Source organism: Helicoverpa zea, chromosome 24 (genome assembly GCF_022581195.2).
Source record: "Helicoverpa zea isolate HzStark_Cry1AcR chromosome 24, ilHelZeax1.1, whole genome shotgun sequence".
Taxonomy (NCBI): domain Eukaryota; kingdom Metazoa; phylum Arthropoda; class Insecta; order Lepidoptera; family Noctuidae; genus Helicoverpa; species Helicoverpa zea.
Window position 1 is genome coordinate 8,885,077 of NC_061475.1, and position 138,353 is coordinate 9,023,429.

Here is a 138,353-nt window from a genome sequence, read left to right on the forward strand (position 1 = left end):
ATGGGATACACTGGGCAAAAGTTAACCCGTTTCAAGATAATCGAATTTCAAGATCTTTTCTTAACAACGTGTGAACAAGAAATTGTAAATATGTTAAAATATTGGTACAATGGACAAACAAATATTGTAAGATGGGCTGGGGCATCATCAGATGTGTACAGGTTGGATTGTGGTGTGAGGCAGGGTGGCTTGACCTCACCGCGTCTTTTCAACCTGTACATGAACGGTCTTATTGGAGAACTCAGCAGCACTGGCGTCGGGTGTCATATTGATGGAGTTAGTATTAATAACATTAGTTATGCGGACGACATGGTGCTGCTGAGTCCTTCAATCTCAGCCCTGAAAAGGTTAGTACGAATTTGTGAGACGTATGCGGAGTGTCATGGACTGAGATATAACTCAAAAAAAAGTGAGATACTTGTATTTAAAGCCGGTAATAAAAGTTACACCCCAATACCTATCACCTTAAGTGGTAACGAGCTGAAGCAAGTGTCTCACTTTAAATATCTTGGTCACTGGGTCTCAGAAGACTTGAAGGATGATAGAGATATGGAGAGGGAACGTAGGGCGCTGGCGGTCCGAAGCAATATGTTGGCCCACAGGTTCAAACGATGCAGTAACGCGGTTAAGGTGACGCTTTTTAAAGCGTATTGCCAGTCGATGTACACGTGTTCCTTGTGGGTTAACTATACGCGGACGACGTACAGCGCCCTGCGTGTACAATACAACAACGCCTTCAGGGTACTGTTGGGGCTGCCCCGGTATTGCAGTGCCTCGGGCATGTTCGCAGACGCGCACACTGACGGGTTTCATGCCATCATTAGAAAGCGATGCGCTTCCTTGTTACACCGAGTGCGAACCAGTTCCAATAGTATCCTGAACGTGTTGACAGATAGGTGGGATTCACCGTTACTGAGGCACTGGATTAGCCTACACACTGCAATGTAATCTATTTCATATGTTGTTTTTCTTTTTTGTATTCGCTCATATGGACTTGTCCGAAATAAAGTTTTTATTATTATTATTATTTCTTGTTATATTTTTTATTCTCCCTGGTGGGGGTAGAAGAATCTGGTCACACGGGCCTTAGCCAAGCGTGATCAGGGGTTTAGGTGATACAGTAGGTAGATGAAACAGAAGATGTAGTGAGAAATTTTCTCGTGATTCGGCATGTGTTAAGTATAACGGCTTTCTGGATTGTTTGGGTTATGTATTGTGGGATCTGTAGTAGGTCTAGGCTGCGTTTAAGGCTCTTTGGCACAACCCCCGTTGATGATATGACTATCGGGACTATATGTATAGTTTGTGCCTGCCATTGACGTTTGAGTTCTATTGCTAAATCTTGGTACTTTGTTAGTTTATCGGCTATTGTGGGTTGGACGTTATGGGTATTTGGGATGGCTATATCTATAAGGTAAGCGTTTTTGTTATTTTTATCAATTAATGTAATGTCGGGTCTGTTGAAGTGTATAGTCTTGTCGGTAATGATGGTCCTGTCCCAATATAGTCTGTGGCTATTGTTTTCGAATGTTGTGCTCGGTTTGTATTTGTAATATGCAGTTTTCCTTTCTATGAATTTAAGTTTATGTGCAAGGTGCTGGTGTACTATGGATGCTACCTGGTCATGTCGGTGTTTGTAGTCAGTCTGTGCCAGTGATCTGCAGGCAGACGTGATATGTTGTATGGTTTCGGGGGTTGAGTGGCAGCGTCGACACGTGTCTGTGAGAAGGTTAGGGACCCGCATTATATGCTTCTGGTAGTTGCGGGTATCGATGACTTGGTCCTGGATTGCCATCATGAAAGCCTCAGTCTCAGGGAATAGCTCGCCACGCTGCAGCCAGGCGTTCGACGCTTGTTTGTCGACATGTGGTTGCTGCAGATCGTGGTAGTGCCGTCCGTGTAGAGACTTCTGCTTCCAAGCGGCAATCTTTTCTTTAACGTCCGTAATCTTCTCTTTTTTTTGTGGGTTTCGGTTTGCTAAATTGAGTGGAGTTAGGTGATTGTCTGTTAATGTTACAACGTCGTGTAGCGTTGATTGTTGTGAATGGTGGTAGAAATATTGTCTGAGATTTGTTATTTGTTTGTTATGCAGATTGACTATGTCTATAATACCCCGTCCGCCTTCACGTCTCGGTAAAGTCATTCTTTGCACACAGGATCTTGGGTGATGCTTTCGGTGGCTTGTCAGGGTTGTGTTTATGGTGCGTTGCAAACTAATTAGGTCACTTTGGGACCAATTTATTATCCCAAAGGAGTACGTAAGGACAGGAATAGCGTAACTATTGATTGCTTTCGAAGCATTGCGTGAATTTAATTGTGATCGGCATATAATATTAAGACGGTGTTTAAAATTCTTTTTCAGGTTTACTTTGGTCTCTTTCTGATTGATTTGTCTAGCTTGCTGAAATCCTAAATATTTGTATGATGCATGTGGTTCTAGGGGTTCAATTACGTTGCCTGAATCTAGGGTGTAATTATTTTGGACGACTTTACCGTTACTGACAGAGAAGGTTTTGCATTTGTCTATTCCGAATTCCATATGTATGTCATTCGAGAAAGACTGTGTGATGTCTGCAAGACGATGAAGCGAGTGTGTAGTGTCACTGTAAAGTTTTATGTCGTCCATATACATGAGGTGAGTGAGAATTGTGTGTTTGTGTGGTGCTTCAATAGTGTAACCGAGTTTTGACTTGTTCAGCATATGGGAGAGCGGATTTAATGCAAGGCAAAACCATAGGGGGCTAAGTGCGTCCCCTTGGAAGATGCCTCTGCGTATCGGAATTTCACTTGTAGTAGTAGTCGTGGGTCCGATTGTTTTTAATGTTGTGGACCAATTTTGCATTGAGCTTTCAAGGAAATGGATTATTTGCGGGTGTATTTTATATCGTTGTAGAACATTAAGAAGCCAGCTGTGTGGAACTGAATCGAATGCTTTCCTATAATCTATATACATTGTATTTATATTCTTCTTCTTAGAAATGGCTATTTTCATTGCTATTGAATCTACTATTAACTGTTCTTTACAACCCTGACTGCGCTTGCGACATCCTTTTTGCTCCTCTGCAAGAATATTATTGTCTGTTGTGATGTGTTTATGTATGACTTCTGCAATGCATCCTGTGAGTATCTTGTATATTGTCTGTAGGCAAGTGATTGGACGGTACTTTGCTGGGTTTTGGGAGTCGTTAAGATCCTTCGGTATCATGTATGTAAGTTAAACCTTGTGTGACGAAATGTGGCATAGAATTTGGTGTCTGTAGAAAATTGTTAATGTGGTTGTGAAGTTGTGGGTGTAACCTGGTGAATTTTTTATACCAATAGTTGTGTATTCGATCACTACCGGGTGCCTTCCAATTATGAGCTTTATTAAGCACTCCCACGAAAACATCTATTGGTATGTGCTCGAATTGCATCGGTATTATTGTGTCAACTATTTCAGCGTCTGCGTCCAGCCATTCCGCATCAGCATTGTGTCGTACAGGTTCGGACCAGATCCCTGACCAAAACCTATGTAGTTCATCCGCCGATGGCGTTAGCACCTCTTGTGTGTTTCTGCTTGTATTGTTTTGTGTGTTAGTTGATAGGGTCCTATAAAATATTTTTTCGTTGTTTACAAACAAAGAGTTTTGCTTTTTTCTTAATGTACATGTAACGTATCTTTTTAACCTACTCGAAGCTGCGTTTAGTTTCTGTTTAAGTGTGTCGAGAAAGTCTTCATTACTCAGATTCGGCTCTTCATGTTGTGAGTGTATTCGATATTTGTTCTTTATAGTGTCTATTAATAAGATTAGCCTATTGCTCCTAGTACCTTTTGCATATTCTGTCATTCTACTTATATCTCTCCTCAAAGCATCTATCTTCTTTTCGAGTCTCTTCTGCCATGCAGGTATTCTTTTTTGTGTTGGATTAAGTAGAACATAAGAATCTCTAATTTTAGCCCCGTTGCAGACAGCAGCTGTATAGGCTGCGCAGTAGGTAATGGTATGTGTCATTTCGAAATTTTGGTCTGCTGTGATATATTATATATAAATACAAAATATATATACGTGTCTTCTCAGACACGTACAGGTTGGAGTGTGGGGTGAGGCAAGGTGGTTTAAGTTCTCCTAAACTCTTCAACCTGTACGTTAATGAGCTTATAGTTGGGCTCAGCAGCAATCGAGTGGGATGCTGGATTGACAACATTTGTATGAACAACTTTAGTTACGCGGATGACATGGTGCTGCTGACCCCAACTGTAAGTGCAATGAGGCAGTTGCTCGCAATATGTGAAGCATATAGCATTCAACATGGTTTGATGTACAATGCTAAGAAGAGCGAGTACATGGTCTTCAAGGCCCCCGGTAAATGTACACTAAATGTGCCCGCAATAAAGCTAAATGGCATTGAACTAAAGCGGGTTGACAAGTTCAAATATCTCGGACATTACGTTACTGAGGACCTTGAGGACAAAGTTGACATGGAAAGGGAACGTAGGGCATTGGCAGTTCGAAGTAACATGCTGGCCCGCAGGTTTGTGCGTTGTAGTGAACAAGTTAAATTCACACTTTTTAAAGCCTACTGCCAGACTTTCTACACGTGCAGCCTGTGGTTCAGATATACACAGAGAACGCTCAATGCCCTACGTGTCCAATATAATAACGGATTTAGGATGTTGTTGGGGTTGCCCCGTTTCTGCAGTGCCTCCGGTATGTTTGCGGAAGCCAGGGTAGACGGCTTCCATGCTATAATACGCAAGCGGCTCGCATCATTGCTGAACAGAGTCAGGAGCAGCACCAACAGCATCCTACATGTTATTGCGGAAAAGCAAGACTCAAACGTCCTGAAAGCATTTATACGTGCTCAAATTTTGTAAACTGGTTTCTTTATGTTTTTATGTATGGACATTGGTCTGAAATAAAGATTATATTATTATTATCTTGTATGTCTCTGACCGACCACGGGACTACAGAGTCCCGGATTTTTGGAAGGCGAACGTGGGGCCGAAGCCAACACGCTGAAGCCCTTTTGAGACAACTTTAATGAAATGGCGACACAAAACCGACGATTATCCCCGTATACACTATAGAAATGTACCCAAGGACAATCCCCGGTTCTGTGCTAAACTATTGCTAACTATGGATGAAAACTACTTGGGCTATTGTGATGGGATGCTAATGGACTAGGAATGGGGAAACTACGGGAACTATGGCACCTGCCGATGACAATGTATTAAATACATGTTAAAATGGCAGGTGGAGACTCGCCAACTCACTTACTGGGCCCCCGGGAATCAGTCACTGAAAAGCAACAAGAGGGCAACAGGGACATGAGCGGCTGAGAAGGGTGAGGATACCTCGGCGGACTTTAAACGCAGATCACGCGCTCCCTGTGGGTCCAGCATCACCGGCCCACTCGCCACTTACCACGAGGCACCTACCCTCCGAGCAGGACTAACCTTGCTCTAGCGACTCCACTCTGACCGGCCGATGAAGGCAAGCCAAGAGGCGGGAGACCTATCCCCCGTCATGCTTCACTCCGGCAGGCCGGAGATGGGGGACAATATACTCTCCCTGGAGCACTCGGATATATAGCCCCGCGGGGTCGCTACTCCCCGTCATCCGCCTCAGATGCCCTGCGGGGCATATTATTATTATTATTATAAATGTATGTCTCTTTTTGACCTCGGGACTACAGAGTCCCGGATTTTTGGGAGGCGAACGTGGGGCCGAAGCCAACACGCTGAAGCCCTTTTGAGACAACTTTAATGAAATGGTGACACAAAACCGACGATTATCCCTGTATACACTATAGAAATGTACCCAAGGACAATCCCCGGTTCTGAGCTAAACTATTGCTAACTATGGATGAAAACTACTTGGGCTATTGTGATGGGATGCTAATGGACTAGGGATGGGGAAACTACGGGAACTATGGCACCTGCCGATAACAATGTTTGCACACGTAAAAATGGCAGGTGGAGACTCGCCAACTCACTTACTGGGCCCCCGGGAATCAGTCACTGAAAAGCAACAAGAGGGCAACAGGGACATGAGCGGCTAAGAAGGGTGAGGATACCTCGGCGGACTTTTAACGCAGATCACGCGCTCCCTGTGGGTCCAGCATCACCGGCCCACTCGCCACTTACCACGAGGCACCTACCCTCCGAGCAGGACTAACCTTGCTCTAGCGACTCCACTCTGACCGGCCGATGAAGGCAAGCCAAGAGGCGGGAGACCTATCCCCCGTCATGCTTCACTCTGGCAAGCCGGAGATGGGGGACAGTATACTCTCCCTGGAGCACTCGGATATATAGCCCCGCGGGGTCGCTACTCCCCGTCATCCGCCTCAGATGCCCTGCGGGGCTTATTATTATTATGGGGTAAACATTTCTGCTTCTTAGCCTTTTGGCTAGTTTTGACTACATTTACGGGCGGGTGCCAAGTAAATGTAGCGTGTAGTGTGTATGTGTGTGTTTATTGTGTGTGTTGAGGTGTTATGCCATGTTCGTCCAATTGCATGAACTTTCGTACTATGCGACACGTGTTGAGGATTGCGGCTTTTTGTAGTAAAATGTAGATGGAGTCTTTAAGTTCTATTAGTTTGAGGCTGTGGTGGAGGTGATTGGGTATGACACCCGTGGTGGAGACGACTATTGGTACTACGTATACTTTATCTTGTCTCCAAATTCTCGTGACCTCTTCTTTAAGTTCTTCATATTTGCTTATTTTTTCTACTATTGTTTTTTGTAAGTTATGGGTGTTGGGTACTGCGATATCTATAAGGTAGGTGACTTTGTTTATTTTATCCTGAAGGGTGATATCTGGTCTATTATAGTGGACAGTTCTATCTGTTAGTATTGCGCGATCGTAGTAAAGTTTATGTGTATTGTTTTCTAGAACTGTTTGTGGCGTGTACTTGTAGTAGGGTGTGTCTGTGTCTTGTATGAGTTTGTGTTTGAGTGCTAGCTTTTGGTGAATGATGTTTGCAACCTGGTTGTGTCTGTGAGTGTAGTCTGTCTGTGTGAGTGTTGTGCATGCCCCTGTAATGTGTTGTATGGTCTCTGGTTGTGTGTGGCATTTGCGGCATTTGTCGTTGGTGGCTGTGGGGTCTTTGATAATATATTTTCTGTAGTTTTTGGTGTTAATAATCTGATCTTGGATTGCTATGATAAATCCTTCGGTTTCAGGGAACAGGTTACCGATTTTGAGCCATTTGTTCGAGGCTATCGTGTCTATGTGTGGTTGTTCCAGGTCGTGTGGGTGTCGCCCGTGCAGGACTTTCTTTTTCCAGTCCTCTATTTTTTGTATTTGTGGGTCAGTAGTGTTGTTGTGTTGTGTGTCTGTTTGTTCGTGTAAGTTGAGTGGGGTGAAGTTGTGATCATTTAGCGTAACCGATTTATGGATGATACTGGTGTGTGATTTTGTGTGGAAGAATGTTTTCAGCCTATGAATTTGTTTCTGCCAAAGATAGTTGATGTCTATTAGGCCTCTCCCTCCGTTTTGGCGTTTGATTGTGAGTCGCTCTATTGCGGATTTCGGGTGAAGATTATTGTGTTTGGTGAGTGTGGTGCGTGTTGTTCGTTCGATTTGTTGTATGTCAGTTTTGGACCATTTTATAATTCCAAACGAGTAGGTCAATATTGGAATTGCATAGGTGTTCAATGCTTTGATGAGATGTTTTCCAGAGAGTTGTTTTTTGCATATTGCGGTCACTCTCCGTTTATACTCTGAAATTAATGTGTTTTTAATAGAGGTATGGTCCAATCCTTTGAGTTGTTTATAGCCTAGGTATTTGTACAGATCTGTTGGTTCCATAGCTGCAATTGTGTCTGAAGTGTTAACGGTGTAGTCTCCTGGTTTTATTTTGCCCCTAATTATGTGAAGTGTTTTGCATTTGTCCAGTCCAAATTGCATGTTGATGTCTGTACTGAATTCTGTGGTGATGTCTATTAATTGTTTCATTTCTCTCTCTGTTTTTGTGTATAGTTTAATGTCATCCATGTAGATGAGGTGTGATATTGTGATTTCGTCTGTTGTGGTGTGTTTAAGAGGGTATCCGGCTTGACAGTTGTTGAGTAGGTTGGACAAGGGGTTCAGCGCTAGACAGAACCATAATGGACTCAGGGAGTCGCCCTGATAAATACCTTTTCTAATAGATATTTGTCGTGTTGTGATAGTGTCGTTGTTGTAATGTAAGTGTAATGTTGTTTTCCAGCGGGCCATGATGTGATGGAGGAAGTCTATTATTTTAGGGTTTATTTTGTAAATGTGTAATATTTGGATTAACCATGTATGTGGGATACTATCAAAAGCTTTTTTGTAGTCTATGTATGTACAGTGCAGATTTCTATTTTTGGTGGTAGCATGTTTGTGTATTACTGAGTCTATAATTAATTGTTCCTTACATCCCATGTGGCCTCTTCTACACCCTTTCTGTTCCTCTGCTATAATGTTATGGTGTTCAATGTGCTTGTTGATTTTATTTGTGAGTACGGAGGTGAGTATTTTGTATATTGTGGGAAGACATGTGATTGGTCTGTATTGGGAAGGTTGAGATGAGTATTGAGCCTTTGGTAGCATATAAGTTATTCCGGTTGCGATGAAATCAGGTATGTTTTGTTTTCCTAGGACTATATCTGTGAAGTTTTTTGCGATAATTTTGTGTAGTGAGTCAAATTTTTTGTACCAATAATTGTGTATTTTGTCAATACCAGGCGATTTCCAGTTGTGTAATTTAGCTGTAGTGTAATTAATATCTGATTCCGAAATGTTTGTGAATTCCATTTCTTCTAGTGCATTCCATTTGGTTGTTTCCTCAGTGATCCACCTAGCTTTATCGTTATGTTGAACCTGGTCTTCCCAAATACCAGCCCAAAATGATTCTAATTGTTCTGTTGTTGGTAATTGTGTGTTAGTGTTGATGTCAGTTGTTGTGTGTATTTGTGATTTGTGTAAGTTTCTGTAGAAGTTCTTTTCGTTAGTAGCAAACATGGTGTTATCGTGTTTGCGCTCTTGTGCCTTATTGTATCGCCTTAGCCTATGGACTTTTAGTGCGAGCTTCTGTTTTAATGTGTCTAAGAACTCCTCAGGTTTTCTGTTGTCGTTCTCGTGTCTAGTGTGTGTTGTCATGTTCTTGAAAATAGCTTCAACTCTTTTAACTACTCTATTAGATCTATTGTTGTTTATATATTGCGTTAGTCTACCGCAGTCGGCTCGTAATTTTTCGATATCTCTTTCGAGTCTTTGTTGCCATGGTGGTTTATTTACTGTTCTTGGTCTTGTGTTGCCGGTGTATTCTGTAATTTTATAATTAAGCTCTTCGGATATGACTAGCGCTGTGCAGTATATCAGTGTGTGTACGTCTATAATTGTCATGTTTTCATCTATGTATTGGTGTAGTATGATAGTATTAAATATACGTACTAAGTGAGTAAGTTTTGGTGTGTATTTAAGTTTAGGTAGTTTCGGACGAACTGCTGGGTCCATCCCCGAGTACTGTGTTAAAGCAGTTTTAAGTTTTTCGTGTATTTCTTGGATGTACGTGTCTGATAACTGATTTTGATGGAAATTTTCTAGCGTCTCGATATCGTTTTCTAGCGTTATGGTAATGTTTTCAGTTTGTGTAGATGTGTGTGTGCCTTGTGAGTATGGTGGTGTGTGAGTGTACGGTTGAGATTGTGTGTTTGTTTGAGATTGAGTAGGTGAGTGTGATTGTACTTGTGTTGTGTTTTGTGTTGCCGTATGTGTTTCTGTCATAGGAATATAACTTAAAGTCTCTAGCTGTTCCCGCACTTCTTCCTTCAGTTTATCTATTTCTACTTGGGATAAAAGTTTATTCCTAACTATTGTTCTTCTTTGATCTGAAATGCGTTGTTCTGAGACACTAATTTCGGGGGTACTGTCGAGTGAAAAGTTCATGCAACTGTTGGCGGTAAGTGGTCATGTCGGTCTCTAATTTGGTGATGTGAAAGTAGGTTCGCATGATAAAGGTATTCACTTCTTTGCTCCATCTCATGCGAACTCTTGGTTTTCCAGCTTTGGTGGACGCGGGCAAAAAGGCACTTGCCCCCCGCGCAACATTCAAAGCTGGTAGTGGTGGATAATATCTCATACTAGTATGAGGAGGTGATGAGTGTGTGGGAGGTGACGATGGTATCGATGGTGATGATGCTCTGGAGGGTGTGTAAGAAATGGTACTAGGGCTAAATGGTTCTATTGGAGTGTCTGTACGGTCTGTATGTCTGTCACCATCGTCACTGTTGTCGGCTGTAGTATCTTTGTCGGTGGGAGCCCGCCTGTTCAACTCCTCACCGCTGACGGTTCGCATGCTGTGACACCCAGCGTCAGCTCTAGGTGTGCCCCGGCGATCGCCCCCGGGCAGCGGCCCTATACGTTTACTTTTAGAACGAGTCTCCATGTTAATGGGTTACCTTTGCCTTGTTAGCCGTATAAGTTTCGATAGTATACGTGTCCGCCCCCCACGTGGTCTGATGTTCGACGCGGACGTAAGGTAGGAATTTAGGGGGCTTATTATTATTATTATTATATTCGGGTAGTATGCTTCTATTGATAAAGTCTACGATTTGGGCTAGTTTTTTAGAAGTTTTTTGTTTTGGTATGTAAGGTCGGTCGGTAGGATTTATATCACGAAACCTGTCAAGTGCGTTTTTAAACTGATCACTAATGTTTTCAATTTCGTGGGTATTGGGTAACTGATTTTGGTGAGACTCTGGTTCGAGATTCTGAGTAAGGGTTAGACTTGTTTGAATTAGTGAATGTAAAGATGTGTTGTGTAGTGACTGTGACTGTATGTCTTCTATATCTTCTGACTGTGCTATGTGTTGTGATTGTACTGGAGGATTTTCGGTGTTGTATACATTAATAGCTTCCGCTACTTCATTTCGTATTTCGTCTAGCCTGTGATCTGGTATCATTTTATTATTAATTATCACGCGGAGTTGGTCAGAAATTCTCTGTTCTGATACTCCGTTTAATTCCGGGTGTTCTGTTATAACTGCTTGATGAAGGGGCTGACGATAAGCTGATCTATTTTGTTCTATTTCAGTTATTTTGTAGTAGTTTCTAATTATTGATTCATTTTGTTGTGTGGTCCATCTTCGTCTCTGCCCACTGGGTTGTTGAGTGTTAGTGTGTGTTTGTGTATTTGGTTCTGTGTGGTTTTGATGTAAATAGATGGTGACTTCGTCTTTTATTTGGTCTAGTATTTCTTGTGACAGTAATTTATTTCTTATAATAGCCCTGCATTGGTCGCCTAGTCTTTGTCTAGACGCTTGCATATAAGGGAATTTCAGAGAGAATTCAGCGTGAAGCTGTTGAAGATAAATGTTATTAGTTTTTAGTTTGGTAGCTATTAAGTACGTGCGCCAGATGAATTTATTCATTTCTTCTGACCACCGTTTTCGCGCACGGTTTGTGCCTGGGGCGGGTGCAGGTTCAGTGGCGAGTGCCTCCTGCACAACATCCTCAGGCGTAGGCGTATCAGATGATACATGTTGTTGAAGGACTGTATTTTCGTTTAAACTAATTGTGGAAGGGGAAGACGATAGTGAAGGGACATAAGAAGCGGTGCTTGGACTGAATGGTTCTATTGGGCTATTTATCCTATCTACTTCTTCATCGGCTGTAGCATATTGAATGGTGGGAGTCCGCCTGCTCAACTCCTCACCACTGACGGATCGCATGCTGAGACACCCAGCGTCAGCTCCAGGTGTGCCCCGGCGATCGCCCCCGGGCAGCGGCCCTATACGTTTCTTTTTAGATCTGGTTTCCATATTGGAGGGGTTGGTTTGGGACCGTTTGTTGGAAGGGTTCGTCAAGGTGTTATATAGCGACTTTTAAGTTTGTACCTCCTGGCCTTATTCCAGGGTTGGGTCTAGGTGTTACGACCTCTATATTAAATGCTCATGCCTCCTCTAAGCCCCCCCACCACGTCAAGGTGGCCCCACGGGGGGGTTATTATTATTATTATTAACAAGTCGTCTAGGTACACGTATAAATTTTTATTATTAGTTAAAAGTCTCGTTTTTGCGGATTTGTGTGTGTTTTGTGCCTTTTTGCATAACTAGATAAATGTAGATGTTTTTTAAGTATTCTGCACAAAAAAATGAAGAGTAATATTTTTGAGAAAATGGCTAGGTACTAAAAAGTACTTGCTGTTCGCTATAATTTGCTCTGTGATTTGTACAGTTTTATGGTTTGTTATTATGAAGTGATTCATCTTCTATCCAAAAACATACAAAAATCCACAAAAACGAGACTTTTGACTAATAATAAAAATTTATACGTGTACCTAAACGACTGATTTTGAAATTCGATTATCTTGAAACGGGTTAACTTTTGCCCAGTGTATCCCATGGTCAAATTTGTCCGTATTGACCTATACTATCACCTCATGAAAGGATGCGGTCTACTTACAAGTAACCCTGTATAAATAAATGTTTCTTTCTTTCGTCTATGCTATAAAAAAGCTTTCGATCATGAGAATCCTGGGCCCCGATTCTCCTAAGTTAATAATGTCAAAATCGAATAGAAATCGAATCGCAATATGATCGTAATAACAGTTTTAACCATATCGGGCATTCTGCTACTAATAAAAGACCAATCGTATTCGATTGACATTTGATTGGTGTGCGATTGGTCTGCTATTTTGATGATTTTGGTCTATACGGTAGTTTGCTGTACAATCATTTTGCAATCGTAAATCATTTGCAGACAAAATGATTCATTATTGAATGACAGAAAGGATAAAAAGGCTTATTTCAAAGAAAAAATAGCGGAATGCCACATACGCTTCAATCGTAATCGAGTCGGGATTGGATCTCAGTCGAATCGAGTCGAACGTCAATCGAAGGTCGCTTAAGTAAAATTAGGAGAATCGGGCCCCTGACGAAAATATCAGTCTGTTTGAAATAAAGTAAGCTTGATTCTCCTGCCTCTATCCCAATTTTTTTCCACCCATAACATTAGGAAATGGTGAAAGGTTTTGGGGTACTGTGATTTTTACTGAACGCAACTCATAGTAACTTGCTGGCGTTTTACGGACTTATGTAAAATGCGCCCATGCAAACAGCCTAATCTCAGACATAAATCGCAAACGGAACGTTTTCAACCGACTTCAAGACAAAGTAGGAGGGTTCTTTTGTTACCCCGAGTTTTGAAAAATAATTTATTTATATTATCGCAGTTAGGTCCCGTTGTTATCGGTTTCGGATCGGATGATGGAAACCCTGAAGAATTGAGGGCAACTTTTGAAAATTGTGGTACTAGTGAAATAAAATCTAAGGGATTCCACATCGGTACACAGCAGTAGTCGAAGTCGTAGAAGCATTACATAGTCCTTCTAAATGAACTTTTTCAGTCGAAAAAAATCTGATAAAATATGGAAAAGAAAACTCCAATAATGAATTGGTAAATATCTTTATTCATAGATTTTATACCATTATCTATCTACAAAAAATAACGTGAGCAAATTAATTCTACGATTTAAACTAAAAATCTTTAGTTATTCATTCACAGTAAAACATTTTGAATTTGTTTTGCTATTTCATTTTTTTAGCAAAACTCAAGTTTGTACCACAAGTTACAATAATTAGGAATACGAAATTAAACCATTATTAATTATAATAAAAATCTATTTACAGTAAAATAAGGAACTCTAAAAACATGTTATTATCAGTCAAATCGGAAAATGGTGATCAAAACAAATTACATTACACTTGGAAGCAAAAAAATCCACTCAGCTAAAAGCAATATTTTTTGTGGCTTAAATTGCTTTATTGAAATTAATTGAAAGAGAATTAAACTGTTTACTTTTCAGCAATGACTCAGTTATTATTTACAGCAGTCATCCAAAGAATAACCACTGAAATAGATAGGTAACTTCTTGTGAGTGAGCTGAATTCTTATAAAAACCAAAAGAAAGAGAGAGCAGACAGAGAGGAGTCTTTTTAATCTTGTTCTTACTTAAAAACCTGAACCTGAATTCATCTTTTTCTCTGCTACCCCATTATTTTCGTTGTTTAGTCTATTACAAACCAATGGAACGAGAAAATCAGTCGGTCCATTTTATTTCCCGATAACACATTTAAGGTCGGTTCACACCAAGTAACAAATCTCTCTCAATGCAAAACCCGAGATTTCCCATACTTCTTCACAAGGCACAAAAATCTAATCACAAATTCTGGAGTTTCTACTGAGACTCCATAAAATGAACCTACTCTCAATCAGTCGACTATTTTTGGTGTGAACCATCCCAGTTACCTTGTTAGGCACTAAAAGTATAATAGGTAAATTAAAAATAAGTGGAAAACGTGGCAAACTAAAATATATATTAAACAAATATATACAACTATAGTTCGGCCATTCAGAGAATGCGTTCCTGACACGTCGCGATTGAACTGACGACGTAATAACATTCATTGATTATTGATATAATAATGTTGTTTTAATGCTCCTCAATTGTTAAAACGGTAAACAACCAGCAAAAATATTTTTATCGTAACTGCAACGCCATTGCAAAGTTACGTCGTCAGTTCAATCGCGACGTGTCAGGAACGCATTCTCTGAATGGCCGAACTATAATATTGAGCAGGTTTTGCTGCATTTTTGGAACCATACACCGAAACAAAATAAAATTAAGTAAACATTGACAACATGTAGTGATAATTTCATAGACATCAATTATGGAGAGCAGTGTAATTATAAATTACGCGACATTTAAGGCAATCTTAATATTATCAGAATAAATTACAATTTCAGAGTCTATTGTTATATATTTCTATTGTTTGTGTACACATACATTGAACATTATAGAATATTTTACGTAAAACATAACATCTTAGCAAAACTCATTAGACCAGCTATTACTATTTACAACATCATTGATAAACACTTTGTAATATAGTTCAGTTCAGTGAAACAAAATCATACACAGTCCATTGTCAATCACTCCATCCCTTATATTCGAAACTATAAAATCGTCCAGATAAATCAGTCTTCAACCTTCATTTGTGCCACAAAATATGGAACATCTCCACACCTTTGACAGTGAAATTCTCTTCAATTTTAACCATTCTGGTAGTTTTTGTGTAGGCTTATATACTCAATAGGATCAGAGCCATACCGACATTTTGTGGCAATACTTTGTTCCCTCAATTCCCACTCCATTCGGCCGATCTACACATATCAGCAAGCAACTCATCAAATTCCAGCACAGAGTTCTCATACAACTCCAGATCTTTTGACAAATCCTCGCTGGCCAGTTCCATCTCCTTCACCGATTCGGGACTTCTCGACTTCGATCGGACAAGATCGTCGGCTAATTTCAAATGTGGAGCGTTGAAGAAGTCCTTGTAAAACTCCGCAAGCTCTCTGATTGGGTGGTGATCAGCGAAAGGAAAGTGAAGAAGTTTCAATGGTGGTTCGTTCTCATTTCTGAACCCTGAGAACTTTTTTGGCGGCATTTCTAAAGATGTCGGACTTTTGGATAACGTCGTGATATCTAGCTCTTGAGTACTTTTGAGCTCTATAGGGCTAGTCCTGAGTGGAGTTTTTGGTCGTTTCCTACCTTTGGGTACAGGGATCTTAGTGAAAAAGTCGTCAAATGCTTGCTTTATGACGTTTTCATCGACAAAGGCAGCTAAACGTAAGGGCCTATTCAAATCAACGGGACCAAAAGGCTTAGGTTCCTTTTTTGGATCCTTCTTTTTTTTCGACTCGAAAATTACGTGTTTTGGACTTAGTTCGAAGTGGTCGCTCTTTAGTAAGAGCAATTTGTTTTTCTCCGTTCTATTTGGAGATATGGAAAAGTTGGTTCTGTATGAAACTGAGAAGCATATAGCTCCTAAAGGAGTCTTCAGCATCCCAGCCTGTATTTTCTTAACAGATTCACCTAAAGCTTTCATTTTTGGTTCTCCATTGTAAACTCTATAGAATATTGTAAAAGACTCTGTTCTCTGTTTCCTCGACAAATGATATGCGGGAGTTATTCTCGTGACTGTGATTAGAGACTTCAATAAGATCCCCATACGGAAATATACTGTGTTCATTGCTTTCAACGAGGTGTCAAATTGAGTCTCGTCTAATTCCAGAGTCCATAATTCGAGTACCATTTCATCTCCATCTTCAGTTTGTACAGATATTTCGACGTGTAGCTGTGAGCGGATGGTCTCAAGAACTCTATCAGAAGGAAGAGCATTCTTAGTTGCTTGGTTGACCTCAGGAGTGTCTGGTATTTGGAGGTTGAACCAATCTGTATCTGACGATTGCGGTTTACTATTCGGTTCTATTTTAACCCCTTTCCTTGATTCTACTATAACCTGAACACCTTTATACGCTAAGAATTTGGTGAACTTTGTGAATTCGTTTTTGTCGCTTATGTTTGAGAATGCTGCGTCGGGCGCCATTGTGCTAGTATTTATTCCTCGTCAGCGATGCAGTTTTCAACGAGATTCCTCAAGTTCGGATTCTCCATTGCGGCGGCGATCCTTTCTTTGTCGTTGATTTGTTTGTTGACTGTAACAAGAGAAATTATGATGTTATTAACAATACATAGTACAAACCATTCCAGCGATAAGACTTATCCTAAGACTAGAAATAAATTTATTACCGATGACATGAAAATAAAAGCACCGTCTATCGTTGTTCCAACAAAAATGAGCTTCTTAATTTTTTTATACAAAACTGTAGGTGCTCATATTAGGTATATGTAAAAGAAAAAAATAAGAGTAAACAATGATCTAACCCTTTTATCAAAACAGTTGTACAGAGCAGTTATCAGTGCATTCTTTGCTAATTTATGACGTTACATAACTGCAAACACTGCGGTCCTAGGCTGCAGCGTGAAGGTTACTGTCTAATTATAAATAGACTGAGAGCCGTCTAGACCGGTTTAAGTTCAAACATATGTTTAACAAACCGGATTTAACCAGAGATTCGAGATGTAACACAGAAGTAAATAGTTACTTTTTTTTTACCAACTTAAAAAATCATCAAATGACCCCTCCCGCTGTGGGTTAGCAGTGGTGAGGGAGTGTCAAACTCTTACTGGCTAAAAACCGTCGTGTTCCGTCGTAGACCTTTTATGTACCAGGGCCGCGGTAACTATTTCGAACAATCCCGCAGCAAGTAAATAGTCACTTGAGTAAACTTCATGACGGAATCTCTTTTTGGATGTTACTAGATAATAAAGTTAATGCTAGTCATCCTTCCTAATTGCTAATGACGTAGTATTTAAACGGCTTTACAAGTAATTGTTTTCAAAAATAACTTTACATAATATAGATCTGACATTGGCCCAAATTCTTGGAGGTCATCGAAGAATGATTATAGCTACTGATAGTATCTTGTTTTTCTTCTCTAAAGTACTACGTGGTCTAGCTTATATGGAGCAAGAGTAGAAATGTTTAAAACTGTAGTAAGATAGCATACAATCTGACCCTTGAACTGGGAAATCATCAAGATGTGATATAAATAGAAAGATTAGAGGTCAACCACATGCAGTTGTCACTATCTGCCGTTGCAGACCTAATTATCATCTCTAAGCAACAACAACATCTAGAATATTTCGCATTATGCAAATCAGCTTGTCTTGTTTATCGGACATTTGCTTATCTAAGTCATAAGTCATTATAAATTATCTAAACAAGTATTTTGGAAAGTCAATTGAGCTTGTACTTATTATCTGGAGAAAATGAACAATGGACGGGTAATATTATGATGCTATGCTTTGTGTAAATATTGATAGATTTCGGAGAATAGCTGCAAGGATTACGAAGATTATTGTTACTTTAAGATTACCCGCAGATGTTACTAAGGATAAAATATCAATAGAAAAGATAGTTTGAATTGAATTGTTAAGATAAGCTGTCGCCCGCGACTCGTAGGTAAAGATATGAGCAAGCAACTATTAGATATGGGAGCAGCTTCTAAATTCACAACTGCAGAACTTACAAATAAGAAAATATAAATATTTATGAATGTTTGGGTTATCAACCAAACCCGATATGGGCGAATGACCTGTAAAAGTAGAATAATTCGGTGGAAAAAACCGAAAGTGACGAAGGCAAACAGAATCGTCCAGACTCGTCCACTTATATATTTCTGTATCAATATGTATCTTGTTTCAATAACCTTGTTATGTTCGGTATCAAAGTGAAGATATTACAGCACTCTATAAATATTTGTCCAACACTATCTGTTATCTGGCACTTAGATAATTTCAATAACAATGTGCACGAAAAACAAAGAGTGTACCCATGTTTTTTATGTATCAAGAATTGAGATTCTAAATGATACACACTATAATCCATTAAATCATTACAATAAAAATGTATTTAAATTAAGTGCATGTACTCAATTTTTTTGCAACAAAGTGTAATCATATATTTATCATTTTTAAAAGTATGATTAGTAGGTATTCTTTAGAACCTCATATTTATCATGACTATCTAACAGGACTATTAGAATTATGATCAGTAATTCATACTTAGTTTGAATACATAATTTTGTATGTAGAGGCCAATAGTACCCTATGAGTAATCCAAAATTGTAAATATCTGATATTGCAAGCTGTTACAACAAATATGAAATCTAGAACAGTGTTGTTTACAATATTTTTTGCATACATGAATTTTGTCACATATGATAAGCAATATGATGAAATAATTTATTGTTCTTAAGAATTTGATGCGTCAGTAAATTCAATTTGCTGCATGTGCATTGCACAATATTTGAGAGCCCAATTTCTATAATCTGTAATTTTTTGTTTGTTTCTAACTTTAGTCTGAAGGCTCCGAAATTACTAAAATGATTTGAAAAATTATGTCACTGTTGGAAAGAGACACTTTTTCCGAGTAACATTTTATATATATGGCTATATTTTATCCCTGTAAGTGCAGTATTTCCCACGGGACGCGGGTGATACCGCAGGAAAACAGCTAATTTGACATGACATAGAAGCTTAGTACTTCTACTATCACATTTTATTAGTTTGTGGCTTTGATGTTTATACATTACCGTTCTCAGTTTAAGAGATTACAACAATGTTACTTCATAAATTAGCATTAATAATACCTCTTAGGAAAGTTGAGCATTTTTATAATAAATAACTGTTACTAGCTAGATAAATAAGTTCAATAAAGTCATTTGCATGTAAGTATTATTAAATCTGAGCTTTGTAATAGTTATATCAGCTCAATTGTTTGTCTGCTACTATTGAAAGAAGTAATAATAGTTAAGTTATGAAAGATTTATTAAACAATTGTTTTATTTTAATGAAGCTTTGCCATGAAACAAAAATCCTATACATAAATTGCTGCTAATATAATAAGGAAGTTTGTGTGCAACTTAATCATGCTTTAGCTGAATGGCTGAATTAAATGATCTATGACTGACACATAAATATTTATTAGTAATATAAGAAAATAAGTCACGCCAGTCATTATATATTGATTGCCATCCAGATTAACACATTTTTTTTTTTTTTTTTTTTTTTTTTTTCCTTTTGCAATCATGCGATCAGTCTTCTGACTATAAGCAGATAAGGTGAAGTTTAAGTGGCGGGTAGGTCACTACTCCCAGTAGAGCAGGACCTTTCTTTTATTTAGTAAACTAAATGTCGAAGATATCTCGCCGCTTTTTTAGCCGACGAATGGTCTCAGGTATTGTAAGCTGCCCCGCAAGTTGGTTTGGGTGCTTCTGAAGTCTAATTTTGTAACTGGCAGCATGAAGATTCACTTCCTCTTTCACCATCGGTATGCCCAGTACTTCGTGAACATCTGACATTCTGCTAAACCAGGGTGCATTTGATATTTGTTTTAAGATGTAGTTTTGCACCCTTTGTATGATCATCTTATTGGAGTCGCTGGCGGCTCCCCATAGTTGTATCCCATATGTCCATATGGGCTTGAGAATTGATTTATAGATCAAGAGCTTGTTATCTACAGCCAGTTTAGAGTTCCTGCCTAGTAACCAATGTAGGTCCCTGTATTTGGATTTTATCTCCTCTCTTTTTGTCTGGATGTGTTTATGCCATGTGAGTTTGCGGTCTAGATGCATCCCCAGGTATTTAACTGTTGTGTGGTGTGGTAGTTGCATTCCATTTAAAGTCACTGGAGCACAATTTTCCTTGCGCAGAGAGAATGTGACATGCACTGATTTAGACACACTTGCAGCAATTCTCCATTTTCCTAGCCATTTCTCCATCACATTTAGTTCCCTTTGGAGTATCTGCGAAGCTTGGATGGGACACTTGCTCGAAGTGAGTAAGGCTGTGTCATCGGCGAATGTTGCAATTGTAACCCCAGAGCCCTGTGGTAAATCCGATGTGTAGAGAGTGTACAGAACTGGTCCCAGCACTGACCCCTGTGGCACTCCTGCAGATATATTGTAAAACTTTGAGGTACAATCGTTCTCTCGTACCTGGAAGAGTCTATTAGATAGGTACGACTTTAGAATGGCATAAAATGTGTGAGGTAATATGTTCTTTATTTTATAAAATAATCCCTTATGCCACACCCTATCAAAAGCCTGTTGGATATCAAGAAAAGCCGCTGAGCAGTATTCTCCCTTTTCAAACGACTTCCTCACTGTTTTGCATACTCTATGCACTTGTTCTATAGTGGCATGTTCCTTCCGAAATCCAAACTGATGGTCAGGTATGACTGATTTTTCTGCAAGGGCAGTGGTGAGTCTGTGTAGCAAGCACTTTTCAAACATCTTAGACATAACCGGCAGTAAGCTGATTGGCCGGTACGATGTTACTTCGTGGACAGGTTTGCCGGGTTTATGTATCATTATAATTTGAGATACTTTCCAGAGTTCAGGGAAATAACCTACTCTTAACATTGCGTTGGCTAGAATGGTAATATAAACTATTCCTTTGCGAGGCAGTTCTTCCAAAACTTTTTTGTCGACTAGATCAAATCCTGGGGCTTTGTTGTTATCCATCAACTTAATATATCTGTAGATCTCTCTAGGAGATATTGAATTTAGAGGTAGATCGAGTTGAAGGTCCTGATTTAAGACAACGTCGATATCTGTCTCATCTGTGTTCGGATTTGCTTTATTTGGTTGGAAAACCTGACTGAGGTGACTCGCAAAAGTTTCCGCCTTACTTAGACTGGATTTGGCCCAGCTGAGATCACTTTTTCGAAGTGGTGGCTTGTGGTAGAGTGGTCGTTTCAGATTTTTGGATGCTTTCCACAACGAGTAATTGGTTACTTTAGTAGCTGATAGGCCTTCCAGATATGTTTGCATCGCCATGTCGTTAGCTTCACATATGAGATGTTTAAGTTCGTGGATTGCTCTATTGAACGCTCTTTTGTCATCCGGATGTCTACTTGTGTGCCACACTCGTCTTAGTCTTCGTTTCTCCAGAATTTTGGCTCGTATGGTTTCCGAGTACACTTTACTTTGAGGTGGTCTTTCAGCTATCTCTGGCGTACACTTCCAACAACACTCCTGAATTCCGGCGGTAAGATTTTTTACTGCATTTTCAATATCATCCTCGGTTTTTAGGGATATATTAAGATCAAGCCGCTCGGTAAGCAACTCTCGAAAAGCATTCCAGTCAGTGCGCCTGTTGTATAATTTTAGGGTCCTTCCAATATTTAGAGCAGTTGTGCCAATAGTCAGAATAACCGGGACATGATTGGATGAGGCATCGAGGCATGTTTCGATCTGATGAAAGAGTCGAGACAATCCTTTTACTACGAAGAAGTCAATAACGTCAGGTAGTTTGTTTGGATCACTTGGCCAGTTCGTGGGCTCTGCCGTCGAAATTGTTGTGAGGTTATTTTCATCCAAACTTTTCTTAAGCTCTCTTCCTCTGGTATTCGTGAGTCTAGACGCCCAGTGGATGTTTTTGGCATTCCAGTCTCCTCCAGCTATAAACCGTGTACCTAGATGGTCAAACAGTTCATCATACTGCTCTTTTATGATTTTATGTTTAGGCGGGCAATATATGGCAGACACATTAAAAGTGCCATTACGATCTGCTATACCTATAGTAGCTGCTTGTATGTGCTCTTTTCTGAACTGTGGATGCTCTTGGTGTTGAATACATGATCGTACTATGATGGCTGCTCCAGCATGTCCAGTACCATCTGGGTGGTTAGTGGCATATATATTATAGTTTTGTATCTTGATGCATGTTTTCGCGGTAAGGTGGGTTTCTGATACAAGTAGGATGTCTATGTTGTGGGTGTGGAGAAGTACTTCAACCTCATATTTATTTGGAGCTAGTCCATCTAGGTTCCAGGTAGCAATCTTTAATGATGTCATTTTGTTGACTTGGACAGTAGTGTTGTCATGAGACTAATAAGGGTACTCATCTGTTGGAGGAGAAGTTCAAACATTGAAGATTGTTTTAAAAGCATTTGTTCGATTCTATTACTTGTTGAAGTATCAGCTTCTTGTTCAGGTGTTTTAGCTTTCAACATGTCAGCGTAACTCATTGGTTTACGGTTAGGGTCTGTGTTTGTTCGTTGTGCTTTGATAAGATCTAATGTATTATTAGATGGATCCGTCGGAGACTGCTTGTTATGGCCGATAGCTGCCTGCGGATTCCTTTTGGCAATATGCTCCGATTGTTTGCTTGATCTTCTAGCGAGTATCTCCTTATAAACTTCGCAGCCCTTGTAGTTTGCCGGGTGAGCGCCATGACAAAGAGCACATTTTGCAGGAGTATTGCGGTCAGTCTTAGGGCATTCCGAAGTCCTGTGAGATTCAGCACATTTAACGCACCTATGTGGCCTCATGCAGTTGTTCTTAGAGTGCCCATATTGTTGGCACCTCTGACACTGAACAATGGTTTTGGATTTGCGGGGATGTTCTATTTTAACTTTTTGGTTAAAAATGTACTGTATGTTTTGGATATTTCGGTTGTGGATGCTTTGTTCAACGTTTACAAAGAAAGTGGATGTAGGTATTTTGTCAGGGCCATAGCGAGCATTGATTATCTCGCCAACTACTTTGTTGTTCGAGGATTCAACTACTTCTTTTATCGCTTGGTGTGGGGTGGTGTGATGCAGATCTTTAATTACAAAGCGGTAACACTTCTTATCTTTCGGTGTAAATGTATGCCCAATAAGTCCGTTGTCTCTTATTATGTTAATAACTTGCTTGTAGCTCTCTGTTGAATTAACCATGACACGAAGAAGATTTTTGTTGACAACCTTGAATTTAAACTCTGCAGGGCTTACGATTGGTTCTATCAGTTTTGTAAGTTCATTAACGTCCTCAATCCCGTAGAGTATGATTGGCGGAGGTCTATTAGTTGGAAAAGGCTGAATATCCTCATCTTCCGTTATGTCAACGGGTAGATTAGCAAATCTGTTTGCAGAGGTACTTGCACTGGGAGGAGATAGTTCGGAGACCTTACGCTTTTTTGATGAGAGCACACGCTGCCAAGCAGGAGGTTGCTTTTCTGTGTGAGACGGTGTATCCAAACCTTCTTTTACAGTCTGATTCGATGTTGTGCTCGAATTAAGCATACTGGGAACTGTTGTTGTTGAATTCGCTCTCTGTTTGTTGAAGAGAGAAGGGTGAAACACTTGTTGAGTCAAGGCCTTTTTGTTGTTGTTGGAAGCGGTCGCACACACCTGAGGCATAGGTGGAGATTTTTTTTGATTTGGGGAGTGGTTCCCCGGTCCCACTAAATTTCTACCATTTTCGGAGCTCATGGTGGAATTTCAAATATTATTTATATTACAACACTACCAAATGTCAGATGACATATTGTCATAGTGAAGACAATAATTATAAAATTTTATGAGGGTGGTTTTAGAAAATTTTTAAGAGGTGATTGTCACTCAAGGATTTTGGACACAGTTTTCTGCTTTAATCACTGATCACTTTGTGTCACTAACAATGTCACATAGAAAACACTGACTACAGAATGTATTTATCACTACTTCACATAGATTTGGACAGTTTTACACTTAGAGTCACTTAAATCTCCAACAGCACTTTCGCGCGTGTTGACAGTTGACAGTTGACCCCCCAGATTAACACATAGGCATTTTTTTTATCTGTGTGGGGTTAGAGACTACCACGGTATTGGTGACACTGCAGGTGCAAAATTGATACACAAAATGAATTCATCAAATTCTTACATGACATGGATGCTTGTAACTAACAATAATACTAATTTAGGCCACAGTTGGCTCGACATGAATGAGTATGATTCACCAGTTAAATATTTGTCCTCTTTTGGAACATAATAATATGCAGACGGACAATTGGGGAAATTCCATTGTTATCTGTTTTTAACCGAGTGACATGAAGACACTTATTATGTAATGTCTATTTTTTTACATAAACTTTTTAAAGGTTGTCCCATATATACTATGGTTTTTCTAATGTTTCCAAAATTTATGTATGGTAAATATTAACTACTATATAACTAAATATTAACTATTAATATTAAATATTAGTTCATAGTTGAATAACTTTTACTGATTACTCTACAGCCAAGTTTAGTGTGTATATAACTGAATTCATTTTAATTAAATAAATCATATTACTTAAGTGAAGAGATTGCTAATTATTTACTTTTCAAATATTTTTATTCATGCTAAATGTTTTAAATCATATTACTTGAGTGAAGACATTACCTACTAATTATTCATTTACTTTTTTAAAAAATATATTCATGCTAAATGTTTTTTTTATTTTCAATTTTATTGTGGGGATTTAAACAGTTTATACATGTGCAAGAAATTTATATTTTTTGCCATATAACACCAAGGTTATTGCCATAGTCAGTTGTTTGTTTTAATAATAATAAGAAACAAACAAGGTCATACAAAGTAGGATGATATAAAACATTGTAGCAAAGAACACTATTATATTATGTATAGAAATAGATGCTCCTAGAAAAGAAATAGGAAGGAAGCATTTTATTTCTTTGTTTGACTACAATGGGTGATAAATGTTGTCATGTCATCTAATTATCATATTTTTAAGTTATTTTAGGGAAATATTTGTCAACTTAAGGCTTTAGTCTGCCACAAAAAATAAATACGAATTTGTTTACAAAAGATATTAATCTGATTTACTTACTTTCATCTTCAGTGGTATGTGCGCCTTTCTTGATATAAATATCCAATTTGACAGGATGGTGTATAGATCGCTGTATCTTGATCCGTATGCACAGCCCGATGAGCGTCGCCAGCGAACAGTGGGGCACTGTCGGATTGTATTCCACTCGCAACACGGGAACTTTATCAGCTGTAGGCTCCTTCACAAAAATCCCTTCTTCATAAACCACCTTTAAATCTTCAAGTGTACTCGGCTTTTCAGGGTCCCGTATCGTCCGCAAAAAGTCTAAAACACCAACACACACGTTAAAGCCACAACAACCAACCCAATTAGTCCAAAACAACACGAAAACTGATCAAAACAAACCGTATATTGTCTCTTTCAGGTCGTTCTCATCTTTATATCCTAACTCCTGTAGGGTCGCACTTTTGTCCATATAAGCAGGCTTCGCGAGCTCCACTGTTTGTTTTTGTGAGTTATTCAAAGAGAGTTTTGAGAAGAACGATATCATATCGTTGGTTTGGTAGCGATATTATATTTCACTGGATCACAGTCAAGTCACAAGTCGGACATGTTTGTTATGTTGGAGCTTGTTATTTACCCGTAAATTGTCTATGGATAATTTTGATTATGGATGCGTTCATGCTAGCTCCGCTTTTGAAAATACTAGCTGTGCACCGCAATTTCATCTACCCATACTTCTCAATCAACAGTTTTGAATCAATACCTCTACATAGAGCTTTTCATATAATATAAAACACGTAGGAAGTGGTGGAAGGCGGGCGTTTTGGGGCCTGTCTTTTGTTTTTGATTGATGTTCGAAAAGTGCTGATTTATCAGCCTAATTTGAATAAAAGTTTTTGAGTATACTGCGAGAACTTTTCATTTCTTTACTGGCTTCCTAAATATAAAGATATTTTATTTGTAAAACATGAGTATACAAGGTGTGTAAAGAGCTTCTCAAATAATCTGCGTAAATTCTAGACAAAAAAAATACAATTAAGGAGGTAAGTTGTATTGTGTAGGTATGTCTGATGATGACACTATGAGTCGTCCAAGAATCAGATGCTACCTCTATCATCATACATTCTGCCTAGCTTTTTGACTTAACCACGAGCTCTTCCAGATACGATAGTTGGTTAGAGCTGCTAAAATAGAATGATAATTATTTGAACTGTACAAGCTACAGTATAGATGTAGGTACATAGTTCATTTTAAAATAACAATTTTGTTTTACGCAAATAATGTTGTACATTCACACATTACACACAGTACTCATTTAGACACACAGTACATACAGTACTCGTTTAGACACTAGATTAAAATTGAACAAGTTTAAACTGGCTGATAGATACGAGATGTGCGTAAGGGCCTATGCACACCACGTTTTTTAAACGCGCCGTCGACGCGCGTTTTGGGAACGCGCGTCGACGTAGCGGCAGTGGCGTAGCGTGGGGGGGGGGGGGGCGGGCAGGGTCGGCAAATTCCCCGGGCGGCAGCTTTTAGGGGGCGGCAAAATTTACCCAATTAAAAAAAAAAATTGTTCGCAACTAGTATCTGCGCCGCTACATAAAACTGTCTAACAATAACAAAACATTAAACAAGAAAGTTGAAACTTTTTAAACTTAAAATTAATTATTGTTAAAATTTGGTACTTGAAATGAAAAATGAAAAATGAAAAATGTTTATTTGTCTCAAACTGTCACAATAATTTTATAAATGAGACAACCCCAGTAAGTAATTAATAATACTTGTGTTGGGGCTATCTCGCTCTTTCCCTTATGTAGCAAAATTGAGACTAGGTTTTACAATTGAAGACTTAAAAGTAAATACAGACAAAATAAAGTAAAAGTAAAATTAAAAAATAAACTTAAAATATGAAGCAAAAATCTTAATCTTAATCTTAGATTTTGAGTAGCAGCAGCTCTTTGTGTTTAAAGTGATTGTGTGTGTGTGCGTGTGTGAGTGTGTGTGTGTAAGTGTGTATGTGTGTGGAACGTAAGTGTGTTTGCCTATTATGTTATGTGTCGTATGTGTGCGTGTCTTCATTAAATGTATGTATAGTAAAAAATCGCTTACTGAAGTCTGTTCAAAATAAGTTCAGTCTCCTCGTAGGTGAGTGTTTTTAGCCACTCAGTTAATAACTTTTTAGTCACGAATGCAGGCTCATTGTGGAACCGTAGCTTAGTGTTAATTTTATTGTAGATGTAGGCTGATTGGGTTGCGTATTGGCGCTGGGCGAAGGTGGTTCTGACCCTTGGGGAGTAAGCCACTGCATCCCTTCTTCTTTCCCGTCCATCTCGACTAGGTGGAATAGATTTTTGTAAATATAAGGTAGTAATTAGATAATATAATTTCCGTACTGAGAGTAGGCCACTTTCTCTGTAAAGATCGAATGTGGGATATCTATATGGTTTACAGTGTATTACTTTGAGAAGTGACCTTTGGGCTCTTTCTAACTCAAGGAGTTTAGTTTTAGTGGCCCCTCCCCACACTGGTAAACAGTATGCAATAACCGATTGAGTGAGCGCAACATAGACCCTTTTGAGTGTTTCCTGTGGCATCACATACCTGAGATTTTTAAATATCCATATGAATTTACGTACTCGTTTCGTGATAGTCTCAATGTGGGGGTGCCAATTTAAACACTCATCGACCATCACTCCCAGGTATCTTATGGAAGAGACATGTTTAATGACTTGACAACTGCATGTTTGGTCTATAGAGTCAGAGCATGTGTGTATTCTAATTTTAAATTCTGCACTTGGTTTGGACCGTATACTGGGGGAAAAGCAAATGTAATTTGTTTTAGGAACGCTTAGGGTAAGTAGATTTGCTTTGAGCCATCTGTCTACAACTACTAGTCCTTGCTCGGCATGATAGCACACAGCTTCCCACGTCTCACCGTGATAGACTATGGCTGTGTCGTCTGCGTAAGAGAAGATTTTCCCCCCACTGTTAGGTAGGTTGCAGAGTTCATTAATATACAACAGGAACAGTGGGGGGCCCAAGACTGAGCCCTGTGGAACTCCAAATGCAATGTTTTCCTCTTCGCTACATGAGTCACCTACTTTAACTAGCTGTCTCCTTGACTGGAGGTAACTGTCGAAAAGGGAGAGAGCCTTCCCTCTTATTCCAATTTCCTCTAGTCGTTGCACAAGAATGGAAACAGATACGGTGTCAAATGCCTTTTTTAGATCAAGGAACACTGCAACGCATTTATAACCCTTATCAACCTTATCAGCAATCTCAGACGTTAGTGCAGTGACCGCATCCAGAGTTGACCGACCCTGCCTGAAGCCATATTGTGAGTCAGAGAGAATTTTGTATTTATTTAGATAGCTTGTAAGTCTTCTATTTATTATCTTTTCTATTATTTTCGAAATTGCTGGTAAGACAGATATCGGGCGATAGTTGTTGACATCGCATCTGTCACCACTCTTGTGCACCGGTGTTATGATAGAACGTTTAAGCGCGGTAGGAAATATGCCCGTAGTAAAGCACAGATTAGTTAACTGACTAATAAGAGGAACTACTAATTCTCTAGCTAATTTAAGGAACCCCACAGGTATGCCATCCCACCCCGTAGCACACCCTGAGTCAAGCGACCCAAGTATGCTATCCACTTCAGCCGGGTCTGTCTCCAGCAACACGAATGAGTTACTTTGATATAATGCACTAGCGTTATTGATAGAAATAGATGTTTGTCCAGTTAGGGTTATAATTTCTTCCGCAAGTGTTTTTCCGATGGTCACAAAGAATTGGTTTACCCGGTTTAATGAGTTAATTGGATTTGGTGTGATGTGTAGTAGATGAGTGCTAGGTACCTTAGGGTTTTTATAATTAGTGATGTCATTTATTTTAAGCCAAAGTTGTTTAGAATTATTTAAAGAATCTGTTATTTGTTTTTTATGATATTGTCGTTTCAGTTTATTAATTAGATTAGAACAATATGTGCGAAAACGTCTGTAAGTTATAATTAAAATAACATTAAAAGGGTCTTTCCTCTTTTGTAACTGTAGTTTATTTCTAAATCTAATACATTTTAGAACGTACTTAGGTATTATAGGTACTTAAAACACACGTGATCAACGTCTAAGCGGCGAAGCATCGTACCTACCGAACATGTAGGTACGATACCGAACCGTGCGTCCCGCTTGCTCCGTACTGTGCGTGGTTAGTCAATGCCACAAGTGATATCATTTGTTAAATTTCGCTCTCGCTTCGCTCACGTATTTAGAAACTGTATGCGCTTAATTTTGCATTTGTCAACAAACAAAAAGTTAAGTACGTTTGGGCTAAATTTTACGTAATATTTAGTTTAAGACCGATAAAAATTTCGCGCTCACTTCGCTCGCTTATTCAGAAACTATATTGTGGCCCTTATTTTTGCATTTGTCAACTAACAAAACGTTAAGTACGTTTGGGCTAAATTTTACGTAATTTTTGTTTTAAGTCCGATAAAAATTTCGCGCTCGCTTCGCTCGCGTATTCAAAAACGATATGCCCTTATTTTTGCATCTGTCGACAAACAAAAAGTTATGTACGTTTGGGCTAAATTTTACGTAATATTTGGTTTAAGGCCGATAAAAATTTCGCGCTCGCTTCGCTCGCGCATTTGGAAACTGCATAGCCAAGTTAGTTTTCTTTATTTGCATTTGCTTACCTACATAACTGCCGACATGCGTTTAGCAGAATGCTAATTTAGGTAAACCGACGAGGTGGTCCCCGGCAAGACAAACTTTAGTTAAAGTGGTCCATCATTACTAAAAGGTTAAGAACCACTGGTTTAGATAAATTTGAATGTTATATTATAAGCAATACCTACCTAGATACAAGCCAAATTTCACGCTTAGGTATAGTTCCATGGAAACTAGTTTTAGTATTAGTCCCGTAAATTAAATTAATTTGTTAAACAGTTTAAAGTAGCCCCGCTTTTTACATTATTTCAATTTCATATATACTTATAGGTGATCTTCACACTGCCCCGCATCACGCTGCATCTTGCGTGTCGACGCACCTACGCGCGTTCCTGCGGGAGTGCAGATCTGCATCATCGTGCGGGTTTTTTGCGCACTGACGCGCGTAGGTGCGTTTAGTAGATTCACGCACGGCGGCTCTCATAGAGATCCATTTTCAAATATACACGTCACGCCCATTCAAAACCACGCGCGGCACTGCGGGATTCAGTGTGCCATACCTTGCGTCTCACCCCGCACCTACGCGCGGGGGTGCATGTTTCTCCGCGTGTATGCGCGTGATCCGCATGAACGCGCGTGGATGCATTTTCAGTGTGTTGGACTATGCGTGTTTTCCATACAAACGGAGATATTTACAAGCAACAGAAAAAACGCATCCACGCGCTACGCTGCATCATGCGGAGCAGTGTGATAATCGCCATAGGTACCTACTTTGCTAGCCTGCGTACCTAAAAGAATTTTAAAACCTTCAAGAAATCAAGTAACAAAGATATAAAAGAAAAGTCTACTTGAGAACCTCCCTCTTCTGCCGGGGCTGCGGGTTGTTCGAAAGAGTTACCGCGGCTCTGGAACATAAATGGCCTTCGACGGAACACGACGGTTTTTAGTCAGTAAGAGTCTGACACTTCCTCACCGGTGCTAACCCACAGCGGGAAGGGTCATTTGATGATTTTTAACGTCGATACACAAAAAAAAAACTTTTTTTGAAGTCGGTTAAAAATGACAAACGGCCAGTAGGTAACACTTGTTAAAAAAATAGGGAAAGGGCGGCAAAATCGACAACTGCCCCGGGCGGCAGATATCCACGCTACGCCACTGGTCGCCGGCGCGTTTTTATCCTGCAGAGCAGTTTGTTGTCGTTTGTATCGATACAAACGCGCGGCACCGGCGCGTCTGTATCGATACAAACGCGCGTTTGCATCGCGTACAAACGCGCATCGACGGCGCGTTTTTATCCTGCAGAGCAGTTTGTTGTCCTTTGTATCGATGCAAACGCGCGTCACCGGCGCGTCTGTATCGATACAAACGTGCGTCTGTATATATACAGGTGTGCAAAGGTCTACAGGCTGCGTCTGTCTTGCGTGCGTATCGCGTCTGTATCGCTACAAACGCGCGTCGACGGCGCGTTTAAAAAACGTGGTGTGCATAGGCCCTAAGCATTGATTACGGTTCGATTCTGCTCGAGTACCTATTTAAATATTCAATTGTATTTATTAAAAACCTATTTACATAGATATTCACAGAACTAGTGTTTTACAAAAATAAATAAAAAGGGGGGAAAAATTAAAACTTAGTGTCAAAATATTCATAAGCATCGCTGTCAGCGGGGATCGTGCCCAAAAGGTTGGCTGCATGGCAATGCACTTTGGCCGAAGTATAGGCCTGCCTTTTGGTCACGAGTGGACTCATCCTTTTTAGGGTTCCGTACCCAAAGGGTAAAACGGGACCCTATTGTTTTCGCTCCTCTGTCCGTCCGTCTTTTACCAGGCTCATCATGAACCGTGATAGAGAGCTGAAATTTTCACAGATGATGTATTTTTGTTACCGCTATAACAACAAATATTAATAAATTGAATTAAATTTAATTAAAAGAATTAAATAAATATTTTGGGGGGCTCCCATACAACAAAGTTTATTTTTTTGTCCGTTTTATAAATAATGGTACATAAATAATTGTACGGAGCCCTTCGTGCGCGAGTCCGACTCGCACTTGGCCGGTTTTTAAATACTACGCTACAATTTTCGTTTTATTTTTTTCTGAACGCAGTCCAAAGACAATTTGTCATGTCGCTAAACGTCAGCTGTCAATGCAAATCGAATTTAGTGGGAAATCTACCAGATGGCACTGTATTACATTTTAAGTTCCGGTCGTGTTGCTTGTCACGTAGTACGGAAGTTCCACAATGCTAATTTCTCAAAGAATTATTTATTGACCCTTATTTGGATGGACAGTGAAGGTTGATAGAAATAATTAGATTGGTATTAGGTATTTATAAAATCTCAGAAACTGCTGTATAGATTTGAAAGATTTCAAATAGATAGCCCATTTATCTAGGTGTGCGGAGTAGTCCCCAACTAAGTGTATATATTGTAGTCTTTGGTCCCCAAGAGATGTGGGTGAAACCATAGGCGGGAAATAAAAAATAAGTCTATATACAGCTTATATAAATTGTGGTAGGATAAATAGCTCGCATGAATAAAAACAAAATAAAAATACTTATAACATAAGTTTATTTAGAACTTTTTGAAGGATTTCTTGGAGCCCTTGCCCTTCGTGACTTTGAGTACGTTGAAACGGATTGTCTTGGAGAGCGGCCGGCACTCGCCGATGGTCACGATGTCTCCCAGTTCCACGTCCCTGGAACATTTAAATATGGAATGTTCTAGAGAAAAGTTCTTCATGTGTAGATAGAAGTTTCTATAGGTATTCAATCAGAGTTTGGGTAAGCAAACACGTCTTTCGTCAAATGGTTGTTCGGAAGACCGTCGTGTGAGTATCATCATTTTAATTTTATGACTTATTTCTGAAGTAAGGCTTAATTTGAATAACAGTAGTTATATAAACTCCGCCACGCGCAGACAACTAGAATTAGTTTAGTTCTACGTAGCGACTCAATTTTTTCAGTGACGACAAAAAAAAATTGCGATACAGTTCTTGGAATCGAACAGCCGACTGCAACGTACGTACTTGTACCCATGTATTTACATGAAATCGTTTTGTAACAGGAGCAGCAGCACGTACAGTCGCCCTCAGATATCTAACGATTTCATGCAGTCGCTGCACATGCGGTAGACAACTCGCTTCCAAAACGTACCTAATATGACCTAGTTATGAACTGTCCTAAGTAAATTCCGAATTTGCTCACCTGAAGCACGGAGATAAGTGGACAGACATATTCCTGTGACGCTTCTCAAATCTGTTGTACTTAGGCAGGTAGTGCAGGTAGTCACGACGGATGACGATGGTCCTCTGCATCTTCATCTTCTGAACTACTCCGGTGAGGATACGACCACGGATCGACACGTTACCGGTGAAGGGACACTTCTTGTCAATGTATGTGCCTTCAATCGCCTGGAGAGAGAAGTTGTTTTGAGTATTTGGCAGTGGGTGATGATGGGTTAGTGGTGAAGCAAGTTAGTGGTCCATAGCCCAATGGATGATTTATAGTTTGTTTGGTATTGAATCGAAATGTAGCAATAAAATGCTAAACTTAACTGCATTATAAGCGACAAATTCTTTTTCTGAAATTCAATCAAATTAACAGAATTTGCTATTATTGCTACACCCGAAGTTATCAAAGGATTTACATATAACTACCCTTTGCCAGTTACATGAATTGGACATCTTTTAAATCGTAAATATTTATTGCTTGTTTGACTATAATCAGAATATGGGTTAGAACACGTTCTTCGTCATATGGTACGTCAGAAGACCGTCGTGTGGGTATCATCATGTTAAAGTCAGAACAAGACTGAATTTTCTACTCCTGTAGTTTTAAACCTCCACCTTTGAGTTAGCTTAGGTGAATAATATTTCTTTGACATTAGGTATCCATCGAAAATAGATGTAACTTAATTTTTGACTGTTATTGCCACCCCCACAAATTGAATTAACTTGCACCAAATAAAGTGAGATGAAAATATTCCTGTCATTTTTTTTACATAAAATATTATTAAATTCACATATTGTAGAAAATAAATTTGACAAAATTCATACTTGTAAATCACATTTTTTTCGAACATATTTCCTGTATAAATTACATCTAATTAAATATATAAGACATTAGTAATGGTTCTTAAATCTATGGTTAACTTGATGACATGGAGAGCAGCATGCATACCGTACCTTCCTGCACCGTTGGACTGAAAGCACCTAGCCAGATAGTTAACACAATGGCTTATCACTTGATGGAATTGGAACAGATCATCTTTGCTATGTGTGAGTGAGTTTGTCCATATTATTGAAAGGTTTAGTATGTGTATGTGACCTAATGAAATTTAATAACTTCCGTGTCCCATGAGTCATATGCGATACAAACTATTGTGTCTGCATCATGGACAGTGAAGTGGTTAAGATGTAATTGATTCCATTTTATAACTCGAGCCTTTGTTTTTATTTGGCTCCTGAATTGGTAAACATCATGTTTTATTAAAGACATTTTCATAAGACTTTTTTTACCATTTATTACAAGAAATAAAGTTAGATACTACTGTTTTGGGACTTAGGTATAAAGTATCAAAATGATCTGTTCCAATGTATTTTCACTGGACAATTCCAGCCATGCACATGTTAAAGCAAGGTCTGCCTGACCAACATGAACCGCTTTCATGAACAATGGACTCTTTAGAATTTAGTAACAACTTCTTGACTTATGAAACACAATACTTTACTTATATTATTATACTTTGAGATAAAAAGGTTGAATATAGCTGTTCTTATCTAAAAAGGATTTGCCCCACTACTGTATTTACACATTAATGTGCATAAATGCAGTAGCAAGGCATATTCTTGAGCTTAGATAAGCTCTACATATTAATGTTAAACTGATGTGCATAATTTTAATGTAATAGAAGTTTTAGATCAAAAGTAATATTGTCAAGTCCATTGAGCATAAAACAGACAACGTAGCCACCACCGCTGCAAGCCTGGATCCCATCGACCATAACTAAAAGTACCACACCTCACGCGGAGTCTTAAATCCAAGACCGACATTCTTAGAATGTCTCATGTCTTTCCTCTTCAGTCCTCCCTTCTTGTTGAGGAAGACCGTAGCCTGCTTCTGAAACGCTTTCTCTGTCTACGGAAAAATAAACACGTTAGTTTTCACACATCATGCGTTACCTCGCGAGGTGTTTTGAAACCGAGTCCCACATCTTTGTGGTACCTCAGTGGTTTCCTGCTACGCTTCACACCGATACCCTTTTTACGGTTCAAGAAAACCGTTGGTTGCTTTTGGAATGAACGTTCCGTCTGTAATTTTATTAATGCATTAGTTTTAAACTAATAAAAAGCTAACTACGGAAAGTGTGAAGGCAAAAGAAGAATAGGAAAGGAATAAAATTGTTTACTAATTAATTAACTAAAAGCAATACTACTAACTACTGCTGTAAAATAAACACACATTATCATAATTTAAGACAATGTTTTGCACTTTAAGGCTTGATTAACTAGAACTCTCGCATTTAATACTTTTTATGTGTTGTATGGATGTTTAGTATTAGGCTTCAGACTACCTAGTTGTTATTAAGAATAGCCTGTCCAAGGCCAAATCAATATGGCATCTTCTAATTATTTATTGCTTGTCTGACAATAATCAGAATATGGGTTAGAACACGTTCTTCGTCACATGGTTGTCAGAAGACCGTCGTGTGGGTATCATCATATTAATGTCAGAACAAGGGAAACAATAAGTACATTGTATTTTGAAGTCGTAAAGTTTATATACGATAAATACCGAATTTTTTTAATTGACAACTATTTTTGGAATTCGAGTTATATTCTACGAATATTGTATTATAGGTGATGAAACCGGCATGTATTTTTATCGACAGTTCAAAAGTAAAATTACCTAGCAATATTTTATCTGAAGTTCAGACGTAAACATAACCTAAAAAATTATGGTTATTTTCATTATTTTAACATTTACTTGCACATTTGATGAGAAATGTTTTTATTGGAGCATAAATACGTACTCCTGATTTAAATTCTAAAAAATCATTTTTTAATACCACTCGATGAATGATCTAACCTATCGATTGAACACACTTTCATTTTTTGGAAGTTAACGGGTTTAAATCGGTGGATGGTAAATCTACTGAAGTTAAACATTATTTCGGCATCGAGAACACGTTGAAACTTTGATTTAAATACATTTTAGCGTACATTATGTCGGAGTTTTCATTGGGAAAGCCGATTCCCACGTGCACTATCTTCAGATCCACATTTTCACATAAAACACTCATTTTACACTTGCAAAACATTATTTGAACGGAACTTTGTCAATATTATAACACTTTTAGAACAAATTCTTGTTGTTATAGCATTATTTTCAATTATTTTAGCCAGAAAACCAACACGTACCTGATCCGCCATCTTGCTTGACAACGAAAAGAAGGTGATGTTGCCAATTTACAAGGACTGAAAGCTTCTAAGTTTGTTAAGAGAAATGTTGCCAAGTCTATTACCGTTTCATAAAGATTCTGTACGTTATTTCACTCTTGTAAAGTCTTGTCTGATGTAAAAGTCGTTTGTCAGGCTATGTTTTATGTTTCGTAGTGTTTTATGTGCTTGATGAACTTTCTTTTGGTAGGGTTGGTTTCCTCACGAACAGAGGTGCACCTATCTAAATAGAAGTATCTTAGGATAACAAATAAATATACGTGATGTTTATTTTGATCTCGTGTCTTAAATTATTTTCTAAAAAAGGATTTAATTTTTGATTTGAGTACTTGGAAAATACTTTTTTGACAATATACTAAATGTAGTAGGTTAGTAGACTTAGCAGCATTTATTCTACTATTCATTCGATGTGAAACTTATTATTATGTTGTTTTAGATTAAATACATTTTATTTGTACTTGCTTTTTTTTATAACAAAAAAAAAGGAAATAAAAAATATATATTTCATTACGAGTTTCAAAAAGGAAATATCCAACACTGAATGAAACCAACTGATTTTCCAAACTTGGCACACAAGTAAACGAAACTGTCAAAAGGCGAATTGTTATGAAAATATTCGCTAATTTACTTTTCGCATTTTCGCCAGTTGTTAACGTTTAACTGTTTAATTTTGTTATATTGCATTTTTTTATTTTACATTTACCGCACATCGGTTTCAAAGTGCATTCAGATGTTCACAAAGTGACTACTATCCGCGAGTGATGTTTTCAGTTCCTTTTTGTTTTGTCCAGAAATATAAAATTTCTGGTTGATTTGCGATGGAGGAAGTCAGGCAGCTCGTGCAAGAGGAGGGCCGAGAGGCTCGGAACCTCGTTGCATTCCATGTGGCCGTGGACACACCAAGTAAATGCATTTTATTAATTACGCTACATAAGTTGGTATGCTAAACAGACGATATGTTCATGCCCGTGGGCGGTATTATTTGTTTCGAAAAGCTGCGTTGAAGGAGTGCCCGCTAGCTTATAAAGCGCGGTTTAAAACGTAAACATGGGTCTAAATGTCGTCTTTGTGTTTAGAATAATAGGCAGAATGAAAGAATACCTTTGTGTTTTGTTTAGTTTTTGGGAGCTTTTTTTCTTGTTTTGATATCCGATTCTTATTGAAAACAAATTAAACTGAATTAGAGTTAAACAATGTGTTCAGTATTTGGACTAAGCAATACTTTAACATGTTTAAGAATGGACTTATCCCATTTCCTTGTTGAATCTATTCAATATTGCACTTAAGTGTGTGCTTACTGCAGCCTTGAAGTTAGATTCATGACATACTCAAGGCCTTCCTCAGTATAATGGACCTGTTATTTTTGCACTTAAGTGTAAGAAGTGTTTTACTTCAAATAATGTACCTAATAGTCCAGCTGGTAAGAAAAAATCATCAAATTCATTAATGTTTTTGGGTATATGAAGATCTTATACAACTATGTAATTGTTTTTTTTTTTTTTTAATTTATTTATCATATTTACAATAAATACAGGATTATCTATTTAAAATAGCAACCAAAAACCACTAAGGTAAACAAAATTTGCTTGACCATAACTTGCCACAGGGCTAGCGAAAGTAAGTAAGAGATATCAATCGATTACATACCTGTTTCTTTCATCTTGCTATAAAAAAATGAAATAAAAATGCTCAAACCAACTCGCACCCTAAAAAAAATATCAATCACCAGACATAACAATAATTGTGTTTTACCACACAACAATTATAATTTGCACCAGTTATTTTAACTAACCCAACCTTACAAATATGGTATTACAACTTAGATTTACATACTAATTCTAAGAATAATTGGTGACTAATACAACTTGTTTAGACAGTTGTGACTTACTCTATCAAACCGTGATTAGTCATTTGTTTGAAATTAGAATAACTTAACAGTTTTTCATAAGAATAAATAGCTTTCGTGATTAATTACTTACAGCCAGTTTCTTCATCAAATGTTAAAGCCAAAGTAAAAGTCAAAGTAATGTCTAAAGTAAAAGTAACGGTCAAATTCAATTTTTCTATTAGTTTTGCTGTCACTTTAGCCTTGAAAAAACGAATTTGACCGTTACTTTTACTTTAGACATTACTTTAACTTTAACTTTTGATGAAGAAACTGGCCGTTAATGCTGTACTTTTAGTTTAGTTTTTAATATGTTGGTGACTGAAAATAGTTGTAGAACAGGGACTGTGGAAGTTGAATGAATTGTACGATTATAAAGCTGGAGCATAACTTTGAAAGTAATTATTTACTTGTTAAGGTTTTGTACCCAAAGGGAAAACGAGACCCTTTGTGTGTGAGTCTGGCTTGCCGTGGGACGATTTCTTTGTAATGTTATTAATGTATTTGAACCAAATGAGAGACAACTGATGTAGTAGGTTAAACTTATGAGACAAATACACTGAAGTATATACATAGCTCATAAGATTCACATCTGACAGGAGAAATTATATTATAGAAATGAAGTATTAGTAGTAGTTACAGCCATAGAAAATATAGCAATACGTACATTGTTTAATGACGGTAGATAGACTGGTGGAGAAATAGTTTAATGTTTCTTAAGTTGTAGAATCGGGAAAATATGTTAGGAAACCATAAGCCAATATAAACTGATAGATATTTAAATAGGAAAGGAAGTGTAGCATGCTAAACTAAATATGTCCCTCAAACTATTTAATCCTCATGCTTGTTAATTTCTACTATGTAAAGCTATCAGAGAAAATTGCTTAATGACAAGTAATAATTATAAACTCGGAAATCTCACAGATTATTTTTAAAATCTTACTCATAATAGGAAATAGAATTTAAAGACAGTAATTTAACAAACAATTTCATGTATTTACGGGTATTGTAACGCATCAGCGCGCCGCGGGACGCCTCGTCAACCAGCTATTGAGATGGTATTTTATGGACGCCTGCTGCTATCTAAGATCCGGAATCAAGCTGTAATCATTCGTTTGGATCTATAACTAAAGAAATATCTATTTCTATACATTTTATGAGCTATACGAGTCTGCATCTCTTGTGTTCGGAAAGCAAGTTTCTGTTTGGCAAGCATCACATGAATTAGTTAGTAAAGATGTTCATCGAGTTCATTTTAAATTTAAAGTTTAACTATAAAAAGGTGATTACTATAAAAAGTCATTAAAAATATAATAAGATTTAATTTAAAAGCTAAAAAATGTTGAATGGTCCTAAAGTCGACGCTTGAGGCATTCTCTACAACTAAGTTTAAAACAGTTAATTATTTTTACTTCAGTTAAGTTTAAAGAACACAATATTGCAAAGTATCGATCTACCCAGACTTAAGGAAAGTTACTCGTGAGACAATCGATCGTCAAGTTGACACGAGGTTCTAAATCGGGCACCAGAGTCGCCATGAATACTTTAGCGCTTGCTTCAGTGACTGCCTAACTTTATTCTTGTCTACTCAAGTCTGGCAGGTTACTTTACAAGTCTGCTTCCACGAAAAGATTCGCTTGATTTAGAATATTTCTGGGAATGCTTAAATTGAACTTTGGTATTCGTGCAAAGTAAACAAAATTACATTGATGTTATGGTGTAGATCTGTAAACCTTTCTAAACAAGTTAAGGGTTTAATGAAATACATATATTCAGTTAATTTCCTTTTACGCTTCCGTCTCAGACAGAGGCACTTTTCAATTAATTACATTGTAAGGGATGTACGAACAACCAATTGAACTGAACTGATAAATCGGCAAAAAAATGCACAGCCTCCACAACATCCACTCTTAACCATTTCCTATTTGTCGTTTACTTCTTCAATCCAAACATGGTATCTTCCTTCTTTTCCCCCAGGTCGCATCTCCCGCAAGCCGCCCCGCGCGGGCGCACCGCCTCCCCGCCGTGCAACGCCACGCGCCGCCACACGCCTCCGATCCGCCTCAGCCGGGAGGGACAAGCGCTCAGAACTCCGCGCTAGGTACTGGGCACTGCTGTTTGGAGATCTACAGCGAGCCGTGAGTATGTCTCCGCCGAGCTTGCCGTCACGTCGACATGATTGCAGTATCTCCTGCCCCCTCGGATGGTGTCAAAAGTGGGCAGGGTGCCGCTGTTGAGCACCTGCAGCTCCAGTTCGTCCAGATGGTCGAGTGGAGATTATTATGTAAAGCGATGTGGTATAAAGAAGATGAGATTTTGAGGGGGTATTTGGGACTTTGCAAGCTATTAAGTCCTATTTTTTTTTTATGGTGTTGGTAGGACCTCTGCCTTTTTCTGAACTTATGAACTTATTAGGGGTTCATTTTTAAACTTTTCGTCACTGTTGCAAAATGAGGGGTGTTATAAGTTCGACCGCTATGTGTGTGTGCTAAAACGGTTGCACCGATTTGAATTCCGATTTTGGATGAATGGTGATTTTCCTGCATTGGTTCTTAGATATTTCATCAATATCGGCTTTTATATGTATGAGCGTGCTGAAAAATTGATAATAAGCTATATTTTTAAAGGCTTTTTAAAAAATCAATGCTGAATTCAAAACTTGCAGCAGCAAACAAATCAAATACCCTATAATTTGATACCGTGTTGTACAAATGACATTTTCATCGATCGTGGTCTAGAAATATCAGGGTGGAAAGCTACGAATAGGTTTGACCTGAATGTCCTTTATAATGCCACGGCCATTTAAAATAGTAAAATTATATCGATTTCATATTGAACTTGGTCTTGTAAATATTTAAGCATCTTCGTGGCTTTTGTTTTTACAATAGTACACCTGTACATTTTACCCATATATAAAAACCACCCAAATGACTGCCTCTGTTACAAAAATATAGGAATTTTATGTACTGGTTCATTTGAAAGGAGTAGCACAAAACTTAATAGAAAGCTACTAATATGCGGTGCTACTAAATCTTGTCTAGGCTAAATCGCGGTAGACCAAGATGGTCAATACCTGGGATTTGCTGCAGTTCCATGAACTCTTGGTGAAATAATGAACTCTTGGTCATCAAATCATAAACAGTATCACTTATATGATGCGCCTTAAGCGAACTTTTTTCTCTCTTATGTGCTACCGAAAATACTTAATCGTAATAGTTATTTAATTGAAGCCTAAATTGCTATCTAACTTCCAATTGTGCCATATCGGAAATTATTCCACATCCAGAGCCCTTTAAAAATTCCTTCGTTTCTCTAGGAGTGAATTCAATATTGCATCGACGTCCCTAGAAAGTTCGAGAGTGCATACATAGAGATAGATAGATGGATAGATAGATATAATACAGACAGTCTGACCTCAGCTCCATTCTAGGAATAAACATCCCTTTACGAGACTACAAAATCGATATTGCCGGGTGCTCGAGCAGGGAAGGTTTGCTTTGTGAATGCAATATTATGGTGCGTCGGGGGAGTTTGTTAATAATGTTTGGCTCTCTTTTGATGCGTTGGTCGTGTTTTGTTTTTTGGGATGCAATTTTTGTTGCAGGTTTGGATAGATTATCTGGCAGATTAATAAGAAATCATGTTTTTTTCTTCAATATCATGGTATTAACCTATATAAATAAGTAATATGAGTAAAATAACTTACAATTGACATGTAAATAAAACTTTTAAAGCTGTGGATTAACTTGTTACGATCTCAACTGTCTATTCCTGTTCTTCGAGAATTTACATACGTATTCAACAATCTATATACTTTTTCACAGATTGGCGAAATTTACAACACAGTTGAGGCTCACGAAAACTTAAACGAGTGCCAAGAAGTGATCCTCGTTTTAGAGAACTACACTCGCGATTTCAAAGCTCTTGGCGAATGGTTTCGACTGAAATGGGAGTACGATAACACCCCTCCTCCTCAAAGACCGCAGAGTCTAGCGTGGGAGATTAGAAAGACTGACTTCGTACGCCCAGAGTCCCGAAAAGGCTATTCAGTCAAAAGCTCCCCATCAGTGTCAGGCAAAAACAGTCCTTGCCTCTCAGGACATAACACACCAAGTGGCAAAAACAGCCCAAACTTAACTGGCAAAGCTAGCCCCGGTAGCGGCAAAGTCAGCCCAAGGGTTACAGGACATTCCAACAACAGTCCTAAAGCTAATATTGAGTTTTTCAGTAACAAAATCGCTTCAAAAATCACAACTAAACCTGAGCCTAAATCTGCTAAAGAGTTGTCAAGACTTTCTGATATAAAGGAAAAAGATGTTAAGGACACCGTTGAAGAGAATGAATCAGTAAATGAAAAACCTCCGGCAGACGACAAGGAGGAAAAATCAACTAAAGATCTGGCATCTCAAACAATCGATAAAGACAGTAAGCTGATCAAAGCTTCAATAGTTGAAATAGGCAAAGCAAAAGAAAGCCCAAATGCTGCACCAAAAATGGTTGTCATCAAATCACCGAAACGCACATTAACACAAGATGATGGTAAAACAGTCAATGGAGACATTTCCAGCCAGGCCAAGGCTACCATAGCGAAACTCGATGCTATGGAAAATGAATTCTTAGCTAAACAACTGACTGACAATGCAGCCAAGAATGAGAACATGCTTAATCTTGATAAAGAGATTGAAAAAGCTGTTACAGTTGATGCAAATGATAAACCAGTGAAAATCAAAGATCAAGTAAAAGATATCAATGGAAAAGTTGATGTTGTTAATAAGAAAGATAATATTGTCAATGATGATGCTATTGTTGATGAAAAAGACAGCGTTTCAACAGAGTCACCTGCGAAATCAGAAGACAACTTTGGTGACGTTTCTAATGAAAGCTCTTCTAAGTCCAGTGATGAAAAGCCCACACTAAACGGCGATATAGTACATGATGTCTCAAAAACTATTAAAGAGATCAGTGCATCAACTGAAATTAAAACGATCGATATGAAAAATCAAGAGTCAGGTCCGAAACAACAAAACGAGAAGCCAAGAAACCCAGAACCATTAAATGGAACAAAGGAAGAGGTCGCTATGATTGATGATACTTCAAAAAAAGAAACATCAGAAATTAAAGAACCGTCGGACGTGAAGGAAATAAAGAAAGATCATGATCCAAAAAAAGTTGAACCCAAACCTGCAGTTGAAAAGCCAAACACAAGACCAGCTTACTCCCAAGCAGCGGCTAAGCCAAAACCAGTGAATACAACCAAAACAGAAGTTAAAACTCCAACAAGATTCATAGCCAGAAGCAAAACTGTTGTTGAAATGCGACCCGACCCAGCTTCAAAAGCTCAAAGGCCATTTCCAAAACGCAATCAGACTAGCAAGTGCAGCTACCCATTTAATCTGACTACAGGAAGAACTAGTCTGTTTGATGCTCCAGCCAACAAGGCAGTGTCTAAAAAGCCCCCTAATCGCACACAAATGGGCTCTGGTGATAATAAGAATGTAGCTAAAGTTGATTTAAAAAAGCGACCACCACGACCAGTAACACTGAAAATAAACGAGAAAGGAGATAAAACAGAGAAACTCAATCCTGCATTTGATAAGAAGGATGGAGAAGAATACAGTAGTTCCGATACTATTGTGACTCAGATAGACATGTCACGAATTGAATCCAGTGAGAGTTTGAAGACTTTAGTTCCAGAAGAGGGAGAGTTTGCCAATTCTGTTGAAGTACTTAACGTTGATAATGCTAAGTGCGATAATGATGGCTGGCTGACTGTGAAGTCTAGACGGTTGAGCCGTGAGTCGAAGAAGCAATCTAAATCGCACTGGGCGAACAGATTCCATCAGCCCTCAGCAACAACCAGCTTACCAACTCTAAACATGATTGAATCCCCAAAACAGGAGGTAAAAGAAATTATATCAGCGTCGAAACTAGATCGTGCGAAATCTGAACAGCCACAAAATAAGCCAGAGAAACCTAAAGTGGTGAAACCAAAGCCTGAAATTAAGGAAGCTAAGAAAGATTTGTCGATCATAAGACAGAAATCTGATGTGACTGGGTTGAAAACCCGTACGTCTCGAAGCAAAGCTTTGAAACGGGAGAAAGTCAAAGACACTCCTAAAGACGATGGATCTGAATTGACCAAGAACCGCTTACATTCATCTCTAGAAAGCCTAACAACTGGCCTCGCTAGATCTCAAGAAAAAACCCAAGAAACATTCGACTTCGACAAATGGAAGTCTGAGTTCATGACGACTTTCAAATTCCTGGAAGACGATGATCAAATGAATGATCATAACGAGATTCTGAAGTCTGCCGATCCGTCGGAAATGTCTGAGATAGCGGAGATGACATCACAGATTGAGGAGAATGAGAGGAAGATCAGTTGGGCGCTTGACTTCCAGTCGGAAGTCGATCAGAGGAAGTTGTGTGAGGAGGAAGACTTGCTGAACAGGCAGATCATGGAACTGCAGCAAGTTTCCGATATTGATTTGGACACTGAAACTGATGATACTGAGGTAAGAATGTCCTTTACCTTATTTTCTTCTAGTTGTCCGTTCCCAATCTAATCCAACGTAATGTTCATCGAATCCAGTTTATATGAAATACACAAGCAATTACCTAGCCAAATTAATATAATGGCCATATATTTGCCATATTTTAAAAATAATACACAGTGTTCTACCAACTCTTGCAAGAAATTACATAGAAAAAAAAAATGGATAACATACCTACATACACAACATGCATGTTATGACATCCATATTTTTTGAGAATTCTGACCATTTAGAATTATTATTTACTGTATTTACGTCCCATCACACAGACTGACGCAGAAATCCTCTGCGAGGACACATCAGCGGGCGTCTCCTGCCAGTCTACTGAGAACCTGTCCTTAGCCGCAAGTCTAGAAGACCAGTATGAGACCGCTCTAGCCGGCATGTCTTGGGCTGAACGAGTGGATACCTTGGGAGCTTTGGAAGCACTGGTCGCTAGGGATCCAGGTAAATATAACTTCCTATATTGCGTGTATGTTGGTCTATTGTCTTGTTAGTCTAGAAGACCAGTATGAGACGGCTTTAGCCGGCATGTCTTGGGCTGAACGAGTGGATACTTTGGGAGCTTTGGAAGCACTGGTTGCTAGAGATCCAGGTAAATATATACATAGTCTTCTATATATGACATTGTGCCTGTGGTTAGTCTAGAAGACCAGTATGAGACCGCTCTAGCCGGCATGTCTTGGGCTGAACGAGTGGACACCTTAGGAGCTTTGGAAGCGCTGGTCGCTAGAGATCCAGGTAAATATAACTACCTATGAATATTGTGTGTATGTTGGTCTACTGTGTCAGTAGTCTAGAAGACCAGTATGAGACGGCTCTAGCTGGCATGTCTTGGGCTGAACTTTGGGTGGATACTTTGGGAGCTTTGGAGGCACTGGTCGCTAGAGATCCAGGTAAATATAACGTTTTTAATATATTGTATGCATGTTGGTCTACTGTGTCTTATGAAGATCAGTATGAACCTACTATATCTTCTAGATCCGGTATTAAGTGACTATGTTGTACTTGATTCATACCTAGACTGTACCTAAATATATTTTTTAATCACTGGAAAAATACGCTTTTATGAAGTTATAGTTACATGAAGTTCCAGTTCATATCTTCCGGTTCCATCATTAGATCAGTTCAACGGTACAAACATACTATTGCATTTACATTAGAACATATATACAACTTGGAAGATGTTTGAATTAGTAACCTTAGCTTAAATTACCTTGTTACAAACAGGCCGACCTCATAAAAGCGTGTTAAAAATGCAACTTTCTTCCCAGGTCGTGCCCAACAACTCCACGCGAAGTTATCGCAAGGCATCAAGCGTCGCGGCAGCTTGCAGGACGCGTTGCGGCGCCTGCAGCTGAAGCAAGCTCGCGCCGAGCGGCAGAGGATCGAGTACCAGACTGAACGCGCTAGGAAGATACACCAGCTGCTGGCCAGGGTTGAGGAGGTTAAGGTAGGGGAGAATTTTAAGATAGATGTTATTTATTTGCACGTAATTGGTGTAGTGATCGATTTAAAAAGTATTTTGACTTTGATGATAAATGCCCTAAAGAAGCATTCGTTCCAAAGTGGAAATCTGATTTAACTTCTTAAAAACTGCGAATATATTCGTTACATTTTGGCTTTTCTTTTTCTTTAAATGTATTTTTTTATATTTTTTGCAGGTGGCTAAGAATCAGCTTATAGATGAAAAGCGACTGCGTATGGAGAGGCGCCTTCAGAAAGCCGCTGAGAACAGAGACCAACATCTCAAGGTAAAAATTATTTACATCCTTTGTCGTAATTACCTGCTGTATTGGTCAAAAGTTGCCACAAACTTGTTATTGTCAGGATCAGGTATTTGGCTTGATAACTCTGAAAGTAGAAGAAATATAGAAAATTTATTCATTTATATAGTTCTGTATAAAGCTCCCAGTACACGTTGGCCTGTGTTGAGCCAAGCTTTGCAATGCACAAATGTAGGCCACGATCAAATGGTGTTTACACATTGGCGCATGGTTCATTCCTGCCCGGCAAACCACTTGCGATGGACGTCGAGGTAGTTACGGCTGCGGCTGTTTATTTGTATACTACACTACTATATTTATACTATACTGTACTACTATATTTATATTATACTACACTACTATATTTACTACTTTATTTATTGTTATTCGCAACACAAAAGTGTACTATCCTCAGCGGCCGGTGACGAACTAAACATTGGCCGAATGTGTAAACACCACACGCCAAGCTGGGCCACGATTCCTTTGATGTGTGCCCAAAAAACCGACAACTCGCCGAATGCGCGCCAACCTTGACAAATGTCCGCCAACCTGCACCAATACCCCGTGTACACATTGGTGATGGCGTGTATTGGCCGCACTTGGGCCAACGTGTACTGGGGCCTTTACGAATAAACACATACAAACGTATAACGTATGTCATATTTTTTTTTTAATTTTTAAAGGATCAAATTATGACTTCTACATATTTTTGCAAAAATAGTTTATTGTTTTGTTCTTACCTGCCCTGTTTTCAAGCGACTTCCCAAAAAAGGACCTCATTTTCTGGGTCTCAATTCACATGTTTGCGAGTTTTCAGAGTAAAATTTTTTCGTCATAAACAAATACTTTCCTAACTTCTACCCTTCTTTTCCCACAGGACATAGTCCGCAAAGCCCACGATGAAGAAGAGAAACTACGTGAGATAGCATTCATCAAACAGCTAGAAGCCGAGAACAGGCGACATGAGTTCCTCGAGCAGTGCCGCACGCATACTACACGATTGCGACAAATGAGACGGGATCGATTGTCAAAACTTGTAAGTGTATACTACTGATCTTGTAAAGCTGAAAAGTTTTTTGAACGTGTTAATCTCACTATACCTTTCTACTATACTGGTCTGGTTAAAAAAAAAAAACTTTCAGTGTTTTTATCTGGTTGCTCAAAGTATTATACTCCCATCCCTGTCATGTGGGTGAAATCGCTGTCAGATGTTAGTATTACTGTGTATACGATGAAGAAACAAACAACTAAATACTGTATTTTTTTGCTATCGAAAAGGAATTAGGACACAAATTAACAGTTGATATATCACGCTTTAACCGACTGCCCCAAAAAGAGGCTGGTTCCCGATGCTGATATTTGTATATTTTTTATGATTTAATCGTGGTGTTCCTAGATTGTTTTGTTTTTGATTTCCACTTCCATTCACCAAGTTATACAAAGTCCCGTTACTCGTTTCTTTCCCTAGATTAAATTTTAGTGTATTTTTTCCGTCTAGGAACAAAAAGCAGCTCGCGAAGCCGCAGTAGGAGCTCGTCGCCAGGCGCTGGAGGCGGCTCGCAAGCTGCACGTGGAGACTCTGCTCGAGAAGAGGAAGGAGAGAGACGCCAGGGTCGAGGAGCTCAAGGAGCTCAAGAAGCAGGAGAGAGATGACGCTGCTAGGGAGAAGGTAAGTCAAAGTCAAACTTATATTCATAGTTAGTCAAAGTTAAAGTCAAAGTTAACGTCAAAGTTAGTCATACTTAACGTCAAAGTTAGTCAAACTTAACGTCAAAGTCAAAGTTAGTCAAAGTTGAACTCATAGTTACTCAAAATTAAAGTCAAAGTCAAAAACCTTTATTCAAATTAGGCTGATACATCAACACTTTTCGAACGTCACAAACAAGACAGCCCGCCCTTCACCACTTCCTATGTGTTTTTGCTGGGAAGAAGAAGTGGTGGAACAAACTCCCCAGCAACATCCGCCTGTCTATTAGGTTGGAAGAAACAGATTTTTACAGAACAAGTCAAATAAAGATACAAGATAGATATTTTATATATAAACATAACATAACTATAGGATTAAGTAATTCTCATGAACGGTGAAATAATGATAGTTGTCAAAAAGTTGCAGGCCATATGTTTGAGCCTTGAGCAAAAGATACCTGTATCAGAAGAAAAAAATAATAATGAATAGAACAAAAATATACCTAGAAAAGGTTTCCCAAATCAGAAGAAAACTCAATCATTTTATTTTGATTCTATTTGCCCATTCCGAAAGTAGCTTAACTTTTCCTATGGAGAACAACGGGCAAGAAACTCCATGGTTACTTTTTAACATGTGTTTCTTTTTATTACGTTTTAGGCGGAAGGCGTAAAATCCCGTCTATCAGCATTGGCGGCGGCTGCTGAGCTAGAAGCTGATGCCCTGAGGTCCCGCATCCGAGACAAGCAGGACGCCAGCCAGCTCCGCCTCGAGAACCACCTGCAGGCCATACGGGAGAAGGCCACTACTGGACCCAGGCAGCCTGTAAGTTATACAATATACATTGATAAAATAATAATAATTGTAAATATTTCAGACAAAGTCCGTACTTATAATGTTCTACTCTTCACCACTTCCTATGTGTATTTGCTGGGAAGCATAACTTTCCAGCAACACATATCTGTCTGTAGGTTAAAGGAACCTTTCAACAAGGCTTTTATGTACAATGGATTGCTGTATACATACGGACATATGAAGAAACCGCTGCGGAATATATTACATAACAAAATCGACACTTCTTATTTCCAATATCCACCTATATGTTATACAAAAACACTATTCCTTATTTATAAACCTTCCTCAACAGACAACATCAGAAAGCCAGGATCAGACTGCAAAAGAAGAGAAGGACTTACAAGAGGAAGCCGAGAGACTGGAACAAGAGAGACGCGAGAGAGAGAAGCAGAAAGCTATCAAGAAGAAAGCCAGGAAGGTCAAACAGAAACTATTAAGCACGTAAGTTAGCCTAATCTCTTTTAAAATAGGTATTATCGTGTATGCCTAGACTCTTTTTAAAAAGATCTTTTCGTCTTCTGTATAGTCTTTTTCTATATATGTTTTATTATCTTCTGCCCTGACTTATTATAAATAGATCTTACCTTAATCTACCGAGCCTTGGGTCCGCTTCCAGTCTAACCTATATATAGGATACAGCTGGGTACCAGTGCTTTACAAGGAGCGACTGCTTATCTGACCTCCTCAACCTAGTTGCGCAAACTGATACCTCTTGTTTAGACTGGTTAGACTTTGTGGCGATTAACTGTTGTACCTTAGATATTTATGTGTGTTTGAGAAGGTTTAATTAATTAAGCTAATATAAGATACTTTTAACTATGAAAGCTAGGAATTTTTAAAAGAAGTGCACATGTGATAAAAATGAAATCTGTATCGTACTGTAAACACTTCTTCATCAAGTACAATATTATTAGAATTTCACCATTTACCTTCTCGTTTCCAGAAGCAACGAAACAATAGCACTAGATGAAACGGCAATCATAGATGTATTAACTCCTACAATAACCAAAACGTGCAAAGTCATTCACCAAATTTCGCACATTATCGACCCGTTCCTAGAAAACTCGAATTGTGACACAGAAAACAAGAAAACCGAACAAAACGGCTTCGAAGAAGAACCGGACAAGAAAAAACACAAGAAAAACAAAAATAAAATCGTCAACGGAGATGTGGAGAAGAAGTCTAATAAATTGGAGAATAATAATAACAAGGAAGAAGATGGGGAAGTGAATACTAATAAGAGAAAGAAGAAGAAGAATGGTGATAAAGATAAGCCTAAATTGAGTAAGACTAGTTCGGTTTGCTCTTCTCTGAGTGATATGAGTTTTAGTTCAGGGAAGACGGAGAAGAATAAAGGTGTCATAGATATGCCTTATTTGGAGAGGCAATTGAATGAGTTGCATAGAATCGTGGAGAAGTGCACTAAATTGGTAAGTTGGTAGTTTTTTTGACAGATTTTTCTTTGACATTCTATATTCAACGGGTTTGTGCAGTAAAGACAAAAAATCTGTATAATTAGTTGGTCTGCAGATTCTATACATCTTTGAATAGTGCTTAAAGGTCGAAGCGAAGTTAATCCCACAAAACATTGTCAAAATTATAGACATTTCAATCAGACAATACTTATATCATAATAAAATAAACACTTTTTAGCTTTGATTTAATCGAAACTCACACTTTGTTTACTAACAATATTATTTGTTCCTTTCTGGAAAAGTGTGATCTGGTTTTTGGATAAATTTATAATAAATTTATTTATTTCAGCCAGCGGCGGAGAAGAATTCTCTACACAAGATACATTTGCTGAAAGTAATGGGAGATCTGTTTTCGATTGCCTGCGACCGAGATGATCTTGTATCGCAGTTTACTGCTAAGTAAGTGTTCATTAAATAATACCTTTAAGGCTTTTTGTGTGTGATATGTTGCTGTGGGGGATGTTGGTTAAAGGGCGCAATAAGTGCAGTGACTAGGCGAAGGCGAATACCTGTTTTTCAATGCATACTTTTAAAGCCCCATAATACATACAAATATTGCGCGCATTTTGCTCGCGCTATTATTTACATAGACGGTAATACTTCATAACTCCACAAATAACAGCAGAAGTTGCTACACATATTACAGCATACATTTTTTAAAACTTATTTCTATACTAATTTAGCAATTGCCATTGAACTGGGATAGCAGCTAGTCTGAAATAAAAACCCTAAGAAACTCGTCTTATTACGTAAAATAATTAGTCTTGACTGTGAATGTGCTTGTGAAAGTCACACTTACTATTATAATTATTTCTCTACCGAATCCCAGGACTATATAGAGTCCCAGAGGTTTGGATGTTACGGGTGGGGCCTACGGCCAAAGTCAACACTCTAAAGTCCTTTTGAGACAACTTTACTGAAATAATTTTATAATGCGTAATTGTTTGCTTTAGAGCACTGCACACCGCGGTGCTGGCGACGTCTCGCACGATATCCGCGTGCAACACGAGCGCCGCCTACTTCATGAGCACCGGCGTCTGCGTCTACGTCGTCAAGCTGCTCAGTATGCTACTGGTAAGTGCATTTACGTATTCACCAAACATAAGTTATACTAGCTGGTGCCCGCGACTTCGTCTGCGCAGGTTTAGTATTTCGAACAATATGTTTACAAATTGTAGCCTATGTGTTATTCTGATGTATAAGCTATATTATTGTAAAGTTTAATTAAAATCCATTCAATAGTTTTTGCGTGAAAGAGTAACAAACATCCATACATCCATACATACAAACTTTCGCGTTTATAATATTAGTAGGATGATTATGTCACTGAACTTGTCTAGACTATACCGTATCATGATTATATTCCTAGGATGATAGTAATGAATTGCTATCATATAACTACGTTACGGTATATAAATATATCCCTAGGGCTATATTACGGCTTTACCTATCACACTGCGACATTTACATTTTGTAGAGATTTTTTGGTTGTTTGTGATGGATTTCCGCAGCTGTGACTGAACCCAAGACGGAAAACGTTTGCATGTGAAAGGGCTTCAACTTGTTATGTCTTAGGCGATTATCACACTGCCCCGCATGATGCAGCGTAGTGCGTGGATGCGTTTTTTTCCGTTGTATGGAAATATCTCCGTTTGTATGGAAAACACGCATAGTCCAACACACTGAAAATGCATCCACGCGCGTTCATGCGGATCACGCACATACATGCGGAGAAACACGCACCCCCGCGCGTAGGTGCGGGGCGAGACGCAAGGTATGGCACACTGAATCCCGCAATGCCGCGCGTGATTTTGAATGGGCGTGACGTGTATATTTGAAAATGGAACTCGCTGTGCGTGAATTTACAAAACGCACATACGCGCGTGAGTGCGTGAAAAACCCGCACGATGATGCAGATCTGCACTCCCGCAGGAACGCGCGTAGGTGCGTCGACACGCAAGATGCAGCGTGATGCGGGGCAGTGTGAAGATCACCTTAGAAGTAATTATTCAATAGTAAAAAGTCGTTATATAAAACTGCGATGAAACTTTTTGGCCATTGCCTACAATAACGACATCTATTCTTTGTAGCATGAACTGCATACAACGGAGATTTTGTAAGGATTAATAGCGCCATCTATTGGTGAAAGGGAAACGTTTGTGTTTCCGATTGTTACTAACAGATGGCGTTGTTTGTTTCGTTTATAGAAACTCTTTTTTATTTAGTTTTGCTCATATATTTATTTTTATAGAACTTTTAGTTATTTGGATTGTTTACTTTTATCCCGTTATTTAATAGGCGACAACTGGGCAAGTACCAGAATTTAATTTCAACTAGCTTCCGCCAGCGGCTTCGCCCGCGTGGTATGTTGATAAAAAGTAGCCTATGTGTTAATCCAGGGTATCACCTGTCTTCATACCAAATTTCAATCAAATCGGTCCAGCCGTTTTTGCGTGATTGAATAACAAACATACATCCATACATTCTCACAAACTTTCACATTTATAATATAAGTAGGATATAAGTAGGATAAGTAGGATTTAAAGAATCTTCTCCTTTTGGCAGTCGGTTATAATCTCACAAAGCTCACAATACAAAATCATTTTGTCCACACCAATTGCATTTCACAATATTCATTTTCTACCATCATCTGCCTAACCTTTTCCCAACTACATTAGAGTTGACTTCCAGTCTAACCGACTGCAGCTGAGTATCAGTGTCTTACAAGGAGCGACTGCCTATCTGACCTCAACCAACTCCTTTTCTACAAAAAAATAAAAAAAACAGTAGGTACTGCTTCCCAAAACATTTACGTACCTACCTACATCAGAAAGTTTAATCAAGTCAGTTGGAACACATGAAAATTAACTAGGCAGAAAACGTTACCCTTTCACCCATAGCAAGGGTTGGTTTATGTGTATGTCCGAACTTTTGCGTGCAATCTCCGAAAGTGCTCGCCTCATTTGCCGTGTCTTTTTATTGGTTGTTTTATGAATTTTGGTTATTTGGTAATGCTAGTTTTTATGTTGTTTTTTGGTATGAATTGTTGGCCTCATATGAAGGGGTTTGGTTATTATAACTGTTATGTTTATTTGTACTTTAAAGTCTTTGAAATTACGAAAGAGAATTTTAGAATTCTCCCTCTATTTGCAAGTTATACTACAGGTACCCTAATGACATGGGCTACAGTTTGTCGGATACGGTAGTAGTAATCTGCTTTACACGGGTGTAACGGTAAGCAATAGCTAGTGATATACTTGCACTTACTTGATATAGAAATATGTGAGTTTTCTTGTAATTTCATCACATTTTTAATCAATATACTTTGTTATTTACCAACTTGGGTTTCATCATCATCATCATCATCTCAGCCATAGGACGTCCACTGCTGAACATAGGCCTCCCCCTTACATCTCCACAGATACCGGTTGGAGGCGACCTGCATCCAGTGTCTTCCGGTTTGGGTTTTCAAAACACAAACTTGGGTTTGTTTACCAAGCAATTCCCCACTCCTAAAAACCTTCAATAATCACAATGGTAACATTACTAAAATAGCCAATACGTAGCATTGCTTTTAAGCTAAAACTTCAGCACGTCACGAGTGCACTAAGTTCCCGTTAGTAGCAGCTGTAAATCTACCCCCTTAGGCCTCTGCCTCGAATTTTGCGGGCAGCGGGGCGGCAGCGGCGGCGGCGCGGGAGCGGGGCGGGCAACGGATACCTGTTCTCGAAACTAGCGGGCAGATCGCGCGGCACTATAGCAGTGTAGTGTTGTGTTCTGTTGTGTAATGCAGATGCCCACCGCGGGCGGTCACCGCTTGACTGGAGCGCACCGCTCGTTGCCCGCCGCCGCGCCGCTCCCGCGCCGCTGTATTCGAGGGCCGGTCCATATGAATATACGCGTAAGATCCTGCCGCTCCCGCGCCGCCGCCGCTGCCGCCCCGCTGCCCGCAAAATTCGAGGCAGAGGCCTTACGGAGAGTCGTGACGTTACTATACATTAAGTATACGTTACCACGTTGCTATAACTATACTTCTATACTAATATTATAAAGCTGAAGAGTTTGTTTCAACGCGCTGATCTCAGGAGCTACTGGTCCGATTTGAAAACTTATTTCAACGTCAGTTATCGAGAAATACGAGAAACTGTTATCTCAGGACGCGGGTGAAACCGCGGGCGGACGCTAGTTATATACAAAAAATAAAGATTTGATTGTTTGAATCGATAGCCTCCGGGACTACTGAACCGATTAAATAATTCTTTCACTGATAGGAAGTTACAATATCTGCGCTGTTTTGGTAATGTAAGAAGTTTCCCCGAGATGCGAGTGAAACCGCGTGGTACAGCTAGTTAACTATACATTGCTATACATAGCTATATGTATAGCTATATAGTAGACGTGTGTGGGTATGTGAGACGCTAGACGCCGCTGTGCTAGAGACGAATGACGAGCAGTGGTTTTCAGGGCTGGCGCGAGAGGAAATGAATATTGGTGACAAAAAAAAAATAACTGAAAATAGTTAGCAGAAATGTCAATTAAATGTAAATAAAGTATAGTTACTATCACATTTTGTAATCTATTGTAGATGATTTTTACATATTCCATATCATTTTATCATATTCTCATTGTTTAGACAGTGTTGATGATGTTGATTAAATAAAAAACTATTCATCAAAATAACGTTTTTTCTCGTATGATTTTGCGCACCATGTCAATGACTAAAATACTTAAAAATCTCTTGATCTAATTCTCCAGAGTATTGTCATTGTTTCTGCTTCCATGACTTTCAAGATGAACTCCTATAATTTTTTAGAACAAAATGTTCTACAAATTCCTGTAATTTGAGTAGTGTCAGCCCTGTGCGCTACTCGGCAGTAGCCGGTTGAGTGGGTGGGCGCCCTAAAAGCGCCGCTAATGCATCCGACGCGACCGTTCACGCCGCGCCCCACTCGCCGAGCTACTTGCTACTATGCCACTAGCTAGTTATACTACTTATATGTTTAGTAGGTACTGAAGTTTTAGATTTGATATGGAAAAGGCAAAATTTTCAAGAAAAATGCTAGATTTTATTGTTTATGTACTACTTGAAAATATTTTTTTCGAAGTTGATATTACTATAATATAATGCGAGTTCACTCTGATTTGAACTCGCTCGACTGCTTGCCGCTTGCTTGGTCTTATTTGTGTCTATGTAATAATACACATTACACTTTAAAGCCTAACTTCTAGATCCAGTTTCTCAAACATTAGGTGTAGTATTTTGGTCCTGCTGTGTTCAAGTCATGGAATACACGTTCGTACAGGATTTTTACGCAACATACGAACTATGCTTCGTTTAGACACACCTGTACTCACTTTAATACTTGGACTAGTAACTGATTCTGACTGTCTTGTCTGTAAACGCCGTTTAATTTTTTCTTAAAATCAAGGTCCAAAGATTCGCGGTAATTACATCTCAACTTTCACGCCAGTAATTAAAACTTGGCTTCATAAAATCATATTAAACACAAGGACTCGAATAACCAGACGTTTCTGAAACAATGATACACAATAATAATTTCCGCTAAACTATAAAGATTTTTATCTCAATTCGCTACCGTGTACAGAAATAAAAATAATATAATCCCAGAATATACTTACCGTAAGCTTTTACTGTGTGTTGTAAAATAAATAATAAAAAAAATATAAGTCGGACCTCTAATTAGGCAGTAACCGACTCTTCGATACAAATTCTGTAGTCGTTATATAAATAAAAAAGGTTTTTTAGCCTCGCTTATCTTTGAGGACGGTTCTAAGATATCGATGGGACTTTACATTTCTGTGTTCTTTTTGGGGTTAGTACGCATAATTCTTGTTTAGATTACTTGGTTATAAAATGATTTTGTTTCTAATAGTAAAGATAGTGGTATTTTTGTGACTTTCTTAAAGTCTGTGTAATATTGCTACTGGTTTCATAATATTTTATGATCGCATTTTTATATGTTTATTATGGACATTTTTATGGTATAAAGCCCATTTTTATTTGTTCAATCATCATTTTAATTCATTTTGTATTTCAAAATAAATGGATTGAACTGAAATGGGACTTCAAGCAAGAGAATACACTAACTTCCTTTAAGAGTTTGAGATATACTCTAAGACAATCACACTAATGTCCTTACTTTCAAATGCAGTTAAAACGTAGAATAATACAATCACTTATACAGCGCATTGTTTCACAAAAAGCGTATTAACGGATTTATTTTAATGTTCATCCTTACGACTTCGCAACGCCCGTACAATCTCGGGCAATAAAAAATGTTATTAAAAACTCGCCAAAAAGCATAATTGTTGCATATTTGCAATAAAAATAAAATGGAGAATTTTAATCTTATGCAGTTCCGTAACAGAATTGCTCGCTGATAAAACGCGGTTCGCTCTACTGCGGATTGTGGCGAATAAAATAAATTACATTTGGATTGTTGAAACGTTTTCCAAAATGCTCACTTTCTTTGCCGCCGAGTAGTTTAGTTTAAAATAAATATATAATAATTTTACACCTGTTTATTTTAGGCAGAGGACGGTTATTGCGTCTTCAGATTTGGCGCTAATTTTAAAGACTAATTCTGCCAGGAATAGTGAATTTATTTTGCCATTAAAATGCCTTAATCCAGATTCGATATTGTAAATAAATTACACCATATTCTCGTTCTTGTTATTCCATCTGGATTTGTACTTTCGCTCAAAAGACGCTCAACAGCCAAATATAGAAGTATGATGACAAGTAAAAATGTGTGTAATTCTCCAATATGGAAAGTAAATAAAAGTACATAAAAGAAATGTAATATGGTGTAGGTTTTACGCTCCCACTCGCTCTTCGAGTGGCCTCCAACTGTTTTAGATGTCATAAAACGCGAAACAGCTTATAATATTCAGACAAAGTACTACCGGCACTTTTGACAGTCTTTCTTACCCTTGCAATAAGGCATAAAGAAGTTATATGTAATCTTTGATGAGATTTCATAGTATGTTACATCCTTTACAGGTGTACCCGTTTCTAGTAAGACTATTACTAATGTTTAATAGTACTTATTAATACGGGCAGGAAGTTGTATTAATTTTTATATGCAACTAGCTTCTGCCAGCTGTTTCACCCTCATCCCGTGGGAACCTCTGCACGAACCCGGATAAAAAGTAGCCTATAGCCTTCCTCGATAAATGGGCTATCTAACACCGAAAGAATTGTTCAAATCGGACCAGTAGTTCCTGAGATTAGCGCGTTCAAACAAACAAACAAACAAACTCTTCAGCTTTATAATATTAGTATAGATAAAATTTGCCGGTAGTTGGAATTGGTACAAACTGTAAAGTTGTGCTTTTTGACACATTATAGCTTTTCGCGACCTGCTTCAGCTCATTTTAAAGTCTTCGATTAGAAACAGTGCATCGGAAGATATTTTTGAATTTCAAAAATTACGAATGTAGTTGATATAACTTCTCTTCCTAAGCATAAAAACTGTGATGTAGACCCTTTATTAATCATACAAAAACTCATCATCATCACTGGCCTTTTACATCTATAAAAGATGATTTAAGCTGCATCCGTGTCAAGTTGCTTGGTTTTGTCACTTGCCCTGATGACTAACAAGGCCTATGCGAGAGCGACAGCGCCGAAAAACTCATCAGTCCTATGAATATCCACACAGAACCAGATTTTGCAACTACGACAAAAATTAATCATTATCTTAGTGGAGATCGAAAATATAAACTTTATTAGTCGCAATTAAAACCCGCTTATTGAATCGTACAGCCGCGGCAATGTTAATTGGTCTTTATCGCTCACGCCATCTTGGATTTTTTTTCGAAATTCGAAGTGTGTTCGTTTTTTTTTCTCGTAAATCTAGTTCTTTATTAGGGTCGGGTGACATTGTTCTGATAACATCTTTTTCCGATATTTGGGATGCGGATTTTTTGTAACGGCTAAGGTTATTTATGATATCTAATGGGCACGGGGGCTTAGCCGGGAGTGAGCCACCGGCTGTTGTCGAAGTATAGGTGTTTTGAAGTTAATTTGAATGTGATATACTAATAAGTTTCTTGGGAAGTGAAATATTTTTGAACTTGGTTACAAAACACCAGTAGCTGTGTCCACCTTATTTCTTAAGATCTATTGTGATACCCAGATGTTCAAGTGATCGACATGGGTCCTTAGAAATTGTTAGATAACGTTGCAAAAGGTTTTCTAATGCTTTTTTATTATGTATCAGTATAACTATGTATTTTTTATTATTTATGCATAAATGATCATAATGTTCCTAATCAAACTGAAGTTTTGACACATAATTTGTACTCTGTTCAGTAACAAATATTTTACTGGTGCAAGCACACTCGCCCGTTCAAACGCGCCTTAGCAACACCTCAGTAGTAATTAGTGACACCGAATTGACGGAACATCTTCGTATCGTGTCGTGTGTATAAGTCACACTGCAATAATTACGTACACATAATTAAGCGAAAAGCTCACTCGCCCGTTCAAACGCAGCATAGTAACTCAACAATGTCTGACATCGCGTGGAATATGTACAAAATGTACATAGAGGTAATAGTAGTGGAGTTTGCGGACTACTGTAGCTTACTACTGTCTTATACAAGGACTGGTCTCAATGTTAAGGGGTTTAGGGGTCCAGAAGTTACAAATCACCTGCCAAGAAAGGAGGCATAGCAATAATTGATTCGTAGATGCTATAAGGCATTTGTTCTATGTTCCCTAAATGAGCTAAAACATAAAACTATACACTTGAATATATTATTTGTAAGTGTCATATTCATTTGGTAGAGCATCTTTCATTCATCGTTTTAATGGGAACAATACTTTGCAGTTTTATACAAATTGCATAGAAAGTAAACGTTTGACAGTTCTCCAAAGCATTGAATTTGCGGAGTTCTGTGTGATGCTCTTGCTCTTTGTGCTTTTCTATGTTTTCAACTTTGTTTATTCCAACAACAATGGTTAAAACAATCTTCTCTCTTCCCTAGGAAAAAGACCTCCACGCCGACCAACGCGACATGGATCTAGCGCGGCAGCTCAGCGACTGCCTCTCAGTGGCCCTGGACTCCGTGCTGTGTTCCACTCACCTGTATGAAGAGACCAGTGATACCAGTGCTGAAGACCTGGAGCTGCTCACCACGTTGAGGAGCAGGGCGCATCAGCTGATCAGGTATGTGGAGATAGAATGAGATTTATGGTGGATTCAATAACCTATCTTTGTAATTTGAGTTTGTTTGTACGGAGATCTCCAGTAAGCAACTGAACAGATTGTTAGGTTATTGAAATCCGCCTGAAATCATTGCGTAATATTTAATATCAACTTCTAACGGCCATTTTTACAATATACGTTATACCTACATATGGTGCAATACTATTGATTTATCTAGGTAACCCCTAAAAATTTTGCTTGTCAATTATGACGACGATGAAAAGGAATTAATAATTGTATTTTTTTTTAATGTACCTTGAACATCAGCCGAAGTTGAGCTTCTCACCTCAGGAGGTCATTTATGTTATATCTTCTGAATTAATGTTTAGCTGTAATTAGTAGCTCACTATATTTAGATTTAACAGGTAGGTAATGGTTTGGGAGCCAGACATTTTCAAAACCAATCTTACCAACTGCAGTTTTAATAAATAGACTATCGCTCTATAAAACTGGAAGCTGAACCCAACACAACCAAAAATAACATCACTTCAATTATAATTTCTTTCCACGCATTTCCATCACATAAGCAAACACTCGAAACTAGTTTATTTTTGTTCGCATAGAAAAATAATAAAAAAACTGCCTCCCACTTTGCTCCCTCTACAAATTACTAAGGGAGGGACGCATTACACAAATTAGATTATGTCTTTGTAAATGTATGGTGAGAATATCCAAGGACATGCCGTGAAGATGGTGGTATGATGTTGATTCATTATGGTAGGAAATTCTGATTATGGAGGTGTATGTTATGAAAGTAGCTTGTGGTTTCACCTATGTATGGTGTGTAATAATTCGTGTAATTGGATAAAAAGTAGCCTGTAATTCTTGAGATAAATGAGCTATCCAATGCTGAAAGAATTTTAAAAATCGTATTACTAACTGGTTCCTATATTATATTTCGCATTTTTTCCCCTTTAATAATTATTTCTGTATAATGTGCCTAATTTTAAGTGTGTGTATGCGTCTATTGTTGCGCAATAAAATTTATTTTCTTTCTTTCTTTCTTTCCTGAGATTAGTGCTTCAATCGAACAAATAATCTTCCGCTTAGAGTTCGCAAAACAGTTTATATTGCGAAGAATACAATTTATGTATTTCCCAGAATTCTCATTCATGATTATTTTCGTGGTTTTGAAACTTATTCCTTTAACTAGATACCTATAAACCAATAAATTCTATGCTTATAATTGTTGAGTTGCCAGCAAAATTTTTGTTGACACAAAACTCAAAGCCCGTCCAAAATAATAAATAAAAACATTTAATAAGTTAAAAAGCCCGTCACGTCACAACGAACACAATAAGCTAGACTGAGCTCTCTGTGTTATGTAGGCGTCAATGCGAGTGCAGCCGGGGTGCGTTTTAATTAATACTGATTGATTTTGTGAGGGCACAGTAGCTGCGGTGCATTGTGGGCAAGTATTAAAGGTATTAAAAAAATCTAAAACACGTGACGAACGTCTGTTTAACTTTTTTTTTATTTAATTAAGATACAATATTTGGAACTTGTAGTCAAATTGGGGAGAATAATTAGCATAAAGTCCAGCATTTTATTTTTGCGGTTAGTGTTTTTAGGAAATTCTATGTAAACATTTTTACAGTAGCATAAGTTCATTGAACAGCCGCAGCAGCAGCAACAACATTAGATTGCAACAGCCACGCCAATCATTACACGCTACCTTGAATAATTATGCAGTATGCACAAAATATCGTGCAATTCCGAAAGCTTAAAGATACGTTTCAAATGAAGCAAAATATTGTATACTTTTATATTGATTTTATTAAAATCTGTTTATTTACTCTAGTCTTCTGTTTTCCCTAATTACTTTGCTCATGTCAACACACAACTGAAGGGGTGTAAAACTTTTCCTTTAATTAAACATGTCATTGCGTACAGTTGACCTGTTCGAAACTTCGAATACACAGTACAGTGCAGTGCCCGCTCACAATAGCGTTGGCACTCCATTGTGTCCATATGTGCGCCGGATTTACTTGCAACGCACTGTAATGCGACATAGAATATAGAATATGTAGAGAGGAATGTGGAATCTAGGTGTCGGATTGCCGTCCCATCGAGCTATGAGAGTGAAGGAATAGTGAGTGCACCTGTGTCTGCGCAAATGCTTGTGCACTATAATGAAACATGTCATTGCGTACAGTTGACCTGTTCGAACACACAGTGCAGTGCAGTGCCCGCTCACAATAGCGTTGGCACTCCATTGTGTCCATATGTGCGACGGATTTACTTGCAACGCACTGTAATGCGACATAGAATATAGAATATGTAGAGAGGAATGTGGAAACTAGGTGTCGGATTGCCGTACCATCGAGCTATGAGAGTGAAGGAATAGTGAGTGCACCTGTGTCTGCGCAAATGCTTGTGCACTATAATGAAACATGTCATTGCGTACAGTTGACCTGTTCGAACACACAGTGCAGTGCAGTGCCCGCTCACAATAGCGTTGGCACTCCATTGTGTCCATATGTGCGACGGATTTACTTGCAACGCACTGTAATGTGACATAGAATATAGAATATTTAGAGTGGTAGGGCACAGGCCTCCTCTCACCCCTTTCTCCTTCTCCGTGTGAGAGGAGGACTGTGCCCAGCAGTGGGACGATAAAAAGGCTGTAACAGAACAGAGTGGTAGGGAACGTAGAAACTGTCACACGTATTTTTTTTTAAACAGCTTTAAAGGCCTTCGCCAAGCAAAGGAGATTTGACCATACCTACTCATCACGTTGGGCATGCGTGTTGGCGACGATGGTTTGCCCCCTTCAACCACCTCTTTTAAATATTTGTGACTATGTCATGCTATAGGTCATGCTTCTTGGCTCAATAGAGATGTTAGGAACCTAAGGCTCGTATTTGTGTTGGTTAATGACATTTAGTCATATAGGGTAGATTGACAATTCCCATCATCTTTACAGCACCGACACAAGCACTACTTAAAAAACTTTCTCTGTAGTTGCAAAGAGAACCAGGTGGCCTACACAAACTACCCACAACCTAAACCCAATTACCCATCCACCTAATAAAATTAAAATATGATTATCGCCACGTGCGGCCACTCTGTCACTCCACCCTACTCTGTGGCGCGCGACATCGATGCTCGCCAGATTACAGACGATTATCGATTCAATCGGATAGCATCGAGTTAGGGTTGTAAGATGTAATAAATTAGCGGTGTTTGTTGCCATATGCGAGGAGTGCTCATGTTTTTAGATAAGGTATGTTCTGTGTGCTTTCTGGATTAGTATTTATCAGTTACTTACTTTCAAGCCCGGTTTCACTCGCGTCCCGAGATAACTGCTTCCCGTAGCCGGCTGGCGACAAAAACTATCCTATATCCTTCTCCCGGGTCTAAACTACCTCCTCTCTAATTTTCAGCTTATACGGTTCAGCCATTTTTGAGTTATAAATAGAGTAATGCCACTAATACAATTTTATTCTGTCATTCCGCCATATTCTGTGTCATTGATGCTCGTCAGATTACAGACGATTATCGATTCAATCGGACAGCATCGAGTTAGGGTTGTAAGATGTAATAAATTAGCGGTGTTTGTTGCCATATGCGAGGATTGCTCATGTTTTTAGATTAGGTATGTTCTGTGTGGACATGTTTTTAGATTAGATGTGTTGAGTTTGCTTTTCTGTATTACTGGATTACTATTTATCAGTTATTTACACCTATCTATTTGACAGGGACTTTCTATGTATAATACAATTATTATTTGTATTAAGCAGCACATTGCTGTATTGCGGGGTTTGATACTCAAAAGCTGCTGTAATTGTAAGCATGTAATCAAGATGTCGTCAATATTTATACTTATCTGTTAAACAGGTTGTCTTCAAACGATTATAAAATATAAATCATCCATTAGACTGCTGTCTAGTATAGTTCATTTTGCATCATTATAATCGTACTGTTCAAGCCTGTACATAAAAAAACTCTTTCTAGTAAATAGTATTTCGTTAGAGCCTGCATAGGAAAGGAATATTTACTACATATGAAAGCTAGTTTTCAGAAGTGAATGCGAACGCATTGGTTTTGACGTTAATTTTCAACATTACATAAGCCAATTAGATACCTACAGTGCATTTATTACGTGACTTATGTTCAGCATTCGTCTCACTGCACCCTTAAACCACTCCAAACCTAGCCCCACACAAAAGGGTTTTCATTCAATCAAATACCCGAGTATCGAGAACCCATTGTAACGTAACGGAATCGAATTAAACTCTCGACGGCTACTCGATAGAGTTGTTAAACTCTTCATAGGAATGCTCAGATTTCTGAACGCCTTTTCTACTTGCTGTTAATGGGGGCGTAATTGGTGTTATTTGGGGGTACCTATTGATTTTTAGTTTGATTGGTCTTTTAGTTTAGATTTTTCATGTGTTTGAAGTTGGTATAGTCTTGCTCGTGGTAAAGTAATAGCTGAAAAGCTAAATAGTTGAAATTTGTTCGTTGAGGCTTGTCTGGCCATGGTTTATGACTGGTACATAGATTGCTATCCTTGATCCAGCATGAAGTACATAACGTAGGTTCGGTTTCTGACTTCAATGAAGTCACTTTTGGGCCTATGATTTAATCCAGGTTTATCAATCGCTTCGTATTGACAATATTTTGTATTATTATTTACAGGTAGATAAAAAGTTAAGTTTTATATGAAAATTAAAACAAACTCGATCCATTTCCCACTTCCAACAACATAGCCTATGATCCTTATAAAATTAACTAACGCTATAAATTAAAAGGCCAAGGCCGAACCACTCATTATAATTGCTCCCCAAATGAATTTGTCGTCAGTTTGCAAAGGAGAACTTCAATCTGGCGACGTGCCAGTAAGCCGCTTTGTAATTAGACGGCATGTCGCTAGCCCGATGGTTGAGCGCCGCCCACCGATTGGTATTAAAAAGTCGCCTCGTTAAGTAAATGAAAACAGCCCAGTACCCCGTGGTGGTGGGTGTGGTGGGTCTGGAAGGGGTTTTATAAGCGGAGCGGGTAAACATTTACTTGCTCCGGTAGGTGACCACAGGAGTAATGCGAAATGCGTGACCCTGTTGATGGTTATTTGTTGAAAGTCTCAACTATGGAATCTAATGAGATGGTTCTTAGGCTGAAGCAACGATTGCCCTGAATTTCTAAAGAATTTTGTTTAAGTCATAATTAGTGAAATGCTGCTGTTCTCAAGATATTCGCACCATTTTTACGCATAAACATACCATTTTCTTTCTAGTATTTCTCGATTATTTCCCTCCTCTCCAGTCTGTTTCAGCTATTTTTATGTTAGATTTGAAATTCAGTCTCCTAGAATGCCAATAACATTACATGAAAGTATTGCTTTACTTACAAAAAAAATGTGAACAGAGTGCCTAGTGCGAGTTGAACAAAATTTTGCGAATGACTTCACTGTCGAGTTTAGCGAGTCAACTTCAAACGAACCGAATGCAATATTTAAGCGAGTGCGAGTTGCCATCTCGCAAATTACTCGCATCACGTTTCCTCACGGCGAATAGCGATGATCATTTTTGTTAGGTTGGTGTTCCGTTCGCTTGGTGGGATAAACCTACCAAATTTAGAAAGACGTCATTTTAGCGTGTAATCGTATGGGACGACTGTCTTTCAAAATTTTTGGGGTTATTGTTTGGATGTTTTGTTTATGTTTGACGCGACGCCCGAAAAAAGTTTTTAGTTGTTTTAATTTAATTAATTTAAAATGAAGACAAGTTCTTGTCTAGCACCTGGAGTGCTAGGGAAGCTTATATATTTCTATGAGTCAGAACCTCAGTTACTTGTTCTAAATACACACTGCACATTTTTGGGATACGTGCTTTGCTTCTCTAATTGGCCTTTGATAGGATCCAGTGGCAAAAAAGAATAAAGCGGTAAGCACCTGCAAATAAAAGAAGGAGAAAGTTTCTTCAATCATATACATACCTAGTTTTGTTTTGGAAATTGATATTGTAACTTACATGAATTGATAAATAGGTACCTTATGTTCCAAGGAAACACGTAGAGTGGATTTTAGATTTGTGCTTTGTCTCAGTTAACTGCACAAAATCTTGGACAATCTATATCTGTCTAAATTGCGTCTCCGTGAGGTGAACTAACGAATTAAAAAATGCGTAAGCTCTTGCCCCAATTCTGGCGCTTTTGTTGCGTTCATCTTGGGCCTTTGCGGCCGCAAACATCCTCCGAGCAAAGAAAAAGCGTCTTGCCATATTTTTGGTATTATTTTCACTAAATAAAAACTTAATTGTTGATATACGAATATCTCCTCACTTCACTTTCCCCACAAAAATCTTCGTGAGAACTTTTTGGTTAAATTCGATCGCGTTTGTATTTATTTACTATTCGATCTGTCAAAATCTGAATCTCGCACTCGCATCACGGCAGAAATAAACCAATCCCGTGCCTGTCACGTTCACTTGAGAGTCCGAGCGATTCGATTTCGAAAATTTGTAAACTGGCACTCGCTACTTTAGGTTCCAATTTTTGACACTAGGCGGAGCTGTTTTTGTTCCATACAAATCTTAGTATACGCGCTCTCATGTGAGTCCGTAAATAAATTCACGAAAACTCGCACTAAGCACTCTGGAAACTTCAAATCGCTCTCACTGGAGCCTCCCCTGTCCCATCATTTCACAGGGACATTTTTAATTTATTAAAAACGTAGCCCGATGATTATTTGATATTCAAAGTCAATATTTATTTTTTATTAGCGTCCATTTTGTTTGATCTGTATGTAGTGTTTGTTCCCGTTGATTGTTTTTCTGTAATTTGTATGTAGTATGTGTATGTACCTCTTAATTGCTTATGTGCTCCTGGTATTCTGTAGCACTTAGCCTGATTAGTTTTGTGAGTGACACACTGACATACATACAGGAGTGACTTAGATACGTAATTAAGTGTTAAGTAGAGCTAGTGTAATTAATGGTGTTATTAACACTTAGATCTGTTTTGGGGAAATTGGTGAGAGAATTTTGGGAAAATGACCTGGTAAGGATAATATGCATAGAGCTTTTCCTCTTGCTTGTATAAAAAAGATTGCTTCTTGCATTTGTAAAATGTTTGTGTGTTGGGAAAAGGCTAGGATGTCAATATCAAAATTAGGTTAATTTTATAATTGTGTGTGTTCGACGAAAAGACACTATTCCAATATTGCAATTGCAACCAATCTCAAAAGAAATATATATCAACAAAATTTCACCGATGTCCTTGGCTGGCAACAAAATGTCACTAGCATGAAGCACAAACATACTCATTTCTGAACTAACCATATTTACACAGAAAAGTAAAGTAACCACTACATCTCCTACATTTCAGCTACAGAGTTCAAACATCTGCAATTGTCATACAATACTCACAACTTTATACTATGAACTTAGAGCACTTAACCAACTAGACACGACATTGCCTTGCTTTACTCAAAGGCCAAAGCGTACGAGAACTCCGCTCATATAATAAAAGGAGTGTTTAGTTAAAGATTATTTTCAGCCTTCAAAAAAAGCATTGTGTAAACATTTTATTCACCAATTATCAAGACATGCCAGCGATTATATGGTGCCTTTTCAAGGCTTTGTATTTAGGCAGTTGAAAATAGTCTTCATCTAAACTGAGCATCTCAAAGAAAGTTCTCATGTCGGTTCCATTTTTTTACACACTCTAAGAGATCAAACAATATTTATTGAATAGCGAAGGGGTGCAGGGGTGCTCTTGCTGGGGTCGCATTCAATTTGTGTGTTGTCAATGATGCGCGCTCCATTTAATGGCAGGTGACGTTTATAGTTTGTGCCCCCTGGCTCTGTTATGGATGGGTATGGTAGCTTTAATCACGGGTCCCCCCTTTATGGCAGAACTTTTTATGGCATAATCTTATTTTGCATACCAACAGTTGGCATAACCTTCATTTCGCAGAAAATCGTGTGGCATACACTCATTTCGCATAATTTAAAAACGCATAATTTTGGCAAGCAGAATCATCTTTAGGCATAAATTTCATATTCATAATATTTAAATAGTAGAAACATCATTTATTTAGCAGAAAGTTGTCAGTCAGAATTTCAAGCATGCAGAATGCAAGCAGGCATGCAGTATGGAAGTAAGCATGCAACATGGAGCAAGCATGGCTTCTGTCACGGCTCCGGCGCTGCGGGGCTCCGGCGGTACCATGCGAGCTTATCGTCGCAGATGGTTTTCACGCTCACCACCGCAGCTTCGGCTTACTGGCCGGCGAGCCGGCCAGCCTCAGCCGCGTCGGCAAGCGTTAAAACTACCTGCGCCTCAGCTCGCAGACCGCCTCGCCCCTCCGCGCCTACGCGGTTTTGAATTGCACTCTAGGGGTAGGGCAGACAAGACTACGTGGTGTCGGTTTTGCAGCGATTCGTTTTCGTAACTAGCTTCAATTTTTAATACAATGTTTTTTAATTGAAGGTTATAAATGACAATTTGCTAAATAAATTGAATCTAAATTAAATTCTTCCATCTTCATAGTACGCCAAATGAGATTATACCAAATAATAGTTTCTCAAAATATACATTATGCGAAACGAAATAATGCGAAACTCTAACTATGCCAAAAGCAATTATGCGAAATAAAATTCTGCCATCTTAAAAGTATGCAACTGTAAATTCGGGCATATAAATATTCGGTGAAACAATAATTATGCTAAATATTTTTTATGCCTTAAAAACATTCGTTGAAAAAAAATTATGCCAAGTGTGTTATGCCAAATAAAATTCGGCCAAATAAAATTCTGCCAGATAGAAGGAACCCTTTAATCACGGGTACTTATTTTTTTTTTGTCGTATGAAATGGATGAAGATGTCCCAATAGTATTGTGAATATAGTTGGGTTATGAGGAATAAATCTTGTGATAAATTAATTACTTACTTAGGTACAAGTAATAAATGACAAGACCAAAGACTTTAGGCTACCAGCCTAAAGTTTCGTCTTATAGGTAGGTACGCAATAGTGATGCTCAGCCTAAATTCACGTAATTTCGAACAAGAGCCAGATGATAATGTTTTAGTTTTTCTCTTGTTTGTAAATAAAATATCGTCTCTACTTTTCGTATTATCAGTTTGTTTCCTATTTTCTTTGTACAGTCAATCCCAAGTCGATAAACACATTCAAAAAAAGTTCTTTATACTTTGAACATCTTACGGTTCATGGTTCAGCAGTTTCACTTGAATTTATAGCACCTAATATGCTTTCTAATCCACCATGGCTTAATTTCGCCAATACTCTTTAACCCCCTTCAACTCCAAAATTGACCGATCACTATACTTGAACAGTAGCACTACATACGACGGTTAAACATGTGACATCACGATCATTGTTTGTTTAGTATCATCATCTGTCCCTATTGTCCGTATGTCACGGATACTCTATTAAAATGTACTACTGAAGGGCAGGCTGTTCTGATTCAGGTCAGGATAGGCTGGAGGCATCTGTGATGGTCCACAGAATAGGACCTCCCCATCTTCTTCCCGCGGGTGTCGTACGAGGTAACTATAGGAATCTAAGGCCAGTACATAACCTCAGCACTTTAGGCTATCTTCACGGTGACGGGTAAATCACCACAACAGCATTTGTAAAGAGACTTGGTTTTGCAGTTTCACATAGATGCATTTCCCAATTTCGCTAACTCCCTTTAACTAATTCCTAAATTGACCGATCACTATACCATCAGAACAGTAGCACCGACATATGACATCGCGATCATTGTTTGTTTAGTATCATCATCTGTCCCCATTGTACGTACGTCACGGATAGTCTATTAAACTGTAATTCGAATGGGCATGGGGTTGTTTTACTTGTTAAGTGTCAGTTTTTTTTCGGTGAATAGGGGTTGTATGAATAAAATGTTGGAATATATTTTGGGCTTTTTGGAAGTTGTTAAAATTACTGTCTTCTCAGTATTCGAAAAACATAAAAATATCTTATCGATGTCTCTTTCGTGTCGATGACATGTCTTATAGTGAGACTTACCCAGATTGTACTAGGATATGCGTTATAGGAAAATTCGTCGTCGTCGTTTTAGCCGAAAGACGTCCACTGTCAAAGAAAGGCCTCCCAAAGTTCACAATTTTGTTCTTAAGCATCGTCCGTATATGAGAATTACATTAAATAAAGCAGTCTTTTTTGGCTTGTACAATATCCCACTGACTGTACGTAATTCGTCACAAAAGAAAATTAGATCTGCTATTATAAATAACCACAATGGCCAAGTTACCCACAAAACAATTACGGTATCATCTCACACTATAACTTAATGCAATTACACAAATTTTTTGACACGTGCCTCAACTATAACTGAAAATATTATCTAGCAGAAAACCACCACAACACCACCTTATCTAAGCAAAATACACCTTAAGGCTTTAACAATAAGGTGGTCATCAAATGCAAATGTGTATATGGTTTTCAAATGCATGAGCACCACAGTCGTGTCGAACCTTAGAAGAAAATTCAACCTTATTTTATACGCCATAAGGTCGGTTTCACCTTTGAAAGGTACAAGTATGCAATGGCACGTGGTTCTCAGTGTTTACTCTAGGGATCGAGCCGGGAATCGAACCTATGACCCAAGAGGATAGGCACGCGACTGATCTACTGTGTGACTGTTACGGTTCCATGTCTTTATTTGTGGGTAGTTTGAAGGGTAAGTTTTTTTTAATGGCTTGGGAATTGAAAAAGTGAGTAACAGTTTTTGGTTAATTTATAATTAAGTTAATTTTTTTATTTAGTATCGGTTATGTGATACCTATACATAAATGTCGTCTCATCTTCTGCCTAGCCTTTTCCAACTATGTTGGGGTCGGCTTCCAGTCTCACCGTATGCAGTTGAGTAGGTACCTACCAGTGTTTTACAAAGAGCGACTATATATTATTGACCTTCTCAACCCGGGCGACATGATAAACCTTAGTCAGAGTGACTGTTTTGACTACCCGTAATGACTGCCATAGAAAGAATTATGTAGTAAGCAGGTGTTATCGTTTCCATATTAGCCCTAGCAATTCTAAAAAAAAAAACAACCTGTCCTAACTCATAATCGAACATACTTGCGACACTCCCATAAAGCATAGAAAACATCAACCACTTACACTTGATTAAGCTTTTGATCGTAATAAAATAAATGTCGTACTCGCCATATGCGCGCGCGTCGCCCGTGTAATGAAATCAAAACAGTCAGATGTGCTTGCGTTCATTATTGTCGGGACATTGCGCGGGCCTTGTAATTGGGCTGCATGCTCATTGGCTCGTGTTTTATTAGTGTTTTGTGCTGTTAATGTAAGTTTTCATAATATTGGTAGTCTGTGAATATTGAGTTTAGAACAGGGTCATAAGGTTTGGGGTTTCAAAATTCTCTGTTAATGAAACAATATGGAAGTAAGTCTGCTCTAGTATTTTGTAAGTTATCAGCAGTCGACTTATTGTTAATAGAAACTTCATAGATCGACAGGTTATCCATGAAAACAGTAGATAAATTACAATAAAAGAAAGAGCTCAGGATTAAAAACAATGAAAAGACAACAAATGCACTTATCATGTAAAACAGAGTTATGACAACGCTGCAGTCTCTCTCATGGCTTAAAATTTTCAACTACTTATTACTCAAACAAAAATTACAACAGCAAACTTCACAATTATAACGCGTGCTACAAATGCGGTTTCTATGTTTCCTCCAGGGACATAGACCGTGTCACTACCCCCCTGTGTCATCTCTGACGTCAGCCATTGACATCGTCCAAAGGGTCGCTCGTCACATGCTCCTTGTGATAAATATGCGCGAAATTGTAAAAATAGAAAGCTTATTAACAGATGGCAAAACAGTTGGGACTTTCTGTTCTTTTGGTAGGAAAAAATGACGAAATCTGTTGGGATTTTGGATCGAGTTGTTAGGAGTGAAGTTGTCGGTCATAAAGTTGACCTAATTTTGAGTTTTGTGGTAGCTAAAATGTACACAGATTTCGAACAAACAACAAAAATTTAAAGTCTTTTCCGTAGCTGTATCATCAATCAATTAAACTTTCTTTAAAAATGAATTCAAAATGAGGACAAATGTTGCTTTTAAAATATGTACTAGAGAACTTTTGGTCTGCCTGATGCTTTCAGATAGCCAAAGTACTTGATATTTCTACTATATTTATCATGTTAATTAGGTGATATGACATTCTTTCTACTAAAACATTGCTCATCAGTCCAAAACTGCCAACAACATATCAAAAATCATTTGCTTTGACAGTGAGTCCAGCTCCCCAATGACTACTGTCAGTCACATGAAACTGACACCGGGGGCACATGGTCTTCTAACCGAATAACGTGCAAAATTATATAAATAGAAAGTTTATTAACATCTGGACGTGTTGGTTTTGATTTCAAGTTTTGTTCTGAAATAGGTGATGTGATCAATTCTAGGGAGATTGGCTTGTAATGGATTTGGTTTTCATTTGTTCTTTGTGTTGTTTGAATATACAGTGATGTTAGTAAAACTTCGGTGCTAAAAAGCCTGTTAGACTTGAAAATATAACTTTCTTTTATCAGGTCGACAGGTGTACAGTTTTACTATAGAAAGATGCGTTGTATCAAATAACATACGAATAGGAGCTGGAAGATGATGATGCTTTGTTGTTAGCTCTTACTTCAAAGTTTTTTTTATTGTTTATGTCATATATTTCTTCTTTGACAGAATTTCACTTTGGGAATTATTTAGGAAGTGAGCTTACACTTCTAGTAAGTTGTGCCTCTTACTCTAATAACTAAGCCAACACTCCTCACATCCATATCTCTCAAATCTAACTAAGCGTAATCAACCAAAACACGCTAATAATACAATCGGTCTAACATCTCAATTGATGCCCCGTGGCGTTGCCCGCTGTGCTGTTGTGCTTACGCCTACCGAATGCCTTTGTTAGATCGCTGCGTGCGGCCGTCGCAGGGGACAGTGAAATTTTATTGTATGTACTGTGTTATTTAAATTTGATGGTGAGTTTTAGGATATAATTGATTATATATTTATTGAGCGTATGGAAAATAGGTGGCCGATTTTTTGTAGGAGAAAAATGCAACATACTGATATCAGTAGCGAAAGGCACACGGTCTAGAGTAAGTCGGTCAGAACATCCTAGTCTAGGTAGTCCTGCAAAACATTGGCTCGATTATCTGTCCTACGAAAATAGACATGGGTGGGTAGCCTAAAAGAACATACATATGTAGATTATAAATAATGTTTTGCCTAATACTTTCTCTTGTTAATGTTTCTAATGTAACACCGCAGCAAAGTGAGGCTTTGATGTGTTTTCTATTTAGTTTTATGTTTCAATCTCGAGTCTTAACAGAAGCTACTGGGCTTTCATTCTAGGTATTCTTTTCAGTATTAGGGTCTCGTATATTATCTCTATACCTCTTTTTTCAGTCCCGCATTTCAATACCTACTTTCTGTAGGAGCCCACATTTTGACCTTCTTTCAGCCCTTGCATTTCAATACCTACTCTATGTAGTCTACTGTATTACAATTCCGATGAACCCTCCGAAATTCTTAGCCCAGTCTTATCGACCCTGTTAAGTGCCGTGCGAAACTCCAGGTGTGTTTCACACTACCCCGTGAGAGGAGCCACACTTGCGGGGGTAAATTGGGGAGAAAATGCACACTGCTGTTTTGATTTTAACATTATTCGTTTGAGGGTTAGGGGTTGCGCCAGTGGTCAGTGATTTTCTATTGTTATTTTGATTTTGCTTGATTAGGTCCGTGTGTTGATTAAGATCGGCAGTTATGAAGCTTTGTGCAGTCAATTATTGTGGCTTTTGTTTTGTTTGATTTTAGGAGAGTTATGATAATTCAATTATGAGTTGATGTAATCTGAATCGAGTTTTGCATTTCTCATTTTAGACACATTGTATGCATCTACTGCTTTTTGTTTTGATGCTTTCAAATCTCGAATAATTTACTCTTAGGCTTGAAACCGCGCACGCGCCCATTTAACTCAGAATCAGGCCTGAAAATGCTATGTTTAGCTAAAAAAAATTTTTAATTATAGGTTCCATTTACGTTTATTAACTAACTTCCATCTAATTATTTTTTTACTCTCTCCGTAGTAATATAACATTTGCTTAATTCAAAATAACAGCTGAATTTGCCTTACTTTGAAACTTGACACCTAACTTCACTCTTTTCACAACAAACTATAACAATCAAAGCACGCCTTCAAACAGTGCTTCAGTAATCGAATCAACGTAACTCGAGAACATTGTTTTTTTAACCGAATAATCGAATCGGACGGAACAATCCAATACATCGAAACAAGCGATTATCGCTTCGCCATCGCTAAGTAGTTGCGACAGCCGCGAGTAGGGTATACTTGCGACTAGGGCGTGTGTCAGAGATGGAGGTATAAATATGAACGTGAGTGAAAGGGATAAGGTATGGTTGGAGTGCATTCGCGTAACAACGACAGATTGGCGCGCACATGTCGAGTTGCGATGTTCTTTTTGCTAAGTGTGTGCTAGTGAGGGGTCTAATATCGATAGTTTGAGCTATTTATTGCAAGGGATTTTGAAGATTTGCTGTGTGGTTGTACACATTTTTGGAAGATGTAATTGATATGATAATAACTGTACCTACATTACACTACTAAGTTTTAACTGTAGTGTTTTTTACATTACAGCAAAAGCACAGAGTTCTCTCTTTATAAAAACGAAATCAACTAGCAATATAAAAACAAAAAAATAAAACAGTTTTATTCAGCAAACTATATAGCGTCGCAACATTTTGTTGTAAAAGCTTATTATATTCCTGCATCACGTATAAAGTACATAATAAAACTCGATAAGACACTTCACAAACTCAACACATCCCTACGCAAGCTTTTAAGAGGACACATGAAAGGGGAGCGTCGGGTCGTACGGCTACGCTTGTTTGTGCGATTTAATTTCATTTATCAACGCATTACTTACCGGGAGGGAATTACTTATCCGGATTACTCTGATACCCCTCCACCCCGCTCTACCCTCGACACTTTTCCTATGTAAATACGCAACGAGGTCTGAATTTTTGAACAGTGTATGATAAGGCGGTATATGGTCTTACTTAGTCTGAAGTGTGGGACTGAATTTGAAATATTTCTTAGGCTAATGCTATTTGGATGGTGCCTGAATATAAGAAGGCATTTTGGTGCAAAAATATGAGTGGTTTCGACTTCAGAATGTACGATGATCATCCCTTCTATTTAGAACCACGGGGGTAAATATATAGTATCCTTTTATTCCTCTTAAGTAATTTAAAATCATTGAAATAGTTTTGCCACCATATCCCTTTACTGGTTGACAGGTTTCCTTGCTGGATTTAGTACATAAGGTCTACAGTAAACAATACCTATTTGTCCTTTTTTAATTTTTCAAATGCCAATCAAGTTACAGAAAATAGAAAACAAAACACATATCGATATTATATCACTCACAGTTTCAACATTACAAATTAAAATTCCATACCGTTCTCAAAATATCATTAAAAGCGTATCATTTCGGTGGAATCGCCTTCAGATATGCACTCATTAGTTGTTAATTGATAATAATAATTAGGAATAGGCGATCACATAGTTTTAATACCAGGTGAATGGCAAATAAATTGGTCTAAACTGTGGGAGAAAGAATTTTGTTTAGTGGCTTCTTCGCGTTATTACTAAATGGAAAAGTTCTGCGTGGTTAGCATTTTATAGCTTGTCTTCTATGGGGCTATGGGAAGTTAAATGTCTTAAGTGAGTTGGTGAATGGTCCATCCAGACATTCAATAAATAAATTCACATCTTTCGAGGATGAAGACTTCAGTCTAGTAAGAGTTGCTGTAGATACAGAACTGTATGACACATTATTAGTAATCAATGACGTATTATGCAGGAGCCATATTTTTTTCCACAGCTTTAAAATAAATAGAGATTTTAAACATTTGACAGTTGTCACAGTCTTTTGAAGGGTAAATAAAATGGCAATGATGATTACACTGTGGAGTGGTACGTTAAGCGGCTCTCGACCCTATTTGTTCAATTGTGCATGAGTGTCGTGTCAGGTGGCCCTTTGCTATCTGTCAGAGCTTAGGATGATAGTGGATGTCATCATATTCATGTTGATTTTGAAGTAAATTATCCATTCTTGATATATCTGCTTTAGTTTCTACTGTTATTCTGTGAATATGGTCCTCTTGGTTATACCAATTCATAGCCTAGAAAAGTTGCTAGAAAAGTCCGTCGTCAAAATTCAACACAATCAATTGTCAAAATCAAATTGATTTTATTTTAAATAGGCCTTTGCAGGCTCTTATGAAACGTCAAGTTAATTGCACGGTTCCAAAAAGTTGGTCTCATGGAGAAGAGCCGGCAAGAAACTCCATAGACACTCTTCTAAAAAGTAATATTTTCACAAACATTCTATTACATCAACGTCAATTTCAGCAACGTATTGCATTCTATTTTAAAATACTAATTGACTAGGTACTACTAAACACCTTGAATTCCTAGAATCCATTAGTTAATCAATATCCTACACATGTCTCACAATGAAAGGCCATTTGATTCTAATTAAATATTATGTTCACAGTCAATTAATTGGCGATGTGCAGTACTTAGCCCACTGATTAATCTTAGATGTATCCTCGTCTAATTGGCATGTTACATTTAAATTGTGATTACGAACATTTTTGTTCAGAACTAAAACTTGTCTAGACATAAGCATTAGTTCAGCAATGTTGATCATTAGCTGTGTTATTTGGATTGAATTTATTATTCTTTTGTTCACGTCCAGCCCCTTGTTGAAGTAATCAGGTTTTAAATAGCCCCAAAGCTTTGCAATAGTATAAATCTTTTCAATCCGATTGGCTCTCCTCTTGGAAGAGAATAGAAGCTTTTTTTCTTTGATATTTTTGCTTTTTTTTATCGCATTTACGTGTGTTACTTCCCTATATTTCTTCACATTTTTGTGTCTTACTCAGGGTACACATTTCAAATACATACTTATGTGACTTGGCTATTATTTTATCTCTATAATGCTTTTACTATAGGTATTAAATCTTAGTTATTGTGCTCTTGAGCCATAGCTTCCAAAATTGCAGTTTAGTATTCAAAAATAAGTTTTGCTAAATCCGCACAATGCTGACTTAATATTTTTATTAGCAGACACAGACCCTTACTATTAATATCCATTCCAAGCCCCGCATTTTATTTCTATTCACGCACAACTAAATCAACATTTGTAAGGGGGCGCGCGAATTTGTTTAAACTGAATTTACATATTTATTTGCGTTTATTAAAGCGAAATAAATTTGATGTCTCAATGTGCCCCCTTATGGGTCAATTGTAACCCATATGGATTTATGGGACTTTGGTTTATGTTAGTAACACCTGTTAGTGTTGTGGTTTAAAATATGGAGTTATTTTAATTTGTATTTAGTTTAGTTTTTTGTTGCTCTTTAATTGTGCTTTGTTGTGGCGTAGTACGCTTTCAAAAAAGAGAACGCCGAAGAAGAGATCTTTTTTGAAAGCGTAAAAACACATCTAAATTCAAGAATAAACTACGGAAGCACTGCAATATGAATACCTTATTTTCATTACATTTGAAAAGTCGGTAGGTATTTCGTGGTCTCACAGACAGTTTATAAGACCAGAAAGTGAAAAACACTAAGATAAAAGCGCCGCATTATCCCACGCAAAAAAGTTATTACAAAACGTACTTTAAATCTTATCGCTTCAGCTCGATATATCAAAAACAATATTCACACATCAAACCGATCGCATAAATCCAAAACCACTCCAGATCATACAGAACAATTTTCATACTCCGATATAAAATACAGAAACATATTGTACTACCAACTGAAGTTTCCTTTCATTACTGACTTCCTTCAATTAAAATAAATCCACACACAAAATTAACATACCTCACACACTTAAAATGCCACAACGATTTTAATATATGACCATTTTTGCCTGACCTCCCCTGCCCTTCTGTCGCTAGCAAAAATATTCGATAAATGAAGATGTTTTTCAAATCCCGTAGGTCTTGTTACGCTGGACGTTTTAAGTCTCGAAGAATATCAAAGACGACATAGTGTCCTTAATGGGAATACGTATTTCACCTTGTAAAAGGCGCCGAAATGCGCCCGCGTCGTTTATCTAACTGAAATTAAGAACGAAAACATTTTAAACGAGCCATAAGTTTTTCTTAGGTGAGTGCTTTCTTTTGGTGTTGCCAGTGGCTTTTGGTTGCGGTTGTTAATTTTTTTTTAGTTTGCATTTGGTGTTCCTTATTATAAACATGATGAAGAGGAATATTTATGTTTGGAAAAAAGAAATTGAACCTGACTGCAAAAAAGTAGTTTTATAGTTAAGTAAAATCTGCATTACCTAGATTTTAGTTCTCACGATGACAGATTGCCCAAACAATCTAACCTTTTATTTTAGTTCAGCGCATAAATATAATTTTATTTCCTTAAATCTTCACACTGAATTTATAATTAAACTAATAAATCGACAGCCACTGGCAACACTGATCCGGATAGATGCTCAGGCGCCGCTCGTATGCTCGCCTTCCATTAGCGCGTTTGAATTTAGAACGCGCCGCGATTGGCTGGCAGAGGCAATGAATCATGGCGCCGGCGCTGAGACGTTACACAGGATGCTGTTTAGATGTTAGATTATATTTTGTGTTACATGTGTTAATAAGAAGACACTTTTAGACTTCTGCCGATACTATTATGCAATAGGTAGCTTACTCTTAATCTTTATTCTCGGGCATATTGTTTGCGCGTCTTGATTTCCCTATGATACGATAACTGGTTAAGGTTTCTAGCCATTGTTTCCTTTTAAGGCATTGCTTAAAAATTAAAAAGTAAAGCATAGCTCTTCTATTATCCAACCAGCAAGCATTTCTCCAATCAAATATCGACGAAACATTACATAAAAAACTAGTTACATAAATCGTAGCTACAGGGTGTAGCTACCGTTTGAAAATAACATGAAGCTTCACGTGTGTAGTACAGTGACATATCATTATATCATCCGCGTTGAAACCTCGCATCCATCATTCATAGTACACAGCTATTTGTTATATGTGTTTGACTAGTCGCCAAAACTGTGTCCGAGTGGAATACGTGATTTTGTACAACATTATTGTATTGTTGGGTTTTTTTAGGATGCTTCCTTAACGGTAGAAAGCTAAAGAAATATTTTTTTCACCATTGTTGCCATGGTGAAAAAAATGTTTTGATGGACATCGGATTTTAAAAAATCCAGAAATCGCCACTGCCCGGCTCCTATAGAAAAGTACTTAGGAGTAGTTTTACTTACGGCTGGTAGTTTTCTTACGTTAATTCTATGATAATTATGTCAGAAAATGGTCGTCTCGCTTGTAAAAACCGGACCAAACCATTTCATAGTAAAAGTTACGTTTCTTCAGGATTACTAACAGGCTTTGATATGACTGAGTTTCCTCAAATCACGTCCTTCAGAACTGTGACAACTACAGCAAGTAATCCGCCTTGAGCAAAGTTGGTGATTAATGCTCATGCGTGCACTGTATAAAGAGTGACAAAATAAAGCCTTTATTCACAAAAAAAAAAGACAAGGATATTGACAATAAGAAAAAAGAAGTACTCAACGTTATGAGTAGGTATTGTCTATAAGTTCGTTCTAGTGGCAATTGTTTATGACAACATTTTAAATTGGAAGATAATGGCTTTAAAAGTGTTTGCTCGCAAAATCTTCGAAACAGACTCACTAAAAGTGGCCAAACATTGAGATATGGTAAAATATCCTTTGCTCCCAGACCTTAATTGCGAGGCCGCATAACATCCGCGTATCGTAAAACAAAACGGCCGATGCCAATAACACATAAAGTTTTCTTCCCCAATCCAGTTTGCTGCCATCAATCTCCACACATTTACCATAACTGCCATCCTTTAAAATGTGACCTTTCAAGTCTCACAAATATTTAAGATTACACTATCTCAACCAGACTCTACAAGGAGGTCTGGCATTATCAAAAAGTTTACAACCAGATGTAAAAACTTTTACACTCAAGCAAACCTTTATTCCAATGTCGCAAAGTCTAAAATTCAACACATCAGTTACAAGAATCGGTTGGTATAAAATATATCGTTGCGCATGAGTGACCAATCACAAGGCGCAGCTCGAATTCCAAATTTGAAATTCTTGACGTGCCAACGGCGCCATCTTTCTTTGGTATTTTTTTAATCGTTGTTGTGGAAGGATTAAAGGCTGGTAAGTAGTAATTAATTGCTTTTTATAAGCGTTGTAGAATTTTTATTCGATGATAGTTGTACTACTTTAATGACCCGAATATGTTAACTTCAGAATTATCTTTTAATGAGATACATGGGCAGTATAAAAACTCCAAATGTCAGAAATTTTGTAATGCGTCGGGAGCTAAACCTAGGTGTAGAATCATCTGTCGAGGCTACGGGATTGTACGAAAGCGTTACCGCGGCCCTTTTACAGAAATGGCTCACGAAGGAACGAATATAGGTTTCAGTTGGTAATAGTCTCACATCTCCCACTGTGGGATCATCTAATGATTTCCCACCTCAAAAAATAAACATTTGTTTAGAGCTACATCAGAAAACTTCAGCGTATAAACCATGAAAGGGACAGTAACTCTGACATTTATTATAACATCAAGTGTCTACATAAAATATGCAAAACCAGAGGCCAATCCGTCCAGGTCGGGTAAATCCGGATGGAACACAAACACGGTATGTTTTGTATCGCAACAATAATAGGGTTTGCTTGTCTGTATAATGGTCAAGCGCACCTCGGGCGGTTGGGTGTTGTGTTAGCATTTAAAATGGCGGAGGTGTGTGATGTGTATCATGTGTGTATGTATTTATAATTAAGTAGCTGGGGAAATTTTGTTGTGTACCAATCAGATTCTAATATAATTTAAAGCGTAGCGTAGGAAAGTTTAACAGAAACAAAGAAAAATAAACTTGTATCAGCTGTAACAGAAATGGGACTGAAATGATGTGCAAAACATTTTCATAATGCGGCTATGTAATATATGACTTTGTCATTTTGAAATTTTTCAGGAGCTTGAAGTATAATGGCCTTACTACAAAAACTTTAACAACTGTTTTACACTTGTCTAATAAAATTTTGGCTGCAAAATGAACCATATGTCAACGTCATAATTTGACATTTTTTTAGACAAGGCATAAACTGACGTTTAAAAGTTTTTGTGGTAAGACGGTAAACGTGTTGATTTGTTAGAGTATTTACTACACTGGTTTTAAGAGAACTTTATAAAGACACATTTATTTGCAGAAATGAAATATAGCTTTATACAAATACTAGCTTCCGCCAGTGGCTTCGCCCGCGTAATTTTCGGTTATATTGCGTTTCCAAGAGAATTCTTCAAAAGTCCGGGATAAAAACTATCCTGAGTTCTTTCTCAAGGTTCACTCTATCTCTGTGCCAAATTTTATTAAAATCAGTTCAGTAGTTTAGACGTGAAAGCGTAACAGACATACAGACAGAGTTACTTTCGCATTTATAATATTAGTAGGGATACAATGCACAAATATTGAAACATACAGCACAATAGGTTCCTATCTCGCCCAGAGACTTCTTCCCTATTGCCATAAATATCTACTGAACATCAAAGACCTACTTTCTCAGAAAGAATTAAAGCCGCTTGATTTTTCCAATATTGGATATTACCAATCATTTCACGCCGGTGTACCTCAAGCAAAAGGGGAGAGGAGGTAAAAAATTAAAAAAAATCTCGCTTGGCAAGCATCTTTGTTCGCTGTACATCCAATTATAATTTGCGTAAATATTTGCACGGTTTCTGCCGTAGCTGCGGTGTTCAAACTTGCTTTATGATGGAGGTTTAACACTACTAGAACTCTATGGATGGGTTAATTAAAACGATAATCTGCTTAGAATAGCGACTGTTTATTTGGTAAACTTAGCTACCCTTAATACACCAACTTGTTCGTAAGTATTGCTAGTACTGAACCTCGTACTCCAAACAATCTGCCAATCAGAGCTCGAGTCCTCATGCGATGTGCTGCGCGCCGACTATAAAATGCCCGCACCATGGTTTTCGCACCAGTTCTCAATTGGCATCGGCGTGAAGATGTTGTCGCTGTGCTCAGCTCTCGAGCCGGCGGCGGTGGCGGTGCCCCCGCTGCAGCCATGGTCTCGAAGCCGGGCGCTCGCGCCTCAGTGTGCGCCGCGCGCTCATAGCGTGTGGTCGGTTGATGCTTACAGCTAGGCGGTACAGTGCTCCCCCCCAGCGAAGCGTACTGGAGGTTTGGATATTCTGCCGGACTTTGTCGTGTAGGTGGTACTACGGTGAACAATTGCAGCGTCGGGTTCAAGTTCTAGCAGGAAAGCAGGCTTCAGTCGATCCAGGGAAACAGTCTTTGTTTTTTTCTGGACTTGAATTGTGTACGTCTTATCGTCGCGCTGTACAACTCGGTATGGGCCGTTGTAGGTCGGTGAGAGAGGTTTGCGCGGTGCGTCATTTCGCACAAACACATGCGTACACGTTCGAAGGCTCCGAGGAATGTATGCAGTACGTCGGTCTGTATTTATGTGTGCGTCGTGTAGTTTCTTCATTGTGTTTGCGATGACATCTTCATAATGGGATTTCGTCTGGTCACCTATGTTCACGCCAAGCATTTCACCAGGCAGCCTAAGCGTCTGGCCATACAATGCCTCTGCGGCAGATACATCTGTGTCATTCTTTAATGTTGCACGCAGTCCCATCAATACTGTTGGCAGCTCGTACGTCCAGCTTGAATCTTTGAGTCGTGCTGTTAGAGCATTTTTGAGAGAACGGTGCCATCGTTCGATCATTCCGTTAGCCTGTGGGTGGTACGCAGTCGTTCTTATACGTTCAATTCCCAGTCGTTTCATTAGGCTTCTAAATAGTTCGGATTCGAACTGACGTCCTTGATCGGTAGTCAATCTCTCAGGGCAGCCATAACGCACTATCCAGCCCTCATAGACGGCACGTGCGACTGTTTCTGCTGTGATATCAGCCACGGGGTAAGCTTCGGGCCATTTCGTTGTCCTGTCTATGATGGTCACACAATATCGTTTCCCGTCTGATATTGGTAGCGGTCCGACGATGTCTATGTGAATATGAGCCAGGCGGTCGGCTGCAGGAAAAGTTTCTAGCGGTGATACGGTGTGCCTCTGCGTCTTAGAACGTTGACAGGCGATGCAACTTCTTGTCCAGTTGTTTATATCAGCGTTCATACTCGGCCAGAAAAATCGTTTCGTAATAAGATGTCTCGTAGCTCGAATGCCGGGATGACTCATCTCGTGAATGGCGGTGAACACTGTGCGCCGCAGGGAGTGTGGTATGTATGGTCGTGCACTGTCTGTTGACGTTTCACATAATATTTTATGTTTGGTGTTTAACGGTTGCAGACGCTCAAACTTCAGATTTTTGTTGCGTATGACGTCATCAATATCCTTATCATTCCGTTGTTGGACAGCCAAGTCCTCGTAGTCAATTGGTGATGGTAATGTGATGGCTTCTATCCTCGATAATGCGTCAGCGACGACGTTTTCTTTTCCATCGATATAGTCAATCTTTGACGTAAACTGACTGATGTAGTGTAGGTATCGCGTTCGCAAGGGTGTATCGGTCTTACTGCTTTCCTTCGTGAGCGCGAACGTGAGCGGCTTGTGATCAGTGTACACGGTTATTTCTCTTCCCTCGAACATTCTTCTGAAATGTCGAATAGCTAAGTAGATGGCCAGTAGCTCACGATCGAAAGTGCTATAATTCCTTTGTGCATCAGTCAGTTTCTTTGAAAAGAAACCGAGTGGTTCCCATCTTCCTCTGACGTATTGTTGTAGTGCGCCGCCGACACAGGTATTCGATGCGTCACACATTAGTGATATAGATGCATGTGTAGACGGGTGAGATAAGATAACGGCGCTTTTTATACTGTTTTTGCAGTCTTCAAATGCTTGTTTTTCTTCCGACGTAAATGTTATCTCAGTTTTGTCGTTTTTTTTCGAAGTGTGTAGGTACTTGTATAATTTTTCTTGACTGTGAGCTGCGTGCGGAACACTTTCTTTGTAAAAATTTAGAATACCGAGGAAGCGTCTCAGTTCTTGTACTGTCTTCGGCTCAGGAAAAGTTGTTATAGTCTTCACGCGATCCGCCGTGGGCTGTATTCCTTTTGCAGATACGTCATAGCCCAGGAATTCAAGCTTATCTTTACCGAAAGCGCACTTCGACACGTTTATTCTAAGCCCGTGTTTTTGGAGTCGATTGAACACCTCTTCTAGGTGCTGCCGGTGTTGAACTGGATCAGAAGATGCTAGCAGCAGGTCGTCGACGAATGGAAAAACGTAATGCAGGTCCCCGAGTATATTATTTATGTGCCGCTGGAATGTTTGTCCCGCATTGCGTAACCCAAAACACATTCTAGGGAACTCAAACAATCCGAATGGAGTTATCACTGCTGTTTTCTCAATGTCTTCTTGCCGAATCCTTATTTGATTATATGCTTTGCGTAGATCAATTTTTGAAAATATCTTCATACCCTCCAACCGGTAGGTAAAGTCGCGTAGTCGGGGTATAGGGTACCGGTCTGGTTTCGTTACGGCGTTCAGCAACCTGTAGTCTCCACAGGGCCGATATTCCCCGTTCTTCTTCTGAACTAAATGAAGCGCACTAGCCCATGGTGACTTGGAGGGTCTACAGATTCCTTGTTCGATCATCAATTGGAATGTTTCTTTAGCGACACGATATCTGTGCGGTGGCAAGGGTCTGGCTCGGCAGTAAACAGGTGGTCCCTGCGTGACAATATGGTGTTCCACATCACTGCTGGTTATGTTACTGAAGTGAGGTGAAGTAATCTCGTCGTATTTCTTCAGCAGGTCACAATAAGGGTCAGTCACGTTGAGTGTGAGAACCGTTGGCGTCGATGAGGTACTTGATAGGCAACCATTAATTGATAAGCCGGTCCGCTTGTCTATAAGTTTCTGGGCTCGTAGATCAACTAATAAGTCGTGGTGTCGCAGGAAGTCAGCTCCGATTATTGGTTTTTTCACGTCGGCCACGGTGAAATTCCATTTAAATGAACGTCGTAACCCGAGGTTGAGATCCAAGTTGCGTTCGCCGTATGTGCTTATTGGCGTACCGTTAGCCGCGTATAGTAATGTATCCGATGACGTAATTCCTCGCTTGAATGGTGGTATCACCGATACGTTTGCTCCGGTATCGATAAGGAATCGCAGCTTATTGATGGTGTCACACACATATAGACGGTATGCAGTAGCGTTGCCGATCTTGGGTTCCGTCGTAGCCAAGATCTCGTCTAGTTTTCCTGCTTCCCATTGAAATTGCATGGAGATCTGCAATTTCGTGCGTTCGTTCCAAAGCGTTTGTGATAATAACAAACGCCGCTTGCTGTGGGGCTATATTTACGTTGTCTTCCGGCGCCAAAACGTGAACGAGACTGTGACCTTGAGCGATTGAAATTCCTCGATGGTCGAAAAGCGTTACGCGACTGCTGAACTCTCAACTCAGCGACCTCCCTTGTCAGCTGCATGACGACATCGCGGAGGTCTTGTTCTCCGCGCGATGTCTGCTCCCGTGCACGCGATGATCTCGTCTGACGATCTTGACAGGAACAGAAACTTACGGTATTTATCTCAGTGGCTTGATCGTGCATCTTATCGGCCATTGCAGCGAGAACGTCGAGTGAGGTTTGTTCACTCACAGATAGAACAGCTCGCGTCGCCGCTGGTAAATGCCGCATCCATAGCATTCGGAGGGTAGAATCAGACAGCTTTTCGTGCGCAGGTTCTCTCATACGTCTTAGCAGTTGTGACGGCTTCTGATCTCCTAACTCCATCTCATTGAGGAGTTTCTGCAGCTGTTGAGTTTCTGTCGCCTCGTAGATAGAAAGCAGTCGCTTCTTTGCCTCTTCATATCTACCAGTACGTGTCTTAGACATCACAATATCACTAATTTGTTCGACGTCTAGTCTCTCCAGATGCGCCACCATTAAACTGAATTTTGCTTCATCGCTTGGTTTCTGAGGATTTACGACGGTCTCGAACTGCGCGAACCATAGTGTCGGTTTGTCACGCCAAAATGTAGGGATGCGGGCCTTGACTGAGATGGTTTCAACGTTTTCTGTCTCCGCTTCCATTTGATCACGTCGGGGTCACCACTTTAACACTACTAGAACTCTATGGATGGGTTAATTAAAACGATAATCTGCTTAGAATAGCGACTGTTTATTTGGTAAACTTAGCTACCCTTAATACACCAACTTGTTCGTAAGTATTGCTAGTACTGAACCTCGTACTCCAAACAATCTGCCAATCAGAGCTCGAGTCCTCATGCGATGTGCTGCGCGCCGACTATAAAATGCCCGCACCATGGTTTTCGCACCAGTTCTCAATTGGCATCGGCGTGAAGATGTTGTCGCTGTGCTCAGCTCTCGAGCCGGCGGCGGTGGCGGTGCCCCCGCTGCAGCCATGGTCTCGAAGCCGGGCGCTCGCGCCTCAGTGTGCGCCGCGCGCTCATAGCGTGTGGTCGGTTGATGCTTACAGCTAGGCGGTACAGAGGAATATTGGTTGCGAGAAAAATAATTCATGGGCTCAGAAAGTGTGGCTTTTTGGAACATGTGGGCAATATTGTATGATGGACTGGTGATATTTGTAAAGTTGTAAACCACGGGGGAAGGAAAGATGATGTAGGCAGAAATTAAAAATCGTTTGTTTATTTGATTGGTTGAGACCCAATCAGTCTTCATTGAATTTGAGACGAGTTCATAAATTGCGTTGTTCGTTTTTTACCTGTGTACATTCTCGTGTTGCTTAGAGATAAGTCACCATTTCCAAGGTTTCTTGTTTCCGTTTGACCCAAACAAACAAAAACTTAGTCAAGACATTAAACGTTAACGTTACAACACATAAATTAAAATAAAAATAGAACGTCCTTTTACAACAGTAGGTAATTATTCACATTAGTACTTATTTTAATTGCACTATTCAATTAGCAAGCAACAAAAGAAATATACGTCTACCAGTAACGTATCAATTAATATTATGTAAAACTTGAACTTCCAACAGTAATGTAAACTTTGAGAAAGGCTCTCCTAATCGAATCCCGCGAGGGTAACCGGTAACTAAGGTTTGAGATCGCAGATTTTACTCAGCTAGGATATTTAATCTTCCTACTAAGCTGTGTGAAGCGGCAGTGATTGAGATGAATTGTGTTTAACAAGCTATGGTTAATAAAAGAAGTTTTTTTGTACCTAGTTCAAACTGTATATTCTTAATTTCTAAATCGACCTTTAAATGTGCGACATAAGTCACTATGAAGGTCTGAGTATATGCTATTCTGAAATTATGTATCGTGCACGGATTATTTTTCCTGCCCATATTGAAAGGTTCTTTCAAATTTGATATGTAGTACAATAAATTGGCACAGTTTCAAACATTGAACCGAGTTTCAATGTTAGCTAGCTCCGAGTACTTTAGCGGACGAAATGATGTATTCTCTTGGAAGAGAGGCTTGCAAACCTGGACAGGTGACCTTGTAGATAAACTGCGACAAACTTATTTGATATATAAGGCTATTAAAGTTCAATCATGTTTATTATTACATACCTGTTGGTTAATTTAACTTTCATCTTTCAGATATGTTAAAACAGTTAGGTACACAAGCTTTTTATTTTCAGGCAAACAATTAGGGATCCTTTTTAAATATTTTACACGTAATCAGGAACTTTGTAATTTTCACCAGTATTCTTAACGGATTATATTGTTTCAGCTACCTATGCCTAACTGGGTGCATAACTCGTGCGGAAAAAGCCGGTTCTGCACGGGAAAGTATTCAGACGCTGCTGACGGTCTGTGCTGATCTCTGCCATCCTTGTGATGCTGATGTTGTAAGTATGCTGTTTTATCTTTACAAATAAGCTGGTCTCTGGGTTACTGTTTGAGACAGTTATAAACTTCGACTTCATTTCAAATACATCATACATAAAATCATGTAATCCAAGAGTCGTTAATTGAGTACGCTACGATCAATTGTTAATATCATGAGCATAAAAGATGTTGCTACCTTTTTTGTGTTGTTTGTTTGTTTTTTTTTTTTGTCATGTCGCGTTTCTTTAGATATTAATATAACTTACCATGTACTGTATATAATTTACCACGATTTTGCTAATCGCTCTTTACGTGTGTCTCTACAACGAACATAAAATTTTAAAGGCTCTGCTTAAGTTCTTTGCCTATCTACTAACTAGTCTTTCTCTTCCAGGGTTCAGAACGCATTTGCGCCACACAGTCTCTCCGCTGCGCACTTGGCACGGGCGTGGTGGGTTCCCGGGCGGAGTTCTGCATGTTGTTCGCTCAGGGTGCTGGGCTGGAACATAGCGGTGGATTTGTGAGGGCTGCCCGCACTGCGCATCTGCTGCGAGCGTTAGCTGAGCTGGATCATCAGATTGTGCAGGTGAGTTTGAAGGACATGATCAATGGGAGCTAGGTTTGCGACGCAATTTCTTCGTTGTGCTCTCGGCACGGGCGTGGTGGGCTCCCGGGCGGAGTTCTGCATGCTATTCGCTCAGGGCGCTGGGCTGGAGCACAGCGGACGATTTTTCAGGGCTGCCCGCACTGCGCATCTGCTGCGAGCGTTAGCTGAGCTGGATCATCAGATTGTGCAGGTTAGTTCGAAGGATCATGAATGGTAGATGGCTGAGTGTAAGACATACTCTTTGAAGAATGATGAATGGGAATCATATTTCTATTGATAAGTTTAGAATAACACTTTGACACGTCAATATTTTAAACCAGATGAGGTCGGTAGTTCCGATCTGACTACCTTGAGAAGAAATGAAGGATAACCATGTAAAAAAGGTGTAAAAGTAGTGTTCAGAGTTCATTCTAAAGAAACGTGAAGTACATATTTTTGTCCGTTGTCCTGAAAGTACATTTTTGATTTGGCTTCGTAGTCCACGAAAGGCACGCGCTATTATCGTCATTCTCGAAATTGATTGTATCAGTTGCGTAACTCGGAATAAATCGTATGATTTAGTGAGACTGTCACCATATTAATAGGCAGTCGTTTTTAGGAGCATAATAATCGTCATGGTAAACACCAATTTTCTTGTAACCATCCAAAAACATTGCTAATTACAACCTTTCTTTCATCAACCCCCGATCTTCCCAAAACAAAACATACAAAAAGGCGGTTCGCCAACAAATGAGTTTGGTAATAAAATATTCCGTCCACATCTGTTAGAGAGCATATTTGCCGAGCCTCCTTAATTAAGTGGAGTATCATTGCGCTGTTTGCTTGGTACACAGTGCGGTGCGGTAGCTGGGTGGAGCTACGATGATCAGTGGACATGAGAATTTTTGAAGTAATGTTGCTGAGGTATTGATTTTGAAAAAAGTCTGGAAAAAGTGATGGTGCTTTTAAGAGCAAAAATATTATAAAAACCAGCTAGCAAAAAAGAAATTTTCTTCAGACTTTTTGGTATCACATCAAAGTCTTTAGTCTATTCACAACAGCAGATTCACCAACGATACCTAGAAAATTCGTTGCTTGAAAATACAAGAGTTAGTAAACTGCTACTCGCCTACTGCGTATAAATATTTTAGTAAATTCACCGGCTAACAAATCTAAAATTAGCTGTTTTTCTTTATAATAATTTTATTTACAAAGCCAAAGTTAAGTATACAGTTCCAATTATGTCCTCAATCTTTTGAAGATAGCTCCTGTATTTCGAAAAAATCTAGGGAATTACTATAATCTCCATTCTTTCTCATCCATTTTCCCAACATCTACCAACTACCATACCTACTCAAAGCAAGTGCTCGTGCCAACGTTTCACATTACTCGTCGGCTATCCGTTGCTTGAAGCTACCGGTCGAGCCAAGCACCAAGCTTTGCTTAGACCCCATAACTTTGTTTGTAATGATATTCAACTGCGTGCAGATAATGAGGTAGCTCTCTTTGTTCAAATTCTTATGAATGACGGCTCTATGTGTGTTGTTGATTGGACAAGAAACTATGCGTTTTCTTGGAATTTGTCATTCAAGTTTGGTCGAATTGGTGAACAGGTTTCATAAAGAACCAGAGAGTTTCTATTGATTTTGATTTACTGTGGCTTTGTATCTTTGTTAAAACGTTGTTTGTTGTGTTTGTCAGTTTCTCAATGTCTATAAGTTCTTATGTTGAGTTTAGTTTAGAAAGGCCCTTAAAACGGAAATCATCTTGGCAGCGGCAGCATGTAACAATAAAATTCTTTCAACTCTCTGCTACAAATCACCAAACGTTTATTCCCAAACAAAGATTACTATAATTACTCTCTTTCCTGCTGACCCATCTCTCCATACAGAAGTAACCCTATAATGTCCACAAATTATTGGCGATGTCACGATGTCGCGTGCCGTGTATTGTTCGAGTCCCGCTCCGGTAAGTATCGAGTGTGACGCGTGTGTGTGGGAGGGTTAATTACTGTTGTTATAGATAGTAGATATTGCGGGATCTACACAATTTTATTTTCGTTTGGTAGTGTCATGAATTTTGGCTTAGCTATTCCATCTATAATATTATGTTAGGAATTGCTCTGTACTAAGCACAAGGTCTAAAGATTATTTTCACGGAAAACATAAACGTCCGCTTTTCTTAAAACAACTGTTTAGCTTGAGAAAACTGACGTTTATGTTTTTGGTTTATTTGGACCTAATAGTTATTCATAGATGTTCAGCTTTTTAAACTTCGGAAAATTTGTTTCAGTATAGATTCGCTTTTGCTCAAATACGCTTTTGTCAAATGATTTCGCAATATTTTGCCATCGCGATTACGGGCCATTTCAATCATTGCTACAATTTATCCTATTTCTGTTAATAACGATAAACTAATCCTTTCATCATTTAATTTCCCAAATACTTCTGACCCTGCACCGCTGGTAGATAATCGCAATTGTCACAAAGTCGCGTGCCGGTATTGTCCGCGCATCGCTTCGGTAAATATTGACGGTCACGGGTTGTGACAGCCGGGTATAGGACACACGATATGTATTGTAGTGGCTAGTTATTTAGACGTAGATGTTGTTTCTTTGGATAAGGTTGTTCGGTTATATTTTGTAATATTATATTGTGTCGTCGAATTTAGTGATATTCTGGTTGTAAATACAGAATATCTATTGCAGTTACTCGTATGTCTTAAACTCTGTATACATTGATTAGTGGGACCGAAAAGTTGTGACCTATTTGAATGCTGTTTTTAAAGAAAGCCTACTAAAGCTAGATTTGGGATATCGGGACGAAGATTGAGGTGTAGAGTGGGCAGAGCATTTATTTATGAAAAGCTGCCTACAGGTTTAAAATGGACATTTTTAGACCATGGTATATTTTTTAATTTACCCGAAGGCAGGAAAAAGCAATAAAGGAAACGAATTTTCTTATATTATGAACATGCAAATCAAATTGATTCTTCCTATCGAGCTTAACACAATTTCTACCAAAAACCCCCAGTCTATACTCGTCCCTATAAGTCCAAATACACACTCAACCAACTATAGATACTTATCTATCTCCCGTCGGATCTCGACAATAGTTTAAACAAATAGTTTGCGTTGCATTACTGCAGTAATTGTGTACATTGCAGCACTCGCACAAAGCTCCCGGGATTGCGCCGGTCTTGTGTGCGGAGTTCTAGCAAATCGCTGTTGTTTTGTTTTAATTAGATGTTGGTGTATTTGTGTGTATGGATGGATGGATGAATGTCTTGCTATTGTCTTGATGGTTGAACCATCTTTGCACTTGTGATTAATAAATTAATAGGAGTCCGAACCTAAATATTGTCAAGAATTTATAATTTGTGATGCCCCACGCAACTCATTATGATGTTAAGATTGTTTCCTTATTTGGGATAGAGTTTGTTACATACTTTTATTAGAAAAAAAAAAATCCTAAAACCCTGCCATATTTCAAAATTTCTTTTTACAATTCTTCAACATCCCATGTGGTTTGTTTTCTTTCATTATTTTGATACTTAAAGCTTCCTCGCTTCTCACAACAATAAAATTGACCATCCCAAAACACACATCATCAAAAAACCTCCGTTCATCATTTGTTTTGGCAAACAACCACAATTTTCACAGTCTCCATACCCCCTTGAGAGGAACTGCGATACTTTAGTTTGCAGAAGCTATGCCCTCAAAGTAAACAGTTGCATCTACCCTCGGCAAGCTCGTTACGATGCCACGTGCCAGTTTCTGTAGTTGATATTGTGCCGATTGAGAACGTATAACTGTTGGGTTTTATTACTGCTAGCGTTTTGGGTTGTAGATGGTAATCTCCTGGTTGTGATTACTTAACAATCATTTCGATGGATTTTTCAGTAGGAATGGCTGCTACTGAAATTCCATGTTGCGAATATACATCGTCACGAAGAGGTACAGAAATTCAATATGAAATGGTTTCAGTTCAGATATGAGACGTATTCTTATCAATCGATAGTAACAGACATTATAATTTTTGGAGAATCATTTTCCTTTAAAGAAAGCAACGATATTAACATTAACTAAAATATACGCTTTCATCTTCTGATTCAAAGACATTTATTTTTGCTTTTGATGATCAGTCAACACCACATTCGAACCAATCATAATTTTTCAGTTTTAAAATCAACCAATATTTCCATTCATCCAACAAGAAAATATTGCGAAAAAATATTTCATCGTGAGTCCACAAGGAGGCAACAATACGCTTGAAACCCGAGTCCCCCTAAAAGCGTACGGTATTTATGTTTATATAGCCATCCACTGCTGGCCGTGCGTCGCTAATGGCCGGTCCCGGGAGGTGAGGCCGCGTAATCGATACCTCCCGTTAATGGATTAGGTGCCGCGCCCACCGACTTGATTTCGAAAATTTTTTGCTGTTGTTTTATATGGACGAGTTTTGGGTGTTTTTTGGTTTTGATTATGATGTGATAGGATATGCTATGTTTTGTGTAAAAAAGTAGGCATCATTTGATATAAGGTGATAGGTTTATAGTGAGCTATACAGCTACATAGCTAGAGTTGTTATCGAATTAAAATCACAATTCACCTGCTTTTATAAAAGTATTTTTATGTGTAGAGTATATACAGACAGACAAGCTAATGCCAACGGCGTGTTTTGCATATGAAACATCAGTTACGACATAATGTAGTTTTTATGAGTTTCTGGCATATTCTGACATAAAAACAGAGATAGATAACTCATCTCCCAACACACAAATAATAGTGATTTATTAATTAACTCTCTTTTTCAATCCACTCGGCCCCCTGTCCCTGCGGAGTTGGAACTTTGATGTCCGCAGCCGGGGCCCGATGGGACCCTGTTTGTTACGCTGCCTCGTAGATAAATATCATTATTAGTTTATAACGCACATGGGTATCGGTAGCTTGGTTTGCGGTTTTTATTATGATCGGGGTTTTTTGAATCTTTGTTTTGTTTGATCATTAATTTACCTTTTGTGAGTTCTTATATGTGAATCTATCTAGTTAATTTTCTTTATTTTTTTCAATTAATATTTACATTTTATATGTACATTTACTTAAAACTATCCTAATATCTGTCTAGTTGGACATAAACTTAAGTGTTGTTTATAGATGTCACCGGAAAATAACAAAATCCGTAAGTTTATTAATTTACTACGAAGTTTATAAACTTTCGTAAGATTCTAAACGGGAGATAAATTGTAATATTTTACGTCCACATTTTCGTAAATTTATCAATTTCCGACGTCACACGGTAAATTTATAAACTAACGAATATCTATTCGTAAGATTTTATATGGTTCGACCAATCACAGAAACTCTTTTAAATATACGATCTTTGAAATACGTAAAATAACACACTGCTCTCTGGTCAATGTTCATAGTGGCAATGCTTGTGTCTATGTGACAGCCAACCAATCAGATCGCGCGTAGCGTTTGGTTACTGCTTACTTATTATGTTACGAGTGAGTTCAGTAATTTTATCAATTTACGAAAATGTGGACGTAAAATATTACAATTTATCTCCCGTTTAGAATCTTACGAAAGTTTATAAACTTCCTAGTAAATTGATAAACTTACGGATCTTGTTATTTTCCGGTGACATAGACAAAACAAGGTTGTCTTTAGGTTAGGAATCATTGTCATCTTCAAACACAAAATGTTTGATTAAAGTTAAATGTAACAGTTTTATATACTTATGATGAAGTTACAAGTATATTATATACATCGAAACAGTTATTCTGAATACCGTTAAATAGATACTTATTCAATCATAAAAAGTCTTGTAACGTTTTTGTCACTACACGCAAGTCGAGCAAAAATTCTTTCAAGCTCTTTCACCTCAATCACATCCAACTCCACGCGATCCACTTACAACTTTTGCATCCCAAAACCTCAGCATATCCACTCTTCATTACGTACCCTCAATCCCTCTTCCTCATCGCGTGTCCAAGACACATCGTGCCAACTCTTGGTAACTCAATCAGTGGTCGCGTGACCTCTGCACTTACCGCACGGATTCCATGCTTCGTCTGAGGGTCAGGCCTCGTTTAACTTGGTCTTGGCTTTCGGTAGTTTGGGCACTGAAGTTCCCAAATGGTGGTCATGGCGTGGTGATTCAGATTTGTTTTTCTTTATACGATGAAATGGCTTGTGAATGTTTACGGTTGTATGTTTTGAGTTTGGAGATGGTCAACTTTTGATTATTTTAGTTATGAATGAAAGGAATTGTATAAAGCCCCGTTATCATAATCTATTTTGACCTGATGAAGAATCGAAGAATTTATCTTAATGTTTTAACAGAAAACTGTATTTATAAATGTCGTGTATCTTTTTTTAATTGTTCCTTTACTAAAAACGTTTTATATTTATTTTCTTTGTTTTCCCGGACGACCTTGTATGTGTATTATGAAAACATTTCTATTTGTCACTAGGATGCTTTCGGAGAAGGTGGCTGGCCGCTGGAGTTCAGGGCGGCTGTGGCGAGGTTGCTGTCACAACATGCACCCAATGATAAAGAAGCACCTAGGACCACGGCTTTGCGTAAGTACATAAACCTCCATAGAACTGCGAATATCTATATTCTGTCCATCTGTTGATTTGCTTGCCACAGATAGAATTTTGATATACTTAAGCGCCACAAAAGCAATGTCGAATTCCTATCGACAGAATATTAGGAACGGTCGTTAGATATCAATTATCTTCTTACAACAAACTACAAAAGAAACAGAAATGTTTCATCGCAGAGAACACACATAGCATGAATTTCGAATAAATTATACTAGAAAACCTGCTAATAATCTGTCTGTCCTCTAGGTCTAAGCAATCAGCGGTTGGATCAGACTCTGTCAGAAACCATGGTGTTGGATCTCATCGTTCTAGTCGGATTTGTCGTTGTCAACAATCCACAATTACAGGTAAGCAATTACCAAACTCTTATTTAAATATGTTTCTATAATCATCAAACTTTGATTGATGAGGCTGATGAACTTAAAATAATCAAATATTTCAATAAAACGAACGGTTAGAGGTATTTGATAATCTCGGGTAAATAATCTTATAAGTTAAAAACAAAAAACGACAAGCGTAATAAAATTTTATAGGTACCGAAAATTAATTTGTCTCAAATGATCATTATCGCTCATTTAAATTCAATATACCAATAAATACTAATTTATGTATCAGGAAACATTACTACTAGTTGTCTAACACAATTTCTAATACTAATACTCTTGATCTCTATTGGCTGGTAGCTCCATTCGTTGATTAGAGACTGAATTTCGATATTAGCTCCATAATAAAATGTAGTTGTGTCTCGTGATTTTTCCCATGTAAATATAGCCTGTGTTACTCGGGTATGGCCTAGCTTCCCAACAGTCAAAAAAATTTTCAAATCGCTTTAACAGTTTCGGAGCCACATTACAGAGTTAATCCAATTCCAATTCGTGTAATTCGGGGAAAATTTACAATTCACAGCAATTCGTTCTTATGTACTTTTGTTATAAAGTAATCTGCGTATCCTCTGTTGGAAATCCAAATCTAAACAAAAAACGGATAGATATATTATAGAAATAACCACCACGCCATTTCTACCATGTTATCAGTATACACTGACCGTTTTATTCTCTAGTTCTCATGCGGGCGACACCTGCGCTTACACGTGTTACAAGACATCGGTTAACGTATTAACTTGTTGTTGTGTTACTAATAATTGATTTCTTTGACCTTCCGGTGTTGTAGTTTTTATGTATAACGTGACGATGTTCAAAGAATGTTGACTTCATTTAGTATTTTTTATTCTTGCATGTAACTTACGGGTAAAAGTTGCCATTTTTAGACACAGTGTCTTGAGAGAAAACGCTTAATTTTCTATTTTAAACTTAAACTTAAACTTCCAAAAAAGGAGGAGTTTGTCAATTCGAATGTTTGTTTATTTTAATTACGTGTCCGGTTTGAACCAACTTTATAGCAAAAGCAAGCCAAGTATATAGCAAAAGAAAACGGCTACAGAACATAATTGACCAAAGTTAATTTAATAAAAGTCTTCAACACTACCACCAACTTGAAACACCAAAAACTTTCTTTTCAAACTCATTACAAGACCACTTAGTTCCTTTTAAATTATTCTGCGAGGTCATTATGTTACTTTTGTCCTACGAAGTTCTCACGGACACAGGTGTCCGAAGAAACATCGGTAGGAGTCGCTCAAGGAAGTGTCCTAGGCCCATTACTGTAATTTATGCATGCATTAGGGTATTTTTTACTTGGGTCATAATTGATTTTATGAGTTGGAAGAAAAGTTAAGAAAGGTTTAAGTTTAGGGTGTGTGTTTTCTTAAAGTATGTGTTTGTATGACTATGTTGCCAATGATAAACATATAAATTTCGCAACGTTTCATGTCAAAATTATTTAAGTTTTATTTTGTGAGCGTTTGGCTAACGTTAACTGTTTCACCAGCTAGCAAAAAAACTTTTTATTGTATAAATGACTACACGATACACGACACAATATAAATGACAGATGCAGTTTCCAATAGATTACCAGCGATATGATAAGTAATTACATAATGTCATCTTTCTATTCATGACTTATGTATATTTTTCAAACCTATTTATATTTTTGATGTTCATAAGTGCTTGTAAAGGCCTAAATGAAATAAATGATTTGACTTTGAATTTATTAGCCACGACTTCATTAGTCTACCGTTTAGGAAATAAAAATGCCAAAAAGCGACTTACATTACTTGCCATTGCACCCACTAGCTCAAACTCATAAATTACAAAATTAGTTAGACACAGGTGTTACTCAGAGTCACAGTTGTTCAGCGAGGGCCTCTAGCACATTACCTTACTTTATAGTCGTGTCCACACGAATTCTTGATGTTTATACATTGTACATTATTGACAAGAGTTTGTCTTACCGAGGGTGGGTGCTTAATTCGAATGATGTGCGAATATGTTGGTTGTTATAAAAAATAGTCTTGTTTTCAGAAGGAGACTTAGAGAATCATTAAAAACATACATTATATTTAGACCTTTTTCAGTAATTCTCGGTCCGACCCACTACTTTCGTCATTTCGGTCCCTAAATGTATTTTTTGTTATCTTTATTATAATAACCAGTGACTGTTCACGTAGGAAACCATCTGTGACGGCTGGGGCGTGATCAAGACCCTCTGCACTCTGCCAGCTAACTGGCTGGTCTCCAAGACACACAGCCACTGCTTGCTGCCAACGTTGGTGGCTTTGTCTGAGCTGCCCGCAGCTGCTGCCGCTATAGCCTCTGAGCTTAGCATGACTGTGAGTATCATTTGCAGTTTCTTGAAATATTCCCTTTTTAATGTGATGCTCTTTCGCGGATACGTTTTGTGACAGCCTTAGTGGACAATAATGCGTCATTATTTTCAATTCAAAATTGTCATTACCTTTGATGTCCTCATCATCTATAGATTTTATTACGCTGGATTGACCATTTATTGTCAAGTTAACTTTTACCTAGTCATCAAGAGTATCAAGTTACCAAAATATCCATGTTTTATTCAAAGTACAGCCGGTCCTTAAAAAAAAACTCAAATGGCCATTTGACTTTCTCTTGTTTTACAATCATCGCCTAAAGGAGATGGCCAAATTTTCATAGTAAAAAAACCCAGAATCGACAGCAACGAAATGGGTACCAATGGGTTCATTATGATAGACCTTTGATGGTGCCAAAAAGTCAAGCCTGAAATCCATGGGGTATAGGAGCTATATCATATTTTCACAAAAATAGGTTATGTTGATTTTAAAGATTATTTACATAAAGGACCATAAAAAACAAGGTATACTAACATTATACATGTGAATAGTAATATCCCCATAGTTACAGAGTTTGCCTGGTAATTAAAAGGTCTTGAGTTTGACCCCCACCCATTGCACTATTCACATGAACCACTCCAGATACGATTAAGTACCGACCTTACCTACTTGAAGAGGTTTCCCTGTTATGCGTAAACTTCTGAACTGGCAAACGTTAGTAAAAAAAAAAAAAAAAAAGTATTTTTTTTAGCTTTTTAGTCACTATTCGCATAAGTGAAAAGTTCTCGTCAATGTGAATAATATAAGCCCAAACACGAGGTAGTTAATATTTACCATTGCCGAGACCCCTTTACCTTCTCTCTTCTCCATCATCAGGTCAGCTCTAAACCTTCACACGTGTATAGTGCTAACAGACATACACCTGAGTGTAAAGTTTTTACCTTATGCACAACTTCTAATGAACAGCAAACAGAAAAGTTAAGCTTTTTTATGTACTAAAATCTTAATAGGAAAAACCTTGTAAAAAGAGAATCCCATTGTTTTTAGATGATATGAAATACTTTTTGTAATCTACAAATTATACTGAATTCGACCATACATACGAAGTTTCTGTCGACTCTGGGTTTTTTTTTGGCCATCTCCTTAGCCATACCTACGAAATAAAACCATGATACAAACTTCTAAACAATATCCTGAACAATGTATTTCCCAGTAACAGCGAGAGAGAACCCAATTTGTTCGTCTGAATATTTGATGGAATTACTCTCGTCTCGTAACTCGGACACAGCTGCACTTGTAACTTTATGTAAGCAATGACTTCTGCTGTAAATGTTGGTACAGAAGGGTCGCTTAGTTACAAATATAGGTAATATTAAAATAGGAAGCATTAAGCAGGAGCCGTTTAGTCACGTTGTGTTGGTGATTGAAGGTAGGCACGAGCATTTCGTTCAACAAGTTCACTTTCATTTGTTTTATTTTTACTTGCAATGTAGAAAATGTATATGTTACTGTTGTTACAGCCTTTTTATCGTCCCACTGCTGGGCACAGGCCTCCTCTCACATGGAGAAGGATTGAGCATTAATCACCACGCTTGCTCAATGCGGGTTGGTGATTACAGACTTTATAGTCCAGGTTTCCTCAAGATGTTTTCCTTCACCTTTATATCAGCCATTGGTGTCTAAGATATACTTAGAAAGTACATACAAACTTAGAAAAGTTGCATTGGTACTTGCCTGACCTGGAATCGAACCCACGCCTTCATACTCGAGAGGTTGGTTCTTTACCCACTAGGCCACCAAGACTTTTTTTTCTTTTTTGAAAATGTATATGAAGGTTTGCCAATCATCAAGACTCTACAATTAATTCTCTCTGGCAATATCCATCCCCCAAGCCTTTTTCCCTACTATGTTGGGGTCGGCTTCCAGTCTAACCGGATGTACCAGTGCTTAGTTCTCTCTGGCAATAATGTTTTCTTAAATTAGATTATATTAAAATTGCATAAAAAGTATACTAAGCTATTACTAATAACCAATAGGCATTAATGAAGATATAAACTTTGCAATACTTATTTCACAATCGAATGCACCTTCTGTACTAACCATTCTTTGAGAGAGACCGATACAGGTGTCAACAGGGTTTACGACTCGTCCTTAATATACGGTTCATGTTAATATTACTGAAGATGATCATGAAATAAAATCGTGAACTTGTTCCGTCACTTGCTTTGACGGCGACATAATCTTAATTAAAAAAGGATTTCTAATTATCATAAAATTTTGCGTTATAGGCTGTTAAATACGAAATTAATTGGTGTTGATGCGAACCCTCGGAAATAGATTTTCTTAATAATGATAATATAAATAAATGATAATGACTTTGTACATGAATGCAAAGACTTAAAACAAACTGAATTATATTATAATCTTAATATAGTGATCAATTATGAGAGGATGAGAGGTATCACTTGAAGATAAACTTGAAAATAAATCACTTTAAAACATGGTTTTCCTAACAGATGCTGGACGAATACATGAAGAGCCCAGATGCACAACAAGTTAAACTGGTACAAGTGATCAAGCAAGGACGAGCGAAGAAAGGTAAGAATAACAAGGAAAAGTAGACTGAAAATACAAGAATGTGTTATAAAATGTATTAAACTAGCTAACAAAGACCCGAACGAGGTTGTAACTACCGAAGAATATAAACTTGGAAACTTCGACGATGAAGAATATGAACAAGCTATTGGTGGGTTAAGTAATAACCTAATTCTGAAAGCTGTTTTCCATCTAATGCAAGATTTAAATGAAGGCCTAAATTAGTATTAGACTTCAGAAGTTGATGTTTCTCTCATTCATAATCGATCAATCAATATAGGGTGTAAAGGTTTTGCTAATCAATCGAGATTTGGTGTGTTTGGTTTTGATTCGAATGATTGGATTGATTCGATTTTCATTTCATAGTTCATATTTGTGACGCTAATTAATCAATCAAGCTGCTAAGTACATAGTTTTATCTTTCAAAGAGTTTGGCGTTCTGAGATTTCAATTTGAAGTCTCATTTGAATTGTTTTAACTGTCTATTATTCTTTTGTTTTTATTTAAGTTTCATTGTAGTTGTGTACTTACTGTGTTTGTGTCATTTTCATTAGTTTCATTATCTGCTTCTCTTCTATTCAGGGTTATTATACTCCCTTTTGTGCCATTCATGTTTGTGCCAATTCTTGCTCATATCATTCTCTCTTGTTACTCTAATCAAGTCTTCTAGTTTTTTCTATCTAACATCGTAAAACCCTTTTATAAATGTGCTCGTGCATTTAGAATTCCTTCCTTCCTTCTTTCATTTGTAATCCAAAGTAGATCAATTTCTACTCATTAACCAAGTCTGTTGCATTTGCATCAATTTCATTCTGCATCTGTCTTTGTTAAACATTCCTTTTTCGCTTCATTCCATTTATTTCATGTCCAACGCACAACCTTCGGACGCTCAAAGTTAATTCGCTTCATTATATTAAGTCTAAATTAAAATATCATAAAAAAGCAAACTAGTCAAATATCTTGTAACTTAATTCGCAGTATTTTAGAATATTAGTACTCAATTGATTAGCATCACCAAAAATATCTTATAGTATGCACAGCCTATATGGCAACACCCAATATTTAAATAAAAATATTAGTCTTAGTTTTTACTAAAACAATATAGACGTTTTACGCCGAAACCTTTCAAGATACGAAAGGGCTAGGCAAATAAAGAATGTAGGTAGACGTTTATCTAGTGTTTGAGTAAATGCTTTCGACAATTATTATTGATATGTAGTTGGTAAAAAATTGTACACTTTTTGATGTGAGTCTATTTATCTATTTTTCTATGGTTGTAGACTAGAACTAGACAAAAAACTTCACCCTTCTTTGTAGCTGGGTAAAAATGTATTTCAACAAACTTTATAACGTATTGGATTTTATCCGTTGTGATTTTAAATCGTGGACGGTTTTCGTAGAAATTATTTTCTTCTTTTGTTATTTTAAAAGCAATGCATTTAGTTTTAAATTCATTATGGTTAGTGATATTACTTAATTATGATAAAATATTGTGTTCGCATCTATTTTTATTAATATACTAGTCAATGCCTGGCATCGTTCCAGTCTCTCTGTGTTTTAAAATAATTATGAAGTAAACATGACTGATTTCTCTTAGTTTATCTCATTAATTGTTGTTTTATGTGGTCTGTTTTTTAACTCCATACATTGTTTTCTTCGTAAACAAACTTATGTTTTACATTAACGTCTGACACGATTTTTGCAACTTTATTCTTGTTTTTCAAAGTACGAACACGATTTAAAATCTCAACTGTTACTTAAAAACTATGCTCTGTAAAATTACTTCTTAGGAATGGATAAAAAACGTGAGTGCTAAAAGAGTGCCTTGGGGGACACTCTTGTTGGACGGTTGTAAAACAAGGTATTCTAACGAATCTTTCATTTTAAAAGATTCGAATGCTGTGATAAATGAAAAAGAAAGGACGGAAATTATTCCCTCCTAAAAGAGAAGAGATTTTGTAACTGAAAACGGCTGAAAAGTTAATGTCAATGCTATCAAATGCTTATGTCAGTTCGACATCTAATATTTTGTTTTCTATTTTTTCCGATTTTTATTTTTGTGATAAATTTCTTTTTACTAACAGCCCGTTTGTATGTTTTACGATGGTTATACATATTATTATATACTTAACACTAACCATTGTAAAGAATTCGTGAACGATTTAACGTAAACTTAACAGTGATTTTAATTTAATAATTGTAATCGATTGTCTTTTGCTGGAATGTTCTTTATATTGTTAAGCTTGACACCATCTAACCATTTGCAGAATATAAAGCTGTTATTGAGAGAAACATTTTATTGTATAAGTTAAAACGTATTCTTATCTCCGCACATTTCAATATGAACAATGAGGTTATTTTCATAACGATAGCAAAATCTATAGTGTTGCCTTAAAACTGGCTTTACATCGTGGATTCTAAGCAATTGATATTCCAAAGCAAGAGACAGCACAGTTCACGAATTCATATCCAAATACAGACGGGTGTGAAACTGTGATTTTATATATATGTATATTTAATTTAAATATATCTCTTGCAAATGTAATATATGATTTTTTTGTTATTTTTAGTTAGCTACACGTGTTTAGTCTAATGTACTTTATCTGTGATTCCTTTTGTTTAGCGTAACTTTCGTGTAACTCATGTACGTCGAAATAAATATTTGTGTAACAATTTTTTTGGGTTTTCTTTCAAATATCCTACCTTAGTTAATTTTACCTTTAATATGGTTAGTGCCTCTACAATGTTATCGTAACAGTAGATATATTTCATGCTGCGATTTAGTCTTGTAAGGTAAGTAAAAGGTTCAATTTTATTAATAAAAACATCAAAATAGTTATTACCAATAACATTTACTACAACTACACTGCTAAACCTACATCAAACATAACCAAAATAAATAACCTAAAAATAAAATCCATTTGAAACAGACGCTATGAAAATGTATTTTTAACATCAATTTGTGAATGAGCTGCATTTGTTTTGATCGTAAATTGTAATATTACGTTCAAACACTCTGAAAGCTTTTTATATTTATCCCACAGCTGTACCCAGCACACTACAGACTAAATTGTAGGCCGACAGTTGGCAGTTTATTTTGAAAGAATTGATTTGTACTTTATAGTCGGTCAACACCGGCCTCCTGCCCATTTTTATTGGGTCGGCGAAGCATGTTTTTTTGTTCCATACTCTTATGTCTGCCGTCATCTCACAAGTAACGTTCTTTCTAGCCATGACGACTTCACACAATCCACCCATCGTTTCTTTGGTCGTCCCCTTCTCCTATTTCCATCCACATTCATGCTCATCGCCTTCCTCACATCATGATCTTCATTCCTCCGCATCACATGTCCATATATACCGGCCAGACATCTGAACATCGTCTTATGCTACCATTCCTCTCAAAACTGATGCCTTGAACCCAACAAACTATCGGCCGACTAAAAGTTGTCAGTGTGCATGGCTTAACGTTAAAGGCATACATGATGATTGATTGAGATATGAAGACAAAGTATTCTTTTGGGTGGCCAGGAATTGTGATAGGATGTTTGTCCGTATCCGTATATTGCATTGTTTTAAACGCTAGTTACTTAAACATCCTGAGTAGATTATGTTCATGACTTTACGTATCCTGAGTTGCAGTGGGATTTCGTGGTTTGAAGATGTTATTGGTAAGTATTTAATGGTGGGGTTTGGTGGGTTACTCTTTCGTGAGCATACTGATTAAAATTGGCACCATGTAAAAAATAGATACATGAGTTACTGACCCCGTACACATCATCCTCCATCATCCGAGCCTTCTCCCAACTATTTTGGGGTCGGCTTCCAGTCTAATCGGATGTAGCTGAGTACCAGCGCTTTACAAGGAGCGACTGCCCTATCTGACTTCCTCAACCCAGTTACCCGTACTGACCCCGTATACATACCTTATTTTATCTAAGCGCTAGCTTCCGTCATCGGCTTCACTTGTTTCTCGTAGGATCTTCTCTGTGCTCACCCGGATAAAAAGAAGCCAATAGCCTTCCCTTCGTCGATAAATGGGCTGTTGCGCACTGGAATAAATATTCAAACTGAAATACTAACTGAAGCACGTACAAACTAAGTAACAAAGCTTTATAGTGGAAAATTACTTAGATGTTAAAAAATCAAGCTAGCAATTTTACACAAAAAATCCAGACATCCATTTTCAATATTTAATCACCTCAAACCAAATCCCACAGTCACTTCATTATCCTACATTGAATTCTTAAATCCAGCTTCGAACCTCAAAGAGAAGAATTCGCCCCTGCATTATAGAATTATGCATACACGAGTAATCCACAATGAGGATATAAGAATCCAAATTGTTAGAAAAATCATGTCAGATCAAATGGAACGGAAAAATACTTCCGATGGGGGGTTCAGTTAGTGATTGAAGCCATTTGGAGTATGATTATGCAATTTTTTAGGGGTTCATGTGGGTCGTTTATTTTACTAGATTTTGTCTTGCATCATTTCTTTATAGACGACCTTACAATTTTTGTAAATATTTTCAGGTTTGTTAATCGACTTCCGAAAAAAGAGGAGATTCTAAATTCGAATGTATGATTGTTTTTTATTTTGTTTAACAGAAATGGTTCTTAATAATATTTTATTATGGAAAGCAGTGCAATGATAGCAGGGTTTTGTTAACTACGTTTAAAACTACGAAAGAAAAAGGAAAAATATTAGCTGTTTATCTGACATTTTATTTCTGAATTTCAGGTCATCTTTAATTTATAATCTTGGTGCCATATAGAGCCCTACATTACACAACATTTAGACTCACAAAATCGTTTCAAAATTTTATTTCTAGAACTTTCAGACGGTAATGTTATAAACTCAAGGACAAAGACATTTTAAACAAAATATGAGTATAGATACGTTCTCTGAGAGCAAGGCCACTAGTCAGCCGTAGCGGTACAGAGCAAGGAAATATGTGGAGACGATGTTAGATGTAGTTATTTTGTAGATGGCAGTTTTGGTGTATGGGTGTAAATCTGGAAAGTCTGAGAGGTAATTGATGATAGACATTCGTGATCACAACGTCTAACTTCTTTAATTGGTTAAGCTCTTGTGCTCTTGGGAAAAGAAACTCAATGATAAGTGTTTTTCGATTAACGACCAAAATTAAAAGCTTTTCATGAAGTAAGAAATGTACCCAGATTATTTATTTATACAGCATGGAACACTTACAGCAAGATAAAACACACCACCAATCACTATTGCGTGTGGATCAAACAAACAGCAACCTTGGGTGACCCCTTTGTCTAACAGATTACGTCTTACGGCCTTCCGGCTAAAACTACGAGGACAATACAAACCTACAGTTCCTGAAAGAAACCTAAGTCTGGAAACAGACCTGGATATAGCTACGCTGACAGTCGGTCGAGCACTGTTTCCAGCCTAAGAGTTATATCTATAAAATTCCTAGCACATAGTTACTCCTTAAAAAAATACATACGAACCCGTCTCCATCCCGCCTCTAGTCATCCATTAGCGGCGCATTTGACGGCGTATCGCGTCCGTAAACCAGTAGTAGTGCTCACGCGCGCCGCGCACGACGCCGAAAGCTAAACACTGTTCACGTGGTACCCACTCACGCTTTGCCTATTGCGTTATACTTGGTAGGTAGGGTTGTAGACTTATATACGTGTCATCATCTCCCGAGCCTTTTCACAACTATGTTGGCATCGGCTTCCAGTCTACCCGTATGCAGCTTAGTACCAGTGTTTTACAAGGAGCGACTGCCTATCTGACCTTCTTTAAACTGGTGTCAGACTTACTGGCTTCTGATTACCCGCAACGACTGCCAAGGATGTTAAATGACAGCCGGGACCTACAGTTTAACGTGCCATTTGAAACACAGTCATTAGTGTCTAAGATATACTTAGAAAGTTCTCTTGCTACTTATAGTAAGCTGGGCTATATATTTTTGGACACCAGTCCAAGTGAGAGCAACTTCAGACACAGCAAAGTAATTTTATATCGAAGTCTATTTTTCTCTTAATTCTCTTAAATCTTAATTCGCTTTCCTCAAACAAGCATAAAAATAAATGCTTGTTAAGCCTTAAGTTACCATAAGAAGATTTCCCAAATAGTGGGAATAGATACTGGCTAATGTTGCAAAATGCATAGACAAGAAAATTGTGCGTGAGCCCACCCACCTACCACCTATGTTCAAACATAGATTGATCGATAATGCTCGATAAAACTTGTATGTTACAAAATGAATATTGTTGTTTCAATTAACCTAACACTAGAACAAAACGATACATGTAACTGATAAAGATTACTATAATTTACATTAACATAAAACTCTTACGCATACTTCCCGATAAGTTTATCAGTACATTTTGTTCGGCGCTATCTCGGAAACTATATAAAATTAAAGCGTGTGTGTTCGTAGATTATTTCGTGTTTATTACTATGCTGTTGGAGATAGAAAAACACTAAAAAGCAAAAAAAAAACTATTTTTAGGTGCATCGGCCTAGAAGTCGGTGTCTAATGGATGTTACTAAGTTAATTTTGCCACCGACTTCTAGGCCGATGCACCTAAAAATAGTTTTTTTTTTTGCTTTTTAGTGTTTTGGGAAGTCGGTTTAATTTTTTTGTAAAAAAGTTTTTTATTTAAAGCTTTTCAGTGATACGAATAGTTGTCACTATCCATACAAGTGAGAAGTTCTCATCAATACAAAGAATATAAGTCCAAATACGAGGTATTTTACATATTCAGTTGTCGAGTTCCCTCGACTTACTTTCTCTGGTCTCCATCATCAGGTCAGCTCCAAACCTTCACTGTTGCAAAGGTCTTGTCAATACAAATAATTTAAGCCCAAACACGAGGTAGTTTACATATTCAGTTGTCGAGTTCCCTCGACCCTCTCTGGTTTGCATCATCAGATCAGCTCCAAATCTTCACAGTTGAATAGTGCTTTTAGGCGTACACCTGAGTGTCAAGTTTTTACCCTATGTATGCCTACAACTTTCGAAGGTTGCCCTCGATTTCTCAGGGTTTCCATTATCAGATCCTGACCTGATGACTATGGGACCAACTGGCAGCTATTCCGAGTCGAACAAAAAAAGAATCACGTAAATCGGTCTATAAACCTCGGAGTAATCGATGTACATACATAGAAAAAAAAAAAAAAAAAAAAAAACATACCGGCCGAATTGATAACCTCCTCCTTTTTGGGAAGTCGGTTAAAAAGTCATAGGTTTTTGTGTGACAGAAAATTATAGTGCTGATTTCCCTCACCTTTTTATTTTATTTCTTTATTAGACAGGTATGCTAAAAAGGAGGGGTTATTCCCGCTCGGTAACACCCTTTCGTCGACACTGTGGACGATCGGGAAAAAAAAGTTTCGTTCGTTCACAGTATTGACGAACGCTACTTATTATTTCGGGTAATTCCCGTTGGGTAACACCTTTCGTTCCTGTCGTCAACAGTGTCCATGAATGCTGGTTTTTATTTGTTTGCATTTTCGTTCCCGATCGTCAACAGTGTTGACGACAGGAACGAAAGGTGTTACCCAACGGGAATTACCCGAAATAATAAGTAGCGTTCGTCAATACTGTGAACGAACGAAACTTTTTTTTCCCGATGGTCAACAGTGTTCACGAAAGGGTGTTACCGAACGGGAATAACCCAAAAGGAGTGGCATGTGTTTATTTTAACGTGATTATAATACATGAAAACATACGTTTTAACTTGATAGACAGAGCTGTATTCCATAGTTTTGCCTTTGGAACTAGACAAAACTACTTAAGTAAATACCTATTATACCTTATAATTTTGACTGCAGATTTTCAAAATAAATTCATAGTTAGTTGAAGTTGACGTCGATAATTTTCTTCCTAAATTCCATATGTTAAGTTAGTTCATATACACAACATACATTCTGAAAACCTCAAAGCACTACAAATAATACTGAATTCAAATAAAAACAATACATCACGTGTGAGTGACGCTGAGCTTTTAGCGTCGCGTCGCGTGCGCATCCCGGGAGCGATTCCGGCAGCTTTGATGTGCCGCTCTTGATTTTATATTAGTAAGACGAGATTATAATCTTAAAATATATGCTTTATAGGATTTACCACGATTATTTCTTGTTATATCTGCCTAAAATAGATTAGAATTTATTTGTTTAAAATATGGTTACAATTATAGATCTTAAAATACAATTGTTTCTTCATATCTCGCCTCATATTCAGCATGCAAAAATATGAAAGGTCATTATTCTCAATTATTTATACCAAACAACAATTTTTACATTATTTAAAAATTCAAATAAATATTTTTTTCAAAACGACTGAATACGTTTTTCTTTGAGTAAAACTTCTTTTAAAAACAATTTTGAAGGATGAATTATTGCAACCAATACAGAAAATAGGAGGTCAGATAGACAATCGCTCCATGCGTAACACTGCTTATTCAGCTTCATCATGCATAACGTAAGTTAGTCAGATAGTCACAGTATGGACAAACGACAAACGGATTATCAGGACTAAAAGTTAAACTGACAAATCGCAAAATAATGTGTTTTATTATAGGGAAACTTTATTATAAAATCGTTCAAAACAACAATTCGCCAAGTTCTCGAAATCCTACCTCTAACAAGAACTGCTATCCAAAATATCCAAATACCAGGTCATTGCTCATAAAATTTCCCCCAATAACACGCACACTAAAGATGAAGAGATTACACACCCTCCGAGCCAATGATTTTATTACTGTATCATCTAATTACCTATATATTATGTAGATGCTTATCAGCCACACATATGGCGTGTCTGATCTATGGCTCTGATAAGAACAACCAGGAGCAAAGACCTGTGGTAAGGAATAATTGGTTGGGGAGTAGGGGTCAAGCTAATTTGGTGAGGTATGGTGACTGATTTTTCGAATAGAAAATATTTGTCTGTTGTATTGGAAGAAATTGAAGAATACTGTGTAAACAAAACAACTGCCAAATACGGGAACTGTTTGGCTCTTTATGCCAAATTACAGTATCTCTGTTTGTCGCGCTTTCACGCTGAAACTACTGGACCGATTTCAACGATTTTAGACGACCTCGATGGCGCAATGGTCATCATGCCGGATCGCCGAACCTGAGGTCCCGGGTTCGATTCCCGGTTCGGTCGACATTTGTGTGGTGAGCATGCTTGTTGGCCGTGGTCTGGGTGTTATGATATGTATTTATAAATATGTATATATGTAGCTATATGTAGTTTATCAGTTGTGTTAGCACCCATAACACAAGTTAATAAATAACTTACCATGGGGCTAACCGACCGTGTGTGAAAAAGGTGTCCCGACATTATTAATGAAATTTGGAACACAGAGAGTCTGGAGCCTGGGAAAGAACATAGGTTACATTTTATCCGGCTGCGAGAAGTAGTTGCAGTAATGATAATGGCTCATATTGGGTTCTATTAACCATCACACGATCATGCCATCAATATTGTACGTATCATGAAATTATAATACTTATTCCCAAAAAACGCATGTCCATCACGCAACACAAGGTGGTCAGCGATGAGTCAGTCAAATCATTATTATATTCAATTTGAACCCCAAGTCAAATAGATTACAGCGCGATTATGCGTGCGCCGGGATCGAACCCGCTACCCCTCGCTAATTAACTAAATGTATGTGTAGTCATGTAAAGGATGGTGTTTTTGATGTTTTGGTTGTTTCGGGAGCTTTTTAAGTCCGAATTTGAAGGAATTTTTTGATAGGACGATTTTTCTGCAATTGTTAACTTATTTAACCATCTTCTGAGAACCGCGGCGTCATGAAAATTGGCATCTGTACCTATGTTGTTCTGATGTCAATACGTTACGATGTGATGTTGGAGCCAGAAGATATGAACTGCAATTTCTTGATGAAATATCTTTTCATTGCTGTTTCTGTTTTGAGCTCGTTAGAAAAGTCTTGGAATGTTTTTTTTATAAAAGCGTGTTTTCAATTCACACAAAACATACATTTGGCCACGTTTTTAAAAACCGCACACTTATATTTTATTCAAAAGAAACTCCAACAAAGGATACACATTACATGCATCATTATAAAAAGTCATTTAAAGATTTGTCCTCCTTCAGTAATAGGAATAATATATAAATAAGAGAGAAGATATAGTAAGGTACTCGTACGCCAATGTATGTAGATAGCAGAGGCAAACTAAACACACAACGCGAACAAACAGTAACGCTATACGGAGTATCGGATGTTAGGTAAATACAACACCCTGTAGTGTTGTGGCGAGTGGTAATGGGTGACACATACAGACGGGAAGGATGGGTGACTTGTTGGCTGATATGTAGGTCCAGAATAAACATTTTAGTTAAAAAACCGACGAAGTGCGAGTCGGACTTGCGCACGAATGGTTCCGTCATTTATAATTATAATACCTACATTTATAATATTTATATTCCGTATTCTGTGAAAATTTCAAGTATCTACCATGGGAGCCCCCCTAAATGTTTATTTTATTCTAGTTTTCAGTATTTGTTGTTATAGCGGCAACAGAAATACATCATCTTTCAACTCTCTAACTATCACGGTTCATGAGATACAGCCTGGTGACAGACGGACGGACGGATGGACAGAGGAGCGAAAACAATAGGGTCCCGTTTTTCACTTTGGGTACGGAACCCTAAAAAGAAGTTTTACAAAGAACCAGGGATACAAAATGCAAATTTCTGAGAGGTGGACGAGAATGTTTGACTTACAAAATTGTTACGCATTTTCTAAAAGAGTCTGGGCCTTAAGTTATCAAATTACATCACACTATTATGAAAAGGAAAGTCTGTAGTCTTTGACGGATAGTCTTCATTTTTGCGAAAGAAAGTAAATAAATACATAATAGGTATGTACTTTTCTCTACTGACCGCACTTATCAATTCCTAAATTAAAGGGATAATGAGCTTTCTGAGATGGGTCTTTATTTAAAACGTTTTTACTTGAACTTACTAATACTTACCCTAAAAACAATAAACTCCTTCTTTTTATTCAGTGGAGTCCAATGTCCATAGTTCACGCAGCTTTCTCCCCATCCTTTGCTACACTATGTCAGGTCACACACCTGGTCACCCCCGGACAATCACAATTATATGAAGATTAACTTTTAACTGCTAACTGCAGGCGCCGCGTGATTACTGCTCGTTACTCAGGTAGTCAGTTTGATGGTGATATTATGATGAACTAGATGGCACCTACAAGCAGTTTTAGTTAACTTGATGAAGCGTCTTGTACCGCTATATTAAATCTGTCTACAATAGGTACTTTCCTGTAATGTGTCTCTATTGTCGTATCTGCAAGTTTTAAGATGTTTAAGCTGAAGACATAGATGCCACATTTACCTATCTACATAAACGTTTCATAAGTGATCGTTGAGGTTCTATTCGAAAGCGAACTGAAGATTGCAATTACAGTTTACGACGAGTGCTACAGCTGAATACTGATGCCTATAAAACCACTTTTTTATGTAGTTTGACACAAATAGGTACATTGATGGCTAACGCCAACAGCAGGCATCTTAATGAGTGAAGTCAGAAGCCAGAAAGTCTGACAACCAATAAGGAGTAACTAATGGGTTGCCTCAGTAACTGGGTTGAGTAGGTCAGATAGGCAGTCGCTCTGTGTAAAACTCTGATACTCAGCTGCATCCAGTTAGACTTGAACATAACTGGGAAAAGGCATGCATGCCAATGAATTTTTACTACTGAAAACTGCATATATTTCTAAAATTAATAAAACAATTCTTAAACCACAGTGTAAAATCAGTAGAAACACAAAGAAAACCGTGTTACCTACATTATAATTTGGGGCGAAATATCTCGGGCTGTGAGTGCGTGGCTCCCTCGCCGGAGGGAGAGGGCGGTAAAAGCATATTTATGTTAGTTCCTGATTGACGATGATGGCTTTCCCTTGGTTAGAGAACCTGCGGGTTTGGAATGACGAATATTGTGTAAGGAACTTATGTATATTAATTCAGCTATGTCTACTTAATGAAGATATGATAGAAGAAGAAGTTAATGTTGTTAGCTAGGTACTAAATCGAAGGTGACTGGTCACTATGTTGTATTAATGTTGATTAATGAAATTAAAGTAATAACAGCCGAGTATAAATTACAAGTACCTACACTAAATTGATTTGGAGATGGGATCCAGTCAAGAGTAAAAATACTAAGATATTGAGCCATGATTGGTATGAATTGAACTTGTCTCATTTATTTCTAGCACCTCAGTTCGAATTTTAGGACTTCACAATCAGTGTTCAAAAACTATCCATATTCTAATAGCAAAATAACATAGCGAATTCCTTTTGTAATACTAAAGTTTAGCATGTAGGTAATGAATATAAGAAAGCTCGACGCTTTCACTGTAAACAAATCACATTCCAAAATTCGTCATACACAGTCCGCACTTGGTTCACTTAACGCACTCACTCTGCAGATTTTCCACAGAGGACATTATGGCTACATTTTACATCTGCAATGCACGATATGAGTGTACGTATGAGTGTATGAATATAACCCACTCGAGTGCTTGAGTACGTGAGTATGAGATAGATGGAAATAAAATGTGGGTTGGTAAGTAAGTATATTTTTATACTAGAAAACTTCTCACAGTGTCACTGGAATTTAAGTAAGTACTTATCCCTATGACCTTCATCAGAATATAAGCTTTTTTCATACCATATTTCATCTAAATTGGTAAATTTTTTAGAGACACCGCACTGTAAAAGCTACTTAGTAGCTAAGAGCATGACTTACAGAAACATTTCTGACTTACCACAATAGTATCTAAAGATTTCAATTAAGTTTACACGCTTTAAAAATTATCTCAAGTCTAGATTGTTTTAACGATTTAGTTCCCACATCTATCACTCTAAAAACATTTAGAGAACCGAACAGGCCTTTGATGTTTTCGTACTTACCAAGGGTATAGGTATGCTCCAAAAACTGTGCAAATCAATACAGAAACGAATTACTTACAACGTAAAATAAATTGTATCACTCCAGTATTTACTCTAAAGTTGATCATCAAACAGTGAAGGGTTGAATTGTAACCAGGCAATTAGCTAATGGCGATCTAATCCGGCACTGAAGGGTTAACGTTGACAAAACAACGAGGAAATTATTTAGATTGGTACTTTATACCCTACGGCTATCCTTTAGTCATTATTGTTAATTTTCATCTTTCAAAGACTTTGGTATGCCAAATCTGTATACTATGTAGGTAGGTACTTATCGTCGTCATTCTGGTTGTTGACCACCACATGAAAAGAAAATGTAAAGTTTCATCAAAATCATTTGTCGTTTTTGCGTGAAAGAGCAACAAACATCTACTTGTTTAACATCCATCATCTACTCATCTACACTTTTATTTTAAAGGTAGGTAACTATAGCAGAGTCAGCAGACACTATTTATATCTACTCAAAATACCATAGCGATACTTATCTATCAGTCAGTAGTTTTTCTTCTAAAAAAAGACAACGTAACTGAACTTATCAGTGGTTTATAGTGGAAGTTTAGAAAATGTCTGAAAATTTTCCATTTAACATATTCCACATTTCCACCACGACATTGGAAAAAACCTGGCGTCAACGTCAATTTTCACCTCAGACCATTTCACCAACAGGAACCGCCAAAAAACTTCAGCAAAGAACGCAACAAATAGTGATAGCTAACTCATGCATTTTAGCTCACATCGTTATGGATTCAACAAATTGACAAACACGAGTATGAACTTGGTATATATGTACCTACTTATATACGACCGCAGATAACAGAATAAATCTATACGTAGATGCATATGAGCAGCACTCTCGCTCGTACCTTCTGCAGAGAGAAACACAAGTCACAGCAGTAGCTTTTCCAGTCGGTTCAATGCTCTAAGCTACATATTTACCTTCGTTAAAACCATTAATCATTGAAGGTGTTCATCATGGTAAAGCGTGACAAATACATAATAACGTGAGGTCATAGATCATACATGACCAAATGACTGACAGTAATGATGAAATATCATTAATAATTATTTGTTTGGTGTCAAAGTTACACGCGTGACTTTATTTGATCTATTTTTACTATACCTGTGGAAAAGTTTCTTATGTGGCGTATTAATAGAATTTGTATTGTTATCTTTAACTACATTTGATCGACTCGTCGGCTGATCCTATCATTGAAAAACTAGATACTAATTGACTAATTTTAAGTTATTTATCTGTATAAATAAAAATGAATTGTTGTTCGTTAGTCTGATTAAAACTCGAGAACGGCCGATTAAGCTGATTTTGGTTTTACAACGTTTGTAGAGGTCCAGGGAAGGTTTGAACGATACGAAGTTCGCGGGATCAGCTAGTATAAAATATGTATTAGAGTATGATATAATGTTAGTAGTATTATGTATGGGCCTTAGTTACCTGATTTCAATAAATAAATAAATTTAAAGATAACTTAAGGGTACTTAGTTGACTACGGAATCCTGAAAATGGCAAAATTACAAAAATAATCGCTTTTCCATTTGATTAGAAGTTCTTATTAAGCCCATTTTCATGGACAACATTTGCTTTTCTTAAAACAATTGTTCACTACGCTACATTTTCGCTGAACTTGAACCTAAAGTCAACATACACTATACACAATCATGAAAATTTCACCTTTATTTTTTCTAAAATTGCCATCTTCAATCTCCAAAGTTCTCCCTTGCCCATCCAATCTCTTACCGCGAGACGGGCGTTGTGACGTCACATATAATCGGCGCGCGCACTCGCGTCACTGCGCACCCCCTTACAACGGAGCGTGATAGTGTCAATATAAATACCAGTCGGCTTAGGCTGATCAATCACGTCCGATTTTTCGTAGGACGAATCGAGCCGATTTCTTGTAGAACGTTGATTAAAATACTAGACAAAAACATTATTTATAATTTACATATGTACTTTCAAGTTGTTCTTCTTTCATGTCATATAGGACGTGTGCGTTGCTATTGCTATGTGTGTTCGATTTTTCTCCTACAAAAAATCGGTCACCAATTATTTCTTGGACGTGGGTGGGTAGCTTAATATTGATAGTGAATGCTTTGGCTTTTTTACGTGCATTTGTTTTGTGGCAGTGGAATAATTGATTAGATGGCAAATAGCAGTCGTTGTTTGTTGTTATTTGTACTGGTAGGAGTATTTTTAATGTACAGGTTGTTGCTATGCCTCATACCTAAAAGTTTTTACATAGGACTAGTAAAAATTTCATCGACGAACTACTTATATCTACCTAAGAGAAATCCCTTACAACATTTGTCAAACGTATGATTATCTTTATTGTAATGGCATCAATAATAGGTATGAAAATGTAATTTCATACAGATTGTCAATTAAAATTTTCTTTGCAAGTAGATTATATTAAGAACTGCAACTACCACTGTTATTTCTCCTACACCCAAAGGTAGACTGGGAGAAAAGGCGTTAAGTCCGCCATTGTACTGTTTGTGCAAAAAGTATTATAAATAAAATAAATTGTCAAATTACAAACCTCAGTCACATTTTTCCGTAAAGACATAGTTAGCCATTCATTAGCTCGACACCAACTCATTACCCCAATATCCTACTTAACCAAACCTAAATACCAAACGACTTTCATTTTCACCTCAATCCTGACTTCACAATTCTAAAATAGAACGTCGTGGAAGCCATTGTCTCGTTATCGCAATCACAGCGATTGCTGTCCACACAATGGAAGTCGGTGGCGCGTGCAATGGCGAATGAATGCAAATGACAATCTGGATGATTGCTGCAATATTTTTATGAATATCGGTCCAGATTTATCGGGGATGGTACGATTAATGTGCGGTTTAAGGATGAGGAATTTTGTCATTAGAAGCTGAACATTTTTAGTTGTGTAAGCATAAAAAATATTGAAAAAAAAGTGCCTATTGGTGACGTGCACTTCAAGTGGTTTTATACTTGCTTATTCTCGAGATTTTCTGGAAGAGCTACTTTGCCCACCAGTACAAAAAGTGTCCTATGGGTAGGTACAACCGTTGCCCGGATAACTGGGTTGAGAGAATCAGATAGGCAGTCGCTCCTTGTAAAACAGTGGTACTCATCCATTCATTAATTTCATGGTTAAAGACCATGATAGCGTAACAAATAAACAAAGACAATTCCTCAATTATTCCTGGCATAAAGGTCCGCCAATAGCTTAATTACTGAGTCAAAGAGTTCCTTGTACTGTGAGCTATCAAAAGCCAACAAGTTTACATATATTCACCCAAAATTTGCACGTAATTAAGAACCATACAACCCCATACACGCCATGATGTAAGTAATTATCACTCGCGACAGTTGCAGACTCAATGGTGCGTGCTGGCTATATGTGCCATATGCCGGGGATGGCGCGAGGGTTGCATCAGCGTCTATTAGCGTGGTAATCATGAGTGATGGCTTATCATTGTAGTTATTGACTTCTTTTGGATGTTTTCTAAATAAGAATTTTTAGGATGGGATAGAAATGTTGGAATTCTTGGTCGGTTAATATTGGTTTTTCCTTGAGGACTTTCTTCGTGTCCGTTTGAAAAGAGTGTCTATGGAGTTTCTTGCTGGTTCTTCTTTAAAGACCGACTCCTGGAAACCGTGCACCTAGCTGATGTATCGTGAGAACTTTTGATAAGTCTTTCACACTAATTACTGCAAAGGCGAAAGTTGCCAATGTGTATTTGTTAATCTTTCACGCACAAACGGCTCAATAGATTTTGGTGAAAGTTAGCAATAACACAGCTTACACAACACATAAACATATAGGCTACTTTCTATCCGTCTACAGCAATTAGTTCCCTAAAAAACCCTCTAAAACCACCGGCAGAAGCTAGTCAATCCAAAAAATATTTACTTCGACAATAACCTTCACACTTTTACACAAAAACTCCAGAGAGTAGGTACACGAGTTTTGGAGGGCATTTTCCTCAACTTGTCGGCCATGGTTATAGCTATATAGTATAGCTAGTTATAGCTATGTATAGCGCTGTAGAACATCGATGCAGCGCTTTTAATCCTCTTAATGGAAGCGGGGTTGGAAATGGAATAGGGAAAGCTGTGGAGCGGGTGCTAGATGATTTTGTAAATATTATAATACGTAACGATGGAGTTCAAGAATAAAAAATTCAAAAGAAAATTATTCACAAAACTGATTGCAGTGCTAAAAATTAGAAGTAGATATCAGTTCTTAATCTTCTTATTCAGGTCTCCCTACAATCAGGTAACATAGTCTTTGATAAAACTGTGACATGACAGTAACAAAAGGACTCTCTTTATACTTAACTGTTTCGTGTAAACAGTTATAAAGAGAAGATAATTAAAAATGTTTTATTTGATTTTCTTTAAGCGTATATTCAATTACCAGTGCTGGACATCGGTACATTCATACAGGGCATATTAGCTAGTTACTCCCGGACTGCCTCGTTGGTCTAGTGGTCGCAAGCGTGGCTGCTGTACTCGAGGTCTCGGGTTTGATTCCCGGGTCGCGCCGAAATAGCTTTGTGGATTTTCTTAAACTTTCACAAAGCAGCCCGTAGTCTGGAAGTTAAAGATTGATTCACCCGTGCATCGGAGAGCACGTAAATGTCGGTCCTGCGCCTGATCTCTTTCCGGTCGTGTCGGATTGCCGTCCCATCGGGTTATGAGAGTGAAGGAATAGGGAGTGCACCTGTGTCTGCGCAAATGCTCGTGCACTATAATATGTCCTGCGCAGCTGGCTGATCTCCTTAAGTGAGAACAGCCGCCGTGGCCGAAATCGGACGTGGACGCCATTATTAGCTAGTTAGTTCTGTGTAATTAACCTTCCTACGCACTAGATTCTGAGTAATTTCCAAAAGTTTCCAATTATTCCTCATTCCAAATTAAACACACGCCTTTAGCGTTAGGTATATAAATTGTCCGACATCTCCTCAAGATGCCATGTGAAGTCTCCACAGATTTCCCTACTGTGTTCAAGTGTCGCGCCCCATGTTTTTGTTTCGGGAGCTGCTCTCGCTAACAGTGGCGTGCGACACTTACCGTCCTGCCGCGGATGCCTATATTTCTATATTATTGCTAACATTAAGTATGGGAAGAATAAAAAATATTCCTGTATTAGGAACGAATATGGTTTGGTAAATAGTATAAATAGTAGTACCTACATACAAGTTGCCCAGGTTCTAGATATTTCCAAGTTTGAAGTATGTAATTTTTTAGTGTACCTATGTATGTCCAAATACAACGATGCCTACTAGTACGGTTTAAAATACAACTAAACCAAGTCACAAAATATTTTGATATATTTTCCTATGAGTCATTCCTTCGTCCTAGTAACATAGCCTATGAGAATAACAACTTACAATCACACATTTTTTACAATAAACAGCCTCCTATGGCTTCACACGAGTAAAAATAGCCTGCCATAATCTTTCTCGATACATGGCATAAGTATCTGACAGTGAAATACTTTTTCAAATTGACATGAAATTGACCCAGTGGATCCTGAGATAAGAAACCAACACCAGCTTTAAATAATATTAGTAAGTAAGTATTTAATTATCGTCCTAAATCTGTCACCCAAATACTTGTATTGTAATCGTAACCCCATTCTAAAAACAATCAATCTTCAGTTGAAATTGAAATGCTAATACGTTGTGAAGTACCCCTGACTGCTGACTGCGGATATGAGTGCCGATTTGAATGCTATTACTTCCTGACTGACTGTTTGACCTCTTCAGCGATATTTGGATACTGAGGGCGAAGATATTGGGTTTTGAAGCTTATTTCAATGTTTGTTTTTGGGAGTTTAGATATTCTAAAGCCAGTTTTAATTAGCGAATAAAGATGATGGTAAGCTACGGTTATTCTTGTAATGGAGAAATGAGATAGATGTTCTGAGAGTATTTTGGTATGTTTGCAGAAATCACATGTATTATTTTTTTGTTAACGTGTGTAAACATCTACATAAGCATGCAAGATTTTGTACCTAATATGTAAGTACTTACTTATAAGGCATTTGTTAACAAAACTTATATTTCCGAAGTTGTCATTGCAAGTAAACGATATAGGACTAAATAAGTACATAGGTAGGCTTACATCGTTGATAAGCACTATAGTAAAATTAATTAACATATTTCATGAAAAGCTCCTACTAAAACATACTGCACAAAAACCACCATACAGACCCACAAAAAAAATCCTAAAAATAACTTTCGCACTCAGCTTCAAACTTAACCTAAGTTCAACTGGCTGCGCAGACGTCAGTAGTTTATCTCGCACGGCGCAGATCAAAGCGCCGTCTGCCAGATAACGTGAACTCGAGAGCTGCACAAATACTTGGCAGTATTCTTAGCTACCGGTACTTGAGTGGTTCTGGTATTATGAAGTAGGTACATAATGTGTGTAGGGAAATTATGACAAAAAAATGTTGTAGTTACGTTTTTTTTGGAAAGATATGTTATGGAAAATGGAAGTGTAGAAACTGCAGCTGTGGCTTAGAAGTATATGAAAAGTAACTATAGGATTAGTGATGATAAGACTCCATAGTAAAAAGTAGACACAAAAAGAAGATAAAACAGCATGAGCTAAGTATTAGGTAGCTAGGAAAAGCGTAGGCCTATTTTTTTATTTCAATTTTTCATCAACGACATAACAAAAATTACTCTGTCTGGTTTTGTTATCTTATTTATAAATCTAATGCATTTCATCTTTAGCTATACAAAATGATGCAAAGTGGTCAGCAATCATTTTCAAAAACCATCAAAATGGACTGTTGTTTTTAAAACCATTAAAATTTTACATAAACCAACAAACACCTGAATCACTTAGCTGATAATAATATTTCAAATCCGGATCACCAACGAACAATATATCGATGAAAACAAACAAATCAAAATCCACTTAAACGTCCCAAAATATTCTTGAGAGCAAAACATTATTTATTTCGAGCAATATTTCAATGTTAAAAGCTAAATGTGAACCGACGATGGATCTACTCAGAGAATTACGCGCGTCGATATATTTATCATTTATAAACTATAAACATTTTTGGACTTTTTCGGTGCGCACGCGTCGGTCGGCCGGCCAATGGGAGCGCGCGGTGGGGTTTCTAAGTAAGGGGCGTGGTCTAAGGTCTTGATCGACGCTAAGATTGTATGGTGCAGCGTCATGGTTTCTGAGAAACTTGTCAAAATATTGAGGGTCCAAGAAGGTTGTAATCTCGAAGATAATTTTAGTTTTTAAATCATGCAATTCGGTTTGTTAAGCTCAGATTTACAGGAATAACTAACATGTCTTTTTTGCTTAAGTATCTGCATTTTTTTACATAGGTAGATAATAATTGTTGAAGTACATATATCTAATATCTAAACGGCTTGATAGCAAAATAAATGTACATATATTTTACATATGAAAAAAACATGTACGACAATTGCTTTATAGACAGCTTACAAGATATTAATCTTTATAGAAGCTTTTATCTTTATCTTTTACAGGAATAGTGATTAATGATAGTATTTTTTCACTGTTATGTAAATAAATATAAATATGTTTCGTCTGGTGGTCCAGTTTTGACGGTGTATTATAAATATGAAGATAAATTGTTGTGTCATGGATAAAAAAATGGGTGTGCGTTATAATAGCATGGAAAGTTAGCTATGAACTTTGTGACCTACATTTTCGTATAGACAGGTTAAAGGTCAAGAAGGATTTTATTCGTTTTTGGAAACACTGGGTTGTTTATTTAGAACAACGAAACGAATAAGACTCATCTAACAGAGATTCAGACAAGAACTAATGTTAATTAATTAACTTACAAACTCAATATATACATTAGGGGCTCTAATTAACAATAAGTACCGTTCATCAGCCTTTTCTTCATTACTTTTCTAAGTTACAAGTTCCTGCTTCTACTTATCTTGGACACCAAAGACCACTGAGTAAAGGTGAAGCCCCGCAGAGAGACAATAAAAAATCTACTGATGATGAAACAGTTAAGATTTCAGTTAAAACTGGTTTTAATAATGACAAGTTTGACATAACTGTCGAAGTGGATTAGTTACCAATCATGACAACTATTTATGAAAGCGTTAGTGATGAATCGATCGATCATCGTTAAGCTGTGCTAGATTTGGTCAATCCGAGAATAGGTTTGAACTTCTGTCAGTCAATCATATATGATAGCAAAATTGCAAGACGGATAGAAAAATAAAAGCTACTGTTAATTTAATTTTACAACATATTAGTACCGTTGTATACAGGCTTAACACGACGCTTGCATGTCATGTCCGCTTTGAACACTTGACCTTTGAGTAAAAACCTTTGCAACAATCTTATCAGACCAAACAAAGCGAACTTCGGTAAAAAACCGTAATTACTACATTAACCTGTTTCACACAAAAAAAAAGAAAGCACAGAAACATTTAAAAACTTTATCAACTGTCAAATCTGACGTTTCGGCGGCCATTGTGAAGCATTACTGGCCAATAGCGGCGCTCACTTTGAATTTAGAATGTTTTCTTTTTCGAATTCAACTGGCCATTGTTTTCGTTTAGTATCTTTTTAACGATCTATTTTTAGTTGTATTGGAATTGTTGAGCGATTGTGAGGTTGCTGTTTTTTTAATATAATTCAAAGCTGAGGTGTGAGAATAGTAGAACTTATTTTATATAAAGAAATAAGTAATTACTGCTAATAGTTTCATAAGAACCCGTGAAAGGACTATGAAATAAAAACCTTTGACTTTAACTTCGTATCAAGCATAATGTTGAGTTGATAGTCTGATGTCAAAATTCAGTGGTTATTAGACAAAGCCAAAAGTTTTCTAGTTTCAGGGCTATTTAGTAAAGTTACTTTGCTTTTTAATTTCCAAAAAAGAACTAGCAACTTATTATGCAATGCTTAAAAAGGTCCCTATATTGCTACTTACTTTAACCAATAACAAGACCATATAGCCCTATTTCTTTCACGCAACATTTTATAGAGAACTTCGAAAGGCCATCAAATTTTTATTAGTCCCCATAAAGACCGGCCCTTTTATCACATTTACTACTAAGCCAATTTCATCAAAATCACTACTATTACTTAGAAAAAATACATTTCTAAAAAAAATAGGGCAAAAGTTTTTATATTTTGATGGTTCAAAATTAGCCATCGTAACAAAAATAGGTCTAATTTTGAGTTAAAAAGTATTGTGAGAGCTAAAAGCTTTTTGTGCCGTCTCACCCTTCGGAGGAAATGCGGGGCAATTTTAAATCGTACGTACAGTCGGGTACAGTTGCTGTTATAAGCGTATTAGGTGGGTCTATTGTTTGTAGAAAGTATTGGGAAGACTGTGTTGCTGGGGAATTATAGGTTTTTGATAGAGTTTTTGTTTTCGTTTAAAGAAGAATTACTTATTTAAACTTTGACGAGGCAACCTTATACCTATACAAAAACAAGTATATTGTGACTACATCACTTTTTTATAAGAATTTTTCAGTTATAATTGTTACGTTCATAAAATACAATTGGTCCATAATCCTGTATGTATTGTCAAGTAAATCAATTATACCACAAGAGCATTGTTCTAATACCCACCAGAAGGATAGGTAGGTACCGTTTTGGTATTAAAAAACTGATATATTATATTTTTTTTAAAACAAAGTAACGTGTCTGTCTGACTGTACATCCTCACCCTTGAAGCAGCCGACAATATTTTGACAGGCGATTTTTGGGGCAGCGCGCGTCAAGTTAAAAGCTTTTTTTGAGAAACGTCGGCGAAAACACACACACTACAATTTTGCATAAGGCGACTTGCAAGATTTTTTACCCAGATAAAGGAAATTGGCCCTTGACTGTTTAAATGGCTCTTAAATTAAAACTCCTTGCATGATATGGAATATTTTGATGATTTCCAATCGCCTTGAGTGCTTAGATTGTAAAAAAAATATGAAAAAGGTGTATTGGATACAAGTAGCCTTGTATCCAATACACCTTTTTCTTTTTTTAAATAAATCTGAAAATCACTAGTTTTCTTTGTTCTAAAAAGAAAACTTGAAACATTTTTAACAGATATCAATGTGTTTAAGTAGTAAAGAACAGTAGCAGCTCAACGAATTCCTCAGAAAAATTACGTGTTCCTATAGGTATATCCAAATAAAATCTTTCTAAGGTTTGGAGAATGTTTCTTATTAGAACGGGGCTCCGAGTCATTCAATGTTGTTTCATTATGCTTTCAGAACTTGTCTATATATCTACTTATATTTATAAAAATGCCTATACATAAGTAAAGTCGAGTTTAATGAAACACTTGTTGTAGGTACCTATCTTGAAATCAGCTAGACTGAGTAGAGACCATCATGGGTTTTGATTTCTGTCATTCCCGAAAAGCAGAATGTTTTTTTTACTGAAACGAACGGGTACGGAAAAGACGGAAGGAAAAGTATTAAAAAAAAACTGCTTACCGTTCATAAGTGTCAGTTAATTTATATGAAAGAACTGTTACAAAGTTATTGTAATTGAAATCACAATAATTTACACATTAACAATTTCAATCTACCGAATAGCTGCCAATAAATCGACGGCTTCTCAAACAATACTAAAGTATATTTAATCCATACATTTAACAATAATAAAGTCGGTAACGTTTAAAAACTTTTATCATCTGTCAATCTGACGTTTCGGCAGCCATTGTGAAAAGTAACTGGCCAATAGCGGCGCCCACTTTGAAATTCGAATGTTTTGTTTAGTGCGCCACTGTCCATTGTTTTCGGCCTGTATTTTTTATAGTCTATTTTTAAAGCCTCTATACTCTAGTTGTTAGGTTGGTTGCTGATAGGTGTATCACAGGTTCGGTTCCAAAGTAAGTTTTTAAACTTAATAATTTGGATATTTTTTCTTATACAACGGTCATTTTTACTCGTAAATGTCGTCACGAAAAATTTCAAATTATAGACGATTCAGGAGTACAATATCCAATATCCAGATGATATCTCGAACTTAGAATGAGAAAATGACCCTTTAAAACCAATAAAATATGAAATCTAATAAGCACTTTCTTTCTAAGTTGCTGTATGAAAGTATGTAACTTTCCCAGTAAATTTAAATAGCTTTCCCACATTATTTTGGTTCCCGAAGCTCCGTGAAAATTGTAATGAATATTAGAATATTATAAGTTACATCACCACTCAATACTGAATGCTGATCACGGAAGATCGTGAGAACTCAATTACGAAGCATATTGTGAACCTCCCCCCTTTGGTTTTAAAGTAAAACGGTGGGTAGTATGCTCTACTTTGGAGTCTTGATGGAAAGGACTCTTGTTGGATTTGAATGAGACATTTTATGTAAGTGTGTATTAGACAAGCATTTTTGTTGTATTTTCAAGGGTTTGTTCTTTAAAATTTTTGGTTTAGTAAAGCTTGCTAATGATATAACGGTTTAAAATCCATTAAATTAGAAGCGTGTATAAATAGGAAGTAATAAATAAGTATTAATGTCTGAAGAACAATATATACGAAATGATTCCTAAAACAAAAAAAAAAACACATAATAGTTAAACAAAATTGCTTATAACTTTCATCATTTCAACAATCCTAGCCAACTCTACACAACTAACGTTAGCAAGTAGAGCATACTCCAGTCCGTATTTCCCATAGTGAATCGTATCGTCACCGTGTCGGATCGCGCTCGTGGGAACGGCGGCCGTGACGAACCGGACACGTGTCGGGTCCGTCACGTTGTACCGTACGCGGTTTTAATGAACTTTTATTGACTGCTAAATTGAGGAGGCGTGATGTAAATATAATATACTTACTTAAATCGCTAATATTATGGAGAGCTATTTAAAAAACTTCAGATGTGAAAAAAAATGTTTTTGTAATTTTTACAGCCGCATACAGAGGTGTTCGTTTTTTTTAACAGGTTATTTTTCTTTTTTCCTTTAACATTTTAAAGTAGTAGTCCTTAGTACTGCTGCTTTTGGCTAGGCTAGGTACTTTTCATCAGGTTGACTCCCAGTTACTCCTGATGGTAAAACCACAGACTGAACCTAGTTAATTTCAAACCAGTATTTACAACGAGTAACATACAATTTCATCACTTACACCTCTCATCACCATCTTATAAAGACCCCTAATACTTACAAATCTTATCATTTCTACGTGTTCTTACACTGACAAGGATAGGCCAGTTTCCTCATCCTTGAGCTGACATCATCAGCTACACAGTTTCACACACTCATCACAGAACAATGGACGGTTGCACGCAGTGTACACGTGAATACTTTTAACTTGAATAGTTAATTGTAGGAAGTGTTACAGCTTACAATGTATTTTGAAGTTAAGTGGTCAGTTTGCCGTTTGGTGAACTTTTTACCTATATAAGAATCCGTCACCTGCTTAGCCTTTTCAGGTTCGCTTCCAGTAGAGCGGGATGTAGATGAGCATCGACTGCGAAGCGCCTGCTGATGATTTGACTTCCTAAACCCAGTTATCCGGGCAGCCCGACATCTGTAAGGCTTTCTGGCTGCTGACTATCCGTAACGATTGCCAAAGATGATGAAATGTCAGCCGGCCCTCCACTAGGGCATGCAATTTCGGTAAAATAAAAATTACCGGTAAAAATTCGGTAAAAAAAATATTTTTACCGGTAAACCGCTAAAACGGTAATTTTTGTATTTTTTTAAAATGTGATATTATAACAATAAGATTGGGTAGTCTAAAAGCAAAAAATAATTAAAAATACAAGGTATAAGGTGGTAAACATTTTTTGTGAAGTGGGCCGTAACCGTAACGTACGCGATGTCGCCGACAAAATGCAAGAGAAACGGCTACGATGGTACGGACATGTAAAAAGGAGACCACCTGAATACATCGCCAATGTTATGTACTCAATCTCGATATACCCGGTCAAAGACGCAGAGGCAGGCCAAAACTGTGGTGGTTGAGTGTCGTAATGAATGACATGAAAATCTACGAACTCGAAGAGGAAGATGTCCTGGATAGAGTGAAAGTAAAGTGGAAGAAGAAGATACGGAAAGCGGACCTCGTCACAAAACGGGACAAACGCTTAGAATTACCGTGAAAAAAAATCATTTATTTCATTGAAGTGAAAGCCCTTTTTTATGGTAAATCGTAGGCATTTTATGGACCAGAGTCGCGGTAACTCTCTCGAACAATCCCGCAGCCCCGGCAGGTCTTGGCCCTGCGCGTGGATCAACGCGCACCACCAACACGGGTCTGTTGTCTATCTATGCAGACGGAGGAACGATGAGCCACCCGAACTCACCGCCCACAGACCGACGCCTACGGTGGCAGGGAGTCGTCTCCCGACACTCAGCGTCTGTGGTGTCTTCCTGGTCCACTACAGCGGCTGGGATGAGAGGTGCGAACTCGCAGTCGCTCCGCTGTCTCCTTCTCGAGCATGATTGCTTCGCAGAAGGAGGCGACGGCCTCCCATTCAATCAAGACCATGGCTTGAACCAGGACCGGACGCGAGAGGTCGCCGCTGCCTATTGCCTCGATGACGATACGGCGGTACCCTTCCCAGGCAGTGCACACCTGGACCGTGTGCTCCACCGTGTCCTCAGAGCTGTCCGCATGGTGGTGAATTAAAAGCCCTTGCTCAGTAAGGTCATACAGTAGGTAAAATAAGCATAAGCTACATTTTTACCTAATATGAGTTGACGACTATAAGGAACATCAGAATAACCGAATGAATAAAAAATTTTCAGATATTATAAATTAAGATGAGAATGAAGTTTTGTATCTAACCTAGAGATAGTTAAGGAGCCACATAAGTTTACTTTACTAAAAAACAGCAACTTTAACACTCTTACATTATGTAATGTATGCAATATTACATTATATTCAGGCTACATAATGAAGATTTGACGTTAAATGAACAATTGCTATATTTTTTCACAAAAACGTAAAAACCGGTAAATTACCGGTTACACATTATTTTTACCGGTAATTTAAAAATCGCAAAAATGGGCGGTTTTACCGGTAAAACCGAAACCGGTAAACCGGTATTGCATGCCCTACCCTCCACCCACTGATTTATCATGCCCTCCGAAACTCGGAATAACTCATCATGTCAGGATGGTCGCCCATCAACGGACCAACCGTTCCAAGCGTTGCATAGTCTTATAATCAATCGATCCGGTTGTCTTAGATTTAGCCACGAGTTCTTCCACAATCATCTCTAATTACAGATTACAAATAGCCAGTAGGTAACATCCTGCCTGCATATGCATGACGTCACAACACTAGCATATGATAAATAACTGCGAGTCATGCTACACTGCCGCGAGTTGTGGTAACTTCGTTGTGCTCCCCACCTTGTCGGGACATGGGGTACACTGGCGGACAATGTTGTTGGGACAGCTAGAAAATGTTTTACCGGCGTTGACAATTAAGATAGAAGAATTTAGGGTTATTTGTTGGATTATAGATCATCTATTTACACTTTAACTCTTATATGACGAAAACACGAAGCTAATAAGTTCCAGTATATATTGTTTACTTAGGTAAAATTTCAAAGTCAAAGGTTTTTTTTCCAAGACTTACTTATTACATTATTCCTTTCTTATACCTGCAGAAACTTTATTCCGTGTTTAATACAAATGTTAGATAAAGGGTCTACTTACATATTAAGTGCGTTAATAATTGAATAATCACCTCTTGCAAAGGTGTGGATGAGGATCATAGCATGTGTGTTAGGAAGTAAGGAAAATTAATTTAGGTATTACTTTTTACCCAACAGATACTAATTTACTCACCAATCATAACACACCCAATCAATAGAGTATAGACAATATTCAAACACTAACAAAACATTCTCCTCACCTACTAACATTGCACGCGAGTGTACGCTAGGGGCGCACCTTCAATTTGCCTAAAAGCATCGCGGACGGCGCCGGGCGACGCGCTAGTGTAATAAATTGAATAATAACTACCTACTTTGATGTATTGTAGCGATCTGATGCTGTTCTGATGACATATAATACCTAGTAGTTTTATTTACTTCTGTTTTATGTATTCGAATACCTATTTTGTTGAAGATATTTATATTGGGTTGTATGGGGTTGAGGGGGTCAGGTAGGCAGTCGCTCCTTGTAAAACACTGTTACTCAGCTGCATCAGGTGAGACTGGAAGCCGATCCCAACATAGTTGGGAAAAGGTTCCGGGAGATGATGATGATGTTATAATAAGACGAAAAGTATGTGTGTGTGTGTTACTTCTTTAGTGTGAATTACTGAATAGGTTTTGTTGATACTTGTTTTTAATATGGCATAGACATCACAATAACATAAGAGCTACTTTTTATCCTGCCGTAGGAAGTAGTTCCTTCGGTACGTGGATGAAATTGAAGGTGGAAGCTAGTTTTATTATCATCCTTGGCAGTCGGGTAAAAAGGCGACTTATCGACGTATGAAATAGATGTTGCAAAGTAACTTTAAAAAAATCTCGATGTTTCTATAGATTTTTTCAATAAAACCAATGTCCTTATGTTAATTGAAAACTGCAAGACGGCAAACAAACAATATTAATGTAAATACCCAAAGAAAACAGGATTGTCGTATTAGTATGTAAGGGTAGGGTGACCAGGCATGCTGTGGGGTAGTTGAGAGTAATCTTAGCGGTGCATTCATAATCTCATGCTTGTTTACTGTTTGGTCACCCTACGTAGGTGACGGATTTCAATAACAATTTTTAACATTTTATAAGTTTTTATGACCAACCGTTTTCCCGTGGTTTCTACCGCGTTTCTTAAGAAGTGCTGCCCAACAGTTTTGGAGCTTATAGAATACAAACAAGTTTTTTTTTTTATTATTTTGGTATTAATATGGATAAATTCTTACTTAGGCACAAGCTCACCGACTATATAAACGCCAGTTTTTCTTAAAACAACTGTTTATAATTATGTTGCAAGTGAACTTGGGCCTTAGAATAAGTGGGATCCTACAACATTATGATAAAATTAAATAATTTTAATGAAAATATCTATCTTTACTTTCTGAAATTTCGATAAAGTAGCTGCTTACTGAGAAAACAGCTTCTCAAATGTTCAAAAATAAAGTTTACACCTAAAATTATCTATTTCTTTGTCAGATATAAGACAAGGTAACTAAATCTTAAGTGGAGATATTCCTGTTTTTTTCTCCCAAAAAATATCTAAACAGAACCACAAAATAACGACACAAAAGCTTCAGCATTGCAATCCGTCCCTGCAGCTTATTACGTGCAGTTCACAATCAATTTACTTAATGCAACGCGTTTTCCACCGCGAGCCTATTGCAGTCGCAGTGGATTCTAAGCGGCACCAATGTGGTAGAATGTATTAGCTTTTATGAATAGTGGTGAAGAAGTGGGGGCAGGCTTGTTGTGAAGAGTGTATTAAGTTATTAGAAAAAACGTATGATCGTATGAAAGGCTTTATGTTGCCATAACCTAAGTAAGTATTTAAAGCCTGAAAAATTCGAAGGTTATATCATACTTATGCAGGTATCATATAAGTAAGTCTCTTCGAGCCTTTTCCCAACTATGTTGGGGTCGGCTTCCAGTCTAACCGGATTTAGCTGAGTACCAGTGCTTTATAGTACCAGTATCATATAAGTAAGTCATAACTTTATTTAAACTTTTATGTTTTGACAAATATTTCATTTATAATTTTGATTTAAAAGTGAGTTCGAGAATCCAAGCCATTCCGTCATCATTCACCTTTCCTTTATCTTGGTTTCCAAAAAGAAAATTATTACAAGAAGGACTTTAAAAGGCAAGGAAAGTTGAGTAAAGTCAGAAAAATAAATTGATAGGTAAAATTCTTGCCTCTCTACCGCATAACAAAAATAACATATTTCTAATACCTACCACCATGATCATAAATCGGCTCAGCGCGATGACAGATCGGCAGTTAAGCCGCGGTCAGGGGTTCGATCCCCGGCCATACATATTTATTTATTTCCTTTAAGTAGTATGACAAACTATTAGCGGTGGTTAATTTAATTAATGCAGTTGATTTCTTGCGTTTGAATGCTGATACAAAATATATTTTTTTGTTTAATTTATATTTATGCATCTAAATAAATACCCCAAATAGAAGGATAAGGATAAGGGCAAGAGGATGATGATGTACCTAATAGAGCAAAAGTAGCAATTGCCTATACTAAAATAATAAAGAGGAAACGTTAGTTTGTTTATACCCTGAAAGGTCCGAGACTACTGAATCCATTTGCAATATTCTAGGCTTTCACTGTTGGATAGCAACACTATTCCCGAGTAACATTTTATCTGGGTACGGGCAATAGTTTTCACAGGACTGAGTACTAACTAGTTGTCTAAAATAAAATCTTAAAAATACGCATAAATCTTAAAAACCCAAAGTAAAATCTAAGATGGCTTATCCCCCTTTTACCGTAAAGAAATACCACTAAAACATCCCCTTTTAAACAAAGATTTGATCCGGAACATAGATCATCCCCGCAACGGAAACGGAAGTATTTGCGCATAGATTTATCATCCAGAAAAAATACGCTTGTCAAGTATAACCGCCATTTTGGTAATGGCGGAAACTCCCGCCAATTTTAATTCAATATGGCGCCGGCCACAGACAATATTTATTTTATTTATGAAATATTTTTATTTTCGGATGATTTATTTATAGAATTCTGTTTTTTGGTATAAATGGTAAGTACGAAGTGGCTAAATAGGTTAAGACTATTTTCCTTACTTGGAGTACTATGAAGTACTTACAAGATGTTTTGTGGAAAGTAAGGAGTTTTTGCTTATGGTTTGTTTAAATTATCATCATGAAAAACTGACTAACTTACTTTTTGACAACAACTTGAAAAAGCATAAAAAGTAACAATATAAACTTATCGAAGTCCCTACCCTAGCTACGTTTAGTTTAAATAAATTCGAAGGCAGGTGAATCCATGCCCAATCTGATCGGCTTAGTGAGAATGAAGAACATTATATTTCAATAGGAACTAATTTAGTAAAATATTGGCATTTCAATGACGGTCATATACTTCCTTCCCCTTTCAAATCTCCATACTTTCTAAGTTTCTTTAAACCATCCATACTATTACCATTTCCAAAAGGCATCCTACATTAAAAACCGCGACCCTCACGCATGACGCCCACAATAGGCCACATTACATCGCACGCGCCGCACCGACGCGACGCCGCACGTCTGTCGTACCGTGCCGCGCCGCTGCCGCACGCCGCTCATTACGATGTTTTGTGTTGATTAGATTAATGTACCCACCGGCTTTTAGGGTAGATAGTGCTGCTAGGAATTTAGAGTATTCGATAGTGTAGAAAAAGTAGAAAATGATAGGGTTTGTGGTAGAGAAATAGATGATGTACAATTAAATCACGTTGGTGCACCGATTATATTTAAAGAACAATTTATGTGTCGATTGATTTAGTAAAAGATCTCGTTTTCCAACTTATACTTTAATGCTACCTCAATATCATAAAGCTGAAGAGCTTTGTTTGTTTGATTGCTTGAAAGCACTACCTTAGGAATTACTGGGCCTATTTGAAACATTATATCTGTAAGTACCTGTTTATCAAAAAAAGCCATAGGCTTTTTATTTCACTGAATCCATTGTAGTCCAGTACCTAGACTAAGATATGATACAATAACTGAAAGCCTAACTATTGAAACAGCTACAAGACTCAAATTCACCAATGCTCAATTTTAATTCAATGACACCCCTCACTATATTACCCTAAAACACATCGGAAGTGTCGGGGTGTGTTCCGAAGTTATTTTATTTTATTACCCGACTGCGCAGAGGGTTATTCCTGATGACAATATGTGACCGCACGCGTCGACTAATGCTTCCGTTACGGATAGCTGATCAACTAATTGTGTGGATGTTGTTTTTTTTGACAAAGATATTAATGTTTTATTGTTATGCTGATGATACAAAATGAAGAATAATTATTATTGTTTGTCTATAGAAAATGATGAAAGATTAAATATTGCATAGAAACTTCAAAAATGTTCGTACTGCCTTCTAATGCGACCAGTACTTGAAAGTTTTGTATGCTTGAAACAAAACATTACAATAGTTGAAAAAACAAATCAATAAATAATATTTTACGGAAATTCTTCATAATGATACAAATCTATTATCCAGGTAAGTTACCATATAGTGACACATGGATTCGCGTGACATTTCTGGCAGGTGATGCTATACCTTAAAATAAACATTACAAAAAAGCAATCAGCACCTAGATTTTAGCGATAAACCAAACTAAAAATCATGACAATGAGACGGAAGCGACCTAAGATTCACCCCTGCGGCACACCCCATCTACACCGTACATTTTAATCAAAAAATCTATGGGTGTGAAGCCCAAATAAACAGGGGAATACTTTCCCATAACGATAATGAAAACAACTGGAAAATATAACAAAAAACATGATTTTTTTGTATGTATTTAGCGCGTGCGAGTTAATCAAATGCATCGGTCAGGAAATGGATTTGGTAAACAATTACTGTGATTACGTGGCGTTGTGATTTTTGTGATGACTTTAGATAATTGTTTATGGGGTGGGTGGTGTTTTGTGTTGAAAGGGACTATTTTTGTCGTGCATTGCTAAGTTATATTAAAGTTACTCAGGTCTGTTGAAATCATGTTAAATATATAACATTATTTAACGAAACAACGGAACATTTGAATAAGTAGCTACAACTGATCCGTTCTTCTATGTAATAATTTAAAGAAATAAAATCTTAAGTAAGGTTTTACGGTGGTCAGCCACATCAAAAACCATCTACAATAAGGCATGGTTAGATTTTAAGCTTTTTAAAATAACTATTGAGATATCTGACAATTGAAAGAAAAAAAAAGCTGAATCTGCTCAAAATTAACTCCGATCTTTTAATAACATAATTCAATAAATCCTTTAAATAAATTTGAATAATGAAACCGAATGGATCGTAATATAATAAGGTACACAATGAGCGCAATGAGGCGAGCTGAGCGCGATCGTGCATATGGCAAATAGTGTGCTGTTGTGTGTAGTTGTGGATAGTCTTGATGCTTTGATGTGGTAGAAAAAACGTTATTGAATTTTGTGTTGAGTATTTCGTTTAAAATGGAAAATTGTTTAGGAAGTAGAGAAATAGTAATGTAATGAAGCAGTTATATTATTATTTTAGTTCTTTAATATAATAGTTTTTTAGGAGAAATTGTGATATTTTTTCATCGGCCTTCTATTAAATTATCTAAACAAGACACCAACGTCAATTAATTGAAAATGAGTAATTTAACTTATTAAAAATCTACATTATTACGTAGGTTTATAAAAATAAAAGTACAACTTCTAATATTTGTGTTTTAATTTAATTTTACTTTTGTTTGCTAAATTCAGAATCAAAAGTAATTTCAACACGAGTCTCAAAACCTCTCAGTCGCACTACACCCACCCCGCTTCAACAAAGGGGTACATTTGACTGACAACTAAATGAATATTTTTTAACACATTTAAATATTAATTATATTATAATCCATTCAAAACACTAGGCTTAATACGCGAAATATGCACTATTGTATGCAACGTTGTGCATTTTGTTGAGTGCTGCCAAATTATTTATTCAGAGGTGAAAGGGGGAAACAAGTGCTTTGTCGTACCTAGTTATGTTGTTATATCTATTTGAATAATATATGCATTTTTTTAAATAAAGTATTTTTTTTTATATAAGTTATACAATGGTCCTTTTGATGGTCTTTTAATATTTTATACTCCGAACTGTAGGACCAGAGTTGGTTCAAATTATAGGTCAGTCCAAAAAGCTACTGAAATCCTTAAATTATAAACGGTTTTGTATCGAAATATTTCATGATTGATAATGCTAAAATTGTTGCTTAAAAATAAATACTATTTCAGTACTTAGTTATAGCTATCTTGCATCACCATAATGCAACTATATAGGTATATCGTTCATAAGTGCTTGTGAAAGCCTAAATGAAATAAATGATTTGACTTTGACTTTGACTTTAGGTAAATGATTCTAAGTTGTGTCGTCTATGATTTCTTTTTTTTATTTTAGTTTAATATACATAGCAGTTCGTCTTCCATAGTGTATTAAATAAATAAATAAATCTGGTTTTTCATTAATTACTCTCATAAGTAAAAAGCTATAAGTATCAAAAACCCAATACAATGACTGTTCATATTCATAACTAGATCAGAAGTAATCAATATCAATACAAGAGTGACGCGTAATATTTTTTAGCAATCAGAAAGCATATGCGATGATACGGCAACTTTTAACGTGGGAGGGAGTTTTCATTTTTGTGTGTATTATGAACTGGTTATAGTAAAATTACTTGTACAAGTCGTTAAATTGGACATTGATTACCAATGCATGTGTAATTCATTTCAGTTATCTTTTTTTGGGGTCGACTTCCAGTCTAATGCATCTAAGGAGGATTGGTGTTACATGGAGCGTTCATTATTGAGTACTAGCGGTTCACCGTGGGTTTACTCGCGTACCTATTATATGAACTACTTCTCACACCCGAATAAATAGTTGCCTAAGTATATGTTAATCTGACATATTTGCTTTATGAGTTTTGATCAAAATCCGTTGAACCATAAGCACGTTAAGAAGCACGACCTACACACACACACATTCAAACTTTCATCATCCCACTTCCCTTTAGATTAAGATTTCTATTCATAAATCCATTACTGTACCTAGGACTGCCATCCGTCCGGGTTTCCCAGGATTTGTCCTCGTTTGGAGGCCGTCCGGGCGGGGTTTCAAGAAGTGTCCGAGGAAAAGGACACTTTTTATGTAAGGAAGCACCTAACTGTACCTGAAGACTAGTTTCTCTCACTAACCACTGTCATAATCCCCAACAGGATCTAAGCACTATAAACCATTAACAAACTATCCTGAAGTACCTACTTAAAAATCCGGTTCAAGAGATACCTAAGAGGTACGGGCAATTTTTTGCCAAAAATCGTCTCCGAAGTAGTCATGTCGGTTTGGTAGACGGTGAAAAAACCCCGGCGCGTGTCTCTAAGATTTATTACACTTTTCGAAATGTCTTGTAGGGCTAAGAGTTAATAGTTTTTGACTTTGACCATGTGGTGACTTGTTTTTGACTTCATTAACATGAAGATGTGTTTATTGAGTGTCTGTTCTAGAACTGCGTGATGAATTTTTGAGGAGTGACGAAAATTGGTAGTAAGTGATATTATATGAATTTTAGTATGGGTGTCAAATTGTATTTTTTTTATTAAGTACTGTTTACAATTTTACTTACTGTTAGGTACCCTTACGACATCAAATATACCTAGACAGACACACAGTGGTTTATATCAACATAGAAATATTTTATTGCGTCCTAGGTTTCATAAAGCGATCCTACTTATTAGAAGGTATAGATGTACCTAGAATTAAATACAAAAGTACCTAGATAGTCAAACTCTGTGGGCAGCTAATGCTAGTTTCTACTCTACTAACCAGAGTTTCCAGAATGTATTGTTTCATAGGAATGTAGGAAATAAAAGATTAACTTATCAAACACCATAGTATTCCGATATTTTTCCTAGGAAAACGAACCCTTTTCACAGTATATCCTTATCATAATGGAAAGCCATACATCGAATGATAAAGCAGTTTTATAGATGAGTGGACAAATAGAGGCGAACAAGTTTATCGGGTATCGTAATTGTGGGTTATCTAAATAAAGCAAATATTTGTGAAGCCACTGCATTAACGATAGCACTGCCATATGGTAATAGCGTTTGTTTTGATGTGTGAAATATATCTTTGATCTGAGATATTTGTATACAGTCCTATAGCAATGGATAAATCTGCCTAGCTTTTTCTCTACAATTTCGGGGTCGGCTTCCTGTCCAGTTTTTCATGAAGCGATTCCCTATGTGCTCACTCCTGAACCCTATGTGCTGTCCTGAACTGACCCCTCCTGCTGTGGGTGCAGCGTGAGGGAGTGTCAGACTCTTACTGACTAAAACTCATCATGTTCCTCCTTCGATCTCTGTGTACCAGGACCGCGGCAACTCTTTCGAACAATCCCGCAGTCCAGTTACAACCCTCCTCAAAATCATATCTAACACTTCTTCTTTCGTGTCGATGACATGTTTGATAGTGAGACTACTACTGGCTAGTCCGGCCGTGCTCTCGCTGTGGCGGCATATTGGGCTGACAAAGGGTAGTCTTACTATATCTAACACTGAAAGAATTTCTCAAATCGGACCAGTAGTTTCTGCTTGCGCATTCAAGCAAACAAACCAACTCTTCAACTTTGTAATATTAGTATAGATATTACGCAATAATCAATATTGTAACCAATCAACACATTCTCACGCCTGGCCTGGTAGCTACCTCATAAACTCAATCACTACACATGTTTGTAGAACAAAGACTTCATTCAGTAATTGTCAAGTGCTTGAAGATGTGACGGCATAGAGATGTAGCTACAATTTATATAAATAGGTACATATGGTGACATACTTTAGCAGGTACTTAATTAGCAATTTAATAAAGCACTAAGTAACTTAGAAATCATTATAATGGCAGTTCAAGCTCTATTGGATCTTACAATATTTCAGACGCACGAAAAAAAAACTAAAAAAACACATAACCGAGCCATACTTATTAGGTAAAGCGTTTTTCCCAACTAAGTATAATAGGGTCGGCTTCAAGTCTCACTGGATGCAGTTGAGAGTTTTAGATGGATTCCTGGGATACCCAATACCCTTTGGTAAGACTGGTTGGCAGACTTTCTCGCTTCTAACTATCCGTAACGACTACCAAAGATGTTCAAGAAATGACAGTACGGCACTAATTTAACGTAGAACCTTCCGAGACCCATCCACGGAGCGACCGCATCACAGCTTAACCTTATAATCAATCACCCTTCCTTCACGGCCGTTACTTACCCACGAGCAATGATACCAGTAAACATCTCGACTCGAGAATCGAACTCCATACATATCAAATCACATGAACTGCCACATATCTTCCACTACATGCATCTGAATATTTACACCACTACTTAAGGAAACAAATGCCAAGTTTACCTACATTATAAAATAGACCTTATGTTCTAAATCATAGGGTTGAAATTAGCTTGTGATATGTGCAGTTAAGTCTCTTTAATATATCACGCTGATAAGGCGAGCCTCACATTACACGATCAGTGATAACGCTAGGCGCACACTTAGTCCGACGTTTTGTAAACATACAGTTTATCTTTCACGTTTCGATAATACTTATCCGATGTGAGCGAAGTAGGGTTATGATTTGTATTACGACAATGATGTTGAGGGATTTTAAATAATGTGTGTTTTTGTGGGTACGAACTGGTTTGGGTTTGTAACTTGAGAGCAATGTCGATGAGTAATTGGTTATTCCACTAAGACTCAGAGTCGATTCTCGGATGGATCACACATTGTAGCCTACGATCGAAATTCAGTCTTTTGCAATGTGCTTTAGAATGTGTGTGAATATTCAGCTTTCTGTGAATTTAAGTAACTTAAACATGGAAGCTACATTTTCATCATCATCATCATCATTTTTATTTTCTGCAGGGCACTGTCCTCTTCTCATATTGCGTTAATCACCACCGATGAAGGCAAATTGGCAATTTTTCGAACTTCCGGCCTTCCTTAAGATGTTTTCCTTCACCTTTACTCCATCATTGCTGTCTAAGATAAACCACAGATTACTACGTAGTGGATAGAAGAAATTACATAAGACTTATAACTTAGAAAGTTAGATCGGCACCAAGTACCAACTTGCTTGATCTGAAATCGAACGAGGTCTGCTTTAACCACCCGTAGGCCACCACGACCACTTTTCTACTCTACTTTTGAGCTCTCAGTTTACAGTCAAAGTCATTCTTAATAGGATACAAATTCATATTAGATAGGATGATGATCCTCCAACCTTTTGGGCACGCTCCCAGTCGACAGCGATAGCCGCGAATTTTTGGATGCTTTTAGTTTTAGGTTTTTTACTAGAACAGTTGTAATTAAAATGTAAATAATATTGAATAAATAAATAAAACTTCTTAGTGGGTAAGACCTATTACATCCAATACAATACTCACCACTGTAGCCCCCTATTCTTTCAAAACGTTAAACGTACCAAACGGGTTACCAACTTAGAATTTAAGACATACAGACGAAGGTTTAGTTTTATTAGTACCAGATATCGGCCGTTGGGTCCGTAAAATTTATTTGGCCGATAACCGCGACGCCATCCCGGAATGTCGTCTGTCCGTCTG

General features: G+C 37.7%; 4 protein-coding genes and 1 pseudogene across 6 annotated transcripts; 1 reads left to right on the plus strand and 4 right to left on the minus strand.

Moving 5' to 3' along the window:
- Positions 1–6,455: 6,455 nt before the first annotated feature.
- On the minus strand, positions 6,456–10,319 carry LOC124642197 (annotated as a pseudogene).
- Positions 10,320–13,402: 3,083 nt separating this feature from the next.
- On the minus strand, positions 13,403–25,554 carry LOC124642243 (autophagy-related protein 13 homolog). 2 transcript variants are annotated; one of them, XR_006985746.1, is made up of 3 exons: positions 25,065–25,554; positions 14,581–16,514; positions 13,403–14,351 (listed from the first exon to the last, which is right to left on the minus strand). XR_006985746.1 is itself a non-coding variant. In XM_047180586.1 (2 exons), exon 2 carries the CDS (start codon positions 16,403–16,405, stop codon positions 15,152–15,154), a length of 1,254 nt encoding a protein of 417 aa, XP_047036542.1. In that variant the 5' UTR covers positions 16,406–16,514; positions 16,744–16,871; the 3' UTR covers positions 14,754–15,151. The 2 variants fall into 2 exon arrangements, 1 of the variants encoding a protein (XP_047036542.1); XM_047180586.1 differs by lacking the exons at positions 13,403–14,351; positions 25,065–25,554 and adding an exon at positions 16,744–16,871 and having other exon boundaries at positions 14,754–16,514.
- LOC124642198 (MIP18 family protein galla-1) lies at positions 25,057–25,554 on the minus strand. Its single transcript, XM_047180509.1, has 2 exons — positions 25,410–25,554; positions 25,057–25,328 (listed from the first exon to the last, which is right to left on the minus strand). Exons 1-2 carry the CDS (start codon positions 25,552–25,554, stop codon positions 25,057–25,059), a joined length of 417 nt encoding a protein of 138 aa, XP_047036465.1.
- Positions 25,555–32,237: 6,683 nt separating this feature from the next.
- On the minus strand, positions 32,238–36,251 carry LOC124642288 (40S ribosomal protein S11). 2 transcript variants are annotated; one of them, XM_047180649.1, is made up of 4 exons: positions 36,105–36,251; positions 34,705–34,821; positions 32,890–33,095; positions 32,238–32,381 (listed from the first exon to the last, which is right to left on the minus strand). In XM_047180649.1, exons 1-4 carry the CDS (start codon positions 36,114–36,116, stop codon positions 32,258–32,260), a joined length of 459 nt encoding a protein of 152 aa, XP_047036605.1. In that variant the 5' UTR covers positions 36,117–36,251; the 3' UTR covers positions 32,238–32,257. The 2 variants fall into 2 exon arrangements, with proteins under 2 accessions (XP_047036605.1, XP_047036604.1); XM_047180648.1 differs by lacking the exon at positions 34,705–34,821 and adding an exon at positions 34,866–34,994 and having other exon boundaries at positions 36,105–36,218.
- Positions 36,252–36,737: 486 nt separating this feature from the next.
- LOC124642235 (S phase cyclin A-associated protein in the endoplasmic reticulum) lies at positions 36,738–102,720 on the plus strand. Its single transcript, XM_047180571.1, has 20 exons — positions 36,738–37,046; positions 40,006–40,166; positions 41,853–44,543; positions 44,852–45,029; positions 45,857–46,035; positions 46,247–46,336; positions 47,226–47,384; positions 47,847–48,017; positions 48,693–48,857; positions 49,180–49,328; positions 49,831–50,317; positions 50,652–50,761; positions 51,316–51,436; positions 59,378–59,559; positions 87,432–87,549; positions 87,924–88,115; positions 94,593–94,701; positions 94,975–95,075; positions 97,295–97,456; positions 99,967–102,720. The coding sequence occupies exons 1-20, from the start codon at positions 36,962–36,964 to the stop codon at positions 100,069–100,071; spliced, it is 5,715 nt and encodes a 1,904-aa protein (XP_047036527.1). The 5' UTR covers positions 36,738–36,961; the 3' UTR covers positions 100,072–102,720.
- The last annotated feature ends 35,633 nt before the right edge of the window (positions 102,721–138,353 follow it).

Coding starts and splice junctions, on each gene's coding strand:
- LOC124642243 (XM_047180586.1), bottom strand. CDS start 16,405: ATGGCGCCCGACGCAGCATTCTCAAACATAAGCGACAAAAACGAATTC.
- LOC124642198 (XM_047180509.1), bottom strand. CDS start 25,554: ATGATATCGTTCTTCTCAAAACTCTCTTTGAATAACTCACAAAAACAA. Junction 25,329..25,409: donor CCTGAAAGAGACAATATACG/GTTTGTTTTGAT, acceptor TTGGTGTTTTAG/ACTTTTTGCGGACGATACGG.
- LOC124642288 (XM_047180648.1), bottom strand. Junction 33,096..34,865: donor GTTTCAAAACACCTCGCGAG/GTAACGCATGAT, acceptor TTCTCTCTCCAG/GCGATTGAAGGCACATACAT. Junction 32,382..32,889: donor CACTTATCTCCGTGCTTCAG/GTGAGCAAATTC, acceptor TAAATGTTCCAG/GGACGTGGAACTGGGAGACA.
- LOC124642235 (XM_047180571.1), top strand. CDS start 36,962: ATGGAGGAAGTCAGGCAGCTCGTGCAAGAGGAGGGCCGAGAGGCTCGG. Junction 37,047..40,005: donor TGTGGCCGTGGACACACCAA/GTAAATGCATTT, acceptor CTTTTCCCCCAG/GTCGCATCTCCCGCAAGCCG. Junction 88,116..94,592: donor TGGATCATCAGATTGTGCAG/GTGAGTTTGAAG, acceptor ATTTGTCACTAG/GATGCTTTCGGAGAAGGTGG.